Raw genomic sequence first — 144,179 nt, forward strand, 5'->3', positions numbered from 1 at the left:
GATTGGTGGGGTTTTGTCCACTGGGAACTTCACCAATTAGGAGAACGGGGGTCCCGTACCTCTGAATGGAACAGCAGGTTGTGCATGTCTGCTGCCTCTCTACTTATTCGCAATGGACGGCTGGAGGCAGCAGATCACTGTACAGTCCCATTCAGAATTAAAGGGGTATTCCGGTTATATTAAGTCATCCCCTTATGCACAAGAAAGGGCATAACTATTAGACTGATGGGTGTCCTACTGCTCACAATAATGGGAGCCCCTGTGCGCGCCCCCCCCCAAAATGGAGTGGCTGGTCCATTTATTTCTATGGGAGTGCTGTCACCGGAATTCTCATAGAAATAAATAGTGGCCACTTTGTTCATTTCGGCAGGGAGGGAGGGAGGGAGGAGGCGCCAAAGGGTACAGGTCCCCGCTCTTGTGATTGTTGGGGACCCAGCACTCTTACCAGATAAATTTATGTAACCGGAATACCCCATTAAGCCTATTTTACACTTCACCAGTGTCTTCCCATCTTAAAGGGACTATGTAGGATTAGAAAAACATGGCTGTTTTATTACAGAAGCAGCGCCATTCTTATACATAGGCTGTGTCTGGTATTGCAGTTCAGCTTAAATAAGGCTCTGTTCACATCATACTCGTGGCCGTGCTGCAATGCACGAACACCGTCCATGCGGCAGCAGATCGGACCCATTCACTTTAACGGGTCCGTGATCCGGCCGTTCTGCAAAAAGATAGAACATGTTCTATCTATCTGTTTGCGTAACAGAAGTACGGGATGAAACCCCACGGAAGCATTTTGTAGTGGTTCCGTTACTCCGGATTTATGGACCCACTGAAGTGAAAATGGGTCCGCATCCGTGATGCGGAATGCACACGGAACAGTGCCCGTGTATTGCGGATCCATAATACGGCAACGAAACACCTACGGTTGTGTGCAGGAGGCTTTAGGGTACATTCACATGGCCGTATGTATCCACTCCGCAGATCTGCAAGATACAGATGACTTTTTTTTTTTGCAGACCCAATGTAACAATGCCTATTCTTGTCCACAAAACAGACAAGTATAAGACATGTTCTCTCTTTTTTGTGGTGCCGCAGAACAGACATACTGTCCGCATTTTTGGCAGCCCCATTAAAAAGGAATTGGTCCGCAACCAATCTGCAAAAAAATACAGATCAGATGCGGGGCAACAATACGGGGTCATGTAAATGGGGCCTAATGGTGTAATATAACAGAAAAGAAAAAATAAAATGCCGACCTTCGCCAGAAAGTTGACTCTAGACCTCTGTCGGGTGGGTGGGGCTCTATGGCAGGAGCTGCAATATCACACACAGCAGATGGACAGGCGGTTGCGCCGTTTCTGGAAGAAATCTGCCATGTTTTTCTAATCCTGTACCACCCCTCCACAAAGTGACCTGTCATGAACACCCACCATGAAGATCCAGGTCTTTAGAAACCCCTAATCCCATTCTGTGCCATACCATGTACGGCCCCTCGTGTAGCTCACAGAAGCACCAGTAAACTCTCTAATATCCTAAATCAGTAAACACAAATATGATAGCAGTTTACACAGAACGAGCCATAAAAAACCGCCACTCAAATGCATGCAACATCAGAGTTAGGATTGGGGCAGATTTAGCAAAACTGTAGCGGGGGCTTTCATTTCCCAAGGGAAAGCGGCTATCCGACTGGTGACTACAGGCAGCAGTTTTAATAAACCCCCTGGTTGCCTTGCAGGATTCAATATTCTGATTAGTATTTAGACCGGCTGCTAGTCCAAAGAAGAGAGGGCACCACATCTAACTGCTGTAGTCCTTCAATGCTAACCAGCTGGTGCCCACACTCACACGTGTCCATTCAAACCACCATATACTGTGGTTAAAGTCTCCAGGCTGCTGTAGGGTTAAAGCTTAGACTTGGGGGTGCTCTGAATCAGCTTCTGCATATCACAAAGGGCCCGTTCCAAATAATGGGCCATCCTGGCTGCGTTGGTTTCAGCGCAGCTGTTAAACGCGGATACGGAGAAGTTGATGTGATCTTCCATGGGGTTGTAGCAAACGCCGTACCCATCAGGCACCACTGGGCCAAAGCACATGACACAGTCTGTCTTTGCAGGCACCTACAACCAAATACATCGTGTCAGTCAGGGTTACTTCACTTAAAAGGGCATCTGTCAGCAGTTTTGCACCTATGAAACTGGCTGACCTGTTACATGTGCACTTGGCATCTGTGTTGGTCCCATGTTCATATGTGCCCGCATTGCAGAGAAAAATAAGGTTTTGATGTACGCAAATGAGCAACGGGGGCGTTGCCGTTACTCCCAGAGGATCTGGTCACGCCCTCTTCACTTTGATTGGCATTAGGAGAAAGCAGGGCCAGGAGTGATTACGATTACACTGCCTGGCCCTGTCAAAGTGCAGAGGGCGCGGACTCTACACACACAAAAAAAAAAAAAACCTCTAGGTGTAACGGCAACACCCCCATTGCTCCTAGAGGCTCATTTGCATATATCAAAACCTCATTTTTCTCAGCAATGCGGGCACATATGAACATGGGACTAACACAGATGACTTCAGCTGCCAAGTGCACATGTAACAGGTCAGCCAGTGTCATAGGTACAAATCTGCTGACAGATGCCCTTTAATAGGGGCAAGCTAGGTGCTGTACCTGGCTGGTGGAGAGGTTGAAATGCATGGCCACGGCGTAAGACGTATCCATGAAGATCTCCGGAATGCTGACCAAATCCTCAATGGCTTGAAGCTTCAATCCCAGAAGATGGCGGTCTATGGCTTTTCCACCGATTGCCTGTGGCAATGAAAGGAATGAGGGCCTCATGAATGATGTCGTCATTTTACTGTGGAGTCACAAGGCTGGGTTCACACATTGCGGTCTTCTGAAATCTCGGTAGTGTGTTTGTGTGAACCCAGCCTAAAGGGAACCTGTCTGCTCTCCTGAAATATCTGGGACTGTATACAGAACAGAAATGGTAACACCCACTTGTCAGTTTAGTCATACATTTCCAGGAGGAATAACACAGGAACTGCCCGATAAAGAGTTCTAGGAAAGGGTGCTCCAGAACTGTTATTTCACATGGCATATACGGATTTAATAAAACAGAGGCAACAGATCCTGTTTAGAGGTTTTATGATTGCACAGCAGCACGATACAACAGTAGCAGTCACTGATCCTGCCCGATCCCTGCGACACTCTCCATTTCCTAGTCCAGCAATGACGTTCCGACACGCGGGCATATGACTGCTACAGCCAATCACAGTGATTGGCTGCAGCCGTCATATATCCGTGTGTGTCAGAAGATCAGCGAGGTAAGTACTGCTCTTTTTAATTTATTTTTTCAAATCCTTTCCTGCACTGTACCCATGTCATTTAATACATTGAACACCAGCATTTTACACTCATGGGCGCCTTTGTACGATTTTGCATCAAAGCGCAATGTTGAGTGGAAGAATTAATACATTTTATGCCTTTGGCTAAAAAGTCTGACCCAAGCGAGCCGGAGATGCACGACACCTATAAATGTGCAGAGGTCATGCATGCTGGGTACATCCATCTGCATGCACGTCTCAATCACCAGAGCTGAAGAGACCGAGGTCAGTAAAAAAAATTTTTACCTGAAAATCGTTTATTTTTCACTATTGGGTTAGTTTGCTGGTAGTTTATCATTTTTTTCTATCACTGATCTAATAGAAATCAGTTCTCTTCCTGCGCTGACTTCCTGCTCAGCTTGTGCTTATACACATCAGTCAATGTGAACAGGTACAGTTGCAGTGTAAAGTATGGGGAAAGGACCAAACCACACCTGCCTGAAGAGACAAGACTGCCTCAACCTTAAGGAAGACAATGTGGTCAATGATTATAGAAATGCCCTACCTAATGAAGCAGAGTTGGGATCAACTTAAAAGGGGTCGGCCCATCTCATACATTGGGGGCATATCGCCAATGTCTGATAGGTGTGGGACCTGCAACTATCAGGCATATTGCTAGAATATGCACCCAATGTATGAGATGGGCCAACTCCATTAAAGGGGCCCACAAACAACATTTATCACCGGAGGTCTAACTACTGGGACCCCCGGTTATCACAAGAAGAGGGGTCCCCGAAATCCCTGTGTGGATGGAGCAGTAGTATAAATGAGTGACTGTGGGATAGCGCTACAGCCAGCCATTCCACAGAACGGAATGAAGCGCTGCGCATGCATGTCCACTATCGCTTCATTCCCACAGTGGACTTGGGGACCTTAATTCTTGTGACTGGGGGGGTCCCAGCATTCATACATTTATCACCTATCCTGTGGATAGGCGATAAGATTATATCTTGGGACCATGACGCTCTAAAATGTGAAATTTTATGCCATGGGCATCCTGTTCCACGTACCATGTCTGTGTAGCCACGATGAGCTTGAACCGCCTTCCTCAACAGATCCACCTTCTCCATGTTCTAAGAACAGGAAAAGAAGACGAGAAGCATGAGACAAGACGCACCTTCTCCTTCAGGTAACTGCACGGTCACTGTTGTCGCTCACCTGTTTCCCAGAATCCTCCATTCCTTGCACAAACTCCAGAGACTGCACAGAGGCAGAGCGGATAGTGTCCGTCCTTCCAAGGCGGAACATTCGCAGCGACGCGCTCTCGTAAGTGGCGCAGGCTCGTCCGTACATCCTTCACAGGGGTAAATGATAGGTCAGGGCCCGAGCATGCGGAACATCAGAAGTCTCCACAAACACCTGGAAGCTCACGTTGGAAAGGTCTTCATTTCCCAGACAAACCTCGTGCAGGTCTGCAGTCACGATTCTGCAGGCTCCTGAGCTCACGTCTCCCTGCATCTCTAGTTTGATCAATGTCTGCACTAGGCTTGCCCTGGTCCTTTGCATTCTGGGAAGTGTAGTCAGGCACGACAGCCTGGATGCTGAATGTTAGCAGATTTGATCAAGATTTTGAGTAGGTATCTGTGCGGAAATCCTCATCAAATCCTGTCCTCCAAGGTAGTAAAAAACATAACTCTCCCAGAATGCACTGCAACAGTGGTGTCAAGTAGCAGAATTGTGAATGCAGCTCTGGGCTATAATACAGGCCACAACTTAAGACAACATAGATATATAGCACTTGTCACTGAGCTTATTTTAATGCAAAATTTAAAATTAAGCTTATAGGGGAACTACCCTTCAAGTGTTGATCCGAAGCCAATTAAATCTACCTCTCCTTCCATTGCTCAGGAGTTAAAGCCGATAACCGAGATGCACCACGTCCAGGAACACATTACATTGGGCACGGGATCCCATCCTGGTGTTAGAACTCGCAGCGTACGTGTGACTCTGAATCTCGCCATAGTTCTAGCAAGAGATTCAAACTCATGAGCGTGCTGCAGGTTCTAACACTAGGCTACGATCATGTGCCTGATGTACGGCGCGCAATTCCAGAAGGGGCCAGTGCACAGGATTGTGGCGCAACCTGGATAACCCTTTTAAAGGGGCATCTGTCAGCAGTTTTATACCTATGACACTGGCTGACCTGTTACATGTGCGCTTGGCAGCTGAAGGCATCTGTTTTGGTCCCATGTTCATATGTGTCCGCATTGCTGAGAAAAATGATGCTCTGCTCTCTCTGCAACTGTCACGCCCTATGCAATTTGATTGACAGGGCCGGACAGGATGATGTTTTCAGTGCGTTGCCCTTTCAATGAAAGTGCAGAGGATGGCGGTTGCAGAGAGAGCAGAGCCTCTAGGTGTAACGGCAACTCCCTCGTTGCTCCTAGACGCTCATTTGCATTTATCAAAACATTTTTCTCAGCAATGCAGGCACATATGAATATGGGACCAACACAGATGCCAAACGCACATGTAACAGGTCAGCCAGTGTCATAGATACAAAACTGCTGACAGATGCCCTTTAACCTCCTAACGGTCCCGTTAAAATTGGAAAAACCCTCCCAAAAATTTCACTTTTTTTTTCTTGTAGATCTTTAATGTGTGTCTGCAGTAAATCTTGTTGGCGCACAATTGCAAGGGGACACAATTGGATTTTTAACCCCTTAGTGACAATTTGACCCTTAAGGACCAATAATATTTCCCTCTGTGTTTTTTTTATTTTATTTTGCGGGATAAGTAGTAGGTTTTGTTTTTTTTTAACCATTTTGGGGAGATATATATATATTATATATATATTATATATATATATATATATATTATTAATAGTGTATTAAATAACTTATTTTGTGGATTTTTTTTACAGCATTCACTGTGTGGTAAAAATAATTGTATTATGTGGGTCCATGCAGTGATCATAATGCCACATTTCTATAGTTTTTTTTTACTGTTTTTCCTTTCCTCCTGCAGGTTGTCAGCTCTGCAACTGCTCCCTCATTCTCTTCCAGACTGACAGGGAAGGTGGAGCAGTTTAGCTTGTATTGTTTGAAAGCTGACATCCCAAGCACTCAAACAATGCCAGAATGACAGCAATATCCTCAGTACAGGGGAAGATATCACTGTTAGAAATCGGAATGCAGCTGAAAGTGAAAGCAGGTTTTACCCATGATTATTCCCGACTTGATTTCTAACAGTGATATCTCTTCAGTTTCTTGGACTAATGCTGTCATTTTGGTCTTGTATAAAAGCCTGTCAGCTTTCAAGCAAGACCATTTGCACCCATTATGATTAGGACACTATGATTAGGTTTTGGACTATCCTACTGTCCAGAGGATTCACAATCAGTATAACAGAGGGGTCATCGTAGTAAATAGTGGCATGAAACCTTACCGGAAATAGGCCAGCTGGAGCGCCACCTGGATAAAGGCATCTGGGCTCAGCTTTTCTGCCTTCGGGAAATTTTTCCCAAAAACGTCAAAAACAAACACCTTGACATCCAGGTCGTGAACCATTCTAAAAAAGGGAAACAAATGAAATGAGCAGAGAAGCAGCAGCACAAAAACGTGACCACACAGAGCAAGCGCCGGCAGGCCGGATCTCAGGTCACCCCTTCAAATGTTACATGAACCATTTCCTGCCTGCTAATCTGCACAAATAATGTTCTACAAAGTGAGGTGAACAATTAGGTCGTATCCATGCGTTCTGCTCACATGTTCAGGTTTTGCTTGGCTTTCTCAATGTCATTCTTGATGTCTGGAGTGATGTTGAAGCGAAGTTTTTTTGGCATTGGCAGAGGAATCATCGGCGACCTCACCAGATCAGGCTTCTTCCTGCATAGGAAAAAAAAAAAAAAAAAGTATTTTATTATATGCAAATGAGCCTCTAGGAGCAACGGGGGTGTTGCCCTTACACCTGGAGGCCCTTCTCTCTCTGCAACTGCCCCGCCCTCTGCATTTTGATTGACAGGTTCAGACATAGTGCCTGACCCCATCAAGGCAGCGCAAACGTGATTTATATTCTCTTGCAAAATACAGAAACGAAAAACAATGCATCACTTTTTCATTATTATTTATCTTTATCATTTAAAGGGGGTTTTAAGGACTTCGATAATGAGGACCTGACTTCAAGATGGGTCACCTGTATCAGATTGTGGGGTGCCGACACCCTACATCTCCACCGATTAGCCGTTTCTGGCAGCTGCAGGGCCAGAAACTATACCGTGTACGGAGCTGGAGGCAGAAGGCTCTTTTTCTCATTGCCACCCATAGAATGGACTATTCTAGTCTGCAAAATGGACCAGAATAAGACACGTTCTATAGAAATGGATGCGTTCGTGTGCATGAAGCTTCAATCTTCTTATCTTATTTTGCAGAGATTATAATGGGTTCTGTTGGGTTTGTCTTGGTGTCCTGCATTTTACCGGAAAAAAAAAACAAAGTCCAGCATGCTGTGCTATTTTATCCTGCAATTTTGACAGAATCTGCAACCTAATGGGATCTCCCAGTGCAGATATAGGCTTACAGTGTGAGACTAAATCGGTGGACCCAAGTGTGCGGTGGATCTCTCATAATTTAGATTTCTTAAACCGAAAATAACAGACGGACACCAGCAGTGTTCAACGGACCCCAGTGACTTATAAAGGGATCTGTTCGGTTTCTTAATTTTTATGGGAAGAATGATGCTGCACTATTCTTCTAAGCAGAATCTCTGATGCAAGTGTGAACAGAGCCTAAAATACATGCACACTGAAAAGCCTGGAGGTGCTGAATACATATGCCAGCAATAGGATTTAAACCAGGCATCCTCAAACTGCGGCCCTCCAGCTGTTGTAAAACTACAACTCCCACAATGCCCTGCTGTAGGCCGATACCTGTAGGCTGTTCGGGCATGCTGGGAGTTGTAGTTTTGCAACAGCTAGAGGGCCACTGTTTGAGGATGCCTGATTTAAACTAATTAGCAAATTTTGTACAAAATATTACACACACACTTTATATAAGGATATTAAAAGACTCTTACGTGTATTCAACGACGTGGTCAAGCAAGGCCACAATGGGTGGTCCTTCTGCTGGAGCGTGTTCATACACCAGCCCACATGACCCATCCTCTGATACTATGAACTGAGCACAGACAGGATATATAATGGCCAATAAACTAAAAATTCTGCTCCTATATCCGATTACAGTTGCCTCTCCTACCTGAAGGGTTTTGTCAAACCACCGGTTGCCACTGTTCAGGCGGCTGCCTCCGCCATGCAGCATCTGAGCGGCCACTCGGCTCTTGTAGTGATCATCAGAGACCTTGGGTATTGGACCATCCAGGCACACGGTAAAGATGCTCTTCTCGATTGAGCGCACTGACTCCTTATTTGTTTTATCTAGTTATAAAAGTTAAGGCATCAGAGGCGTAACATGAAGCTCCTGTCCACAGGATAGGGGATAACTATTAGAGGGAACCAGTCACCAGTTTTATGGTGTCCTAACTAAGGGCAACATAAATAAGTGACTGATTCTCTTAGAAAAATGCTGGGTCACTTTCTTTAATTGACCCAGTCAATCTGCCAACATCTTGTATTGAAAAGCTCCAGCTGATAATGATGAGTCCTGAATATTCATGAGCTCCGGACTCTCCCCGCCCACCTGCTGCTGATTGACAGTTATTTTCCAAATGAATCAGCAGCAGGTGGGCAGGGGAGTGGCTATAGCTCAGAATTAAATATACGCTGGACTCAATGACATCACGCTGGACTCAAATCAGCTCATTAGCATGCGGCATCTTTGTGTGTGTATATTATGAGGTAACCATCTGTCACACCAGTAAGTGAATACATCTAAGGTACTTTTTAGTAGTTAATGATTGTATATAATTAGTTTGATTATAATCAAATAGCCACATGACAGGTTCCCTTTAAATCGGTGGAGGTCGGGTCGCTGGGACACAAGATTGGAGACCCCATAAACCTCAGAGCCCCATGTAATAAACAGAAGGTCAAGCATGCGCACTGCTGCTCCGTTCATCTCTATGGGAGTTCTGGAAATAGAGCGTTGTACTCAGTTGTCTCCAAATCTCCACAGAGATGAATGGAGCAGAAGGAGCAGCAGTCATCATACCCAACCTGCCAATTTGTTCATTTCAGGACGAGTGGGGTCCCTGTTCTCGTAATCGATGGGGGTCCCTGCTGTAGGTATAGTTATTCCCCATCTTGCAACAGCCGGGATACCCTTTTAGGCTGACAAAGTGTCTTCATCTCACCTTTGATAAGGTTGTTGTAGGCCTTGGCCCAGCTGTTCCTGTGATTGGAAGTCAAGATGCCAATGGGCTCCTTGTTCGACTGTAGGGAGGTCCCCCAGATCTTTTCCAGTTGAATAAAAATCTGATCGACGGTGAGGGGGCTTCCATCACTGTTGTACACGTCCAGTTCAAAAAACTGAGGAGATAAGGACAGTAAACACCATGTAAAGAACTAGGACATAGACAAGTGGGAAATCCATTATATAGTCTGATAATGGCCTTACACAGGAGATAACTCATTCATTCGGCCGACAGCTATCTCTCCTGATCCTCGCATACGTTTGCATACTCAGCCGAGCATGCATGTGTACTTAATGGGGAGAAAGGAGAAGGCTGCTGTCAGATTCCTCTGGCAGTGGCTTATCTCCTTGCTCATCATCAGTTGGTCAGGGAAGTTGGGAAGCCCAGGACACATTAGATGTTCGGTGGCTTTGGCCGACATAAATCCAATGTGCAACACATAAAATCCCACACAGCGCAGACAGTACAGTCTGTAATAAATGCAATACCTTGGCAAGTAATGAGGAGTCCTGACCATGCTGCCACTTACCTTTCCTGGCAGGATGCCATCTTAACCCAGGTCAGAACGCCTCATTAACCTCTCCTTCCACTCCAATGTGTATGGGCAGCGTTAGCATTTGTCATACTCAAATTTATAGTCAAACTTCTGTCCCTCCAAGCTGAGAAGAGAGCAGAGTGCGTATACTGTATCCAGTAGGCCTTACCTGGAAGTTATGGACCACAGTTATGTGAGTGGGGGGCTTCTTCACTTGGCTGTAGTTGACCACGGAGTCACGCTTTGGGCCAGGAATTCGACACGATGATAGAATTTGATAGTACTGATTCATACATAGCGGTTTACCACCAAGATATTCCACGGGTATGGTCTCACTGTAACCAACAGGAAGACACAATCCATTAGGCCCGTAGACATGTCCATCAGAGGTTCTGACTACACCAGTTTATTACTCACTTGTCTATCATGGCTTTGAAGTCCAGAACGCCCTCAATCAGCTTTGCCGCAAATCTATAAGAAACAGAATTCATTATACAACAAAGCAAGAACATTAGGAGGATGGCGATGATGGGGCTTAAGGGACAGTGCAGCAAATTACCTCTGCCATAGACGCAGACCCTACGACTACCAGGTGGTCGGTGGTGCACTGGGGTCCCACACAGAGGCTTTCTGTCATACTGTGACTTACATATAGTCTAAAGCCAGGACCTACGATTTGTACGTACACCCCTGAGCACATAGGCTTGTGGGATTCTACATTCGATAGAACCAAGGAAATGAGGCTCTGGAAAACGTTAAAGAAGCCCCTAGACACTACTCATCCAACTTATCTAATCCATATTTCTCCTGCAGAAGACTAGTAGGGTCTGACAGGCCTCAGAGTATTGTAAATAGGTGTGGTAGGTGCATTCTGTATTAAAGGGGTTTTCCACGACTTAGGTTATCAATATCTGATCATAGGGTTCTAATAATCTTCTTTTGTAACAGGCCGTGGTGCACGGTTGAGTGCTGCAGCCCCTTCCTTGCCTGGCAAAGTCACACCCCTCAGGCACATGGCATTCCTGCAGCTCCATCCTTTTCCAGTGAATGGGCCTAAGCTGCAATTCCAAGCACAGCCACTATTCAATGTATGGCGCTGTGCTCGGTATACTATGAAGAGGCGACAGAGTTAGTCTCCAGCGCAGTGCCCCCTTCCAACAGCTGATCGGGGGGGGATTTTGATGAGCTACCCTTAATACCGGGAAAACCCCTATAATGCCCGGGCTCCTCACACAGGTTATACTTACCTCTCTCCCCCCCGTCACCCGCTTCACTTCTGATGCCCGTACAGCCGCCGCATCTCCCTGTCGCGCGGATCAAAACATCCAGCATTGGGGGGTGGGTAGTCAGTCAATAGCAGGACGCAACAGGAACGAGCCTCCCTAGTGTCACCCGCGATGCTAGGTAGGCTCATTCCCGTCACAGCCTGCTATTGGCTGCGCCGCCCCCCCCCCCCCCAATATGCTTTGATCCGTGCAATGAGGAGATGCAGCGGAGGCCGTGCATCAGAATCCTGGGCATTATAGGGGTTGAATAACCCCTTTAAGGACCACCACCGTACATGTACAGCGGAAGTCCAGGGTTTGAACATGGCTGAGCAGGAAAGGAGACCTTGTTCCACTTGGAGACCCCAAAAATGAATGGAGTGTCAGACTGGGCATGCGCACTGCCCCAAGACAACTGAGGACAGACCTCCCACAGAGAAGAATGGAGTGACGGTGTGTGTGACCGATCTGCTGCTCCGTTCTTTTAGGGGGGCTCCAGGGGGAAAAAGGTCCCAGTTCTTCTGTCCCAGCGGTAGGACACAAGAACTGATCTAATGGCTATCATCCCCTATCCTTTTATAGGGGGATCGCTGTACCAGTGAATATCCATATGAACAGAACCCACTCTGACCGGGTCATATTACCATCCCCCGCACTGACGAGGGGGGAGACACTCTTGAGGTCGGAGAGATAGCTGCGCCGTGATTATACGTGGAGGAGGGTCTGGAAGGAACTGCCTCCCATAAATCTTCCTGGACTTTATTTTGAGCCGTGTGGAAACAGCTGCCGAGTAAAGTGTGGCAAAGGTCACCCTGGATAGGGGTCAATTACCTCCTTCTGCCGCTACGGGAAAGACAAAGGTCACTGTAAGAGATGAGTGCAGATTGAAACTTACCTTAGCTGCCCCTGGCGGTCTGCAAAATCTTGCTTTGGTAAAACCACCCCGGGGCTAGAGTGCACCACCACCGGCAGGCGGTATTCTAGGTAAGCCGTCTGCAGCCACCAGTCGGCAAGCTGAGGAGAACCAAAGAAGAGGTCGTCAGACAGGAACGTATTGAGGGAAAACGTCCCCACCCCAAACTGCTGTAAGAAAGTGTACGCTATGTCTCATGAAGACCCCCTGATTGCTGTCAGTATCAGTACCCAGTTTTCACATGAAGACTGACATAGATGGGGTCCCCCCCACCTGGTGTCAGTATCATGGCATACAGGGGGGTCCCCCCCACCTGGTGTCAGTATCATGGCATACAGGGGGGTCCCCCCCACCTGGTGTCCGTATCATGGCATACAGGGGGGTCCCCCCCACCTGGTGTCAGTATCATGGCATACAGGGGGGTCCCCCCCACCTGGTGTCAGTATCATGGCATACAGGGGGGTCCCCCCCACCTGGTGTCAGTATCATGGCATACAGGGGGGTCCCCCCCACCTGGTGTCAGTATCATGGCATACGGACATAGAGGGGGGGGGGGGGGGGTCCCTCACTTGGAGTACCCAGTTTTCACATGAAGACCCCCTCTGTCCATATACTCTATCATGGCATACGGACATAGAGGGAGCCCCCCCACTTGGCGTCAGTATCAGTGGTGCAGGTGGCAGTACCCAGTTTTCAGTCTTCTTCGCTCTCCTCTCAAGCCTCTTCTGCAGCCGCTCGCCCACTCCAGATGTCCGGAAGTCCTCCACCAGCTGGCTGGTGTGGTGCCATTCGTCTTCAGGGACCAGAGGTTTCAAGGCCAGAAGGTACTTGTCCAGCGTTTGTTGCAATTGGGGTACGGGAAGGTTTGGCAACCCCTCTTGGTGTGCCAAGTACCTACCCGGCAGCTTCACCAAGGAGACGGGCCTCACCAAGCGGGCCGGCCTGGCCTGAAAAAAAGAAAAAAAAAAAAAGAAAAGTAAGTTCATCAGTACTACTGGAGGAAAATAAATAAATAAAAACACTGCTTCTGGTATTACGGGTCAGCCCAATTTACTTAAACGTTGGCTGTGACTATACTGCAATACCAGGTGAAGCCTGCGGACAAGGGAGGCGCCAGAGCGGATATACGATGTAGAGATAAGTGGTGTCAGATATCTGGCGGCTTCTTATCTCTTCCTACTGAAATAAGGAGTCAAAGTCTGCAGCAGGCGACCATGTGAATAGTTATGTAATGTTTATGGCCAAAGACAACTAAGGGCCCCGTGCACATTAGATGACATGTATACAGATAGGGCCACTTAACATGCGTGACGCCGGCCCCCCAACTCTCCTCTAGATAAAAGGACCGAGCAAACTGAATTTCAATTCCCAATCCTTTTGTTCTGGCAGGAGACAAGCTGTCACGAGAGGCGTCTGGTTTTCTCATTTCCTGCCATTCAAAACACATGCATACAAAGCCGAGGATGCATGTGTCGGGGGAAGCTGGGAGAAGTGGCGTCCAGCTGACAGCTGTACAAGGTGGGGTGACACCTGCAGATAAAGACCTCCAGATTTGTAACCGGGTTAATACATTTCCAAAGAATTTCCGATTTTGCTTCTTTTCTGATTTTTGGTTTAGTGTCTTAGTAAAGGGGCTGTCCCACGAGAAATATTCTACGTTTTGCAAACCAGCACCTGGATCTGAGTACTTTTGTAATTGCATGTCATTAAAAATGCAGCACAGCCACTGAGCTATGCCATGAAGTCAATCTGTATAGCGCCACCTGCTGTCTGCTCTTTTCTTCATCTCTCTGTCCACCAGACATGCTCAGTTCCATCTTTGCACTGCCACCAGCTGTATCTGCTGTGAGAAGCCATGACAATCACAGGGAGAGCTGCAGCAGACATGCTTCCCGAGTTGTGACAGAAAGGGCACATCCCCTGAGCTGTGTCGGGGAGAGAGCTGCTGCAGAAAGGGCACATCCCCTGAGCTGTGTCGGGGAGAGAGCTGCTGCAGAAAGGGCACATCCCCCGAGCTGCCAGATTGAAATAAATCAAGCTGTGAAATTGGAGCAATGAATCTGGATCCACGTGAGCTCTGGTTCTAGTTTTGTTATGTACCATATGATGTCACTTTTTACATTACTCATGGGATAACCCCTTTAAAGGAGACAAGCATCAGCATACATTGGGTTAATAGGTTATTTGCCATTAGCGCGCTGAGCCTCGTGTGATGGAGGCGACTGAACGGATGCCGGATTAGAAAGGGCTCCGGGGCCAGGATATACCATCCAACGCTGTGATAGGTGCAGGATACCAGGCAGAGCCGACACCTGACAACTGCAAACAACCCAATATTATCATACACCCGATCCATTTCTTCCTTCGGTGCAGTGTTTACTAAGGGCAGAGGACGCGTGGTATCTGATCGGCACACTGCAGCGTGGTACTGTGCCGAGCACCAGGAGCAAGAGAAGAGGGGGTCAGTCAGAGAACCAGAGGCTTCAGTCCGGGGCTGGACGGCCGCACCATTGGTTTCTATGGAAGATGACTGCGGGGTCACCCCACCCATTCATGATGAAATCCTTGCCCCGCCAGAGACGCGAACCTGCCTTGGTCGTTGCCCCAAAAATATACAGGAAGGTTAAAGGGATATTGCTAGGTGCTGCCGTCACTTTATCATCAACCTCTGGGAATGAAGTGGCCGCCACGCTGGGTCATGTGCCATCTAAAAGAGGGGTTCGGGACCCCCACTGATCTAGCAGTTGGCCCCTATCCAGAATAAGCCTTAAAAGATCCGATTTTTTTCTCTCTCCAGGAACAGCGCCTCTCGTGTCCGTGTGCGGTATTACAGCTCAGCCATCTACGATGGGGATTATAGGCCAGTTTTCCTTTGCACCCCTTTTTGATCACTTCCAAAGGGGTGCAAAGGAAAACTGCAAAGGGTAATAAAGAGATCAGTGTCTGCAAAGGAAAGTCTCATTACTCTAATCCCGGCAGAAGCGAATCAGATAGAGAGCAGGAGGACAGAGAGGGGTCGGGGGGAGTGAGACAGTGAGAAGCGTACTATACCTGATCTGCCTGGCGCCGCTCATCCATCGCTGCACTGACTAATTAACATGCAGGCCCACCAACCTTCTAGACACAACACAGGAAACAAAACGGCAGCCATTAATATGTCGTAGGGTCACCAGATTATACAACACCTGCTCAAGTCTGCACAGTGTGTCACTGGGTAGAGCAGAAGTTTACAATCCGGAGCTGCTCTTCCTGACTATAGGCGGCCATATTGAGTCTTCTGGTCACCCGTCTGGCCATCTCTGGACTATTCAAATGCAACCTGCGGTCCTCCAGCTGTTGTAAAACTACAACTCCCACCATGCCCTGCTGTAGGCCGACAGCAGTAGGCTCTCTGGGCATGCTGGGAGTTGTAGTTTTGCAACAGCTGGAGGGCCGCAGGTTGCGCATGCCTGGAATAGACAAATTCTTCACTGCTCTTTCATCTCTATCCTTCTCCGTGTCTCTACTACAACTACAACTCCCTGTCTGGGCCTGCTGGGAGCTGTAGTTTCTCAACAGATGGAAGGCCGCAGGTTGGGAACCCCTGCAGTAGACCAGTCACAAATATCAGGTGAATAGAGCCCGATAGCGCTCACTGTGTGCCCCCCGCTTTGTCACTATACACACTGACATTTGACGTACACAAGACATGAGGGAATCGCCTGACAAGCAATTTTCCATATAAAGGTCATTATAGGAATCACCTCCATACAAGCTGTATCTGCGGGACCCTCGCCAACGTCCTGCGGTGCAGTAAATGGGCTGAGGATTCACAGAATACTGGCTGCTGCATGTGTATGCCCGGGACATAGACTGTAAGCTCTGCTGGCCAGGGACTATATAAATAATGAGTACGGGGGGGGGGGGGGGGGGGGGGGGGGGGCGTATCTGTTACACTCCTCTTTATGGATGTGAGATCACACACACCTTTTCCTCCTCCCGCCTGGCATTACATCCACTGTTTGCGCCAATTATTTTGCAATACTTGGCAGGAGAACCCGATGGAGCGACCATAGGGATACCATCCAAAGCTCTGCTACTGTACGAACATTACCGGCCAGAATACATAGGGAATTGCTTAAATTACAACTCCCCAAATTATATTTCTGAAGTCAAACAACCCTTGGCAGCCCCTTATCCATTACAGCGCTGCTCCCATGGCTAAAGGGAGTGAGGGCAATACTGCGCTATAGGAAAATCGCTTCTCAGGCAATTCCCCAATACCTGGGCCCATGTTTACAATTTTTTTGGGTGGCCCTGTTTAACATACAGCACACGACTCCCTGATGCCGGGGGTAGACAGCCATAAGTCCGGCACCATAGCCATAAGTGAGTGATTATTGGGGGCCTGACCACCGAGACACCCCCCCCCCCCCCCAACTAAACCAAAGACAGGCATGTACCGTTTCTGGAGCATGCCCATATTCTTTATAGGATAAATTACCCCACGTAGATCTGCAGCATGGCCCACGGACTCCGCATTTGCCTGCTCTAGTGTGGCGCCCCCTATGTCTTGCTCATGTGATCAGCCATAGTTCACCAGCTGCTGTGAAGAGGAACGTAAACGTTCCCCTAGTTGTACGGCCTTGATTTCCCGGAGTTTAACCTCTGATCAGCAATGGCTGACGAGGCCTGGCGCTGTAATAAATGATTACAGCCCCCCCCCCCCCCCCTGTAATATAATACAGGGCAGGGCTGAGTGCACCGACTCCGAACAGAGCGAGTGTCACTCCACCCTCCTGCTAGGGCCGGGACAAGGTGTTTTGGTGCCCTCCCGATGGGTGCCATAGAAGTATGCAGGGGCCCCCATTCACCTTCTAGAGAACAAAAGTGCCCCTCTGCCGGGCCGGTATACGTCATGTAAAAATAGGTATACTGCACGCCGTATATGTATTAACGTGGCCTCCTCTGGGTGCCACACACTGGAAGAGCCGATGGCTGCTCACATTGCCACAAAATATATTGGGGGTCATTTACTAATGCTAGTTTGGCTAAAAAATAAATAAAAAAAGTTGCAAGACCCCTTGTGACTTTTTAAAAGCCTGGGCGACAGGCGTGCAGATTTCACCCTTTTCAATGCAAGGATCGAGATTTGGGGAAAATCTGCAACCAAAAACAGCACATAACGCATGGTTTTTGGGTGTGGAAACGCACGGAAATCCACAGTGCGCAGGTAGGTAGTGTTAAAGGGGTACTCCCATCTCAGACAACGGTGGCATATGCTAGAATATGCCCCCAATGTCTGATAGGTGCGGGACCCGCACCTATATATATATATATATATATATATATATATATATATATATATATATATATATATATATATATATATATATATATATACACACAACAGAGCCCACAAAGAGCTGGCGGGTGCACCGTGCATGCCCTGCCGCCCTCCATTCATTTGTAAGGGGGCTCCGAAAATAGCCAAGCGGCGCACGCTCAGCTATTTTCAGAAGTCCCATTGAAATCAATGGGAAGTGCGCTGCGCAAGCGCGGCCACAGCTCCATTCACTTCAGTGGGGCTGATGGAAATAGGCAAGGCTATTTTCGGCGCTCCCATAGAAATGAATGGAGGGCGGCTGCCCATGCGTGGCGTGGGTTCCGTTCTAAATATAGGTGTGGGTCCCAGAAGCGAGACCCACACCTATCAGACACTGGGGGGCATATCCTAGCAATATGCCCCCCAATGTCTAAGATGGGAATTCCCCTTTAAGCCTAGTTCACACATCAGTGTTCGGTCAGTGATTTTGAACCACAACCAGGTGCAGATCTTTCCCTTATACCCTATGTCTTTGGAGGCTCCAATCACTGAAGTGTGAACTAGGCCGTGCAGATTTAGAAGTTACGTTTGCGATTTCTGGTGCGGATTTCACCCTTTTCAAGGGCGAGATCTGCGGAAAAACCGAATCAAAGCCTCACGGAAAACCGTGGAGTGGTGGTTACACCCAGATAATACAATACTAATACAACATTATAATAGCTGCAGAAACCCCCGCAGCTGCATGCATAGCTTTACCGCCAGTATACAGACAATCCTATCAAATCCCGTTAGTCCAGGGGTCCTAGGGAGCATATACGAAGTGACTAGCCGGCCGACACCTTGCACCCCCCCCCCCCGAGGACTTTACAGATAACACAATTAAAGTAGTAAATACAACCTACATACAGTCAGACTGAAGACAGGTCAGGAGAGGTGGCGCTGACCTTCCTCTGTGCAGCTAGTTCTGTCTGCTCCATTAATCAGCCTTAGCACCTGAGTGGAGAGGGAGGAGCATTGCAGCCCCACCCCAGTTCAACATAGCGCGACCACATGGCGCAGTCATGAGCCCTTCGGGGCGCAGCCAATTAGGCTTCAGCTGCCTCTTATTTACCTAATGAAGACTGCACTGTATAGCCTCGCTGCATCGTTAAAGGGGTATTCCCATGACAGACAAATGGGGGCATATCGCTAGGATATGCCCCCATTGTCTGATAGGTGCGGGTCACATCCCTAGGACCGGCAGCTATCTCGTAATCTGAGCCTTAAGAGTCATGGAGGGCGCTCCGCGCGTGCGTGGTCACCCTCCGCCGAATATAGCCGAGTCTGTCGACCCCATAGGAATGTACGGGAGTGCATCTGTGGGGGGGCCCCACAGAAATGAATGGAGGGCGGCCGAGCATGCGCGTAGCGCCCTTCGTGACTTTCAAAGGTGTGGGTTCCACCTCAGGCAATGGGGGCATGTCCTAGCAAATACCCCTACTGCTGGGACCCCCACCGATCTAATAGCTATCCCCCATCTAACCGGAATACCCCTTTAATGGTCACACAGTATTGAAGGATGAACAGATCCATAGAAATAAATGGGTTTGCATGCAATCCGAAAAAAAAAAAAAAAAAAAAAAAAAGGCGGATCGAATTGCTACTAAATGATGTCACAAGGGGAAGGGACCGCTGCCTTTCCCATATTCCGGACAGCACACCATCGTTCATGGGTCTTCACAAGTCCGATTTGCTCTCTGTTGGCTGAGGGATGGCGTTCGGCAGTCGGCTATCCCCTCGCCTAAACTTTGTCTGTCAGTCGGTCTTCACTGCAGTCCGGCATTCTATTCACAAACCAGGAAAATCAAAATGGACTGTGTTATGGGAGCAAAGTTTACGAGAGAAAGCAAAGTCATTTCAGTTCCGTGCTGGTGACCGTGAAGAGCAAAAAACGATACGCCTCAAGGGCCTGTGTGTAACACTATACCCGGCAGGCATCCCTGCCATCCAGAGCGGCCGCAGGACGCGGGTGACATACATCAACATATGTGCCGGCCGGGGAGCATCGTCTAGGTCATCGCGAAACCAAATAAACCCCCCCAAAATAGAAGTCCGTCAGTCGTGCTCTATTCATCTGGTAAAAACTGACATCACTCCGCTTTCCCAGACCTCTGAAGGCAAAACATAGTGAGATTTCACACCAATAGTGTCTCATTCATCAGCACTGCCCATCGCAACCAATCAGCACGCCACTTTTATTTACAAATCTGCTGCGGAGAAATGAAAGCTGCTCTGTGATTGGCCAGATCTCCTGTCAGTGCTGAGGATAATCCATATTGCGCTCCTTCTGTAGGTTTGCTCTATACGAAGCACACGTGACGCAGAAGCCTCTCATCCTGTGGGTCCATTCACACATCCGTGCGTGTTTTGCGGATCCACAAAACACGGACAGTGGCAATGTGCGTTCCGCATTTTGCGGACCGCACATTGCCGGCACTAAGAGAATATACCTATTCTTGTCCGCTATTGCGGACAAGAATAGGACATGTTCTATTTTTTTCAGGATCGGAATTGCTGACCCGGAAGTGCTGGTCCGCAATTCCGATCGGGGCCGCACGTAGAAATGTATGGGTCCGCAATTCCGTTCCGCAAAATGCGGAATGGAATTGCGGATGTGTGAATGGACCCACATGAGGAATTGCGTGATCCCTATGGCTCCGTTCACACAGGGCGCACGCTACTCCTGTAGATTTGCTCAAATCTGGACGACACCACGCAGTATTCTACGCAATTTTGTCCGGTTGCGGCTGCCTGACATAAAGTGAATGGGGGCGCTGTCCGCGTACGTCATCCTACCCTACGCGGCGTCATAAAAGTGGCGCGACATCTAAGGGCTGTCACAGAGACACGACAGTCACAAGAATCCAGACCTGGCGGCTCAAGCGTGACCTTTACCCCACCAGCTTTAAAGGGCATCTGTCAGCAGTTTTGTACCTATGAAACTTGCTGACCTGTTACATGTGCACTTGGCAGCTGACTGTATCTGTGTTGGTCCCATGTTCATATGTGTCCGCATTGCTGAGAAAAATTATGTTTTATTATATGTAAATGAGCCGCTAGGAGCAAAGGGGGCGTTGACGTTACACCTAGAGGCTCTGCTCTCTCTGCAACTGCCGCCCCCTATGCACTTTGACTGGACCAGGCAGTGAAAACATTTTCACAACTGGTCCTGTCAATCAAAGTGCAGAGGACGCAGCAGTTGCAGAGAGAACAGAGTCTCTAGGTGTAACGGCAACACCCCCGTTGCTCCTAGCGGTTCATTTGCATATAATAAAACATCATGTTTCTCAGCAATGCGGGCACATATGAACATGGGACCAACACAGATACAGTCAGCTGCCAAGTGCACATGTAACAGGCCAGCCAGTGTCATAGGTACAAAACTGCTGACAGATGCCCTTTAATTTAAATCATGTGCAACGTGTGACTCTTCCGCGCCACGCGTCACTCTGTAGCCGCAACAAAGACAACGAAAGCCACGGGACATCGGATTTCAGGACTGTCAATGGGGTCACAGTGCCACGTGGAAGTCTTAAAAAAAAAATATAATAATTCCGGACCTGATGGATTTTTTTCTCGCAGAACGCACGCAACTTTTACCCCACCGTCTATAAAGGGGTATTTCGGGTTATAGAAAGTGATCCCCTATCTAAAAGGGTCCAGCAAGTTGCAGACAAATTACCCAGATTTTTTTTTTTTTTTGCCGTCACGCCGAGTCGCAGACCAGCGTCGTGTCACTTCACATTACAGTCCACGACCTGTGAGCCGCGTGACAAAATCCTATAATGAAGCAGATTCAGGTGGATTGTACAAAAAACAAAACAATAACCAAAAAATAAAAATAAAACAACAATAATAATATAATATAAAAATTATAAAATCGGGGGCCGACCCCGTAGCGGTGAACTGGACAAGGGCGTATTAGATATCGAAACATACGACGAACGCGCTGTTTTCGTGAAAAGTCAGTTATAAGCAATCATTTCCACGTGAGGAAGGGTTAAACCACAGGCAACGCGACAGCCCTTAAAGGGGATATTTCTTCCCCCCCCCCCCCCCCAGGAAAGGGTTAATAAGCAGGGGATATAAGCCCACTAGAAGGTGAGTGCTCACTTACCATGCTCCTGGCTATGAAGGCTAGCATGTCTCCTGCAGGGCAGAACTATCAGAGCCCCAGTACAAAGTCCCCCGCAGGGAGCTGCCACCGTCGCCCTGCCTGTCAAGTCACAAGGACAGTGACAACTTCATTGCCGCTCCGTCAACACAACTCCGCTGCTTTGCCCATAGAGGCCAGGGTGGGGCGCAACGGCCATGTTCCCGCGGGCTCTCCTCAGGCGCCGCGCATTCCGTCCCTCCTTCTCCTCACCCCGGGACTTCCACCGTTCACCGGAGACGGTCTCCGCTTCAGAAGGACTGGAAATGTTTTGTTTGCGAATAGGAGACCTGCGCAACTTAGGGAGTTGCCAGAAACAAACATGGCGCCTGTGGTTTAAACCGCCACCATCTTGACTAAGGGCAAATTCTTGCCAGTCGAACTTATTTCATCAACCTGCGCTGTTTGTTTTTTTCTGATTTCCATTCCTGTCATGAGAAAAATAAAAAAAAGCTAAATCAGGGAAGAGGTTAAAAAAAAAAAAAAAAAGTTGCGGATTTGCCCATGGTAAAGATGGCAGCCGGTCATTGCTCGGCGGCCATTTTTATAGCTGGCAAGCGCCGCCAAACCCTGAGGCGTGCTTAGAAAGAAGGATGAGGGAGGGGGAGAATGTCACTTCTGCTTCGGAAAGCGGACTCTAAGTTTTGTCGGCGGTAAAACGTAAAGGAGGAGGAGGAGGAGTCACGGTTTCCAGGGTGACGGGCGGAGGGCGTGTCTTTAGAGGTGAAAGGTAAAAGGTGAAGAGAACCCGGCTGTAAGAAGATGGCCGAGAGGGAGCAGCAGACAGGTCTGTCACCCCCTAACTAATAACCACACTGCGTAGTCATGGCGGCCGGTCACATGGCTCTTGCTGGCTCCTCGTTGCTATGGTAACCATGGCCGAGCCTGCAGTGGGGATGCCCGGGTCTCAGGAGGCAGAGGTGGGCACCAGGAGTGGAGCTATCCCAGGTGCCTGCGTCCTGCTAGCATGCTGGGACTTGTAGTTCTTCCACAGCTGCCCCGCTCCCTGTCCTCCCTAGGCCTCGCGCACTCCGGCCGGTCAGAAACTACAACTCCCACAGTGCTCCATTCACTTCTGTTGGAGTTAGAAGAACAGCCAAGCATGTTTGCATGCTGGGAGTTGTAGTTTCACAGCAGCTGGACGTTATGGTCGCCACGTCCCTGATCCAGTGGAGATATATCCGTATGTTACCCTGTGTTCCTAGGGTGATTGTCCAGATCTTATACCTCCCCTTTAAGCGCCTTGCAAGTCTTTCTGGGGAATAAAAAGATGGGGCTTGCTGCATCTCTGCCTGGCGAGGATCGGGCAGGTAGGCGTTTAACGGTCCTGGTACTGGAGAGAAGCGGCACGTGATGTGTGTGGTTGCCCGCTTGGCTGAGCAGACTAGGACTGCACAGTGACTTGTGTGTCGCGCCAGATCCGGATGAAACCCATTGACCGGCCGCTGCCAGTCTGTGCCCCCTAGACATTGCTCCTGCCTGGTATTGGCACACCTTAAAGGGGCGGTGATGGCAGAAATGTCCCATGGCTGGACCCCCACTGATCCTGAGTGTGTACTACCCCCATTCTCTGCATCAGTGAAGGCCTGCAGTCTGAGTTCCTTCAGACCACGTGTCGCACCTTGTAAATCAGTCCGGAGCTCCAAGATGGCGGCCGTATTGACGGTACACGAGCCCTCTCAGTGCATCTGAATGGCCTAAAGGGCGCCAGACAGATATACCGCACCTTTGGGCCGTTCAGCCAGAGGTTCAAGGGGGCAAATTAGCCATATTATTTTTCTTTAGTGGTATCCCCTTTAATACATTGTGTACCTCCTAGTGCAGGTCCTGAGGGGGCGGAGCATGACACAGGGATTCTCTGGTTCCCTCTGTGTTCCTGTGTCATGCCCCGCCCCCGTCCATGCTCTCACTTTGTCATCATGTCCTTCGTGCTCACCTCCCTTTTTTTTATTTTTTTTCAGGCTCCCACAATGGGGACGAGGATCTTTCGAAACAAAACTTTATTGTCCCCAAGAAGGAGATCAACACAGTTCCTGACATGGCCAAGTGGAAGCGCTCTCAGGTACTCCATGCTAGCCCAGCGCGGGATCTGCCCATGCGGAGTGCTGCTGCCACCACTAGGGGGCATTGTGAATTCACTCGTATAAGGCACAGTCTATCCCCGGGGGTCGGCCACCAGCTGTGGTGAAACTATCACTCCCAGCATGCACACTTGGATCTCTCATAGAAGTGAATGGAGCATGCTGGGACTTGTAGTTTCACAACAGCTGAAGTGCTGGATGTTGCTGACCCCCGCTCTATCCTGTTTGACCCCTCAAAACTGCTGACGGCGATGAGGAGAGCCGGGCAGACGTTTCCTGGGTGATTGTTATGAAGGTTGCACCTCAAAGTTGAGGTTTGCATCCCCCCTGTGCCACGATCACAAGTGTCCTGGAGGCGGTCCCTTCGTGCTTAGCGCCCTGGGCTCTCTGTCCAGCCCCTCCCCTCGGCTCTGAGAGTCTCCTGATTGGACGCTAGGGCTGTCACTCCGAGGTTGGGGAGTCCAGGGCGCTAAAGATGAAGGGACGGACTCCTGGACTCTTGCAGGCATGTTGCCAGGAGTATGAGAACTCTAATTTCTCAGTCATGCAGTCTGTGTGACTGTCACCCAGTGCATGTCTCCCAATCACTTAGGCCTCTTTCACACGGGCGTAAGAGCCGGGTGCGTTGCGGGAAAATGCGCGATTTTTCCGCGCGAGTGCAAAACATTGTCATGCGTTGCACTCGCGTGAGAAAAATCACGCATGTTTTGTACCCAAACCCGAACTTCTTCACAGAAGTTCGGGCTTGGGATTGATGTTCTGAAGATTGTATTATTTTCCCTTATAACATGGTTATAAGGGAAAATAATAGCATTCTGAATACAGAATGCATAGTAAAACAGCGCTAGAGGGGTTAAAAAAAAAAAAAAAAAATAATAATAATTTAACTCGCCTTAGTCCACTTGATCGCGAAGCCGGCATCTCCTTGTGTCTCCTCTGCTGAACAGGACCTGCGGTGAGCTGCTGCATTAAATACCGGTTAAGGACCTGCGATGACGTCACTCCGGTCATCACATGGTACGTCACATAATCTTTTACCATGGTGATTCACCATGGTAAAAGACCATGTGATGACCGGAGTTACGTCATCGAAGGTCCTTAACCGGTATTTAATGCAGCAGCTCACCCCAGGTCCTGTTCAGCGCAGAGGAGACACAAGGAGATGCCAGCTTCGCGAGCAAGTGGACTAAGGTGAGTTAAATTATTTTTTAATTTTTTTTAACCCCTCTAGCGCTGGTTTACTATGCATTCTGTATTCAGAATGCTATTATTTTCCCTTATAACCATGTTATAAGGGAAAATAATAATGATCGGGTCTCCATCCCGATCGTCTCCTAGCAACCGTGCGTGCAAATCGCACAGCATCCGTACTTGCTTGCGGATGCCATCCGATTTTCACACACCCCATTCACTTCTATGGGGCCTGCGTCACGTCAAAATCGGACAATATAGAGCATGCGGCGATTTCAACTGAACTGCACAAGTGATGCGTTAAAAACAACGCTCATGTGCACAGCCCCATAGAAATGAATGGGTCAGGATTTAGTGCGGGTGCCATACGTTCGCCGCACGGATCGCACCCGCACGGAAAACTCGCCCGTGTGAAAGGGGCCTTAAAAAATGAAAGGCGGAATCTGCTTGGTTGCTAGGGGGCAACTAAGACCCTTCTGCGTTAAACAAGTTTGATAAATGAACCTGAAAATCCTTAAAACTATGGAGGATTTTTTTTTTTTTTTTTTCTTCTTCCTTCCCCCCCAGCTTTCCACACTACATTGTATACAATACTCAATGGCACCATTAAAAAGTACAACTTGTCCCACAAAAAAGCTGTAACACGGCTATGTGAACAAAAAAAATAGTTATAGCACTGGGAGGGGGCAGGGAGTGAAAAATGAAAACGCACAAAAAACGGAAAATCGCCAGGGATTTAAAGGCTATGAACTCCTTCAGAGTCACTTTATTTTAATAATTTGAACCAAATATTTTTTTTTTCAATAGGTCTTTATTAAAAATTTTCAGCAGTTTTTGTCCTACAGGGTTAAATTTCGGCCTATGTGCAGAACGAGTCCCGTCGCGCAGGATCTGCAGCCCTCCTCTCTGATCTCCTGACCGCTCCTAAACACTCATTACAGCTAAATCCTTATCAATCTGAGTGTTTGGGAGCGGTCAGGAGATCAGAGAGGAGGGCTGCAGATCCTGCGCGACGGGACTCGCTCTGCACATAGGCCGAAATTTAACCCTGCAGGACAAAAACTGCAGACTTTTTTTAAATAAAAACAAACTGAAATACATATTATTTATTTATTTTTTCAAAATGAGCAAAATGCAATGATAAAAACAAATTGCGTCCAAAGGTGTTCATAGCCTTTAAGTGGATTTCCAATATTTTAAAGGGCTATGCCCATATAAAAAAATGGCGTAATATTCTTTGGTGACCCTGAGAATTAAGGAGTCGCGGGGCTGCTTTAAAGGGGTTGTCCAGCTTTTGTGAACGCCATGGCCCCTTCATTCTCAGGATCCATGGTGGTCACGACCGTTGTTGTTTTGCGGTCTGTTTTTCACGGATCCGTTGTTCCGTATCTGATTTTTTTTATTTTTTTTTATTTTCTCTGATTTAAGTCCTCTTCCATTCTGTTATTACACAAAACATATCCGTATGTGATCCGTTTTTTTGCGGATCGGAAACAGTAACTTATTAATCACCAAACACATGAGCAATATGGGCATAGCATTTCTATAGTATGGATCCATGACATAAGGAGGTGTTCCGTGTGTGTTCCGTATTTTTTTGCAGACCCATTGACTTGAATGGGGCCTCGGACCGTGATTTGCGGACAATCATAGGACATGCACTACTTTTTTGCGGAACGGAAACAGAATGCAAACGGAGTACCTTCCTTAGTTTTTGCAGACCCGTTGAAGTGAATGGTTACCACCCAAAAAAAAAAACACTGAATGGAAGCGGAAAGAAAATACGTTTGTGTGCATGAGCCCTTTCAGTGATGCTGCAATACCTGTCAGGTGACTTGAGGATTCCTAGTTCCCATGCTCCCTCTTGTGGCGCTTTTGAGAATTGCACGTCTGACTCCATCTCCGCACAGGAATGCCAGTTGTTGACTGCAGCCGCGGCGTGTACTCGCTAGACGTCTGCAAGTGTCAGAAACATGTCCTTGAATTAATTCCCAATCTCCTTGAGATACATTCACCACTTTTGCTTTCAGCTCTTAAGGTTTTTTTTTTTGCTTTCTGAGACTTTCTAAGAGTTCTCTGAATAGAAAATATACATTTTGGGCTTGGTAATACTCAGTGTCATTTCAGTGAAGTGTCTCCGTGGGCACGGGACATATTAATATATTCTAGAAGGCTTCATGGAAGGATATCTGTAAATGTATAAGGCTATACAATCATGCTATTTAAAGGGGTACTCCACTTAGTAATGAGTGATGAGGCCCCACTGGGTGCTCTCAGTGGGTAGTGGGGGTGATTTATGAAAACTGGGCAAAGGGAAACAGTATAGTAGCCCATAGCAACCAGAGTCTTCCCCATTTTGCAAAAGCCCTTTGGAAATTATTTTTGGGCAACATCTCCACTTTGCACCAGTAGTGTACCGATCGTAGACCGCAGAAGCTGCTCAAACCCGTTGTGTCTTCTCCTCGCAGGCCTACGCGGACTACATGGGCTTCGTACTCGCCTTAAACGAGAGTGTGAAGGGAAAGAAGCTGACCTGCGAATACCGTGTGTCTGAGGCAAGTATATGGTCGCCTGCTGCGCTTATTTCTTAACCCCTTAAGGACATGGCCATATTTCACCTTCAGGACCAGGCCTTTTTTTTGCAAATCTGACCAGTGTCACTTTATGTGAATAACTTTAAAACGCTTTTACTTATCCAGGCCATTTTGTACTTCATGACACTGGTAAAATGGAGTAAAAAAAATATTCATTTTTATTTATAAAAAAAATAACAAATTTACAAAAAATCTTGAAAAATTTGCAAATTTCCAAGTTTCTATTTCTCTTTCTCTACTTCTATAATACATAGTAATACCTACAAAAATAGTTATTACTTTACATTCCCCATATGTCTACTCCATAGTCTGAGAGCCATAGTTTTTTCAGTTTTTGGGCGATTATCTTGAGTAGGGTATGATTTTTGCGGGATGAGATGACTGGCACTATTTTGGGGTGCGTATGACTTTTTGATCGCTTGCAAAATGTTTTGTTGTTTTTTTACATGTTTTTTTAAATATATTTTTTAAATATATTTTTACAGTATTCACCTGAGGGGTTAGGTCATGTGATATTTTTATAGAGCAGGTTATTATGGACACGACGATACTGAATATGTATATATTTTTCATTTACCTAAGTTTTACACAATACCAGCATTTAAAAAAAAATGTTTGTCTCCATATTCTGAGCCATAGTTTTTGTATTTTTATTTTTTTGTTTTTGGGCGATTTGTATTGGGTAGGAGCTCACTTTTTTGTGGGATAAGGTGACTGTTAGATTGGTACTATTTTTTTTTTGTGGGGGGGGGCATATGCCTTTGTGATGGTGTTGCACTTTTTGTGATGTAAGGTGACAAAAATGTATTTTTCATCCGGATAGGGTGGATCATGTGATATATTTATAGAGCCGGTCATTACGGACGCGGCAATACCTAATGTGTGTGTGTGTGTGGGTTTTTTTTTGTTTTGTTTTTATTATAAAATAAGGGGAAAGGGTCTTTTTTTTTTTTTTTTTTTTTTTTTTTTTCAACTTTATAAATTTTTATTAAAAACAATTATTTATTTTTTTTTTTTTTTTTTTTTCCTTCACTTTATTTCTGATGTTCACTTTTGGGGGTCTGATCCCCTCTGCAATGCATTACAATACATGTGTATTGTAATGCATTGCCTGTTCGTGTACTACACTGAGTCATACACTAACAGGTTGCCTAGGAGACAGGGCTTTGGCTGGATCTCCTTGGCTCCCGTAGAAGGCAGTTCCCGATGCTGTGCAAGGTATTGGGCAGCCTTCTGAGACATCGAGTCCCCGCCACAGCAGTGCTCCCTCAAACACCTATGTCACAGTAGCGGCATAGAGGGGGTTAATCCGCAGTGATCGCCGATACAGGGGGGTCACAGGACACCCCCCCCCCCCCCCCTCGGCTTTGGCCCAGGATGCCTCCTGATTGATTTCAGCAGGCACCCAGTTCCGATCACCGCCGCGCGGGTCCTTAAGTACCAGGACATCCCTGTACGCCCTGTGTCCTTAAGGGGTTAAAGGGGGTTTCTGACTTTTTTTTATACTGATGACCTATCCTCTGGATAGGTGATCGGGATGTGATTGTTGGGGGTCTGACACCTGGGACCCCCGCTGATCAGCTGTTTGAGAAGTCTGCGGGGCTCCTGTGAGCATCGCGGCTTTCTCCCAGTTTTCCCCAGGCCAGTGACGTCACGTTCATCGGTCACATGACCTAGGCGCAGCTCAGTCCCATTCAAGTGAAAGAGGCTGAGCGGCGATATCGAGCGCAACTGCTATCCATTGTACGACGCTGCGCTTGGTGAGCCGGGAGAAGCCCACTGGAGCACCGCGGTCTAGTCAGACCTCTGAGGATAGGTCAAAGGCAGGAAGCCCCATAAAGGCGCACAACCTTTGTAAATTTAAAGGGGTTGTCCACTTTGATTATCCCTTGTCACTTCCTCCACGCGCAAATTTCTCAGCAGATTTCTGTGCGTTTCTGCAGCATATCCGCACCAAAATCCACAATTTCTAATTGTGGATTTTGGTGCCGATTTGATACGGTTTTGCCGTAGATCTCACCCTTGATTGAAAAGGGGTGAATTCTGCAGCTAGAACCGCAAACCTAATTGACATGCTGCGGATCTGGAAAAAAATAAATCCACAAAGTCATGAGATTGGTGTCATCTCATACACTTTGCTGGTACAGTAATATGCTGCTCCCCCCCCCCCCCCCCCCCCCTGCTTGGGGGGGAAAAAAAACGTATTCTGCAACGTGTGCAGGTGTCCATAGGCTTAGTCTGAGCAGTGGTAACATAGTGCCAGGTCCCCGATGAGTGTCATTGACGTATACCACTGTATCGCCGTCTCCCACAGACGTATCTGATGCCTCTGCACAGTATCATACGCAGAACAAAAGCCACACTGACCTGTTCTAGCCTGATGGAGGATACTTTTTTGGCCTCCATCAAGTCGGCGTAGATACCTTTTGACATATGCGTTGGGTGACTGTCGAATGCAGGGGTCAGTGACGTCCGGTACACTGTCTGTTGTGAAACTACAACTCCCTACATGCACACTACATGCTCAGATCTTCTTGGCAGCCCCGCAGAAGTGAAAAGAGCATGCTGAGAGTTGTCCTTTCAAAACGGCTGGAGTGTCGGAGGTTGAAGACCCATGGTATCCTTCAGTGGTCAGCAACAGCATGCACACGTAGATGTGCATGGAGCATACTGGGAGTTGTAGTTTCAGAACAGCCGGTGTGCTGGAGGTTGCTGATCCCTGGCCTGTTTTGGGCAGAGGGTATCCTGCTACAATCTGCTTACAGCCTTCTACCAGACGTGTCCGCTGTGACCCACACGCGTGTAACGAGTATTAGTCATGCCCGCAAAACTGTAAGTATGAATTTGGACCACCGCCTGCACTTACGTGAGAAGACGAAGCACGATCTCCTTCTTTTTCCACCTGCGTCTTCCCGGTGATCCGACCCAATGACCTAAGACTCGTCCTCCCTCATTACACCTTGTCACCTCCATCACCAGGACTCCTTCCGTTCAACACTCATCCTAGGAAACTCGTGCCTTGGACCACTGGACACAGCTTTAAAGGGGTTTTCCAGGAGCAGAATACTAATGACCTGTCCTCAGGATAGGTCCTTAACACCTAATCAGTGAGAGTCCAACAACCAGTACGCCCACTGATCAGCTGTTTGAAGAACCACTGTGCTTCGGCCTCCTCAAGTCATGCCAAGCACAGCGCCGTCCACTGTATAGTGGCTGTGCTTGGTATTGCAGCCCAGGCCCATTCACCGTGACCCATGAATGTGAGGTCATTGGACTAGGAAGAGGCCTCGGCGCTCATAGGAGTCCTATGGCCTCTTCATACAGCTGGGAGTTAGATCCCAACCAATCGGATATTTTTGACCTATCCTGGGTACTCTTAGAAAACCCCTTTAAGCGTGGCCCGTAAAACTCTCTTCAAGGATGTTTGTCTCATAACTTTCTTGCCCCTGGCCATCAAATAATCCGTCCTCGTCACACTCTTTACTCATCTCTGCCGACTTGCTACCCTGGGTACAACACTGTGTATATTTTCTCCATCGTGGCACACGTCCCATTCATACAGCTTTATATATGTTCTTCTATCTCTGTCTGTCGCTCTAGGTCTTGCTCGTTAGTAACTTACATGATGTACCCTTTAAAAACTCCTTTAGGGCTCTTTCACACGGGTGAGATTTCAGCGCGGGTGCAATGCGTGAGGTGAACGCATTGCACCCGCACTGAATCCGGACCCATCCATTTCTATGGGGCTGTGCATTGCGTGAAAATCACAGCATGCTCTATATTGTGCGTTTTTCACACAACGCAGGCCCCATAGAAGTGAATGGGGCTGCGTGAAAATCGCAAGCGAGTATGCGGTGCGATTTTTTTTTTTACGAACGGTTGCTAGGAGACGATCGGGATGGGGACCCGATCATTATTATTTTCCCTTTATAACTTGGTTATAAGGGAAAATAATAGCATTCTGAATACAGAATGCTTAGTACAATGGGGCTGGAGGGGTTAAAAAATAATAATTTAACTCTCCTTAATCCACTTGATCGCGCAGCCGGCATCTCTTCTGTCTTCATCTTAGGCTACTTTCACACTTGCGCTTGATCGGATCCGTTCTGAACGGATCCGATCATATTAATGCAGACGGAGGCTCCGTTCAGTACGGATCCGTCTGCATTAATAACTTTAAAAAAATTCGCAAGTGCGCAAGTAGCCTGCGCGGATACGTTCAGACTTTCAATGTAAAGTCAATGGGGGACGGATCCGCTTGAAGATTGAGCCATATGGTGACATCTTCAAGCGGATCCGTTCCCATTGACTTACATTGTAAGTCTGAACGGATCCGCACGCCTCCGCACGGCCAGGCGGACACCCGAACGCTGCAAGCAGCGTTCAGCTGTCCGCCTGTCCGTGCGGAGGCGAGCGGAGCGGAGGCTGAACGCCGCCAGGCTGATGCAGTCTGAGCGGATCCGCATCCATTCAGACTGCATCAGGGCTGGACGGAGGCGTTCGGGTCCGCTCGTGAGCTCCTTCAAACGGAGCTCACGAGCGGACCGACGAACGCTAGTGTGAAAGTAGCCTTAGCTGTGTAGGAACAGGACCCGTGGTGATGCCACTGCGCTCATCACATGGTCCGTCACATGACCCATCACCATGGTAAAAGATCATGTGATGGACCATGTGATGAGCGCAGTGACGTCATCAACGGTCCTTTACCCAGGTCCTGAAGAAAGAAGAGAAGCCGTGCTGTGCGAACAAGTGGATTAAGGCGAGTTAAATTATTATATTTTTTTAACCCCCTCCAGCCCTATTGTACTATGCATTCTTTATTAAGAATGCTATTTTCCCTTATAACCAAGGGAAAATAATAGCGATGTACGGAACACCTAACCCGAACTTCTGTGAAAAAGTTCGGTTTGGGTACCAAACATGCAGATTTTTCTCACGTGCGTGCAAAACGCATTACAATGTTTTGCACTCGCGTGGAAAAATCGTGCATGTTCCTGCAACACACCTGCATCTTTTCCCGCAACGCCCGTGTAAGACCAGCCTTAAGGGGTTTTCCAGGATTACAGAAACAGCACCACGCCTGACCGCAGGTTGTGTGTGGTATTGCAGCTCGCCTCCTTCACTTCAATGAAGCTGCAATACCAGATGCAACACCAGATGCAACCCTTTGACAGGTGTGGCGCCATTTTTTTGGAACACCATCAGCAAAAACAATTGGCAATACAAAGGTAAGACGACCTGGGCTCGCACTGTGGCTCCACTTGTGACTATACTGTGCAAATGCTGTGTCCCCCTACTTGCAGTCTTTTAGAGCCAAGGGATACCCTGGAGGCAATTCCAGATAGACAGGACCCCCTTGGATACCCCTTGTGCTGCCGGAGGACGCACCTAATTTATGGTGGGATGCAGGCCTCGTCCTAAATTAGGTGCATCCTCCACCAGTCCGTGCTCCTGACTGATGTAGACTTTCTGGCTATTTCCTGACGTAAATGTTTGTGAATTTGCTGGGGCTGGCGGCCCCCCGACACATCCTCACACCGCCCCCACCGCTCTCCTGTGTTAAGGGTGGCGTGAAAACGCCATGTGTGACAAAATATTGTCGCTTGGGGGTTAAAGGGCATCATGCAGATTTGCACCCATGACTGGCTGACCTGCTACATGTGCACTTGGCAGCTGAAGACATCTGTGTTGTTCCCATGTTCATATGAGAAAAATGACATTTTAATATATGCAAATGAGCCTCTAGGTGTAATTGCTCAGTTCCCTCTGAATCCATGTCTGGCTTTGACAAAAAATAAATAAAATTGCAACAAAACTGCATGTGTGATTTCAGCCTTAGGAAGGTTTTGTGGGTTCCACTTTTTTTCCTTGTGTGTTTTGAAGGCAATCGACCTTAATGGGCTACCACACTGCCATCTAGTGGACATAAAAAGGATTGCATCTAGAAATGCCAGCCACCTGTAAATGATGTGAATACTTATGCAGAGGGCAGGGCTGTTATTACAAGGCAAAATAATTTGCAATATCAGTCGCCAGCCAGCTTAACTCTCTCCTGTATACAAGTTCATTAGAGATGGTGGCCTCATCCATATAGATAATGGTTAGCTATCAGTTGGTGTAGGCCGTGTCTTATGCATTAACCCAGGGGTCAGCAACCTCCCGCACTCCATCTGCTGGGAAACTACAACGCCTAGCGTACAAACCAGCTTGGCTGCTCTTGCAACTCCCATAGAAGTGAATGGAGCATGCTGGGAGTTGTAGTTTCAGAACAGCAGGAGTGCCGCAGGTTGCTGGTCCCTGCTCTAACCTATCCTATAAGATGTGTGCGCCATATATACCATAATCAAGTGTCAGAGCTAGACTTTAATGGCATGGCCACTGATCCCAAGAAGGGGGCACGCAGTCCTTGTTCCTGGAAGTGTCAGCTCTTGGTCACTTTTCACTTATATACTGTATAAGGGAGAGTGTTAAGACAGGCAGCGCTGCTTTCAGTACTGCGGGGTCGTAGTGATCAGACCACCCCCGTCTAGTCTTTGAGACCCCAGCCTGTCTGCCTTCTATAGAGGGTCCCATCCTATAACACAATGGGGCTGCTCTGATTATTCTAGTTAAGAAGCCCTGCGCTTGACTGTGTGAGTACACTGCCACCTAGTGGCCGCATAATAGAATGCACTCCAGAAACCGTTGCACGTCTCGAATATGATTATTCACATTTTCTGGCAGGGAAAAGAATCCTATTAATATTACAGATCACCTCCACTGGCTTTCATTTTAGGGAAAGCATCTACAGTGGTCTTTTTTGCAGATGTGCATAGCAGCCTATACAATAGTAATAGTCATTTTGGATATAGCACCAGCATATTCCGCAGCACTTTACATTTCGGCAGGGTACGTGTACAAAGCAAATCAGACATTACAGAGTAATGAGCTTTATTCTATACCGAAAAAGTCACCCTGTCCAGGATATGCCTGCAGGACACTATGTATATACACACACAGGGGTGGCATGTGGACACCCCCTTTATGTGTTTGCTCGTACCCCGACCTCACTGTATGACCAGCATCGCATGTGTGTATATAGGTGGATCAGGCTGGACCTCTGATGTATTCCAATAATTGTGTACAACTTTTTAACCCCTTAAAGGGGTTGTCCCATGACAACAACCTATCCCCCATTCACAGGATGGGGGATAAGTGTCTGATCGGCAGGGATCCAACCGCCGGGGCCTCAGTTGAGCGAAAGAATGGAGGCCGTGTTCCCCTGTTTGAATGGAGCGGTGGACATGCGTGCATTTCTGCCGCTCCATTTGGCTCTCCGATAGACCATGTGGCTCGTACTCGAGGGTGACATAAGAAGCTCCCTCCCTTAGATGGCATGGTCGCTATCAACCGCAGCATCAAAGGGGTTAAAGAACTGGAACTGGAGTTCCCTCTGATCCCGGCCTTTGCAGCAGAGCGTCAGCTGTAATAGTGTCTCCACCGAGCTTGGTCAACATCGTACGTGTATGGCTACTTTCACATCTGCGTTTTTGCTGGATCTGTCATGGATCAGCAAAAACGCTTCCTTTAGGATCATACAACCGTCTGCATGAACGGATCCGGTTGTATTATCTCTAAAAGACAGATCCGGCACTAAAACCGTTGTAAGTCAATGGGCGCCGTATCCGTTTTCTTTTGTCGGATAAAACGGATCCGGCACCTGTGACTTGTATTGTTTCATGCCGGATCCTTCTTGCTCCGTATCCCACGATGCTCTTGTGTGCATCATGGAAACGGAACGGAATGCATTCTGCTTCAGTCCCCCCCCCATTGACAATGAATCGGGACAAAACTGAAGCGGTTTCCTCTGGTTTTGAGATCCTATGACGAATCTCGATAGCGGAAAGGAAAACGCAGATGTGAAAGTAGCCTATGGCGGGTTGCAGAAAATACGCAATGTATAGCGGATGTCAGGAAGAGGTTAAGAGTAAGACGCACAAAGATTTAAAGGGGACACCGATGTCCATTCAGTTTAAGGCTCACTATTAAAGGGGTTTCTGAGACTTTTCTGCTGATGACCTATCGTCTGGATTGGTGGGGGTCTGACGCCTCGGACCCCGCTAATCGGCTGTTTGAGAAGACAGCGGTGCTGGCAGCCTTCTCACATTTTTGACGTTGCATGACCTAGATGCAGCATAACCCCATTGAAGTGAATGGGGCTGAGCCAAGATAGCGAGCACAACCGCTATACAATGTACGGCGCTGTGCTTGGTGAGCTGCGAGCACCGGTGCCTTCTCAAACAGCTGATTGGCAGGGGTGTCGGACCCCCACCTATCCATAGGATAGGTTCAGTACAAAAGTCTTGGAAAACCCCTTTAAGACTCTCCAGATTCGTTTGTGGATACCTCATACTCTTTTTGTTAGAATACTCCCACAGCGATAAGCCGATCTTTTGGTATATGTTATCATATCTGAAGTGATCATCTGCAAGTGTTCAATTTCTCTGCAGCGCCCCCGCAGGTAAACGGAAGTATTGCACAGTTCCATTCAGGTCCATAAGTTGTCCATGTAACGGATTCATGAACGCGCTCTTTATAGCTGCTCCTTCCATCCTAATGGACAACAGTCCTGACTTGGGAACCTACCTAGCGTTGGGAATCTGTTTTTCAAAGCCACACAACCACTTTAATTTAAGTTTTTTCCACTAATATCCCCCCCCCCCCCCAATTGAAAACTGAGAAAGCAACCTATCAAATATTGTCGCCCTCGCATAGACGGGTACTGACAGCGCCACATGCAGTGTCGAGCTGTTATTTCCTTAGTATTTTGCACACCCTTGTAATATTCTTAAAGCTCGTTGTGCGTCCGCCCGCATTGTCAGGTAATGTATTCTACATAGACTAATGTCGGCTCACGCTGCCGATGACCCCGGCTTACACAGGACACACACCCGAATGCTTCCGTTGCAATATTAATTTAGCCGGACAATAGGATGCCGCCTGCGCTTCCACACACCGCTTTTCAAAGAGACCCAGACACCAACGAAACCCTTGTGTCTCTTTAATTATGTATTAGGCAGCCCGGGCTGGCAGCTGGGGCCTGCTCGCTGCGTACGGCTCGGCTGTTTTTAATCCCTTTAAAAAGGCAGTAGAAAGCAATGGATGCGTGACTGGTCTCCCCCCCTCCCCCTCCTCCTCACCAGCTCCTAAGCCTAGAGGTACAGCCATCCCCTGCCAGCCATTATTCAGCCCGTCCCTGCTCTGCGAGAAGGATGGAGGAGCCAGAATTGGCCATAATGAGCCGCCTATGGCTGGGAGGCTGGTGGCCATGTAAATCATGGCTATTGTTTAACGGAAAGCTTCTCTCTCCCTGACTCTTAATTACAACGTGAAGCTGCGGCCGCCACAGCTGGATCCCCCGGCATCATGGCTTTATGATCCGGAGCTGGACACTGATGGGTTAATGAACCTAAAATACATTGTGTCCCTAGATATAAAAAAATACACCAACTATCTCTCTCTCATATCTATCTTATCTCTCTCTCTCTCTCTCATATCTATCTATCCATCTCTCTCGCTCTCTCTCTCATATCTATCTATCCATCTCTCTCTCTCTCTCTCTCTCTCGCTTTCTCATATCTATCTATCCATCTCTCTCTCTCGCTTTCTCATATCTATCTATCCATCTCTCTCGCTTTCTCATATCTATCTATTAAAGTACAGGTGACCGGCCACTTATATGAACACTGGGGTATATACACATAAAGCCAGTATCTGTGCCAACAGTGATGGCAGCAAGTCGAAGGGGTTACGTGACATTACAAAATTGTGGTCTATTTTTCTTACCCCCAGAAACAGCTCCTCTTTTGTTCATGGTCTGTGTCTGGTATTGCAGCTCAGCCCCATTCAAGTTAATGCTGTTATACCAGGTAAGGCCATTGCCCTAGAGTGGCGCTGTTTGTAGGAACAACTACTGTAAAAACAGCTGAATTTTGTGGGCAGGCCTCTGGGGCCAAATCCGGGGGGGGGCTCCGCGGCCAGATCCGGGTACATAGCTGAAGTTTATGTCCTAATCACAGTACGTTTGGTTCCCCCACAGGCGATTGAGAAGCTGATGGCCTTACTGGACACTCTAGATCGCTGGATCGATGAAACGCCCCCCTTAGACCATCCATCCCGTTTCGGCAACAAGGCATTTCGGACCTGGTACGCCAAGCTGGATCAGGTGGGAACCACAGCAGAGATTCGTGACCTGTTATAATGTGCATGCAGCCACAAGGGGGCGCTGCCCAAGGGATTTCACCCCAGGTTACCAAAATGGGAATAGTAAAGACATCCCCTATATCAGTGATGGCGAACCTATGGCATGGGTGCCAGAGGTGGCACTCAGAGCCCTCTCTGTGGGCACCCTAGAAAAAGTCTATGGCGTCCCAATATGCTTTAGACTTTTCCTGCCATTCATCAGCACAGGACGCACCATGAACAGCACAGGCAGCGCACTGAATGTAGGCTATTAAGCTATTATAGCTAAATGATAAAGTACATGGAAGATATACTATATTTGTATTCAGGTTAAATTGCCGTGTTGGCACTTTGCAATAAATAAGTGGGTATTTGGTTGCAGTTTGGGCACTCGGTCTCTAAAAGGTTCACCATAACTGCCCTATATAGTCTATTACTGACAGTGGAGCGGAGAGCAGCCCATACAGTGCAAGCGCCTGTGTTTATAGGGGCTCGGCTATTATAAGTATGGCCGGCATGAGAAGAAGCCCCTGGTCTGGAGGTCTCAGCTGAGGGGGGAGCTCTACTGTGACTGAATTGTTCTTGTATAAACCAGCATGCTATGGAAACCTTGCGATTTTTCGTTGCAATGTGGGTTGAGGGCAGTGTTCTCTATATTATATATAATCCCCTGTTTGCATGGCAGGGTCTGCATTGTGTACATGTCAGTGGGCACTGCAGTAAGAATGGTGTGGGCACAAATACAATGCGCGCCCATAGCCGAAGTCCATATTAGACCCGGCACCCAGCACTATACCCTCACCGGGTTCGCACTGATTCCTTTCTGACTTGTTTGCTACCATTGGGTTGTTGGTAGATAGGGGGGCACCCTCTGCAGGTTTAGGGCACCCGTGGGGTTGGGTGCAGATTCTGACTGTATGGCACGTGCCCTCAGCTGTAATCGGAGTGAATTCTGCTCCCCCCCCCCCCCCCCCCAATTCTACAAGCCCACACGTGTCTGACAGCAGAGTCTTCCTCCTAGGAAGCTGAGAATCTTGTTTCCACTGTGATCCCGCCAAATCTGAGCGCGGCGGTGCCCGAGGTGGCCGTATATCTGAAAGAATCTGTGGGGAACTCGACCCGTATCGACTACGGCACAGGTAAGTCGTGAAACCCCCCCCCCCCCCCTATAAAACATCCTTATGAAGGGTTTCTGTGATCCTTTTGCATCCATTCATATTCCCTTTACACCAGGCGAGCGTTTATGCAAATGAGTACGCGTAAAATATGTTCATTTTTCACCAGACTTGTCACTAAACAAAAACCCAACGATGCCCATGGCACAGCACAATAGCGGAGGCTCAGAAATGAAACTCGCTGGCTATTCCGCCTTGCACCACTAGGGTGCCCTGTTGCTGCAGCCGTGCTTGCCGGCCTGATGCCTGCAGTGGTTTCGGAGCTCACTTCTTCCTGCGCTGTCAGGTTTTTTTCCCCCTCTCCCTTACATCATTTCTTGTTCTCTGTTAGTCTCTCTAAAACGGTTTGTGTCTTGTAACTCCATGGGGTGACAGCATCAGCCGCACGTGTTCTGGGGCCGCTGGTAGACATGCGAGATGTGCGAGCAGCATGGAGCACATCTCACGTACGCCAAATACCTCCAGCGCCAGCCGCACATCTCTCCGCTGTAGCAAACAAGAGGTTCAGCAGCTTCATTAACCCCCCCGGGAACGATCCGTCAGTTCTTTCTGCGCTTTTTGCGTCTGACAGAACTAAAAGTCTCAGCAAGACTTTGACTGGGAGGCCATGCTGAGCCTTGCGCGTGTTCTAGGCAGATCTTACAGGATCCTGTAAAAGCTCATCATGGGGAAGGTATGGAACCCAGGCAGGATGTTGGGGGTATTTGTTAAGGTCAGGGCTGTAGTGTGCCGGCAGTGACTCTCCATCCTTTTGTGCCATCTGGTAGCTGGGAAGGGGTTAAAATCCTTAAAAAGGGACTATTTGAGGCACAGGAACTGGAAGCTTTTGGGAAGGGGGGGGGGGCAGAAACCGGAAGGAAGTTGGGGAGGCAGAAAGGTTGTAGTTAGGAGGCCAATACAGTAAGTCCTGGTTAGAAGAGAGGCCAGGAAAGAGGCATGGGCTTTGATTGCTTTATGATGGACTTGACCTGTAAGGCTACTTTCACACTGGCGTTTTGGCTTTCCGTTTGTGAGATCCGTTCAGGGCTCTCACACGCGGTCCAAAACGGATCAGTTTTGCCCTAATGCATTCTGAATGGAAAAGGATCCGCTCACAATGCATCACTTTGCCTCCGTTCCGTCTCCATTCCGCTTTGGAGGCGGACACAAAAACGCTGCTTGCCAAACGGATCCGTCCTGACACACAATGGAAGTCAATGGGGACGGATCCGTTTTCTATGACACAATCTGGCACAATAGAAAACGGATCCGTCCTCCATTGACTTGGCTGTGTTAAAGATAATACAAAAACGGATCCATTCTGAACAGATGCAGACGGACGTATTATCTGAACGTAGCTGTGGTTTGTCACTGTAAATTTTATATATATCTTTTTTTGCCCTATATGCCCATACCGTGACATTCCATCAGAAAGTCCTCCCAATGTATGCCACTAGTGGCGAGCCTAAATGAGGTGTGAACAGAGCCTTAGTCTTGTGCCACATGTTGTATACCTCATGGCGGCAGGCGTAGGACGGTCATGGCAGCGGTGTGGTGTTTCTGGAATAGGTTTCTGTTGCAGCCCATTGTCACCACTGCCTCCTACTGGCAACTGCTTTTCATAACACTTTTGTGCTTTTCTCGCTACTGATTTCCCACCACGTATCTCCGACAGACGCACACAGCGACATACTTCATCCGCAGGCTCCCATCATTATGTGTGTTCCATGTGCCAGGAGCTATCCCAGTCCATGGACACTGTTTGTCCGTGTTTCATCCGTTTCTTTTGCGGACCCGTTGACTTCAGTGGTTCGCGTTTTGAAGCCATGAATAGGACATGTTCTATCTTTTGCAGAGGCGGAAAGCGCACAGAAGACATCCCTGTGCTATCCGCATCCGTATGTCCATTCTGCTAAAGATAGTACATGTCCTATTCTTGGCCGCAAATGCGAACCACTGAGTTAGTTGGTCCGCAAAAAAAATAAAACGGATGCAACACGGACATCATCCATATTTTGAGGATCACAAAATACACATGGTCATGTGACTGCCCCCTGGGTACATCCCAAATATATGAAGAATCCATATTCCCAGGCTGCCATGGTTCAGCATTGCTCCAGTTCTTGTGATTTTTAGCGGTGCAGCAGCTTTGCACAAAGGTAGTGATCTCCGGTTGTTGTGAAACTACAACTCCCAGCATTTGCAACAGCTGAAGTACCACAGACTGGCGACCTTTGCCCTAACGCATTCTGCCTTTTTCCTTAGGACATGAAGCTGCCTTTGCCGCTTTCCTCTTTTGCCTGTGTAAGATTGGGGTTCTGCAGGTGGATGACCAGCTCGCCATTGTCTTCCGGGTGTTTAATCGGTAAGAGAAGGGCAGGGTATAGGTGGTACACTCACAGACGGGACCACAGCTGGTGTAAAACATTTCCATTTAGTGGTGGACACCTTATTAGCCCCCTTTTATCTTTTCATCATATCATTTATAAAGCCTTCGGGGTTCATGAATTTTATATATACGTATATTTCTTCCAAAAACAGCGCCGCGCCTGTCCACTGGTTGCCTGTGGTATTACAGCACATCACCTTTCACCTCGCCATCTACAACCCATGGACTAGGCGTGGTTGTAAGAAATCAGCCAGGTTTTATTATCGCCCGTGAAGACTTTCTTTTTCATAGTCTTCTCCATGTCTCCACAGTTACCTTGAGGTCATGAGGAAACTGCAGAAAACGTACAGGATGGAGCCTGCTGGCAGCCAAGGGGTCTGGGGCCTGGACGACTTCCAGTTTCTGCCTTTTATATGGGGCAGCGCTCAGCTTGTAGGTAAAGAGTTCAGCGGTAGGACAGTAGTTGTTTCTAATGACTTGTTCTCCTCAGGATAATCGGACCACGAAAGCTGCATACATGGTGCTGATATCGGACCACGCAGGCTGCATACATGGCGCTGATATCGGACCATGCAGGCTGCATACATGGCGCTGATATCGGACCACGCAGGCTGCATACATGGCGCTGATATCGGACCATGCAGGCTGCATACATGGCGCTGATATCGGACCATGCAGGCTGCATACATGGCGCTGATATCGGACCATGCAGGCTGCATACATGGCGCTGATATCGGACCATGCAGGCTGCATACATGGCGCTGATATCGGACCATGCAGGCTGCGTACATGGTGCTGATATCGGACCATGCAGGCTGCGTACATGGCGCTGATATCGGACCACGCAGGCTGCATACATGGCGCTGATATCGGACCACGCAGGCTGCATACATGGCGCTGATATCGGACCACGCAGGCTGCGTACATGGCGCTGATATCGGACCTCGTAGGCTGCGTACACGGCGCTGATATCGGACCGCGCAGGCTGCATACACGGCGCTGATATCGGACCGCGCAGGCTGCGTACACGGCGCTGATATCGGACCGCGCAGGCTGCGTACACGGCGCTGATATCGGACCGCGCAGGCTGCGTACACGGCGCTGATATCGGACCGCGCAGGCTGCGTACACGGCGCTGATATCGGACCGCGCAGGCTGCGTACACGGCGCTGATATCGGACCGCGCAGGCTGCGTACACGGCGCTGATATCGGACCGCGCAGGCTGCGTACACGGCGCTGATATCGGACCGCGCAGGCTGCGTACACGGCGCTGATATCGGACCGCGCAGGCTGCGTACACGGCGCTGATATCGGACCGCGCAGGCTGCATACACGGCGCTGATATCGGACCGCGCAGGCTGCATACACGGCGCTGATATCGGACCGCGCAGGCTGCATACACGGCGCTGATATCGGACCGCGCAGGCTGCATACACGGCGCCGATAACCACACATGTTGTCTTATATAGACATGGCATACTTTCTCTTCATCTCACTGGTGTGACCCCCTGACTTGACAAACAGCGTTTAACATCTAGTCCATGTCTCTGCAGATAATTCCACCCTGGAGCCCAGGCATTTTGTGGACGAGAAGGTGGTGAATGACAACCACAAGGATTATATGTTTTTCGAGTGCATCTTATTTATTACACAGGTGAGAAGACCCATTCACTGCTTGCTGGAGGAATGTGGCAGGAAAGGCTGACCTTGCTCCTCCTCAGCCCTCCTTGTGCTAGATCAACCTTGAGATGAAGTCAGGGATACTGACTGGTTGCTAGGGATGTGCTACATGGAAATGGCTGTGGCCGGTGTATCTGTAAGAACCAGTCTATTGCAAACCGGCATAGGCATAGAAATGACTTAGCTTGCAGCGCCCTTGCCCTGAGAGCCAACTTGTGTACCATGTCAGGGCTGAATATCCCTAGAGTACTGTGCCCTGGTTTCCTAGATCACGCCAGTGGTTTAAAGGGGTTTCCGAGTGTTTACTACTGAACAATATCTGATTGGCGAGGGTCTGACACCCAGCACCCCCACCGATCAGCTGTGTGGCAGTTTACCAAGATGAGTGCCATCCACTGGATACCAGCTGTCCTAGGTATTGCAGGGACTGAGCTGCACCTAGACCATGTGGACAATATCTGTGAAATCATTGGAGCGTCATGGCCTTTTGAAACACATGATCTGTTCCCCACCAATCAGATGCTGATGACCCACCCCCGAGGAGAGGTCATCCGTATTAGACACTCGCACAACCCCTTTAAAGACGCCGGTGCGATCCCTTCAGTAGGCATGGCAAGGAATAAAGATGGCAGACCCGCATCGTATCGCCCTCTCAATTCTAAAGCAGTAGGCCTGAAGAGGAGAGGTGGGGCAGACACCCATCAAAGTTTTCGTCACCCAAGCTCCAGAAAGGCGACAGATGCGAACCTGGATTTACAGCGCAATTCCCGAATATATTTTTCTTAGGCTACTTTCACACTGCGTTGTTGAGGATCTCAATACCGGAAAAAAAACGTTTCCGTTTAGTCCTGCAAGCTGCGTTTTTGTGTCCGGTCATAAAAACTGATGCGTCAATGGTGACGGATCATTTTTGGGTTTTTTTTGTTTGTTTTTTTAGGAGTCGGATCCGTCACCCAATGACTTTCAATGTATTTAGTGAGTGATCCGTTTTTGATTTCACAGAACCGCATCCTAACAAAACAGATGCAAAATCAAAACTGATCCGTTTAATTCCGGTATTGAGATCCTCTGCCTGCATCTCAGTACCAGAATTAACAACGCAAGTGTGAAACGGGCCTTATCGGAATCCCTTCCTTCAAGAGCGCAATCTTCAGGGAAACTCTGGGCTGGGATGACTGACCGCTGCTGTCCGTAATTACAAGTAACTGCTGCTGAACACCCCATCACTGCAGCCATGTAAAAAAAAAAAAAGACGGGCAGTAGCGGTGGGATAATGCTCTACCGCAGGGGTCAGCAACCGTCGGCACTCCAGCTGCTGTGAAACTACAACACCCAGCATGCAAACATGCTCGGCGGTTTTCACAACTCCCATAGAAGTGAATGGAGCATTCTGGGAGTTGTAGTTTCAGGACATCTGGAGAGCCGGAGGTTACCGATCCCTGCTCTGCCGTATCCCACTCTTCCAACGGTAGGGATTCTGAGACTGGGAAGGTTTAGGAAATTACCGTAGGTGCCACTTCCTAACATAAAAAGCGTAAGGTCACTAAAATGAACGCGTCAACGCCCACTGCCCAGTTCTAGACTACAGTCTAGCCTCCAGTTATTATTCAGATAGCACCAACATATGCCGCAGTGCAGTACTGAGAACGCATTCGCTTTTTGGGGCTGCCGTGTCTTTGCTGGCAGAAGATATGGAGAGTTTTTATGACTTGTGCCCCTTGCTTTCGGAATGATTTTGGAAAGTGCAGTTCGTGGATCATGACGGTGGATGTATGGGTGGTATCAGAGGCGAAAGTAAAGGTAAAGTAAAATCCATCCCAAGTACTATGCTGGTGTCTTTGTATGTGCCCGTCAGGCACCAGGCCCTGGTGCAGCTGGTACCACTAACCCACTATAGCTTACAGGCCTGGGTATAATATATAAGAATTTATCATTTCTGGGAATATGCGGGAATTACGGACTGATCGTCTACGGCATTCGTCCATTTTTCCTCTATAGGTATGATTTTATTTTTTATATATATATATATTTATATAATTATATATAATTTTTTATATATATATCAGCCCAAAAATTAGCTCGGGGCAATGTTGTATTGGCTTTTCTTTTTAGAAAACGTAATTTAAAAAAAAAAAAAATTCGGTGCAGTGTTTTTCCGTCAGGCTCCATAGTTGAAAAACAGGCTCGCGCTCTAACGGAGCAGCAATGTGAACTGCACCCACATGGTTAAAGGTTAACACATTCATTTCACGTGTCGTAAGACGGCAGGGGAACTGGGTGAGGCTGCCTAAAGCTTTTCAGATTTTTTTTTTTTGTGCAGCTGTGAGCCGAAGGGTTGTACATCGCATGCTGGAACTTGTAGTTCTGCAACATAAAATGGAATGGATCATAACCGGAGCCTGATGAAGCCCCATTGCCGGCGTTACGTTGGCCTCCCTGTATGGAGGTGGCGGTAGAAATCTCAGTCTCTGCTTTTATTCCTGGAGACATTATCTGCCTCTGGGAGCGTGCAGATCAGAGGACCGGCTATCCCTATTGAGAAATGTATATTGACTGTGACCCCGGGGGGTCACGCAGGGTCGGCACATCACTGTCTGAAGATGCTACCGGGGCAGGCAGTCATGAGAGTATCGCCTGCCTGGAGCATTATATGGCAGGGACAGCAGCTGCAAACCAGGTCCTACTCCCTTTGTGTGCGCCGACTGCTCCATAATGGAAATGTTCTCTGCGGTGCGGTAGATTTCCATATAAAAGTAAGACTGGGGGGGGGGGGAATCTAAACTGGTGGCTTAGAGCCTATGTATGGAGGAAAGTATTTAGGAACTCCTATATAATAGCACACTTAAGTCCCCCCCCCCCCCCCCATGTTCCATTAATGCTGCCAAACTGAGTCCTATGTTATAGCCTTTTTTTATACTGCCTAACCCCATGTTCTAATCATTATATTGTAGTTCTACCTATAAACCCACATGGACGTGCACCGCTGAGGTAAACGTTGACACGTCATTAGTGAGGTCCGTAAGACCCTTTAATAGACCCCATTAGATAACTGAGCCAATGGAAGGAAAACATGGCTGCCTTCTTCCAGACACGGCACATGTCCACGGCCCCACGGGTTTCATCTGGTATTACAGCGCGGTCTCATTGCCGTGAATGGGACTGAGCTGCAGTACCACACACAACCTGTGGACAGAGGAGGCGCTGGTTTTTGGAATTAGGCAGTTTCAAAAAAAAATTTTTTTAAATCTAATCCAGTGCATCTCCTTTATTTTAGGACCCTGAGGTTTCCTCAGGACATCCATGCATTACATCAGGCATCCTCAAACTGCGGCCCTCCAGCTGTTGCAAAACTACAACTCCCAGCATACCCGAACAGCCTACAGCAGGGCATTGTGGGAGTTGTAGTTTTACAACATCTGGAGGGCCGCAGTTTGAGGATGCCTGCATTACATGGTCAAAGCATTGATTTCAGTAGGAACTGTGTATTACTTCTTTTCCCCCGTGGTGGCGCTGCAGGTAAGGCTACTTTCACACTGGTGTTTTGGCTTTCAGTTTCTCAGATCCGTTCAGGGCTCTCACAAGCGGACCAAAACTGATTAGTTTTGCCCTAATGCATTCTGAATGGAAAAGGATCCGCTCCGAATGCATCAGTTTGCCTCCGTCCCGTCTCCATTCCACTCTGGAGGCTGCCTGCAGCGATTTGCTGTCCGCTTGACAACACTGAGCCAAACGAATCCGTCCTGGCACACAATGTAAGTCAAAGGGGATGGATCCGTTTTCTCTGACACAATCTGGCACAATAGAAAACTGATCCGTCTCCCATTGACTTTCAGTGGAGTTTTCATGACTGATCCGTCTTGGCTATGTTACAGATAATACGGATCATGACAGATGCAGGCGGTTGTATTATTGTAACGGATCCGACCAAAACGCGAGTGTGAAAGTAGCCTAAAAATGGAACACTTGCAGAAGTGTGTGCAGCTGGGGAAACTCTTCATCTTGGGGGACCCGCCACCTGCACCACTTTGTAAGGTGACCCATAAAAGCTACATTATGCCCAGACATCTGTTCGGTACTAGAGGAATAAAGCGGCTGTAGGATGAGGACCCCTTTAAGTTGGAGGTGGGCACTTTGTTTGATGCAGTTCTCTTCAGCAGGCTCCGGCACGCCAGCTGTTGTCAAACTACAACTCCCAGCAAGCTCCATTCACTTCTGTGGGAGTTCTGAGACCAGCCCAGCAAGTCTGCATGCTGGGAGTCATAGTTTCACCCCCAGGCTGGTCCCTGCCACAAACACTGGCTAACAATGCTGCCTGCCTCCTCCTTAGGTCCGACATAAACCTGCCCATTTACGTGTTATTTCTATGGCGAGCGCGGGATCAGCGCCGATTACACTGAGGGGAAACAGTGGGTTTGAATGGGTTGAAATCCAACCACCGACGTGAGAGTAAAGATGTCCAAGATTAGAAAAAGATGGTTGATTTCTTCAAAAAAAAACGCCCCTCCTGTCCATAGGTTGTGTATGGTATTGCTACTCTGCTCCATTGAATTGAATGGTGTTGGGATGCAATACCACACACAGCCTGTACACAGGGGTGGTGCTGTTTTTGGAAGAAAGTAGCCACGGACAACCCTGAGCTCTGTGATGACGGCAGATGAGCTGCACTGTGGTCCATGGGCTAAATCCCAGCCCTCTGCATGGAGTTTGTATGTTCTTTCCGTGTTCACGTGTGTCTCCTCCTAAACCCCAGCTACATACTGATGGGTTAATTGGCTTCCTATCAAATGAACCCTAATGTGTGGACTTAATGGGGGGTCATAGGATATAAATTAATTACGCCCCATGGACCTGGCGCCGAGATGTTGGTCCTTGTCCATGCACCCCGCTCCAGGGACGGTCTTTGTAAAACCGCATCCTAGGGATCTGGGGTAACATCACCGTCTCCTCCCGATCTGCTTGCAGCCTAGAATTTTCTATATATTTTTTTTTTTTACACACGTCTCTTCTAAAGGGATTCACTGACAGACCAATACTCCCCCCCCCCCCCCCCCCAATTGCCCGAGGCTTGTTGATAAAGGGGCGCTTCGGATATGGTCTCGGGGCTGGCAGCTCAGGGGTTAATGAAAGCGCAGCTTCCACCACAAAGGATGAGATCAGTGAAGTTTCGAATGAGCGATGCTGACTTAACGAGAGATGAGCAGTAATTGAAAGGCGCGGAGCATTGTGCACCGCTCTCCTCTGCCTGCGCAGTCGCCGCTTCACTCTGCCCTTCTAAATTTGGAGGAGATTTTTTTTTCTTTTTTTTTTTTTCCTAGAGAAGGGAGGGTTCGGATTTCTGCTGGAAGGGAAGGAACTGACAGGAAGGGGCTGCTCTCATCTATCCCTCTCCCCCCCTCCTCCCCCTCCCTCCTCTTACTGACTGAGGAACCATTTACAAAAGGCTCATTCTCTGGGGAGAGCAGAGTCAGGAACGCAGAGCCTGTGAGTAATTTCCTGCTCAATATGGCTTCTCTGACTCATACAATTCCCCTGAGGTTACTGCAGGATTGGCTCTCTCCCTCGCTCTCTCCATCATGTGATGTCTCAGGCTCTTTTTCTCCTGCAGTCTCTCATGATCTCTCCTTGCGTTTTCTCTCCTATTTTATTTTATTTAGTTCCCCCACCACCACCACTTTCTGTCCCGATTAACACGCCGGCAGTACACCTTTGAAGTGGAAGTGTCGTCGGTGTAACGTCCCGGTGACCGGGCTGTGTATCTGCATGTCAAAGCAGATTGTCCTTGCTGCAAGCCTTCCCTTATTATCCAGTGAAAAAGCAGAAGCGAGATGGCGGCTTTATTAAATGCTGAGGTGCGCTTCCACATTCGGGGCTCGCGCGCACAAACGAACCTGTGCGCCAGCCAGGATTGTATTGCGGATATGCAATAAACGGGCACCGACTTGAATGGGTCCACAATCCGAAAGGTGTGGTGCGGAACGGAGGCATGGAACCCCCCACGGAAGCACTCTGTCCGTGCCTCCGCACCGCCTTCAAGTGAATGGGTCCGCAATGCACAGGCACCGACCGTAGGGCCGCCGTATGCAGTCCGCAGCACAGGCCCGGCCGGCACATGTTCGTGTGCATGAGCCAGCCTAGCACTCGTTTGGACGACAGACATACATACGTAGGAGACTTCCTTGACGACAAAAGGATCAGGCAGGGTTGAAATTCAGTATGCCCAATCCTTCCTTTCACCAGCATTTGCTACTGATGGAAAGCCTGGAACTCGGCATACACAGCCTGTCCTGACGGAAATCATCTAATCTTTATGGGCGCCTTTAGTTTAAAGCGAGGATCTAGCAAGAGGGTGTTGATTTACGGATACAATGGGTATCTGTATAAAATTCGGAAAACCTATCTAAAAACATGCGCCACTTGTGCCCATAGGGCTGCTGTGGTATTGCAGCTGTCACCACCCCTGACATGCCTGCTTTTAGTAAATCCTTGCATTCCCCATGAAAAAGAAGGTTGGGAGCCTCTTTTCTTCTAACTCTGCAATTTGCAGTGGTCTGTTATTCCCCCTAGAATTGTATGAATACGTTGCCAGCTGGGTTTTACCAGTTGGGGCGTGCCCCTTCATAGTCGGCACCAATTGTCCCTGCACAGTCTGACAATGTCATACAATGAAGTCAATTTATTCCTAAGTTTTCAGGTGGAATAACAGAGTAACGGCACAGTTTAGACCTTTAAAGGAAAAGGGCTCCAGAATTGTAATTTATGGGGAACACGAATATTTGCTACATCAGACATGTCAGTGAATAGAGCTCGGCTACAGTACCACACAGAGCCCGTGGCGCTATTTCTTAAAGAAAGCCATGTTTTGTTTGTTTTTTCATCTCACTCGATACCCTTAAAAGGTTTTTCTGAGACCTTTTTACTGAAGACCTCTCCTATCTGATCGGTGGGGGTCCGACACCCGGGACCCCCGCTGATCAGCTGTTTGAGAAGACACCAGCGCTCCTGTGAGCTCCTCAGCCTTCTCTTAGCTCACCAAACACAGCGCCACCCATTGTATAGTGGCCGTGCTTTGTATTGCAGCTCAGCCTCAATCCCTTAAACAGTTTATCAGCGGGGGTCCAGGACATCGGACCCCCACCGATCACCTACTGATGACCTATCCAGGGGACAGGTCATCGGTTAAAAAGATCTCGGGAAAACCCCTTTTATCCAGGACTATAATTCCCTTCCGCACTGTGCAAAAGTTTTACTGCCCAGACTTGGAGATCTCACTTTTATGGGATTTGTCATATCTATAGGAACAGCCCCAAAATTTTCCATGAAGTGGTGGATATGGAGATCCAGACAGATTAAAAATTTAATTAGTCCAATTATGTCGTTTTGTCCGAGATAAGCGGTGACCTGTGTAAGACAGCTGCTTATCTCTGAAATGTGAAGCCAAATGGACACTGATGGGGAGCCTGGGTGGAACGCTGTCTCTGTACAGGAGATGGCAGTCACCTCTGGTGCCACCCGTTCATCTCATTATAGAGAAGCAGTATCCAGGTTCCTCTGGCACTGCTGATCTTAAGCTGCTTTCACACAGTCAGGCCTCGTTCACATTTCCGTTTTTCATGGACATGTACTATCCGCATTTTCCATGGACAGCACACGTATCCATTTATTTTAATGTGTCTGTGCACATATCAGTATTTTTTTTTTTTTTTTACTGGCAATGGGTTAGTAAAAAAAAATCTGAGACATGCACCACGGATGCCATCCGCATTGTGTCTGTGATTTTCACGGACCCATAGACTTCAATGGGTGTGTTGGGTCCGCATCACTTACCAAAGTAGTGCACGTCTCCGTGATTTTTATTAATTTTTTTTATTGACCGACGGTCAGTAAAAACATACTGATGTGTGAACAGACACCTTCAAATCGATGGGTACGTGTGCTGTACGTTGAAAATGCGGACAGAACACGTCGGTGAAAAACTGAAGTGTGGACAAGGCCTCACAAGGGAGTCAGTGGGATTGTCTCTGAAAGTTCATCATGGCAGAACTAAAGTGTGGATAAGCCAAGACTTAAAAAGCAAATGTTATAAAATATGACAAAAAGGGTTCATTCACACAACCGCATTTCTGGGTCTGCATCCGTTCCACAATTTTGCGGAACGAGTGCAGACCCATTAATTTCAATGGGGACAGCACACATGCTTCCGTTCTGCGGCCCTGCAAAAAAGATGGAGCATGTCCTATTCTTGTCCGCCATTGAGGAAAAGAATAGGCATTTCTATCATAGTGCCGGCCATGGGCATTCCACAAAATGCGGAACACATGCGTGTTTTGCAGATCCGCAAAACACTTAGGGTCATGTGAATGGACCCTAAAACAAAGGAGACTTAGAGGCTTCAGCAGTGATCCCAGTAAGCACAGTGCTTGCAGCAGGTAAGCAGAGACCGCCGTGGGATTGCTGCTGGATATTTAGGCGAGTACTCTTCAATATAAATATAATTTTTATTTATTTTTTATTTTCTGACTTGTGGACAACCCCTTTAACTTTGTCCAAAAATTGCATGAAATCAAACGCCTCTTGGTGGACCCCATCCCGTCAATGTATTTCTCATTAGAAGCCACTTTAAGGTAATTGCTTGTGGAAGAACTATTCGCAGAGCGGAACCGCAGGAACAGTTTGGTAAAGGTGCCGGATGGTGGCATTCAGTCCAATTTAAAGGGGTTCTGCAGTTTTTTTTAAACTGATGATCTATCCTCTGGATAGATCATCAGCATCTGATTGGCGGGGGTCCGACACCCGGGACCATCGGCGATCAGCGTTTGAGAAGGCAGTAGCGCCGCGGCCTTCTCGCTGTTTAGCGCAGGCCCACTGACTTCACGACTTGTATCAATGGTCTGGGCGGGGCTAAGCTCTGTTCACTTGAATGGAGCTTAGCCGCGCCCCAGCCCATTGATATACTAGTCGTGACGTCACTGGGCCAGCGATAAACAGTGAGAAGGCCGCGGCGCTACTGCCTTCTCGAATAGCTGATCGGCGGGGGTCCAGGGTGTCGGACCCCCGCCGATCAGATGCTGATGATCTATCCAGAGGATTGATCATCAGTTAAAAAAAAACTGCAGAACCCCTTTAACCGCTTGTTACTACAAATCAGCAAAGTTTCTTCCAAGCCAATAGTAGCATTTCAGAAGGGTGGGGGAAGGGAGGTTGTTCATGTCCTTTCTCCATAATGGAGAAGCATAACCCTAAGTTCACACCTGAGCGTTTTACAGCGCATTCAAACGCGCTGTAAAACGCTCAACACGTGAAAACCAATGCTTCCCTATGGCCCTGGTTCACACTTGAGCGTTTTACAGCGCGTTTGAACGCGCTGTAAAACGCCCGATGCATAAACAAGTTCTTGAGCTTTTTTTTGGGTGTTTGTCGCGCGTTTTGGCCATAGACTCATTGGACAACACTGCAGTCAATCACTCAAACGCGCGTTTACTATTGCAAAAAACGTGCATAAAAACGCGCGACAAATACGCGCGTAAAATGCGCGTCTCAGAAACGCTCAGGTGTGAACCCAGGGTTAGGAATAATAATCTTATTATTGAAGTGAGGGCCATGCTTAGACCCATCATATGTCCTATACATTGCATTCAATGTTCTTTTAAGTATGGCAGATTGAGAAAAAAAAACGTGGCTCCTGACAAACCTTTTACCGTTTTGTGTATACAGCTTCTTTACAGACCTCTAAGTCCCCTTAGTTGCTCCCTTCGCCTTCTCTTTTACTAGTCGGTAGAAAGTAAAGGATTCGGGTGGAAATGAGTAAAACGTGACTGCAGGATCAGACTACACAGTGTGTGTTTGTTTGTAGTCTGTAACCATGGAAACTCATGGACCCGCCCAAAAGCTGAAGATGGAAATAGAAAATTGTAGTTGTCCTCTGGGCCTAAAATGTCAGCTACTAACCATAGGTCCTTCAAGAAACTCATTTTCTATTACACGCTGCCGCTTCATTCAATCTGCTGCTTATTTCTCTCGTAGATGAAGACCGGCCCGTTTGCAGAACACTCCAATCAGCTGTGGAACATCAGCGCCGTTCCTGCATGGTCTAAAGTCAACCAAGGCCTCATCCGCATGTACAAGGCAGAGGTGAGACGGCGTGTTCTTTATGTGCTGCCCTCCAGATCATGGCTCCTGTGCAGATTGCTATAAAAGCTGTGACCAGGAAGGGGATAAAGCTTTCCAGTAAACCACATGCTGAGCGATAGCGAAAGACGCAGGTTCTCTGTAGGAGGGTGACGAGTCTCATATTGAAAGTAGCACCTCCAGAGGAAGCCCCATCATAAGGCCGCTATCAGGATAACTGATCGCTGCCGATTTTTTTTTTTATTCCTCCATAGCAAACCAAATTTAATCAGGAAATGTACATTTTACTGACCCCTCCGCGTTGTCCGACACACATTGGTGACCACACAGATATTTGTACAGGGTTAAACTGTGGTATTCTCTGACCTGCGGGGTATCAGAAACCTCAGTGTCAACCAAAAAACCCATAGTCTGCCGTATTGTGGTGTAGTGCATGGCACCGGCTTGTTGTGTGGCTTCAGTGGAACCAGATGAGATCTGGCAAGGATTTGTAGCGTGGCTGTGGGTTGTCCATACACGCAAATCCCTGTTCCGCCGCCACTGTATAGGAATGCAATGACACGCTGTATGTCTCCCATGCAAGAAAACCCCTTCTATCTTGCAGTATGTTAGAAAATCCTAGTTGGCTTTTCTCCACAGTATACTAATGTATGGATGCTCCTTTGGCCTCTGTTGGGTGAATGGAGCCATTCGGATACACTTAGCGTATAGGCCGGGAGCTCTTCTCTAAGTGTAGGGCTTAGCATGATGTGAATATGGGCTTAGATTGCAGTTCTTGGAGCACTTACCAGTTGTGCCGAATGAGCGTCAGCTCTCCTCTGACTTCCCCTTTAACATGCACATTTGCCTCAGCACAACGTGTATGTCGTTTTAATAGGACAAGTGGAGAAGCTGCTGCCTGACAGATATGGCACCGCTAATCTCCAGGATAAAAGACGGATCAGATTAGGTTATAGTCTAGCCTTCTAGATACGTCGTTGGACAACTGTCTGCCAGGATTTCCAGGATATTTAAAGGGGTTGTGAAGAATACCACTGCCACCGAAGCCCCCATTTGGCAGGACATACATCGGCTCCTCGCTCCTTTTTCTCCCAGCCTGCAATGCTCCGCTGAGCTAACTCGATGGAAACATCCGGTTTCACCTGGCCGTGGTGGAGACCGTATCCCCTTGCGTCATGTGGCCATTTGTCATGACGTAAGGCAGGGACGGCCAACCTGAGGCTCTCCAGCTGTTGCAAAACTACAACTCTCAGCATACCCAGACTGCCTACAGCTATTAGCCTACAGCAGGGCATGGTGGGAGTTGTAGTTTTACAACAACTGGAGAGCCGCTGGTTGGCCATTCCTGACTGTAAGGGGAACTGGTCAACTGTCATGGGCAATAGAGCCCTGAGAAGCAGGTCCTGCCAAGTGGGGGTTGTTCAGAAAAAAACTTAACATTTTTGCATATTCCCTGGTCCAGGGGTGCAAAAATTTGCCCAAGATCAACAAATGGGGTAACATAAAAAAACAAAACTAAAGTTGATTGTTTCGTTATACTGTTGGTCTCTGCTCCCTCCCTACCATGCTGAAAATGCGCATGTGACCCCCTTTAAATTGTCAGCAGAAAATTCTAATGTCTACGTCTGGGCCAGAGACACTTGGCAGCCGCTGATCTCCACTTGGACACACTTTTATGTTTCAGCCATTACTTTTGCAGGATGACAGGACAGTCCAGCACTCCTATAAAGATGTCTACTTGTGTCAGTGTATGGTCACTGTCCCCTCATTTCCCAGTAGAACATCCTGCCATGTGCGAGCAGCTTTAGTTTTATGGTCTCCTGAAGGCCCACACACTTATCAGTGGAGCAGGGGTTAATGTATCTGGGTTCTGTTACCACAGACTCGTCTGTTAACCCGTGAAAGGGGCCAGCACCGCCTGTACTGAATAGAATTACTGAGGTGAAAAGTTCCTGGAGCTCTGAATCAGTCCTTCCTCCTTCTCCCCCCTCGCTGCCGGCTCCACATCCTGTGTAAGGTTCCACCCACATACCTCTGTAATCTGGGAGCCAGTCTCTTGGAAGTCTGCGCTGTCTCCTTCCTGCTAAGAAAGATCTCTGTTCCCGTTTGGCCCTCCGATTACAGAGGCCAGGTGCGGACGGGAACAGCGTGGTCTACCTGAGCAGTGCTGGGGGTCCTCAGCTGGTGCCCTACAAATCACTGCAGAGCTGAACACCACTACACCTTGTGTCCTATAGTTCAGGCATTATCATTAGGGGGATTTAATAGAAGAGTCTCCTCTATAAAAGCGCAGCTACAAAGAAGGTCTCTGTCTGGAGGACTCGACACGTCCATGCTGTACACTAACAGCCCATTGATTTCAGTAGGTAGGATGTAATACTTTATGTCCCCTGTGGGAGTGCTGCAGCACAAATGAACAGTTGCAGCTGAGTACAGATTATAGGTGAATGGGGGGTTCCAGTAATTAATATTGACGACCTATTCTCTGGATTGGTTATCGATATCTGATCGGCGGGGGCCCAACACTCAGGACCCCTGCCGATCAGCTGTTAGGAGAGGCCGGGCACTCTGAGGGCGATGACCTCCTCCTAGGCCTGTGATGGCTAACCTCCGGCACTCCAGCTGTGGTAAAACTACGACTCCCAAGATGTACACTTGCTTGGCTGTTCTCAGAACTCCATAGAAATGAATGTAGCATGCTGAGAGTCGTAGTTTCACCACAGCTGGAGTGCCAGAGGTTAGCCATCACTGTCCTAGGCTATGTGACCTCGCTGTACATCAATCACATGGCCTAGTTGCTGCTGATTCCCATTGAGGATAGATCTTCATTATCCATTTCTAGATAACCCCTTCAACATCGGGGGATCCTTTTACCGAAAAAGCATTGTCCAAAGCAGACATTCCCTTTAAAAGGGTTGTCCAAATGTTTAATACTGATGACCTATCCCCAGGTCATCAGTATCAGATCGGTGGGGGTTTGACTCCTAGCAGTTTACCAAGCACAGTGCCGTCCATTGGATAGTGGCTATGCTTGGTATTGCAGCCACATTGCAATGTCACATGGCCTAGGTAGAGGCCACAGGGCTCGGCCACTTAAAACAGCTGGCTGCTGGGTGTCAGACCCCCACTGATCTTATACTGATGACCTATCCTGCCATGCAGTCCTAGGTGTGTCTGCGTACTTGCTGACTGCAAACAAAGCCTAATGTGTGGCCTGATCCTACAGACCATAGAAAGGTGACCGAGGGAGTGAAGCATCACATGACTGCAGGATCAGACTACAGCCGGGTTGTTTGTAGTCTGTAACCATGGAGACACATAGGAGCTGTATACACCACACGGTAGAAAGGAAAATGCCTAAGGCTACTATCACACTTGCGGCAGCCTTTTCCCCCACCGGAAAAGGCTACTGCCAGTGTGAAAGTAGGCGAATTCTTTTCAATGTCTGTCAGTGTTTTTTTCTTTTCATTACATGACAAGTGATGGGGAGACCAATAGGTGCCTCTAAAAACCCCTGTAGACAATAGGGCTCGTCAGTTGACCCCCCCCCCCCACCTGAAGCTCTGTGCTGCACGTTTCAAGTGACGTCTCCCCGCTAGAGCACCCTAGTTCTGCCGTGGTCGCCCTGAATAATGCTATTGGCACCCACCATGTGTGGGATAATGCACGTTGTGATGCCGCTGTTGTAAGGCAGCATCTGGCGGTGTGAGGACTATGCTGGTGAATGGTTTCCTGTCGGTATAAGGAGGTGTGGTATTGATTTCTAAGCTAGAGCTGCTTCACATTAGGATTGCAGAGCCAACACACTGCACCCATGTGTGTCAGTACAAACTGATAGGCCTCTTCCTTTCATCTCTTGATGTGTGTTCCCCTCACACCAGCGCATACGCAGGAGAACAGCACAGCTCTTTTAGCTCTGGAGCTGCTCTCATGTTTGCTCAGCCTCCACCAGGCCCCCGAGTCTCTGGGAAGCGGAGTGAACTTTCACCCTGGCTGGAATTCCAGGCGGCCTGATCTGTAAACCCCCCCCCCCCCATATGACATCAGCGGGACCGGCAGCTGCATGCCTGCAAGTAAAAGCCAGAGCAGGAGCAAGGTATCAGGGTCTCGGTCTACATGCAGTTCTTAGCGGAGATGGTAATGCTGTCCATGTAAGGCTCTGTTCACATCTGCGTTGCGGCTTCCGTGTATAACTAAAGCCACATGTGGATCTGCATCGCTCAAAGGACCCCATTGACTTATCCTAGGTTCCATTCCTCCAGATAGGAGCTTCCGACTCGACTTAAGGCCTCATGCACACAACCGTTTTTCGGGTCCGCATCCGAGCCGCAGTTTTTGCGGCTCGGGTGCGGACCCATTCACTTCAATGGGGCCGCAAAAGATGCGGACAGCACTCCGTGTGCTGTCCGCATTTCTTGCTCCGTTCTGTGGCCCCGCCAAATAAGAATAGCATGTCCTATTCTTGTCCGTTTCGCGGACAAGAATAGGCATTTCTACAATGGGCCGCCCCTTCTGCAAATTGCGGAAGGCACGCGGCCGGCTTCCGTTTTTTCTGCGGTTTGCGGAACTCAAAAAAACAGAACGGTCGTGTGCATGAGGCCTAAGGCTGGCAAACTCTATAAGATAGCCGTCTCGTTTGGTCGACCTCTGTCTCGCTGCAGGGGTTTTATCTCCCCATGAACAAAAGGATGGGGCATGTTGAAATCAAACAGCCCCGATCCTTATCCCATTGGGACGGCCCACATACACATTAGATGGTCGTCGCGATCGGCTAATGTGTATGGCCAGCTTAAAGGGGTTGTCTCACCTCAGACATTGGTGGTATATCTCTAGGATAGGTGTAGGTCCTACCTGTCTCTAGAAAGGAGACCCCCAAATTGAACGAGAGCTCACAGCGCTTGCGCGGCCAACCCTCCATTTCTATGGCAGTAGGCTCGGCAGTCTCATAGAAGTTAATGGAACAGTGGCCGCGCTTGCGCAGTGTGCTCTCCTCCATTCACTTCTACTAAACTTCTGAAAAGAGACTAGCTTTTTTTTCCGGCACTCCCATAGAAGTGAATGGAGGAGATGTGTTCTGGAGATGGGAGGTGGGACCTGCTCCTATCGGACACCGCTGGAATGTCCTAGCAAGATTATTATTTGTTTTTGAAGCGCCATTCATTCCGTGGCGCTGTACATATGATAAGCGGTGCACATACATAATACAGACAATTGCACGAAGCATGAACAAGACGAGTTACAGACGCGTTGCCCGCGAGGGCTTACAATTTTCAAGATATGCCACCAATGTCTAAGGTGAGACGACCCCTTTAAGTTCCGTATTCCGGCATATTATTGACTATTTGGCATTCATTCTCGATCATTTCCGATCAGCTGATGAGATCTTTTATGTCTGCATAAGGGTCCATTCACACGTCCGCATGTGGAACGCACATGACACCGGCCATGTGCGTTCCACATTTTGCGGACCGCACATGGCCGGCACTATAATAGAAGTGGACATGTTCTATTTTTTTTTTTTTTTTTTTTGCGTGGCCGCGGAATGGAAGCGCGGATGCGGACAGCACGCTGTGTGTGGTCCACCTCTATTGAAAATGAACTGGTCCACACCTGTTCTGCAAAATGCGGACGTGTGAATGGACCCTAAAGATATATTTTTTTTTTTTCAGAAGCGCAGCTCCTCCTATAAACAGGAGATGTGCTGCGGACAGGGATGTAACATAAACAATCACTGAGATGGAACAGGCCATAGATATTGGCTGCATAGCAGGATTTGATTCATAGAACTTAATGGCTTCCATGTTGGATTGTGCGAATAATATTTCTACAGACACTATGTGGGCACGGCACCAATCTCTCTTGGTTGGTAGCCCTTAGACTTCCCATACATTAGATGACTGTTAGCAGAACACTCAATGGCAATATCTCCTGACCCTCCCATACACATGCAGGCTTAAAGGGGTTGTCTCACCTAAGACACTGGCGGCATATTGCTTAGATATGCTCTTAATGTCAGATAATTGCAGGTCCAATCTCCAGAACAGCGAGTGCACCACACAAGCGCGGCCTCCCTCCATTCACCTCTATGGGAGTCCGAAAAATAGCCGAGTGCTGGCACCTAGCTGACACTGGCCTAACTAATGTATGATTTGACACAACCCCGAGTGTCCGTGTGTTCTTTGAAAGGAGGGGGAAGAAAACCTCATCTCCCCAAGATCGAAGGGATCGGGCAGTTAAAATCTAAATTGCCTGATACTTATCTGCCCCAAAAATTTGAGGAGAGTCTGGAGGACCTCATACAGGTTAGAAGATGGACCGGCCCTGCTGTAGTCATCAGGTTGGGCCACATCTAATGCTTACAGACAGCTTAAAGGGGTTTTTACTATTAACGACCTATGCTCAGGATAGGTCATCAATATCAGATTGGCGGGCAGGAAGGGAGACGGCATGTGTGCACTGTACACGTCTCCTCATACAGCTGATCAGCACGGGTGTCGGACCCCCGCCGATCTGATATTGATGATCTATCCTGAGGATTGTGCTGCACTGTGGTATTTGGTTCTGTGGGTGAGGTATTCTGTGCTGTATTGTGGGTCCAATCTACTTGTATTGCCCCACTTTTTGTCATTTTGGACCTTCCTACAGAATGGGGCCTGCTGGATGGACATGTGTGTTACCACTGTCATACATGAAGTCAGATCTGTGCCTTTGTAGCCTGTTACCGGGAATCTATGTTTATGGCCTCTCACCCTCTGATCAGCAGAATGAAGAAACTGAGCTGCAGTACCAGACACTGCCACAGCTCCTGACGAGGCGCTGCACCCGAATAAGCGTGGTGGAGGCTGCGGTGCACAGTGGCTCTGTTCTGCTAATTAGAGGCGATCTGACTCCCATAGACCACACGGTGATGGCCTTTCGACCATCAGTGTACATTTCCAGAAAACACGGATACTCTTACTTGGACAATGCATTCCTGTGAAAAGGATCACTTGACAATATCACAAAGCGTCCCCCCCGCTGGGAGGTAAATGTTTAATTTCCCTGCAGTGCCTCTACAGGCAATGTTGGGCATTACACAGATCCCATTTGCATCCATGTGCTGTAATACAGGACGGGTCCTCCGGAATAAGAGACGCTCTCCACCACTCTGAACTAGAGATGAGGACCCCCTTCCTGCACTCAAACAGAAGAACATGAGCTGCGGTTCTCTTGATCGCCAGGAACCCCAGCGGTCAGACACTGACCAACTATCTGGTAGATGGAAGTTGTAATAGGACAACCCCTTTAACAAGCCCTGCAGCCCAGTCGGTGAAGCATACTTCCTGCCTCTGAATGTATCCATTCACTGACTGCAAGCAGAAATCTTGAAAAGTGGTGTAGAACGTTTCATTACGCTTTAGTGACCTAGAACCGTGGTGGTGCCGCCGTCTGGTAACGCGTTACAGATGAGGGGGCCGGGCAGCCATCCGCTGGCAGCTGCAGGGTTAATGGCGTTTGGGAGAGCAGCTGTGCTGTCCCGGGCTCTTCCCACACACACACATGTGAAAACTTCCTTAGTGGTAAACTTCCTGCAGAGACAGCGCGCTCGCACACACGCAGTCCGCGCCCTCCCCACCTCATCCTGTGCAAAGCCACGGCACAGCAGGACACCGCTGCGCCGCTCTATACGCTGGGTGAGAAGAAACATGGATGCCATTGCAGATCTCCTAGGGGGGTCAGTAATTCAAGTAAGGGTCTCTTCGCTCTGCATCTTGATCGCCCAACGCATTAAACCAGCGTACGTCAAGAGCGTTCAGCAGCATTTGCCTGGATTTCCGTTTTTTTTAGCTGCATTGTGGAAAAACATGCCACATGGTGTACGTTTTTTTTTTACTGTAGTCTACTATCTATTCTATATGGATATGTACTCCCCCAACAGGGTTCACTTTGACCTATGTTTGGGTTAATAGAGCTCTATGGGCACACTTGCCACGTACGTTAGGCACGTGTCCCGGTGCTAAGCGGAGGCCATTAGGCCTATTTCACATGACTGTGTCCGTAAACTGCAGATCCGCAAAATACGAAATACCAGCCGTGTGCATCCTGCACTTTTCTTTGCCTTTTTCAGGTCTCCAAACGGACAAGAATAAGGGTCCATTCACACGTCCGCAAAATGGGTCCGCATCCGTTCCACAATTTTACGGAACGGGTGTGGACCCGTTCATTTTCAATGAGGCCGGAAAAGATGCGGACAGCACACAGTGTGCTGTCCACATCCGCACTTCCGTTCCACGGCCCTGCAAAAAAATAAATAAATAGAACATGTCTTATTCTTGTCCACAGCCACGGACAAGAAAATGCATTTCTATTATAGTGCCGGCCATGTGCGGAACGCACATGGCCGGGGTCCGTGTTTTGAGGATCCGTGTGAATGGACCCTCAGACATGTTCTGTAATTTGCGACATGGATGTGGACAGCACACGGATGACATCAGATATTTTTTTTTTGCGGTCCCATAGAAATAAATGGGTCCGCGTGCAATCCGCTAAAATTCGGATCGAACGCATACTGAAAATCCGCTCGCGTGCGCAAGGCTTAGTATGATCTAATCAGGGCTCTAAGGCCCCGTTCACACATCCGTGAATCGCGGACATAGCAACCGTGAGCAGGAAGGGAGACGGTACGCATGTACTGCTGATCCGATATTTATGAACTATCCTGAGGATGGGTCATCCATAGTGAAAGCCCGGAGAACCCCTTTAATGTGTGTATTAGAACATCAGTGGCTTACCACTAGTGACACCACGGAAGCGTGCCCGATTTGTGTCCACAATTATGGATCCCTCATGCACATTATAGGTCCATGAAAAAAAACGGACACAACACGGATGGCATCCGTATTCGGTCCATGGTTTTCGCGGATCGTTGCTAGGGCTGCTGTGGAAACTAATTTTCAGCCTAGCAGTGTCCGTGGAATATGTAGAACGTATGGAGGGCAGAAAACTGACACCCGGATTCTTCACGGGCGAACCACTGCCCAAGGGGCCTAAGTTGCATGAACTGCATGAGACATGTTAAAGGGACTAGAAAAAAATTCCCCCTCCCACCGCGCCATTCCTGTCCATGGGCTGTCTCCAGTACTGCAGCTCCTTCCCATACAAGTCTGGGGTGCAGTACCAGGCACAGTCCACATGTGGCGCTGTTTCTGGGAAATAATGGAGGCATATTAACCCTTTAACCATTAACAGTAGAAATGTATTGCCACCTGCCCGGTGTGAAGGGCCACCCGAGAGATTCGTACGTAGGTTTTCCAGTGACAGATCAGAATGCCGCCATGCGGTTCTGACGTTGCTGAGCGGCTCGCAGTGCGGTGTTATTCACAGGACTCGCTCAGGCACTCGGAGGCGGTTTGTGGCTCCTACCTGTGAGTCGTGATGGTCTTGCCTTTCATAAGGAAATAATGACATTGGTGAGCCATGAGTCACTGAGTACTTCATGCCCGTGCAATGTCGTCGGTGCCAGGTAAGTTAATAGCTTGCCTCTGGCTGAATACTGATTTAGCCCAGAAAACACGCTTGCGCTAAGCAGGGGGTTCTCCAGGAATATAACATGTCTGCAAAATATATTATAATATGCTTGTTACACACCGCCCAGACAGACCTGCACCTCCGAATGACCACCAATCCATAGAGATCAATGGGGTGTTATCTGGTGCTGGTCCCAAGGTACAGTCTGTACTGTAGTCCTGAGCTGTAATCATAATTCTGCAAGTTCCCTGCTTGTTCAGCGTCTGTGTTCTCTGTTGATTTGCATTATGGGAAGCAAAGTCCTTAAACCACGCACTCCACAGTAATGTAGAACAAAACCTGTCAGGGCTTGTTCACACAGGGGATTTTCCACATGGTATCCGTGCTGCCGATTAGTTCCACCAGTTCAAGAAGGCTGTAAATTGAAGCAGGTGTCCGCACACAAATTAAATCCGTGGGCAGATCGGCGTTGCGAAACTGTGGGAGAAATCCAGGGGTTAGCAGATTTCAGCTGTGGGTTGGCGCCATCGTTTTTCAGAAGATGATACCCTTAGGGGTTTCTGACCTAAGCCTTTTGACGTTTTCCAGTGACAACTGGCAGAATTGTGAATTCAGCTCTGGACTATAATAAATGCAGAAGAATAGTGAGTGCAGCTCTTGAGTATAATACAGGATGGAACTCAGGATCAGTACAGGATAAGTAATGTAATGTATGTACACAGTGACTCCACCAGCAGAATAGGGAGTACAGCTCTGGAGTATAATACAGGATGTAACTCAGGATCAGTACAGGATAAGTAATGTAATGTATGTAGACAGTGACTGCACCAGCAGAATAGTAAGTGCAGCTCTGGAGTATAATACAGGTTGTACAGGATATGTAATCTATGTACACAGTGACTCCACCAGCAGAATAGGGAGTACAGCTCTGGAGTATAATACAGGATGTAACTCAGGATCAGTACAGGATAAGTAATGTAATGTATGTACACAGTGACTCCACCAGCAGAATAGTGAGTGCAGCTCTGGAGTCACTATGTACACAGGATGTAACTCTGGATCAGTGCAGGATAAGAAATGTAATGTACACAGTACCTCCCACAGCAGAATAGTGAGTGCAGCTCTGAAGTATAATACACAATATAACTTGGGATCAGTAGAGGATAAGAATTGCATGTACACAGTGACTCCACCAGCAGAATAGTGAGTGCAGCTCTGGAGTATAATACAGGATGTAACTCGGGATCAGTACAGGATAAGTAATGTATGTACACAGTGACTGCACCAGCAGAATAGTGAGTGCAGCTCTGGAGTATAATACAGGATGTAACTAAGGATCAGTACAGGATAAGTAATGTAATGTAGGTACACAGTGATTCCACCAGCAGAATAGTGAGTGCAGCTCTGGAGTATAGTACAGTATAAGTAATGTATTTCCATGTACACTGATCCATATTAAACATACCCTTGAAACTTGAAAAAATGTTGATCTTGCCCGTGCCCTGCTCTGCTGTTTTATGGGAGTTTTACTGTATGTGCGTATCTTATGTGAGAGTGAATTGACCACCTGTCATACTAGCCGTTGCTTCTATACCGCCGTGTCCTCTAATTAGGATTGTTCCTTTATCTCTTGCAGTGTCTGGAGAAGTTTCCTGTGATTCAGCACTTTAAATTTGGCAGCCTGCTCTCCATTCAGCCCGTCAAGTCCTAAGGATCCCCAGCGATGGAGCGGAGATCCCTCTGTCCGTAGATACATGCCTTCCCTGCCGTTCCTAGCCATGCAGACGCTTTATCTTCTCCACCTGATCATAACCGCTTTGGACGGAGGGATTCGGTACCAGCCCCTTCACATTTTGAGGAGGGGGAGAGAGCACAAGATAAATTTAAGACTCATCCCCTTTCGCCATGTTTTGTTTAGGGGGGAGTCTCTGGTATCTTTTAGCAGGACTACTTAGTTGCACCTAGTTTGGGGTATCGGGTTCCCTCTAGCAGCAAAGGAGATGGTCTGGGTGAAGTTTGGTTGTGGGATATCGATGTCCACAGGTAGTTTCCTCTGCTCTCTTCGCCTCTAGCGATGACCTATGGATGTAGTCTAGAAGGAGACCTCCTTGTGCAGACAGGATGGTTTCCTGGAAGCCCTTGCTCTATTTATGATGAATTTGGGGCTGGATTTCTGCCGCATAAAGGGTTTGCAGTTGCACCAATAAAATCTCAAGACCCTGGTGGCTTGACTATATGTATGTATGTATGTTTTATATCATCATGTACAATGGTTGTTACATAGACTATAATGTACGTTATCCGTAATCGTGGGCAAAAATAGGGCATGCTTCTGTGGAGAGCCACCGATGTGTGAATACTGTGCAGATCGTGGACATCGCACGTCCATGATTCACTGCTTCGATATTTAATAAAATGGCCACTTACAGTAGACCAACTGTAGGGGCTTTACCTGATGGTACTCTGCAGAGAACCGCAGCTCAGCCAAATCCAAGTGACTGGGGCTGAGTTGCAGTACCCGCACAGTGCCGCCTGGAGATTAGTGACACCGCAGGGAGGCCTTTTTAGGGACCAATCTCTGGCGGTCCCTGTGGTCAGACCCCCCCCCCCCCCCCCCACGATCAGCAAGAACTCCCCTTTGTGTCTGGTTTATCAGTAAATATCCTGGTGACAGATTCCCTTAAATCCTTGTACAGTGAAAATGTCTTGATATTTTTTATATCTCCGCCATTTTCAGGGTCTCACCTTTGGGTAGATGAAAACATTCCTTCTTAAGGGTATAACTGCGATTTCGGAAACAATTCATGTGCTCCCCTGGCACGCCCAAGTATCGCAGTGTAGCGGGTTTGCTGCGACCACGACATGCAAATCGCAAAAAAAAAAAATCGAGATTTTGTTTTGCAATTCATACGTGCGAGTCGTGCTGCCACCCTATTTATTACTGTGGCAGCCCTGCTACACTTGGGCACAACAGGGGGCGCTCAGCAAAAAAATCCAGAGATTGCAGATCTAGAAATGCTAATTTCTGGCTGTAATGTGTCCGTCTGGAGTTCACGCTGATTGCTGGATACAACTGTAGCAAACCCCCAGCTGTGAACAGAACCAGATTTGTAGCCTTTTGGTGTAAACAAAATTGTTTTCATTCACTGACTGCAGAGTTTTTAAAAACCGGTGAGGCCTTTATACCCACGGGATATCTGTACTTTTCATTCTACAGCTTTCATCTAACGTAAAACTCCTGTAACGTCCTGTGGACCTCAGAAAGCCTTTCTCCTGCCACCACTGCTGGGGTCAGAGATGGCACGTGCCCCCATGTCTGCCAGGAGGCATAGTCTAATACAGGGATCAGTAACCTCCGGCTCGCCAAATGTTCTGAAACTACAACTCCCAGAATGCTCTATTCACTTCTATGGGAGTTGTGAGAACAGCCGAGCATGTTTGCATGCTGGGAGTTGTAGTTTCGCAGCAGCTGGAGTTCTGAGATTTGCTGATCCCTGGTCTAATAGATCGCCCTGACATGCAATAATGAATTAATATTTCATTTTAAAAAAAGTATAAAAAAAAATAAAATATTTACCGCCCCAGTCCTAATGACCCTTAGGCCTCCTGCGCCCGGTGGTCATGCTGCGGCCCGCAATGCACGCACACCGTCCGTGGGGCAGCCGCTGAGGATCGCGGACCCATTCACTTTAAGGGGTCCGCGATCTGGCCGTTCCGCAAAAAGATAGGACATGTTTTATCTTTTTGACGAACGGAAGTACGAGACGAAACCTCACGGAAGCACTCCGTAGTGGTTCCATTCCCCACCATTCCGCATCTCCGGATTTGCGGCCCCATTTAAGTGAATAGGTCCGCAACCTGTGTATTGCGGGTCCGCAAATGCGGTCCGCAATACGTTCATGTGCAAGAGGCCTTAGATTACTGATATTGGTAGAATTCCCGATTTTTATTTATTTTTTATTTTTGCATCATTCCCCCTAAAAACATAATAAACTACCGTAATACATTATCTATGCTCCAAAATGGAGCCATTGACTAATTAATCTTGAAATAAAAGAAAGAAGAAAAAAACCTCATACAATCACATTGATGGAAAAATATAGCTTACTCCTTGAGTCCTAAAATAGACCCATACTTAAAGGGTTAACAATTGGCAGAGAATTGCACGACTAGTAATTCCCTTACATAATGCGGTTATTGGAGGCGCTCGGCTAGAACCCTGCAGGACTCCCCATTGTTACCCCGTAGGAGCCGTCAGTACAGAATAGAGAGGCGGTGTACGGCAGCTTGTACTGACACAGGCTGATGTGCAAAACAAGTACAGAACACCTGTGTGCGGCTGACAGCAGACGCGTAACGCCTACCCTGACACCCGACCGATTCCTGCACATGCCCTGTCACAGTGTACTTCTCCCTACACAGATAGGATGAGGGTGGATGAAAACGCGTTGGTAGCAGATCAATCGCCAATACCTATTGTATTGCTGAGCTCACAGCCTGACCTGACAATCCAGAAGGCATCTGGCGGTGTGCGGCCATCTTTACAGGTAGGAGACGTGGCGGGGGGACTATTTAAAAAAAAAAAAAAAGTCGGGATCAGAGTTGTACATAAAATATCACACCAGATCTAAAGGGGTTAAAGCTGGCCATACAAATTAGGCTACCTTCACACGACCATATGTATTAGGCCTCCTGCACACAACCTCTTTTTTTTCCCCCCTGTTTACTGGCCGTTTTTGCGTTCCGTATGCATTCCTTTTCCGTACATGTCCTATTATTGCCCGCAAATCACGTTCCGTGGCTCCATTCAAGTCAATGGGTCCGCAAAAAAAGGAACACGTACGGAAATGCATCCGTATGTCTTCCGTTTCCGTTCCGTTTTTTGCGGAACCATCTATTGAAAATGTTATGCCCAGCCCACTTTTATCTATGTAATTACTGTATATGCCATACAGAAAAACGGATTAGAAATGGAAACGGAACAACGGATCCGTGAAAAACTGACCGCAAAACACTGAAAAAGCCATACGGTCGTGTGCAGGAGGCCTTATTCGGGCTGCAAAAAATACGGATACCGGCCGCGAGAATGTCGCAAAACTGACCGGAATAGGACTTGTATAATTTACAGAATGGCCACACTGATGCGGACAGCACACAGATGACATCCGTGTCCTGTCCGTAGTGTTTGTGGCCCCATAGAAAAGGATCCGTTTTTCTGTATCTGTTTTTTTTTTCCCCTCTGATTTAAGTCCTCTTCCGTTCTTATTCCACAAAAGATATCCGTATGGTTTCCGTATTTGATCCGTTTTTTGCAGATCTGAAACGGAAACAGTAACTTATTAATCACCAAACAATATGGGCTGGGCATAGCATTTCTACAGTACGGATCCGCAAAATACGGATGTGTTCCGCGTGCTTTCCGTATTTTTTGCGGACTTATTGACTTGAATGGGGCCTCGGACCGTGATTTGCGGACAATAATAGGACATGCACTACTTTTTTGCGGAACGTAAACGGAATGCACACGTAGTAACTGCAGTATTTTCTACAGCCCCGTTGGAGTGAATGGTTCCTCATACGGTCCGAAAAAAAAAAAAAAAAACACGAAACGGAAGCGGAAAGAAAATATGTTTGTGTGCATGAGCCCTTACATGGGTGCAGCTCCCTATGTCCAGAATGGGGCCCTGGGCTTCCACTGTATGGAAGTTCGGAAATGCTGAGCGCTGGCTCGGCTATGTGCGGCAGTCCCATAGCGGCGAAAATAGATGAGCGACGAGCGAACGACACATAGCGTTAAAATGGAGAGCGCACTGCGCATGCACGGCCTTTGCTCCATTCACCGCTATGAGACTGCTGGAGATAGCCGAGCAGTGACCGGAGGGTGGCCGCACATGACCAGGGTCCCGTTCTGGAGGTAAGTGCCCAGAGCTCTAGCATATCCTAGCGGTATGCCATAAATGTCCCACAATCCCTTTAAAGGGGCAGTATGTGATTAGAAAAAGGGGGTGTAAGAGTCGCCACCGCCCTTCTCTGCGGTCTAGCATTGTGACTGAAGTGAATGCTGCAGTAAAGCCTAAGGACAACAGTGGCGCTGTTTCTGAGGTAAGTTAGCAGGCAGTTTCTTCGGATCTGGGCGCCAAGTCCTGAATGACAAACCTGCCTGGCTACACTGCATTCGCTAAAAAAAAGAAATAATACATTTTCTTTGCAGATGGCGCTAGACTCACGGAATCAATGAGTAACCATCGGACATGAGACCCGTACGGCTTTTCACAGTTCCTACCGTTAACTTAAACAAATAACAAGCTAGACGAGGTGCAACAAAAGTGGCGCAATGCTGAAATATGAGAGCAAAGTCTGTATTTGCCTACTCTATGAAGTCACTTAACATCACACAAAGAGCTGGCCTCGGGCTGAGATCACCTGCTATCTCCGTCGGTGCAGTCACTTATTACTGATCTGAACTGACAGCCAGTATTCTACTCCAGAGCTGCATTCATAATTCTGCAGCCATTACAATCTGGCTGTGTTTCCTGCTTGTTCATTGTCTGCACAGGGCTTGCGTATTCTATGCAGGAGGTAATGGACTATAACTGTTACGCCTCATGCACACAAACGTTTTTGTTTGTGTCCGTTCCGCTTTTTTTTGCGGATAGGATGCGGACCCATTAATTTCAATGGGTCTGCAAAAAATGCGGACAGCACACCGTGGGCTATTCGCATCAGTATGTCCTTTCCGTAGCCCCGCAAAAAAAAATAGAACATGTCCTATTCTTGTCCGTTTCAGGCATTGTTACAATGGATCCGCAAAAATGTCATCCGTTTTTTTTTTTTGCGGACCGCAAAACATATGGTCATGTACATGTAGCCTAAGGCTATGTTCTTAATGCGTTTTTTTTATATGTATTTTTCCTCAGGATAGCTCATCCATATCAGATAGGTGGGGGTCATCAATATTAAAAGCCTGGAGAACCCCCTTTAAATAGGATGTCTCGGATTAGAAAAGCATGGCTCCTTTCAGAAATAGCGCCACACCTGTGTCCTGTATTACACACCATTGAAGTCAATGGAGCTGAGCTGCAATACCACACTCAACCTGTGGACAAGAGTGGTGCTGTTTTTAGAAGCAAGGCCCACGTTCTTCTGACCACAGTCAAACTTTTTAGTACATCTTGTTGAGCAATTCCAAAATAATTACAATTGAAGGGTTGTCTGATATTTTCTTATTGATGGCTCATTGATCGGTAAGGGTCAGGCTCCACCAATCAGCTGTCTGAAGAGGCCACGGCGCTCTGGTGAGCCCTGTTGCCTCTTCCTTTGCCACTGACTTCATGTCCATTGATCACATGGCCTAGGCGCAGCTCGGTTCCATTCAAGTGAGACTGAGCTGCAATACCAATCACAGCCACTATACAATGGACGGTACTGTCTCACGGGAGTTCTGGGGTCTCCTCAAAAACTGATCAGTCAACTGGTCAACAACTGGGTGTCGGACCTCTACAGATCTGATATAAATATATACACATAATGGGTGGGAGGTGGAGATTGTCCGCAGACCTTCTCACTGAGTCTTCCCATTCTGTCGAGTGCATAAATATTATCTTCGTCCATTTCGGCAATACACGGGACACCGGCCGTGTGCATTCCGCATCACGGATGCGGACTTGTTCACCTGAATGGGTTCGCAAATCCGGAGATGCGGTGTGGAACGGAACCACGGAACAGAAACACTACGGAGTGCTTTCGTGGGGTTCCGTTCCGTGCTTCTGTTACACAAAAAGATAGAACTTGTCCTATCTTTTTGCGGAACGGACGGATCGCGGACCTCATTCAAGCCCGCGGTCGGTGCCCATGAATTGCGGACTACAATTTGTGGTCCTCAGGAGAGGACCGATTGCTAGAACGAGGAGAGAGAAGCGCTCGGAACACAGACCCCCCCACCAAACGCTAGAACGAGGAAAGAGAAGCACTCGCATACCGCACTCTCTCTCCTCGCTGCAGGGAACAGAATCAAGACGGGCCCCTAAGACTTTCTATTGTGTCCGCCTCCTGCATCGGCGAGAGAGAACGCTCTATGCCAGCACTTCTCTCTCCTCATTCTAGCAAAACTTCTCTTTATGACATTTACACATTTTTATGAAAACTCAGTGACTCTTTAACAATCTACGCAGCAGGTCGATTATGTGTGGAAAATTTCCGTGGCACGTGGATGAGATTTGTTTAAATGGCGCAAATCCAAATCTGCATCATTGTTGACCCTATAAGAACACGACTGTACCTTCGCAATATGCGCACATCAATACATAGGAATGATATGTGCAGCAGTGGGGTTTCCATCCGTGTCTACCCTGCGTGGAAAATATCGTACCACGTCGTATGTTTCTCATGTACCCCTAATGATAAAAAAAAAAAAAAAAAAAAAGAATACTGTCTATGTCCGTCTTTCTCCAGCTCGGCAGTAAAGGAACACCTCTCTGCTATTCTGCCTGATCTCCCCTCCACCACAATGCTTGGCAGCCCCCTCCTCGCCAGACACCCTCTAACTGTCACTTCCTGAGCCGCGCAGCTGTACTGCAGCGTGGTAAACACAGCATAGCTACAGAGCAAACCCCAGGGTGATCGCTAGGACTGCGCGGCTCCGCAGCATTTACACACAGCGAGTGCCGTAATACATCATGATCATATCTTCTTGTACATACTGATATTTCACTAGGATGCCCCCTGTAGGCGTAAGGATGCATTAGGAAGAGCCAGGCATTTGGAGACCTCTCCTGTATATAAATGTATAAATATAATCTCTGTTGAACCCCCAGCGATCCTGAGCATGGTGGTCCTCTGTGTGAATGGATTGGTTGCGCATGCGTGGCCACCGCTCTATAGGAGATAGATGAGTGCAGCAGTCCCACAGAAGTGGAGAGCGGTTACAAAGAGTGTCTCTCGCACTGGAGGACTTCTCCTGTCCTGCGTTACAAGGACAGCCCATTGATTTGTATGGACACTGTGTAATGCTTCATTCCCCCCTGTGGTGGCGCTGCAGGGAAATTGAACACATACAGCCAGGTTTCCCCATTGATTTTAGCTGATTGTCATGGGGCCCTTCTAACCATTAGGGATTGTCCAAAGCAAGAACTCCTTTAAAGGGGTTGTCCAACTTTTATGGGAGTTTTGGCAAACCCTCCTCCTGACCAGACCTGCAAAAAGGAAGCATACTTACCTGCTCCCCGTCGCTGGGTCCAGGCTCTTTCACTCTCTGTCCTCGGCCTCCTCTCTCAAGTCCCCCGCTGTCAATTGCCCTGACGCAAGGGGAGAAGGCTACCACTGCAGCCAGTGATTGGCTGCAGCGGTGGCAAACAGATGGGACCTGAGCTAAATAGCCGACGACGGGGAGAGAAAGAGGCGGGAAACCGTTAAAGGGGTTTTGTCACAAAACAGTCTACATTTTTCAAACCAGCACCTGGATGTGAATACTTTTGTATTTGCAATTAAATTTAGTGTAGTCAGTGAGCTATTCAATAAAATGTATCTTTATAGCGCCACCTGCTGTTTGGTCTTTTCCTTATTTTCTTTGTCCGTTTCACTGAGGTGGTCACACATGCTCAGTTTAAATCTTCAACTGACAGCAGCCGTATGCTCTGTTAGAAAGTGTGGCAGTTACAGGGAGAGAGCTGCAGCAGAAAGGACCTGCCAGGCTTAAAATAAATCTAGCAGAACAATTGGAGCAAGGAATGGGGAGACCTCTGGATCCATGTGAGGTACAGGGCTGGTTCGAGCTTTGTTAGAAAGGTATTGTCATGTCCTATATGGTGTCTGATTTTCATTTTTTACACCAATCATGGCATAACCCCTTTAAGTATGCTTCCCTTTTGCAAGTTTGGCCAGGTGGGAGATTTACCAAAAACAGCCCAAAAAAGTGGCCAACCCCTTTAAAGACTTGGTGAAAGATGCTAAAGGTTCCTTGGTACGTTCTGAAGCTTGTTTAGGGTTCCATCCATGTTCTGCCAACTCATTGCCATGGAGAATTGAACTGTGAGATATCTGACAAAGACTAAATAATATGTTGGTGACCAGGGTCGAACTGGCCCACCAAAGTACCAGAGGATCCTCCGGTGAGCCCAAGCTCTGAGGCAATTGGTGGGACCATAGATCCAGGAGGAAAGACCCTTTTGGAGCTGCCTTTGGAGGGCCTATTTCTTTTTTTAATTCAAAACCTATTCAACATTATGGATGATATAGGAGTTGGGCCCCAAGAAAAATTTCCTCTGTTGGGTGCAAAGAACCTCCGTCTGACACTGTAGGTGACCAAAACCAATTCTGGCACTTGTGACTGCGCAAATTGTCCTGAGGAACCAAGTATGTTGCCTGGTGTTCCACTACTTCTTCCAAGAGATCGTGTTCCCATGTTGGCCTACCTGTTATGGTCACATTTAGGATGTGCGGTATGTATATTAATATGCTAGTCACTCGTCAGACACCTAGTCTTTGCAATGCAGAATACTAACGACGGCCATGTGTCCTCCACCTTCTGCTCAGGAAAAAAAATATATAGTTTACTTGCACAGACACCTTGTTTATCCAGGCGGCTCTGGATCCTCACGGGCCCCGCAGGATTAACATCAGGGGGCTCCATCATTTTATTAGGTTTCCTTTTAGATTACAGGCTCCCCTGGTGTCTCCAATCCAGCCAGAAATACCTCTTGAAGATCTATACTCCTCCTGGAAGCCCCTGTGTATGGTACGTGCAGAACAGAACAGGACGCACTGGAACAAGACGAATGGGAACAGACTGCCATGGTGTAAACTGCATTTGTCTTTCACATTACGCCTTCCCTTGTGATAAAAAAAAAACCCTGCTTATTCCAGCCCGGGATGAATAGCGAATGGGGATTTACAATTACGAGTTATCATCTGATGCGCTTTCTTCTCATATTCCTATGTCCGTGTATGATTTCTGCCTTCTGCTGGGAGAATTTATACCTTCGGGAAGAAAATCAATGGATGGTGTAGTCCAGGCTTGGAGGTGTGATTACAGATTGTCCGTGTAGATCTGGGCACACAGTGAATTACGCAGACGAGCTCACATGGATGCGAGCGCTGACCAGGCTTGCCGTATTATCTTGAACTAATTGTACAGCAGATGTAAGTTTAGACTGGAGATGACCCGACGACAACCATTCTGAATAGAAAAGGGGTTAAGATCCAAGAGATGTTCTTTAGATTCACTCCATCCTATATCTGACTGAAGATGGGCATTCTTAGGTGTTGGGCCCTAGCAGTAGGAGCCGCCATGCCAGCTACCCTGAATGTGCAGGGTCCTAATGTCACTGCGAATGGTTATTCTGTGCATTTCCTGTATTTATGCTGATAAAAGGTAAAACATGTGATTTATTGTATATTGATGCATTCTGTATGTAATAGGCCTTAACAACCAGGTGCTAGGTGGTGCTGTTTACACCCTCCCCATAGGAAGTGCTTAGATCAGAAGAATTCAGTGTAGACACAGTGGATGTCTAGGCTAAGTGCATTGTGCTGAGGCAGCAGAATATAGCCCTAAAGAAAGCTTAACACCAGCCAAAGTGGAGAAAACAGCAAATATATTTTGGAAAAGCATTCCAGTGTTGAGAGGAGGTGCGTGTGTAGAAGCTCTGTGGAGATAAACTGCTTAAAAGAGAATCTTATAGACTCCATAGCAGACATTTTCCATAAAGTGAAAGGTTTCCGGCCGTGGACAAGCTTAAAAAAGGCAGAATCCAGATATGCCCACTATGCAACATCCTGCAGTGGAAACCTGTAGTAACATTAACTGTAAGTATGGCAACTGTAAGAAGGTACAAGGAATCATCGTGGATGATATGTACGTGTCACCGAGGTTCCTGGCCTTGGTGGAGTATGAGCCGTTTTTTACGTGTCAGCAGCAGTTGCTGTTTGACACCTTGGTACTTAGCATGGCTGTAATAGCTAATCTGGGACGGCTCTTACTGGGAGTAGTCAAAGTGCTGGGTGGGTGACTACTCCTCACGTTCCAGGCCGGGTTTTTCCAGACATAAAAAACAGCCAGCACTGCCAGGTGGAGCTCAGGAGGTCTGTGTGCTGGGATCTGGGGCCTGTGCTGGCCTGGAGAGCGGAGACCCATGTGTCAGGGGAACAGGCCACCTAAAGCTTGTATTTGAACTTTCTGAGGCAGAATTGCTACCAAGGTGACTTTTGTTTTATTAACTTGCCATTGGACGTGAAGTAACACCAACACTACAAAAGCGATGTTTTGTTTTTGGCATCATGTGTGAAAAAACACTGAAGTTTGAATTACGAACTTGTACTTTGCCTCTGTACTGCGCCCGCTTATCCTAACTACCAGAGCGAATCCACACAATTGGTGGAGGATGCGGGCATGAGCAGTGAGGCTGGCGAGAACGCCAAAATATTTTTTGGTTAGCATTTTTGGGCACAGTGGTATGTCATACATCAAACCAGCGGTATTACAACCCATGTCCCACAACAAAATGGAGGCTGTTCTGAAGGCCCTCATGGAGGCTAATCTGCAGCAGCGAGAGACAAACCTGCAACAACGGGAGGCTAACAAGCAGTAGCAAGAGACCAACCAGTTGCTGCTACAACACATGATGGCTTTGCAGACAGAAGGAACAACCCCAAGTGTCCACGATGCCCGGAAGGCAGTCCGTGCGGCGATTCCTAAGATGACACCCGCAGTCAAATCCCCTAAATCTCCACCCCAGACCCAGCGACTTGTGTCAACCAAACCTGCCCGGGATGTTCCCCCTATGGACCTGGCTCCGATAGTCTGATGGCGGTGTCGGGAGCCTGGCCATGTACGAGCTGACCGTCCACATCAGGTGGAACCCATAGACACGAACTATGGCTTCCGTCAGTCGTTATATGCCAGGAAGCTGTGTGCAGCGGGTACCCAAACGCTAAATCACTTGTGCCAGGTGGAAGTCAGGGAGTCTGGTGTCCCTAGTAAGGGCTCCCCTGGTACGGTCCGCTGAGTATACTGTCCGGAAAGTTGGGGTCATGTGCATTCATGGGGACTAAAAAGACTATCCCACCGCCCTGGTGTCTCTAACCACGGGGGCCGTCAGGTGGACTCATGAAGTGGCAGTTGCCACAAACTTAAACTACGAACTTATAATAGGGAGAGACTTCCCTGGTTTCCTGGCACTCATGCCTGCTACGAAAGTGACTGATACCCATGAGACAGGGGTAGCCCCAGCAGAGTGGCCCTGCTCCGGGGTGAGGGCAGAACCCTGGGAACCTGAGGCCAAAGGGCCAGCGGTAGGGGTAACAGCCACTTCGGTGGAAGAGGGGGAGACAACCCCACTGAGTTTAACTGGTGGGAGACGTGGAGGACTTGCCGCCGGGGTCTGAGCTGGCAGACCTTAATGTGTCCGGGGATAATTTTGGTACTGCACAACACCGGGACCCCACCCTATCCCGAGCAGGGGAAAATGTATTATTGGAGATGGTGAACCACAACAAGCTGGGGCAGAGTCGGTTTTCCCCCGTTTTGTGGTTCATCAAGATATGTTGTATCGGGTAAACCAGCTGCGGGGTGAACTCATTGAACAGTTGGTGGTGCCCCAGGCTTATCGCAAACTCGTGTTAGAGTTGGCCCACCAACATGTTCTCAGGGGTCATCTGGGAATGCAGAAAACACAGGAACGGATTCTACAATGGTTTTACTGGCCCAGTGTGTTTAGGGAGGTGGACGAATTATGTAAGTCTTGCCTGACTTGCCAAGCAACTAGCCCCCAGCACCTTTTCCGAAGGGCAGGCAGGTTGCAGGGAAATGCGGATGCCCTGTTCACGTTGCCCCATTCACTTCTATGGGGCCTGTGTTGCGTGAAAAACGCAGAATATAGAGCATGCTGCGTTTTTCACGCAACGCACAAGTGATGCGTGAAAATCACCGCTCGTGTGCACAGCCCCATAGAAATAAATGGGTCCGGATTCAGTGTGGGTGCAATGCGCTCAACTCACGCATTGCACCCGCGTGGAATACTCGCCCGTGTGAAAGGGGCCTTACTGCAGTAGAGTACCCTGTGAGATCTGTGAAATTGCACTTGTATAAGAACTTCCAGTCCATGCATGCTGAGAACTGAGATTAATGCATCTCTACATAATTCTTCAGGAAAAAAAAAATATTCTGCTGTTAATTTAGCCTCATTGTTTCCTGCACCGCCACAGTGCACCAAAATCACCCTCAGCTGCCAGTGCCGATGCCTTGCACCTTATAATTCATCACCACTAAGGGCACCCCGAATGACCATCAGCAGGAGAACCCCAGAACCAGAGTGTGCCACGAAGGGAATAAAAGGTGCGTCCTTCCAATCACTGCACAGCCCAGAGAGCATCCAAACTGTCAGTACAACTACTCCCATCCTCCACACCGCCCTGCAGCTCGCAGCAAATGATCCTAGGGCAGAATACAGTGCCATGCAAAACAGGTGTAATGCCTCAGAGCAGTAATCACAACTAGTCCACCATATCTATTTGCTAATGGTAAGAAAGTGGTGATCCTTGAGAACCTATAGAAGGACTATAGGTGGCTGTAGTTAGACTTCACTTTGAGGCCATAGTTTCCTTTTGGTACGTTATGCTGGTGTTCCTGACAGGTCATACATGGTCATCATTTATGGTGATGTCTACTGGCTTCTGTAATGTGAGGGATGTTGGAAGAGAACACAGGATTGTACAAGATGTCCTAGTGAAGCAAAGATGGCACAATAAAGGATATTGACTCTTTGTGGTTCAGTATGAATATGGTTCTAAAGATGACCTGTTCTTCAAGGAGGTACAGACTCGCTATTCAGAGTTCCATCTTCAAGCCAAAGTACTGTCTTGTAGGCAACCACTGGAGGTATTAAACCATTCAACAAAGTCATAATAGCTGTGTAGTACTCTGCTGGTTGATAAACAGGTTAGAGAAGGGTATTCGTTGTGTTACAGAGGTAGAGATCTAGGATCAGCCAATCGTCTGAAGGCCTCCTGAATCTCCCGTAAAGGCAGATGTCAAGAAAAAGAAGGGTCGGCCATTGAATACAACATTTCCAGTTTGTTCTCCAGGGAGATAAGCCGACATAAGAGGTGGTGTGGAGCCCATTGAGAGGCTGAAAGGAAGAGTTGGGTGGCAGGGAGCTTTGGCTATGACCAAAGGATCAGTCCTAGGTATCCCTAAGCATGGGTGGGTTGGGAGGAATAGTTGCTGGGTAAAGTGGATTAGAAAGGAATCAGAAATATAAAGGAAGGTCTTCTTTTTCCTGCTGGATCCACTAGCTTTGCCTGAAAAAGGAAGCCTGCGGGAGAATCTGCCTCAAAAACTCAAAAAACTCCTGTGTGAACTTCACCCTTAGGCTAGATGAAAAAGCCGTGTACAGGCGTGAGCAAAAGACTAAATAAGCTACTAACCAGAGGGACGCAAATCATTGTAGACCCTCAACTGGTTCCTGAGGAGCCAATTGGGGGTATGCACACCAAGGAAATATTGCTTCTCACCCTCTGCCAAGAGGGTTCACATCACAGTTGATGGAGGGACCTCCTGAAACCAACAATTGTAATGGCAGGGTCTCATTGGCAGATAGGACCCACTAAAAGTGGTTTTCCAGCTTTAAAAACACATTTACCTATACTGTATTTGGTCATTCTGAGTTAATTGAGGGGTCCTATCTCTCAGCCGAAGTGAAGAATGATTTCAAAGAGTGTCGCTTGCTCTGGAGGACCTGCCCTGTCCTGTATTACACAGAAAAACCATTGATGTGGAAAGGGAGTGTGTAATTTTTAATTTCCCATGTGGCGGCGCTGTGGGGAAACTGAACACCTACTGCCAGGTTTCTTCATGGATCACAGCTGATCGCTGGTCATACTTTGTGATTATCTTATTCTCAAAGAACTAGGGATTGTCCAAAGTGGAAGACCCATTTAAAGGTGGTGGCCATTTCAAACATTTGAAATGGCCAGACAGGTACTGGTGAAATCACACGGGTACTTATACCTCATGCTGGAATCAAGTATGAATTAATTCATTCATTCTCCATTATTTATATGGTGCCAATATCTTGTGCCACGCCGTACAGAGATCACACACTCTCTCTCGCGTAGGTCCCTGCGCCCAGCGAAGCTCACAATCTAATTTCTCTATCTCCGAGCCAATGTCATAGGAAGCCAATTAACCTAATACGTTTTTGGAGTGTGGGTGGAAACTGGAGTACGAAGCCGGCGCGGACACTGAGAGCTTGGCTCGTATCAGTCTTTGCTCAGCTGCCTAAATAAAACCAGGGTAGAAGAATCAAGGACTCTGTGGTTTCAGTATAAAATATAGGCAGGGGGGTGGCGGTGGGAATTTTCTGCAAGGAAAGGGTTAAACTTCATGAACTCTGACAAGGACACTCCAAGGGCCCAACTGGGTGAGAAGCTGCGTGCCGGGGAGCGCAGGGTATGACCAATGGATGAGTCCTCAGACAGCTATTTCTGCTTGTCAGGATTATCAGCGCGGCGGTGACACTCTGCAGCTCTCCGCATTGTGCAGCTGGAAATTGGCTGCAGACAGGACACAATGAGAATATCATGTGCGAGGCCCAGGCAAAGAGACTGTCTTCTGTGGCTGGCATTGTGTGCCCTAAATACATACCAGGTCTGGCTTCTGCTGGCCTCGCCACTGCCTCAATGGTCAATCTTGTCTCGAAGGGTTAGGCTTATAATTCCCTCAGTACAACGAGGCCTCTACATGACAGGGGACATTGCAGACTCAGACCCTCTGAATGGCACATACTGAATGGCATAAATACAATCTCTGTTCGGCCTGCTGGCCCTATTGCCCTGGGACGTTGCCCTTTTTCGCATAGGTCACTGGTGAGGGCTGTCTGTAGGGCTCACAGTGGTGGACAGAGATGCTAGTGTTAGGGAACTGTCTAAACAGCCGGCTTTGTTTCTCCTCTGACCTCTCCCAGTCCGCCCGTCTCCAGACCTTACGCCTCACAGGGTGATGTTGGTAGCTTTTGACCTGTGAAGAGTGCTGAGGGTTGTAGTTCAACCCAAGGTTGTGGAGCTATGATCTTGGGTAAGGCATCCAATTCGATGGTGATCCTAAGCGCATTGAGCATCCATACATAAACGATGGATTTGTAGGAGGCCACCTCAGATGTTACCCTTTTTTGTGCATTGCAGTGCTGTGAAGAAGACACATGAGGTTGGAAGCCCCACCACGAGATCCCATCCTGTTGACAATGGTGTAGAGAGGCAGCCCTCCCAGCTGTTAGGGGTCTGTAGAGGGGGGCTGAGTCTGAGGTTGTCCACATCCCCCTTTATCCTAGGTGGTGGGAGCTTATGCAGGCCTCCCTGGACAACGCAACCCTTACACGGCAAGGGGAACCAACCCCCGTGTCCTGCTGTCCTTCATTTCAAAAGCATTACTTGTGGGATTCTCAATGTTAAATCATAATTATATCATAAGGTACTAAAAAAGTTGCGCACTTCTAGTGGGCTAGTGGCCATATTGTCCTAATGTCCATGCTAACTTCCCAGAGAGGTATCTACCACATCCTACATGTCTGTTTTGCAGTCCGAAAACCGCGTATCCTAAAAATATGGATGCGATCGGTGTGCTATCCGCATCTTTTTTGCGGACCCACCATGGTCCGAATTTTGAGTCCATATTCTTTTTGCTGAACGGTCATACAGATGTGGAACACGCACGGACGATCCATGTGCTTTCTGCATCCGTATCTCCCTTCTGCAAAAAGATAGAACATGTCCTCAAAAAATGCGGATGCGCATCACTGTCATGTGCATGCTGCACTTTTTGCAAAAATCTGATTAATAAAGTAGGAAAAGATGGTAACAGCAGAGGCTCCTTTCCCATTTTCTGCCGTCAGCTCAGTGCCTGACCTAAGTAATCTGAGATGGACTGCTTGCTTTGGATGGGTCTGGCTCAAATTATGTGGCTGATCGAAGCTGATTGGCATTGGGGGAGAGCAGTAAGCCGCAGTCATGCCGTGCTACTCTCTAGCTCAAGCTTAGTTATGTGGGGGAATTCACACATAATTTTTTTTTCCGTACTTTGGAATTTTTAGTGGTATTTTTTGTACCTGTGGTTTCTTGTGTATTTTTTTTATTTTTTTTTGAAAAAGCCAGGACATGTGAGTGTTTTTATTGCTATTGTTTTTTGTTTGTTTTTTCAATTTGAGGTCTTCTATTTGTAATTTGTTTTAAACGCAGCTTGTTTTTTTTTTTGCGTTCCGTATACATTTCAATGGGTCCACAAAAGATGCGGACAGCTCTCCGTTCGGTGACCCCGCAAAAATGATGAGACGTGTCCTATTCTTGTCCGTTTTGCGGACAAGAATAGGCATCTCTATAATGGGCCTCCTGTTCCGTTCCGCAAATTGCGGAAAGGCACATGGGTGGCATCCATTTTTTGCGGATCCTGCAAAAAATGGCACGGTCGTGTGCAAGAGCCCTAAGGCCTCTTTTTTTACACAACCGTTTTTCCCCCCACATTTACGGCCGTTTTTTGCGTTCCGTATACGGAACCATTAATTTCAAATGTACTCCGTATGCATTCCGTTTCAGTATTTCCGTTTTTCAGTTTCGTTGAAAGATAGAACATGTCCTATTATGGCCCGCAAATCACGTTCCGTGGCTCCATTCAAGTCAATGGGTCCACAAAAAAAAACCGGAACACATACGGAAATGCATCCGTATGTCTTCCGTATCCGTTCCGTTTTTGCGGAACCATCTATCGAAAAATGTTATGGCCAGCCCAATTTTTACTATGTAATTACTGTATACTGTATATGCCATACGGAAAAACGGAACAGAAACAGAAACACAATGGAAACAAAAAATGGAACAACGGATCCGGGAAAAACGGACCGCAAAACACTGAAAAAGCCATACGGTCAAAGAGGCCTCCAGATGTAGGATTTAAAAGCCTATAGAAGTCAGTACCTTTATTCTTTAGTCATGACTGTTTGGCTGCTATGTTCGATACTGGGAGCATGACAAGATTAGGCCGAGTTCACGTGACCATTAATTTTCCGTTCTCCTGATCTGTCAGAAGAACAGAAAAAGAAAAGAAAACAAATTCTGTAAAAAAAATTATGGATCCTGTTGCCTATTTGGCATCCGTTTCAGCCATTTCTGACTGAGAGCCCTTATTTTAGACGGAAAAAAACCCCCATATGTGACACCTATAGAATATGAACTGCCCAGACAGTGCCCATATACTGCCCGCATCTACTCCCCAGCCCTGTCTTCTCGCGCATATGCTTGGAGTCCACTGTGCAAGCCCCGAGACTGTGAGGCACTGCGCGGGTGCAAGATGTCTAGCCCTGTCAATCCAGGGGAAGGGGGAAGGAAATAAAGCTGTAGGGGGTGTTACTACAGTAACTGGTGCTCCGAGGGCTATGGCCGACATCCCAGTCCTCCAGTAAGCTTATTTACGTATCAATACAAATGTGCTTTTTTGGGGAATGGGACACCTAAAATATATAATTAAGGTACCATTTTTGTCAGCTTAACCCTACCAGGTTATTTAAAGTTGATCATGCTGAAAGATGCTTTATTATTACCAGTGCCTGAGTCGTCGTCTTTCTAAGATCTGGGAAACTGGGTGTCGCAGTGGTTAGTGCTAGCGCCGCTTTGACCTCCATCTTCAGCAGGCCTTGTACACGGGGAATGATTTCATCATTTATATTTAAGCTTTGATTGGTAAGCAGGCAGTAGACAGGTGAATTCATCATGGTGGGCAACCCCCAGTAAATGTACTGACAATGCTGCAATGTAAATTGTATATACGTGCTGACTATTCCGGGACACCAGTGACCACGTTTTTGAGGGTCATTGATCAAGACCGGCCATAATTTAACTAGTTCTTGCACTTGGTCCTTGTGCTATGGCTTGGGTCTCCAGTATGATTGGAAGCCTCCAAATTAAGACATCATTAAAGGGGTTCTCTGGAATAAGGACATTTCAGTAAGTGCCCGCGGCCTGCCTCCCTAATCTGAAGATTCATACTAATCTGCTTCCCACCGCTCCGCAGTGTCCATGTTCTGGTCCCTGCACTCTTGGTCACAGTGCTACCCTGAAGCCAATGACTGGCCTCAGTAGTGATGTGCCCACAAGCAACACGTCACCACTGGAGCCAGTCATTGGTTGCAGCAGAGCATGTGACAATGCCCATGATAAGCTTTGGAGCAATTTTGGCGCAGGTTGCATCTTAAATGAGTTTTCTGGTTCAACATCCTTTAATATAATCATTTGGTAAAGACTGTGGCTAAGGCTACTTTCACACTTGCGTTAAAGTTTTCCGGTATTGAGTTCCGTCCTAGGGGCTCAATACCGGAAAAAAACTGATCAGTTTTATCCTCATGCATTCTGAATGGAGAGCAATCTGTTCAGGATGCATCAGGATGTCTTTAGTTCAGTCACTGTACGGTATTTGGCTGGAGAAAATACCGCAGCATGCTGCTGTATTTTCTCAGTCCAAAATTCCGGAACACTTGCCGGAATGCCGGATCTGGCATTATTTTCTATTGAAATGCATTAATGCCGGATCCGGCACCAAGTGTTCTGGCAAAACAGATTAGGTTTCTCCAGATCCGTTTTTCCAGATGACACCATAGAGACAGATCCCGTGTTTTAATGCATTTATTAGACGGATCCGCATCCGGATCCGTCTACAAATGCTATCCGTTTGCACATGCTACCCATTTCCGGATCCGGCAGGCAGTTCCGGCGACGGAACTGCCTGCCGGATCTTCACAACGCAAGTGTGAAAGTACCCTTAGCAGAAATGGTGTGACTTAAAGGGGGTTTCTAGGATGACTATGGTTTTTAACAGATACAATAATGTAGTTGCTTACCTCATGTACATCTTCCCTTTAATTTTCAATTTGGACTCTCTTGACCCGTTTTCACCATGTAGACCAATCCCTTTGGTTTGTTTTTTATCCTATATGTAGCACTTCCTGTTGCTGTATCCAACCAAACCTATGATGCGCTTCTCCTTCCTCTGCCACAGCTCCAGCACCGCCCCTAACAACACCCAGTCTATAGCTCCTCCCACCCAGATAGTTACATAGACACTCCCCTGACACCGCCCCTAACAACCCCCAGCTAGTTTATAGCTCCTCCCACCCATATAGTTACATAGACACTCCCATATCACCGCCCCTAACAACACCCAGCTAGTTTATAGCTCCTCCCACAGCTAGTAACATAGACACTCCCCTATCACCGCCCCTAACAACGCCCAGTCTATAGCTCCTCCCACCTGGCTAGTTACATAGACACTCCCCTATCACTGCCCCTCACAACACCCAGCTAGTTTATAGTTCCTCCCAACCCGGCTAGTTACATAGACACTCCCCTATCACTGCCCCGCCCATGGACATGACATCACAGGAAATAAAGAGCTGCATGGACATGGTCATGTGACCACAGCCCAGAACTGGAGATAGAAGCAATAAAGGTAAAAGAAATGCATTAAAAAATTACTGCAACCTTCTTAAATAATTATTTTAAAGGATGTCGATGCAAACCCCCCCAAAAAAATGGGTTGTGCAGAACATTTTCCTACACCCTATTTGGGAATTCTGGAATACCAAAGAGGGGAGCAGGGGGGGTCCTCTGTTCAGGAGTCTGATCACATGGCCATAGGGGAGAGCGGTTACAAAGAGCAAGAGTGTCTCTCTTTCTGGAGGACCAGTCCTGTCCAGCATTAGGCCTCATGCACACGACAGTATTTTTTCACGGACGCGGATGACAAACGGTGCATTTTCCGAGTTTTCAACGGACCCATTGAAAGTCAATGGGTCCGCAGAAAATCACGGAAAACGGAACAACGGACACGGATGTACACAACGGTCGTGTGCATGAGGCCTTACACAGACAACCCATTGATTTGACTGGCCACTGTGTAATGCTTTATTCCCCCTGCGGTGGCGCTGCAAGGAAACCTTATGATCTGCTCAAAGGACCCTGAGATAAGCGGTGCCTGGCAGCCACCATTCTCCTATCCATTGGCTGCCACATTTGTTGAGTAGGAGTGAACGGTCTATGGTCGCCTCTGACAAGTTTCACTTGGCCCTAATTCATTCAGTACTGGAAATATTGACCCGGGTGTCTGTACAATGAGAAGGGGGGCGCCGCTGATTGACCAAGCCAGGGTGAATGCAGCCATTGAAGTGTGGTGGTGAAGGCTGGTGCCCACGGAGATGGATGGGTGCTTACACCGCAGGACTGAAGGATCCTGAAATAAGAGTCATGTGCGGAGGCCGCCGTGTAGATGACGGTTTAGGGTTATTGCTGCGCTGGGTTCGCTGAAAGACTTTCTTGTCTTCCCTCTGCCAAAGGCTGTTTGTAGTAGGGGCGATTACAGTCTGTGCTGAGACTCGCAAGGACGCAGCGAACGGAGGAAAAACTGAGCCTCCCTCTGCTCCACAGAACATTTGTGTTTGTGTCGCTTACTCCAGTCACAACTCGCGTCTTGTCCGGACGTTTACGACCCTGTGAAGTAACGCGGCGGACAAATCTGGTCTTTATTAGCACATGGAAATTTATACGCCAATGTAGCAGAGCTGAATTGGTCATTTACCTGCTCCTTTTGAGCATGGCAAAAACTCTCTGCCTTAGACCAATGTCATTTTTTTTCTGCGTCCGTTTTTTCTTGCAGCCCCGTATTCGGAACCAATCACTTCAATGGGGGCCGCGTAAAAAACGGAAATGACCCCCGTGTGCATTCCGTAAATAGAACATGTCCTATTATTGTCCGCATTACAGACAAGGATAGGACTGTTCTATTAGGGGGCGGCTGCACGCGGCTGGTATCCGTGTTTTGCGGATCTGCAATTTGCAGGCCGCAAAACGACAATGGTCGTGTGCTTGAGCCTTTAAAGGGGTCGTCCGATCAGACAGTAACATTAAAGGGGTTGTCTCACTTCAGGAAATGGCATTTATCATGTAGGCAAAGTTAAAGGGGTTCAGAGCTAAACCCGGACATACCCAGAGTTTCACCCAGCAGCCCCCCTGACAAGAGCATCGGTTCCGATGCTCTCCTTTGCCCTGGACTGAATTGCGCAGGGCAAAGACATTTTCAGGAGTTCCGGTGACGAACAGGGCTCTCCTTAGGGCTTCCAGGCGGAGGCTTCCGCCCAGCAGTGAGCCCGGTGACGTCACCGGCACTGATAGGCAGGCTTTAGTGGTGGTCGTGCTCTCTGGTGGCCAGGACATTGGGAGTGCACATAGGTCAGCTCTTTTTCCTATAGTGTGCAAGCACAACAACCACTGCTGGATTGTAGTGTGGTTGTAACCATGGAAACAAGCAGTGTATAATGTGATGGAAAAATGAATCCAGCCAGCTAAGGAAGCAATATGGAAAATCACAATACATTAGTAAGTGCCTGGTATTAATGTTGTCTACATAATAAATGCCATTTGCTGAAGCAGGACAACCCCTTTAAGCCTCTGTTTAGTCTTAAAGGGGTTGTCCATCATTAGAAAAACGTGGCTGCTTTCTTCCAGAAACAGCGCCACACCTGTCTACGGGTTGTGTCTGGTATAGCAGCTGATCTCTATTGAAGTGGGGAGTGAGCTGCAATACAACACACCACCTGTGGGGAAGTGTGGCGCTGTGATCACACTATAGGAAAAAGCACCGACCTATGTGAGCTCCCACGGCCCCGGTCACCAGGGAGGCCGTCACTTTTGACTATAGTGTGCAAGCAAAAGTGAAGAGAGCTTATGAAATATAATGTGATTATCATCTATAAGCGACGTCACATCTATCGGCTTCCTGGAAAAGTCTGTTAACTTTCTCCTAGTCCGTAGAGTCCACCAGTATCAGCAGGTGAAGGGGTTGACCACTTTGGACAATCCCGTTTTAGGGTCACCTACAAGAAGCTGATCACAGTGTGCCCGGTTGCTTGAATCGATTATCTGCAATCTCTGGGGGAACCTGGTGGTAGCTGTTAAATTTCCCCACAGCGCCACCACAGGGGAAACAAAGCATTGCACTGTCTCTATTGAAATCAACGGACATCCTGGGTGGTGAATGGATTTGTCGGGTCCTCCAGAGCAGGAGACACTCTTTGTAGCCAATCAAAAAATGATAATCTTGATATGAAGATGGGTTTTCTGAACCAGACGTTGAAATAAATGGTCGTCGGTGAAAATGCATGGACATCAGAGGTTCCCCAAGGTGAGATAACCTTTTTTTTTTTTCAAAGGGGGCGGGTCTATGCTAATAAAAGGTCTATGGAAAGCGCTTTAAAGAGCACCCCTCTTCCCTATTAGCAGAGCAGAAATACACGTAATGATAATATTGCACATTCCATTAAAATTTAACGAGTTTGATTGGATTGGTCTTTGGAAGTGTGAGCGCATAATGATTATCAATATTATTAATGATTACCATATATGGTCATAGCCGGTAAAAACTCCTAAGAACTAAATTAAAGCTAAACAAATCAAAAGAAATCATTAAAGAATATCTAAAAATGTGGTAATATCTCTTTAATTTCCCATCCCGCTCAGTGATATTCTAAGCTTTGAGGGTGATGAGAAAACAAGTTTTAGACCCCGAACAAGAGAGGAGCCTGGTTGTTTCACTGAAGATCTGTGCCGACTGTCTTCTCTCTCCAGCCTCACATCATGATTAATTTATCAGGGGCTTATGAATATGCAGATGAGCTCGCTTCTCCCCAGCTATTTTTTTTAAAGGGCCAGTCGGGATTGGCTGAAACAGCATCTTTCCATAGCAAATTCCCCTCACATCAACATCATCTCCCAACACAAAATAAATGAGGTGCCACCGATGCACTGAGCTGGTGCGCACAATGTGTCAGTTTTTTTTTTTTTTTTTTTTTTTTGGGGGGGGGGGGGGGGATACTCATTGTGTGCATTGTGGCTAAGGTATTGTCTGCAGGGAAGAGATTTGCCCCAGTCGGGGTATATATATAAAAAGATACGATGAGAATGATGTTTTTCTGCTTGTTTACATTTTGAGGCTGGAAATCCATCCTGACCTAGTACTATTCACAAGGCTCCTGTGGAGGGGGGTTGTTACAGTGTATCAGTGCAGGCAATCCTCTGTAAGCAAAACAATGGAGCAGCACAAACCTCTGTCCTGGGCTCCAAACAGATCGCTCTTATCTGTGCTGATACATTGTAGCAACTCATCAGGACTAGATCAGGGTGAGTTATTAATCCTTTAAATGCAAACAAGGGAGGTTACCATCTTTTCACAGCAAGCAGGGATCTTGAAAAGGACGGCCAATTAAATTAAGTGTGTCAGCATTTTGGACTATGCTGCACTGCTGACCGCACTAGGCATGGATGAAAGGACAAACATACCTTTTTCTGGAGTTTTAGACATCAGGAGTAGCATGAATATGAAGTTTTATTCTTCCAGGATTCTAGCCCTGCAAGTGAACAGAACGGGGCTTAAAGGGGTATTCCGGTTGTTAGAAGTTATCCCCAGAATAGGGGATAACTATTAGATCGGTAGGGGTCCCCTACCTATCACAAGAGCGGGGGCCCTGTACCTCCTGCAGCTCCCCTGAAATGTAGGGAGCGGCCGGTCGGGCACGTGTGCGGCCGCTCTATATTCATTTCTATGGGAAATAGAATCTAATAGTTATCCCCTGTCCTGTGGATAGGGGATAACTTCTAACCGGAATATCCCTTTAACTGCTTTACAGACCCTCCCCTTGCTCTGAGTGACAGATGTAGCATCCAACCAGGAGAGTAGTACAGCTGTCACTCAGAGTAGAGCTGAAGACAGCACCTCACAGTCAAGCTCCGTCCCTTGCAGGAGTAGAACCTGGCAGAATTAAACTTCATAGTCACGCTACTCCTGATGAGAAAAGCTCCACAAAAGGTGTCTTTGAAGGTTCTCATTCATTCAGGGCATGGCGTATCAGTAGTAATAAGTAAGCTCTGACTTATTACTACTGATACTCCACAAAAGGTATGTTTGTCCTGCTCTTTCCACCCCCTACTTAGTACTTGCAGCAGTTTAGCATGGTCAAAACTTTTGGCAGGATCAGCCGGCCAGTCCGACATACCCGATCCTTCTTTACCCAGACATCTACTGTCGGAGGAGGGTCGTGAGACCCTAATACATATTTTAGTCGCCCAAGTTGCATCTAATGTTTCTGTGCACCTTAAGAAATCAGTTTTGTAGGGAAGTGTGTCATGTGACCTCATGAGATTCTGCTGATTGATTGAGAACCCTTAACAAGGGGAGGGGCCTATAAGTCATGTGACTGTTAATCCGCTGACTGGCGCTTTCCAGTTCTATAGATCAGATAGGGCTTTATAGTGGGGAAAATTTCCCTTCAAGTCTACATGGTAGCACACTTACTGACATTGCCTTGGGGAACACCCACTCATGAACAGGACCTATATAATCCCCTCTCATTTTCAGACCGGGACAGCCTAAATTTTCCAGGACTGTCTCTGAAAATTAGGATTTGGTGAAATGAGTCATGACAAAGTGTAAACTAAAATCCTCAAACGCAACGTAACATTGTAATCCCAGATTCTCGACTCAGAGCCCCAGCCACAGATCTGCAAAAAAAAACCAGACAGAATAGCGCTATTCCCAATGGAAACCTGACATTACCCGATCATTACAGCCAGCAGGGTCCATCGGGCACCGTTCATGGCTGTCACAAAATGGATCCTGAGCGTCTGTTTTATTAAGAGCGGAACGAGGAAAAAGCCCGGTACAGATGTGAACAGAGCCTTACGGTTTACACGTGCCGCCTATGGGATGGGCCCGGTTCCACCACTGTCCTCCCTTTCATCTTATATATTATATTGCATATTAGAAGCCGTCTCATATCCTATTCTATGGTTATAGGGGAAGCAGGCTTCTCTTCACAGGGGGCCAAGACCCATTGTGGGACCCGAGCCGTCTACAGAGCAGGTGTAGAGGTTGCACCATGTGAATGGACTATACATCCAAACCATTGCCCCATGAGGGGATGTTCTCATTCCCCTCTACCTGAGCAGCACCCTAAAAAAATGAATATAAGGGGCATTGGTAAAAATTTAGCATCGGGTCCTTACTGTTAAAGGGGTTGTCACACTTCAGCAAATGGCATTTACCACAGTAGAGAAGGTTAATACAAGACACTTCGTATTGCCTCCTTTGCCGGCTGGATTCATTTTTCCTCCACATTATAACACTGCTCGTTTTCCATGGTTACGTCTACCCTGCAATCCAGCAGCGGTGGTCGTGTGCGCACACTAAGGAAAAAAAAGCACCAGCCTATGTGCCTTCATACAGTCCCGGCCATCAGAGAGATTGGTGCTTTTTCCTATACTGTGCATGCACGACCACCGTTGGGTGGTCGTAACCAGTGTATAATGTGATGGAAAAATGAATCCAGCCAGCAAAGGAGGCAATATGGACAATCACAATACATTAGTAAGTGCCTTGTAATCACTGTCTCTACATGATAAATGCCATTTGCTGAAGTGAGAAGACCCCTTTAAGCCTGACCACCGGTGACAATAATCACCCCTAGGTTATCTTGGCTTTATTAATACTGCTTTTTCTATTTTTATAGATAACGCATTTCCATTCTAATTTCATAGGGTTACTAAGATATATATTTTCTAACCTAGGCCTCCTCATTATACAAGAAGGCAGCGCCGGGCTATGACCCTGGTGCTTCCATGTTTCACAGTCGGTGCTCTTAACCACTCTGCTTCCCTTCAGAAGTGGCCTGATGGTGCAAACATAAAGACTCTGCAACCCTAGTAGGGAACAGCTGCCAGGAGGAGAGCCGTCATTTGCATACAGCAGATAGCATTCATTCATGAGCACAGCGCACCGACACCCACACATACGGAAACTCAGGTGATGATGGGGAACGTGCGGCCCAAAATAAAAAATAAAAAAGTACCAACCTCTGTCCACAATCTCTATTGGTAGCGTCAAAAATGTCAGCATACCCAGCGCTACTCATTTGTGATATCTCTTGAGGCATCAGGAACCTCATGCCTCCCAAAAATTTGATAAATTCAAAATTATTTTTCTTGTGGTTAGCGCTGGGCTCGAATCCGACCGAGGACAACGTCTGCATGGAGTTTGTATGTTCTCCCCGTGTTTGCGCGGGTTTCCTCCCACCACCCAAAGACATACTGATAGGGAACTTAGATTGTGAGCCCCATTGGGGACAGCGTGATGCTAATGTCTGTAAAGCGCTGTGGACTATGTCAGTGCTATATAAGTGTGTAAAATATATAAATAAATAATTAATATTTATTTTTTATATATACTTATTCTTCTAATATATATATATTTATGACAGTATTTTACATATACTGGTATTTATTCTGATTTTATATATATTTTTATACGTATTCCTGTTTTTTTTATTTTATATATTTATGTTTATTATACATATATTTTTCTAGATATTTTTATATGTATTCCTGTAAAATATATATATTTATTTATATATTTTTTTTAATAAATTTTTCTCTCTATATATATATTTTTTCTATCAAACTAGAAAGTATCACGAACATTGATCAATTAAATAAAGTATTTTTTATGTAAACTACCACCAATACATTTTCCTAACGCATTTGAACAGATCCGCATCCGATTCCATACGCGGCTCTTTGTTATCATGCGAACGATCGCTCAGTCTATGGCAACGCTACCCGATGCCTATCCGCACGTTGCACGCTCCGCTGTGTGCCAGTTGCCCTCACTTTCGCGCGGCTGCAGTTGCTATAGTGACGTGTTCATATGTGTCTGTCCCCGACGGTGGCGTTAAATTACCCTGGGCAAAAAAAAAAAAAAAAGAAAGTGGGCAAGTGCAGTTGCCGTGGTAACGCCATTGTGGCTTGGGCGCTCTTGTTGCACTGTGTCAGTGCAGGCTATTGCTGGGAATGGGATGCGTGTGCCCGGTGAGGTATGCGGAGATTATGCGTTGCCCTTTCGTGTTGGTCTCGCTGAGCTGTGTGTGTCATTGTGCAGCCACTCCTTATTGTCAGGTACACAGAGCCACCCAGCCGGACTAACCAGTTCAGGGGAAAACACAGCCTGCACCAACTGTTCACTCATTTCCCTATTCCTCTGGCTTTTTTTTTTTTTTTGCAATGCATTTAGTTTCCACCACTCATCTCATTCTCCCTTCACTTGCATGGACACTGCTATGCCAGCCCTTCTGCCTCCATGCCTAATAATAGCCAGCACCCCCTCTCCTTGTCGCCTTCCTTTGTACAGCAGTCTCTCCCTTCCCCTCTCTGCAGGCTCTGTGCTGTTTATCCACTCAGCACGCTGGGCTCTGTGCACTCTTCAGATGTAGCAGAGCCGAATTTGTCTTCTGCTTGTTTGGCTAGCGCCTTACTGGGTTAACCTTCTTTGTATAACCAAATGGACACACTCAGCTCTGCTACATCTGTCCTTTCTCTCTCCTTTTTCTTTTTTTTTCCCTGCCGCAGCAGCCTTGTTGCTGCGTTCTATCCCACAGGCACCAATAATCTCTCCTAACACGAGCCTGAAATTCTGCTACGCATTTTTTTTTACACGGCGGCCTACGGTGACGAAACGGTCGGAGGCAATCAATAATCTGTTAAATTTCGTAAAAATAAAATAAAAAAACTAAAATGTTTCTCGATCTTTCATTAAAACGGTCCGCTTTTTTTGGACGCGTATTAAAGCGATTCATCGTTTTTCATTTTGTCGTTTTTTTTTTTTAATTCATAAAATAATTCTGATCGTTTATAGCGTTAATTTATAAGGGAAAATATTTCAAGGCTTTTTTGGTTCCAGGACCTGAAATGCATTGGGGGGGGGGGGGCCCCCAATAGATGAGATCTTCTGGCCCAAAAAATTCTGCTTCTTCAATTTCCGTCCCCAAATCCCTAATGTTTCCTTTGCCCTTGCTGATTATTTTAGCCTAACAGGGAAGAAGGGAGCCGGGGCGTCTGAGCTGCACTTTACAGCGTAACTAAAGTTGAGCTATAAAAGCTTTGAAGAAAGTTTGAAAAATCACAGCAATCCCGCCACGGTGTGTCAGGGGACAAGAACTGCTAGCGATAAGCTCTTTCTGCAAAGATTTGGAAATATTGGTATTATCACACCTTCCAATGGAGCGAAGGGCTGCAATTCCCACACGGCGCCACTAGGAGGAGCTCTGGCAACTGCTTACAGACACAGCAATTGGAGTAGATTGGTGGCCAGGCTCCTCGCTATAAACATAGGCTCTATTTTCTAGCATAAAATAAAACTAAATGAAAAAAAAAAAAAAAAAAAAAAAACACATTTCCAGTGGTCGACATTAGCTTCTTATGTTAAAATGTAGCCGGTGCTTTTTCCTTAATTGCGTCTACTAAACAAAAAAAAAAAAAGCTGCGCTTCCATTCGCTTCCCTCCTTTATGGTATTCCGTCCACATAAACATAAAGTAGCGGTGCAATAGTCTGCACAGAGCAGGATCGATTCAATCGACTGAGCTGTTCTGCAAAATCACAACCGCCTGTTTTATGCTTCTCGTGAACTTTTCCGCTCGCCCCGCTGTATGGAGATTTAGAGCTGCACCCCCCTCCCCGGACTTCCATGGTTATTTTCTTCGAATCCCCCCCCCCCCCCCCATCTCAATTTCTCTTTCCATAGTAGTATATAGAGGAACAGATATTTTGCTGCTGCTTTAGTAGAAGACTTGACTGCAGCTTTTCTCATTCCTAGGTCAACCTATAGGGGGGAGGGAGGGAGGGAGGTCAGGCTTTCATTACCTGCCTTCATTTAGTTAAAGGGAAAAAAGAAAATACATAAAAGGAAAAACACACCACCAAGTGGCACAAAGGAGTGATAACAAATAAACGGGAAGAACTCTGCACATGAGCAGATGACGCTCATCAGGATGGGACAATTTCCCTCCTAAAACATTGCTCTTGACTCCCGTGGGCACAAGAATTAGATGCCATCTCCGTGCAAGTATACCACTATTACTGCCACCCTAAAAAGTTCTGCATCTGGTATTTTTAACCGGGGGTACCAAATATCGGCCATACCCATGTATGTAACGTGGTGGCATCCGATGTGTCCTTCCAGTTTTTGCTAAACTACAACTCCCAGCATGCACTCAAAGGTTTCTGAAGGTCTAGAACAACCATTTTCTTTCTTCTGGAGGCAACTTCCCCCCCCCCCCCCCCACCTTAAAAAGACCTCTCTCCATAGTTCTTAAGACACTACAGTTGACCGATACCAGAGAGTAACAAACCACGTCCCACAGCACGGTCAACGGCGTAGACTCAAGGGTGTGGAAACCGTAGAGGCAGACCGCTGCTATGGGGCCTCTGGGAAAAAAGGTATTTTTTGGTGGCACCCCTCATTTTATTGGGCATCAGAAGGCCCTAGACAAGGGTTTGGAGAACGTATCCAAGGACCATAGAGAGTAGATGAGAGGACAAACAAGCAGCAAGTCCTCCAGTCCCATGTGGTTCTAGGAAACAGGGGGTAGGGGACCCTCTAATAGACTGATTCCCCCCTTAAAGGCCACCTATAGTCTCCCCAGACCATGCCACTGCTGCTATGGGGCCTCTGGCAAAAGAGGTATTTTTTGGTGGCACCCCTCCTTTTATTGGGCATCAGAAGGCCCTAGACAAGGGTTTGGAGAACGTATCCAAGGACCATAGAGAGTAGATGAGAGGACAAACAAGCAGCAAGTCCTCCAGTCCCATGTGGTTCTAGGAAACAGGGGGTAGGGGACCCTCTAATAGACTGATTCCCCCCTTAAAGGCCACCTATAGTCTCCCCAGACCATGCCACTGCTGCTATGGGGCCTCTGGCAAAAGAGGTATTTTTTGGTGGCACCCCTCCTTTTATTGGGCATCAGAAGGCCCTAGACAAGGGTTTGGAGAACGTATCCAAGAACCATAGAGAGTAGATGAGAGGACAAACAAGCAGTAAGTCCTCCAGTCCCATGTGGTTCTGGGAAACAGGGGCTAGGGGACCCTCTAATGGACTGATTTCCTCTTTAAAGCCCACTTATAGTCTTCCCCCCCACCCCATGACTTTCTCATGAGTGTAATTGACCAAAAGAATGAAAAAGTGAAATTTTTGAATATTTTTTTTTATTTAAGATTATAAATTTAAACAAATAAATCTGAACAGTTTTACCCGGTGATATACAGTTCAATATACACAAAATACAGGTCATCAGAACACAAAAATAAAACGTTTGGCAACGTTAGATCTGGTACACATAGTGCTTGTAAGTGAGTGTTGGCATGGCAGGCTCGTCATCCTAAACCACCTTTTTACAACAAAAGGATTAAATGCCCAAAAAATATATATATATATAAAAAAACAAAACGTATGACAGATCACATGACCAAACTATGCTGGCTTCATGAAGTCAGTTGAAGGCTGAAATGAGAACAAGTGAACTTTAGGGTAACATTCAGGAATATGGGGGGGGAGGAGATGTGGCTTCACTGCTGCACATGGAATATAGTGTTATTGTGATCATCATGTCTGAATGAGAAGGTGACAGGTCATCATCAATGTTTGGCTTGAGGGACTGATGGTCCAAATCTCATCCAACACACCCCTAAGACTACGATTTGCAGCACAACACAAGGAAAAGATAACGAAAAGTTAAAGTGTTGTTATTTCTGCCTTCACCTTACAACCTCTTTGAGTCCTAACTTGACAAAGACTGGAGAAGACAAATGCTGAGAAGTAGGAGGCCTGTTTATTGTTCCTCTAGCCCATCATGGTCCTACAGGAAGAATAAGAGCATGAGACTTGAGGGTCATCTCATAAGTGCTGAGATACAATGGGCTGACCCTTCACCACCACACCAGGTGAGGAACCCATCTCAACCTACTTCCAAACATTGGGTTCTTCTAAAGTTGCTCATAAAGCCCTCAACTTGTGTGGAGGTGAGGAACCCATCTCTGCCTACTTCCAGCATTGGGGAGAGGGGTTCTTTTAAAGTTCCTGGTGAAGCCCTCAACTTGTGTGAGCTCCACCAGGAGAAGAAAAAGAAGCCTCCTCAGATCTGCAGCCTCTGCCCAGTGGACTTTTTTTTCTTGTTTCAGATCAACCATCACAAATGAAAAAAAAAACAAAAAAACTCAATTTAAATAGGTGCTTCTCTCTGCTTTGTAAAAATAAAGTCCAAAGATATTCTGGTCTGTACAGATTCTAGAAAACATCACTGTATAGTCAAGTCCTGGTGCCAAGAGACACCCCACTTTCTCTCCCCCCCCCCCCCCCCTTGCCCCATAAGCTAGCAGTCCATCCACCCGGTGCACAGGGCACTAGAATGCCACTATAGCTCTAGTCCATGCCCCCAGGCTGGCCAGCGCCTGTGTGCCACACAAGTGCCCGTTCAGACTCTGTTCAGTCTCTGCTTGTCTGCTCATCAGCCCCGAGAAGCCAGAGCCAAAGATAGAGATCAGGTTGGAGATGTTGGAAGAGTCCGTGGGTTCGGGTGGTGCCATCTGTGGGCAAAAGTCCTCGTATCTGCCCCTTTTGCAGGGCACAAAGTGGGGGTCCAGGTCGTCGTCCTCCGCCTGCCCCGTGTAGCTGTACTCCACCAGGGGGTATTTGCGCTTAGGGGCTGCGGGGAGAGGAGCGGGAGCCGCCGGGAGCGCAGGGCACGGTGCGCCATGGCATGGGCACTGCGAGGCGCAGCAGTCCTGGTGCAGGTACCCGTTCTCCACCGTGGTCACAACGTGAGTGTCCAAGTCCAGCACGGTGGTCTGGCTGCAGTGCGGTACCGCACCTCCGGCTTCTTCCGAGCAGCAGCTCCTGGGGTAGAAGCTGCCCCCTTGTAAGTCCTTGCTCGGGTGCGGTGCCAGGGCGCACGGCGGCAGCTCCAGGGGCTCCTCTTCCAGCACGTCGGGCTGGATCCTGGGCAGCTGGTGCATCTCGTCCTCGCCTTCCTCGGGGATCTGCAGGGGACTGAGCTCCGGGATCTCCTCCATGGCCGGGGCGCACTCCATGGGCTGCTGGGGCTGGAAGGGCTGCCGCCGGTAGAGCTCCGCGTAGCGCTCGCTCAGGTAGAGCTGCCGGGCGTTGCGCAGGACGTAGGACACCAGCAGGTTCTTGTGCAGCTTGATGCCGCCTCGCTGGGTGCGGGAGCTGTGGATCTTCCGCAGGGACAGGCTGATGAGGCTCTGCGCGTCCAGGGCGCACTCCATGCTGGACGGGGACTCCACCAGCCTGCCGGGGCTCACACTGGGGTTTCTCTCCCTTTCAGCCGCCTCTCCTGTCCCCACTTCCCTACTAAGCTTTAGAGCTGCTTCTGCCTGCTCTCCGGCTCTGGGACAGTTTTATACCCGGGAACTGGTCCCGCCTTCTGCCGAAGCCACCAATCGGCTGCGCGCGTTGCCCGTGATTGATAGGGAAACCCCGCCCTCCGCCGGCGCTCGCAGCCAATGGGCGCGAGGCGGGCACTCGGTGCCATTCAAATGCTGAAGCTTTACTCGCTGTCGGGAATTACACGGAGAGCCCAGCGCTGCATGCATGCGGCAGGAGCGCGGACACAGGTGCCAGGGCATGGGTGACAGGCGCCAGGGCATGGGTGCAGGCAACAGTCTGTGCATGCATCACCAGTGCACAGGCTGGTAGCGCTCACATCTGTCCCTGCACCCATTATGGTTCCCAAAATAAAGCACCTGTTGCAAGGTGTGAAGGGTGACACAGGGAGGACATCCTAAATCCATGTAGAAGAGGTTGGGCTGCTAACCACTGAGCCCCCCTGATGCCCAGATAGATGCCATCCATATTATTGGTCAAGGGTATGACTATAGGGGGGCACAGAGCAGCCATTACATAGGGGCCCTAGTGCCTAAGGGGGCCCAAAGACCCCTCTGCCAGGTATTATGGTAGTGGGGGCCCTGTTACATAAAATATAACAGAAGCCTTGCTTTCCCAGGCATTGCCATGCCGCAGGTAGGGTAGGTTGGCGCTCTATTGACCCCCTCCCCCCTCATGCATATATTGTAGTTGCATCTGAGTGGGCATTGAGCATGGTAGCAGTAAGGACAGCTACAACTGCACCCATCATCTCCCCTTCCTCTCCTCATTTATTACATTTGTCATTTTTGGAAAGCGGGATGCCCGGCTGCAGGAGATGTAACAGCAGCCATACTGCCCGTCACCCAGCTCTTCCAGAATCAGATATAACTAAACACACTGATAGGATTGAAGTTTAGCATGTACACTGTGGCTATGTGATAATTGGGTGGGGTTTGACCCCTAGGATCCCCCCCCCCACTGATCACATGCACGTCCCCCCATTTGGTGGTCACGCGTGTGCGCCGCTCCTCCATTCATTCTTATGGGACTGAAGAGAAGGTCGAGGACAGTGTACTCGACCATCAGTCAGTCCTATAGAGATGAATGGAGCCCATGTGTGAGGAGGACCCTCATTCTGGTGATCAGTGGGGCTCCCATCAATAATCAGACATTAAAGGGGCTCTCTAGGATTTATCCTCAGGATAGGTCCTCAATATGAGATTGGTGAGGGTCCGACACCCCCGACGATAAGCTGTTTGAGAAAGCCGGAGCTCTGATGAACGCAGCAGCCTCCTTACAGTTTACCAAGCACAGCGCCGTCCATTGTAGAGTGGCCGTGTTTGGTATTACAGCTCGGCCCCATTTACGTGAATGAGACTGAGTTGGGCCAAGGCCATGCAACCAATGAACGTGATATAACTGGCCTGGAGCACTGCAGCCTCATCCTACAGCTCATTGGCAGGGGGGGGGGCTGGGTGTCGGAGCCCCAACGATCTGATGTTGGTGATCTATCCTGAGGATAACCCATCAATATGAAAATCACTTATCGTGTATGTCGATTGAGGGATATCCCCTTTAAATTGGCATCCATTAATTCTGATAATCTGGCACCAGTAAGGCCTCATGCACAGGAACGTTAGGGCTCCATGCCGCGGACCGCAAATTGCGGTTCCGCAATGCACGGGCACAGACTGGGGCAGCCGCATGCGGATCGCGGACCTATTCACTTGAATGGGGTCCGCAATCCGCATCCTGTCAGATACAAAAAGTAGTGCATGGGCGGAGGGCGGAGGCACGGCCAGAAACGCCACGGAAGCACTCCGTAGTGCTTCCGCTCCGTGCCTCCGCTCCGCATCTCCGTGATTGCAAACCCATTCAAGTGAATGGGTCCGCGATCCATGATGCGGAATGCACACAGCCGGTGACTGTGTATTTCTGTATGCGGGCCGCAATAAGGCCACGGGGGTACACAGTCGTGTGCATGAAGCCTAAATTCTGATAGTCTGGCACCAGTTTCCAGCACAGCGCTGCGCAATATTCTTGAAAGACCAGAAGACAGAATGGAAAAAGCAGTTTGAAACTTTGTGAAAAAAAAAATGAAGGGATCTGATCCGGAATGTCTGATAATCTGGCATCCATTATGTCCGATCAGCACAGAAGGGGGGGGGGGGTGTTATATCAAACACTGTGCATGTGTGCCGCTCTCTCCATTCAGTGATGATCAAGCGTGGTCCGCTGTTTCCGTGACTCCCCATGAACGGAGAGAGCGGCACACATGCACAGTCAGCTCTCCAATAATTCTCCACCTGGATGCGCAGCTGCTGGGTGGGGGGGACCCTTGTTCAGGGGTCCTACAGGTGGGACCCACAACTGTTAGGCATTTCTGGTATAGCCGTATATGTCTAAGGGTGGAACACCTCTTAAAGGAATTGTACAGTGTATGCGTCCATAAGGTAGGTAAAAGCTATGCTCAAACTGCACCGATGGCCCTTACCTCATGTCTGAGGACCCCCTCCCCCACAAAGGGGCAGCAGTAACTGAGTACAGAATATTGGGGTGAACAAGGGCTGAGCCTCCTCTTTCCCATGTACACCTATGTTGACGTGCAATCAATGCAGATGTAATCACATGCATAATATCTAGTAGATTGCAAGCTCTCTGGTCACACTTCCTATATGGAAGATGCATCATAGGATGGTACAATTCAACTGCTAAATAAAAGGAAAGTTTGATGAAAGCCGAGTACATAGCGACAGTTTAGACACCCCTCGATTTCCTACAAGCGTCAGATGCCCACTGAAAGATGGTGATTGGCACAGGACCAGCTTCCAAAATCCTGAGCGAACAGCTGATATCGCTGAGGAAGCTGCGGCTGGTCAGGCGGTATTATATAGGCGACCATCCACTAAATAGACGTAGTATATCCACCACTTAAAGGGGGCTTCCAGGACTAACTTATGAATGACCTCTCCTTAAAGGGAACCTGTCACCGGGATTTTGTGTATAGAGCTGAGGACATGGGTTTCTAGATGGCCGCTAGCACATCCGCAATATCCAGTCCCCATAGCTCTGTGTGCTTTTATTGTGTAACAAAAACGATTTGATACATATGCAAACGAACCTGAGATGAGTCCTGTCTCTGAGATGACTCACACGTCGTACAGGACTCATCTTAGGTTCATTTGCATATGTATCAAATCGTTTTTTTTACACAATAAAAGCACACAGAGCTATGGGGACTGGGCATTGCGGATGTGCTAGCGACCATCTAGAAACCCATGTCCTCAGCTCTATACACAAAATCCCAGTGACAGGTTCCCTTTAAGGTCACCAGTATCAGATGGGTGGGGGTCTGGCTCCCAGCATCCCTGCTGATCAGGTGCATTCACGTGCTTCGGACCCAGGCACTAGATCTGCGCAGCTACGTCCACTGTGTAGTGGTCGTACCAGGTTACTGCAGCATTTCCCCTGTGCACAGCGCTGTGCAGTTCCCGTGCCAGAACTTGTGAAAACGTCTGTAAGTACACAGATGCCCCCATAGGTGGCAGCTAAAAGATGCCCCCATAATGCCCCTTTCTTGAAAGGATCTCTGCTGCTAGTATTTTGCACGCGATCTGCCAAGCACATGAAACGGAGAGCTGACAACGTGCGGCCGTCCAGGTTCAATAGGACGCAGTGGTCGGATAGAGGGACATGGGAGACGTCGCCTTCCTGCCAGAGGGTTTCCACATGAACCTTCGTAGCGGTATTCATTGCTTGTGTCCTGCGTTCGGATGGTCAGCTCAGAGCTGGTATCACTTGATGGGCACAGATTATCAGGTCATCATGTTATAGGTGCAGCACCAAGGCTCCGGAATCAGCGCCTCGCCTGGGAGGACAGCCGTGGAGGATATGATTTCCCAGCACCTGCTCTATGACCTGGATCCCTTCTGCTCAGACGGGAAGCCATTTAGGTAATATATGTATCTGTTAGGAGTACTGTAGTTGATACATGCACATGTAAGACGCAGTGGCGTAACTAGAACTGACTGGGCCTCACTGCAAATTTTTGAACTGGCCCCCCTTGGCAATCCCGACTCCCATGCATCCCTCACTCCTGTGGCTAGTCAAGATCACTTTCCGAGGCTCAGCAGCCTCTCCATCCGTTTCCTAAAGTGTCTCTGGATATAATGTCGTTGTATAATACTCTTGAGGGGGCTCTGACAATAAAATCTTTTAGTACTCTTCCTGAGTGGGCCCCATCTGAGTTCGGGCCCCAAAGCAGCTTCCCCATGCTTCCCCTATTGCTCCCAAAGCAGCTTCCCCTATTGCTCCCAAAGCAGCTTCCCCTATTGCTACACCCCTGGTAAGACTTGTATTTCCCATGTGCGGTGATGCAGTACCTAATATATTGAATTTCCAGTGGAATTTTTGGCAGTCAGATAAGATATGAGCCAGGTCCATACACTGAGAAAAAAGGGGGGTCTAGAGAGAGAGAGACAGGTGGACCCTCCATTTTAATTTAAAGGGATTGTCCAAGATTAGGAAAACATTCAGCATTAAAGGGGTTGTCTCACTTCAGTAAGTAGCATTTATCATGTAGAGAAAGTTAATACAAGTCACTTACTAATGTACTGTGATTCTCCATATTGCTTCCTTCGCTGGCTGGATTCATTTTTCCATCACATTATACACTGCTTGTTTCCATGGCCACCCTGTAATCCATCAATGGTGGCCGTGCTTCCTCAATATAGGAAAAAGCACCAGCCTATGTGCGCTCCCATGGTCGCGGCCACCAGAGAGGCTGACGTTTTTTCCTATAGTGTGCAAGCACGACCACCACTGATGGACTGCAGGGTGGTCTGTAACCATGGAAACGAGAAGTGTATAATGTGATGGGAAAATGAATCCAGCCAGCAAAGGAAGCAATATGGAGAATCGCAATACATTAGTAAGTGGCTACATGATTAATGCCACTTGCTGAAGTGAGACAACCCCTTTTCATTAATGCAGGAGCATCAGGCACTTATGCACTTGGCCAGCGGCCACAGGTGTCCTCCTGAATTCAACTGTTCTGCCGTCCTCAGGGCGATGGTATAGTTTCATACTGTGGCATGGGCAGCAGTTTATTGTGCTGCACTGATATTTGTTTCTGCTGGGGCGGTATTTTGTTCTGCACTACAGTACTGTCGGCTCTGCCTACTTGTGTTGCCCCTTCGTCTATCAGTTTGGACCTACCTACAAGATGGAGCCACTTTTAGTTTATTTTTTTCCAGGGCCCTGGTCTGCACCTGAGACCAGGCTTCTTCTTCCACTGCCCCATGGTGCAATTCTGATGCTCATGCGCCTATTGTAGGCGCCTTCACTGGTGGACGGGCGTCAGCATGGGCACCTTGACCCATGTTACAGCTCTTTCCTTTGTGGGATTGTACCATCGCTCCCCATGTTCATGAATGAGAATTGGGTATCCATCACCGGTTGGCCTTCCGTGGTAAGTACTAACCAGTGCTTACTTAGGAGACCACGCAAGGTCTGCTGTTATGGAGAAGCCCTGACCCAGTTGTCTAGCCTTCACAATTTGGCCCTTGTCAAAGTCGCTCAGATCCTTCCGCTTGCCCATTTTTCCTGCTTCTAACAACTCGCCTTCCGGTTACTGACTGATCACTTACCGTTCGTCCCACCTGCCATGAGCCATAGACACAATGGACAGGAGGGGACCTCATTGACTTGTATAGGTGAGTTTTCTAGGCACGCTCTGACCTGTGCAGGGAGGGGGAGTAGGTAAGCTGTAATATCACCTATTGTGTGAATAGTGGATCCTGTGTTATCTATATAGAAAACGGATATCATTACAGGCAGGATTAGAATGATAGATAATGAGATGACTGCTGAAAAGTGATCTGTACAGACCAAGAAGTGGCGCTATCAGGCTTAGTGGCCAGAAAGGACAGGAGGTTAGAATTTTTCTTAAAATATAGATAGTGACGTGGAAAATTAAAAATAACATCATCAGAAATTCTTTAAAAAAATATATTTAACATACAAACAATAGGTCACTTTCTGATCTAAAGTCCTATTAAAGGGAAAGCATATTACACATTAGTTTGTAGCGGTCTTCACTGGGACTGGGGTGGAGAAGGATCCCTGCTTTATCCCCCCGGCTGTGGGTTTAGGGCAGCATATTGGGCCCCCTTTACACTGGGGTACGTACGCTGTAGCTGCTCTTCCCAGCGCAGACGCGCGTCTCATCCTCATTATCCTGCACACACTACGTGAGCGCAGCAGCGTGCCCCATGGCCAGAGAGCTGCTCTTCCAGGAGGCCTCCTGCTCTGCTGAGGGGTGAATCACTTTTGGTGGGTCTGGGAGTGAGTCACTTTTGTGTAATGTCATGAAATCCGATCCTTATTCTGCATCCCCTAGATACAGCAAGTACCTTGGAGAAATCTGGGTGCACAGTTGTGGTGGTCCGTGAGCTTAGAGGGCTTTTCCAGTCCAAGCTGACAATTGCTGGCCGTGATATGGCATGTCCCAGACAACCCCTTTAATTAAGGCCTCTTGCGCACAAACGTATTTTCTTTCCGTGGCCGTTCCATTTTTTATTTTTTTTATTTTTGCGGACTGTATGTGGGACCATTCACTTCAGTTACTCCGTGTGCATTCCGCTTTCGCAAAAAAAATTGAACATGTCCTATTATTGCCCACAGTACGGACAAGGATAGGACTGTTCTATTAGGGGCCAGCTGTTCCGTTCCGCAAAATACGGAATGCACACGGACATCATCCGTATTTTTTGCGGATCTGTTTTTTGCGGACCATAAAATGCATATTGTCGTGTGCAAGAGGCCTGGATATGACTGGAGACTTCTTGACCTCCAGTGTTGGGAACGTTGGAGATGAATATCTTTGATATCGCCAAAACATCAAAGTATGAATCCACAGGTCTCCCCCGATGTACAGGTGACAGCTTCTCTTTAGGCCTCATGCACATGACCGTTCCGTTTTTTGCTGTCCGCAAATTGCGGATCCACAAAACACGGAAGCCGTCCGTGTGCCTTCCGCAATTTGCGGAACGGAACAGGCGGCCTATTGTAGAAATGCCTATTCTTGTCTGCAAAACGGACAAGAATAGGACATGTTATTTTTCTTTTGCGGCCCCATTGAAGTGAATGGGTCTGTCTGCAAAAACTGCGGCTTGGATGCGGACCAGAACAACGGTCGTGTGCCTGAGGCCTTAGGGTCATGTTCACATGGGACATATCTTGCAGCAGGTTTGCCCTAGATTTTATGCAGGTAGAAATCAGCGATTTTAAAATCCACACCGCAGGTCAATTTGCGGATTTTTCCTACGAGACTTCCTAAAGTCTTATCCCCGTCGCTGGTACTGTAAAACGCTGTGAATTTGAGGCACCATAATCCATGATGGAAAATCCTCAGCGTTTCAGCCTCATCTACTCTGTAAGAGGTTTTTCTAGTTTTATATAAAAAAATAAAAAAAAAGCTTGAAATTCTACAATTAAAAGTTCAGCAGTTTTCTATTTGGTCATTTCTGTTCCTTACTGTTTTCAAGATGTCTGCTTGCTGTGAGTGGATGGAAACAGTCTTGCTTATATCCAGAGACTGTATAGACCTAAGGCCTATTGCACACGGCCGTTTTTTTTTCCCGTTTACTGGCCGTTTTTTGCGTTCCGTATACGGTCCGTATACGGAACCATTCATTTCAATGGTTCCGCAAAAAAAACGGAATGCACTCCGTATGCATTCCGTTTCCGTATTTCCGTTTTTCCGTTCCGTTTTAACATAGAACATGTCCTATTATTGCCCGCAAATCACAGTCCGTGGCTCCATTCAAGTCAATGGATCCGCAAAAAAAACGGAACACATACGGAAATGCATCCGTATGTCTTCCGTTTCCGTTCCGTTTTTTCCTGAACCATCTATTGAAAATGTTATGGCCAACCCAATTTTATCTATGTAATTACTGTATACTGTATATGCCATACGGAAAAACGGAACGGAAAAACGGAACAGAAACGGAAACACAACGGAAACAAAAAATGGAACAGCGGATCCATGAAAAACGGACTGCAAAACACTGAAAAAGCCATACGGTCGTGTGCAATAGGCCTAAGGGTGCATTCACACTACCGTATAAATGGATCCGCATCTGTTCCGCAATTTTGCGGAACGGGTGCACACCCATTTATTTCAATGGGGCCGCAAAAGATGCGGACAGCACACGGTGTGCTGTCCACATCCGTTCCGTGGCCCCGCAAAAAATATGGAGCATGTCCTATTCTTGTCCGCGGTTGTGGACAAGAATAGGCTTTCTTTATATAGCGCAAAATGCGGAACGCACATGGCTGGTATCCGTGTTTTGCGGACCGCAAAACGCTTACGGTCGTGTGAATGCGCCCCAAGGGTATGGTCAGATGGCATAGCCACGGCCACTTTTGGCAATGATGGCCCGGTTTTGCAGTAAAATGATGCAGCCATTAGCTGACGGGGGTGGTCGTATGCAGCCAGCTGCTCTGTCGTACCCTAAGGGCGGCCAGACACATTCAATAGCTGTTGGCTAAACGATTGTTCGGCCACCTGACAACTTTCTCTCCTGACACCCTCCTGACTCTCCCATAGACGTTTGGCTCGGCCGAATTTGTATGTGTATTCAATGGAGAGAGAGGAGAAAGCTGCTGCCAGCTTTCTCACCCGATCCTTCTCTCCCCCGACATCATTTGTCGGAGAGAGTCGGGAGCTCCCCACACACATTAGACTGCCAGCTGAAGCCACCCTTCTGGGCGGGCTTGGCAACAATACACTAATGTGTATGGGGGCCTTAAAGGGGTTTTTCTCTGGATAGGTCATCAGTATCTGATTGGTGGGGGTCTGACACCTGAGACCCCGCCAATCAATGGCTTGAGAAGGCACTGGCACTTTCTTACAGCTTTCCCTAGGCCGAGTGACGTCACGTTTATCTGTCACGTTGCCTAGGCTCAGCCTAATTTAAGTGAATAGACCTGGGCTGCAATACCAAGCATGGCCACTATACAATGTATGGCGCTGTGCTTGGTGAGCTGAAAGGAGGCTGTGGCACTACTGTGAGCACCGCTACCTTTTCAAACAGCTGATGTTTCGGACCCCTGCAAATCAGATACTGATGGCCTATCCAGAGGATAGGTCATCAGTTATAAAATATCTTGGAAAAACTTTTTAAGTGTGCCTGCACATGGTGATAAAAATCTGCACATAAAAATGCACATAAATCCGCTCAATTTTTTGCGTTTTTCATGCGGTTTTTGGGGCGGATTTGATGGAGATTTCCATTGTAAAGGGTGAAATCCGCACAAGAAAAACACAATGACAATTGACGTGCTGCAGATTTCAAAATCCACACGGCAGGTCAGTTTCCACAAAAAGCAAAGTGTCCACGAGACTTGTCTGATCTCAGACACTTTGCCGGTCCTGTACTATGCCATGAGTTATCTGCATGAGAATCCGCACGGAAAAACCGCACGTAATCAGCATGGTGTGAAGGCATCCTAAACCTTCTCTCTGCTGACAGTTTGCATCCAGTCTAGACAGTTTATGGCCTCTTGCACATGGCCGTTGTGGTTCCGTTCCGTGCATTGGGGACCGCAATTTGCGTTCCCCAATGCACAGGGCAACGTCCGTAGTGCTTCCGTGGGGTTCTGTTCCGTGCTTCCGGAGCGCACCACATCTCCGGATTTGCAGACCCATTTAAGTGAATGGTTCCGCATCCGTGATGGAGAATGAACACGGCTGGTGCCCCGTGTATTGCGGATCCGCCGTGTGCGAACTGCAATACGGACACTGGAGCGCAGCCAGTCTTCCTCTTAATACCGTGGATTTTGTTGAGGAATTCATACCTTAATGGGTCTCTGAGTTTTTTAGGGCTCATGCACACGACCATTGTCGGCCGGTGCCTGTATTGCAGGATGCGCACCCATTCACTTGCATGCAGTGCGGGCCGTCGGATGCGGATCGCAAACCCCATTCAAGTGAATGGGTCCGCACACGGCAGCCCTACGTGCATTGCAGACCGCACATCCGTGTGCATGAGCCCTTACCCTGGGTTCAGACCTGAGCGTTCTGAAACGAGCGCTCTCTATGCGCGATTGTACGGGCGTTTACAATCGCGCATACAGAGACAGGCGTGCACACATTGTCGCGCGTTCCCGAATATCTATGTACGGGAACGCGCGACAAACGCCCCAAAAAAAGCTCAAGAACTTGTTTGAGCGTCGGGCGTTTTACAGCGCGATCGTACGCGCTGTAAAACGCCCAGGTGAGAACCATTCCCATAGGGAAGCATTGGTTTCTCCTTGTTGAGCGTTTTACAGCGCGTAGGAACGCGCTGTAAAACGCTCAGGTGTGAACTTAGGGTTAGTGTCATAAAGACATGTCAAAAGTTGGGGGTCTGAATGGTGAGACCTCTACTGATTGCTAGAACGAGGAGAGAGAGTGAAGCACTTGCATATGGCGCGCTCTCTCCAGAGATGGAATTAGGACCTGCCCATAGACTATCTACTGAATCTGTCTCATTTCCTCCGCTGCAGAGAGGAGAGAGGTTGTGATATGCGAGTGCCTCTCTCAGCACTCAGACCCTCACAGATCAAAACGTTTGATATGGGGTTTTTAAAGGGTTTTTCCAAAACTTTTATACTGATGACCTGTCTTTTGGATTGGTCATCATCATCTGATCGGTTGGGGTCTGACACCCGGGACCCCGCTGATCCTCTGTTTGAGATGGCACTGGCGTTCACAGTAGCTCTGCAGCCTTCTCGCAGCTTAACCTAAGCCATGTGACGTCACATTGCCCCTGGGTGCAGCTGCGATGCCAAGCACAGGCGCTATACAATGTACTGCGAGTGTCGGTGCCTTCTCAAACAGCTGATAGGTGGGGGTCCCAGGTGTCAGACCCCACACGGATTTTACGTGTTCAAATTTGCAACAGAAAATTTGCTGCATATAATGCCTGGATTTGGAAAAAAAATGTCTAGCAGTAGAGACTGTGAGAAATTAAGGGCACTTTCACACTTGCGTTGCTGGATTCCGGCAATCTGTATGCAAGCGGACAGCATTTGTAGACGTATCCAGATCCGTCTCACAAATGCATTGCAATACCGGACCCGTCTCTCCAGTTGTCATCCGGAAAAACGGATCCGGTATTTATCTCTTTCACATTTTTAAAGGTCTGCGCATGCCGGAACACTTGGGTCCGGATCCGGCATTAATGCCAGTGTTCTGGAATTTTGGATGGAGAAAATACAGTATTTTCTCCGTACAGAAACCGTACAGTGACGGAACTGAAGACATCCTGATGCATCCTGAATGGATTGCTCTCTATTCAGAATGCATTAGGATTAAACGGATCCGTTTTTTTCTGGTATTGAGCCCCTAGGATGGAACCCAGTGCCGGAAAAGTTTAACGCAAGTGTGAAAGTACCCTAAAAATATGAACCTTTATTCATTCGTTAAATTCCTTGGTGCGGTCATGCGGGTGTACAGCAAGGGTCATCAATCTGTGGCTGAAACTATAACTCCCAAAATGCTCCATTCACTTCTGTGGGAGCTCCGAGTACAGCCGAGCAAGAGTACACGCTGGGAGATGCAGGGTCACCACGGCTGGAGTGCCGAGCATTGCTGATCCCGGGTGTACAGGCATATCAATAAATAAAGACCAGGGGGGAGCAGCAGAGCGTTTAGGGTCCATTCACACGTCTGTAGTTTTGGGTCCGCATCCGTTCCGCAATTTTGCGGAACAGGTGCAGACCCATTCATTTCTCTCCCCTCATGCACACGACAGTATTTTTTTTGCGGTCCGCAAAAAGGGGTTCCGTTGTTCCGTGTCTGTTTTTGTTTCCGTGTGTCTTCCTTTATTTTTGGAGGATCTCCAGACATAAAGGAAAGTAAAAAAAAAAATCTAAGTCAAGTTTGCCATGCAAATGATAGGAAAAAAACGGACGCGGACGACAATCTTGTGTGCCTCCGTGTTTTTTCACGGACCCATTGACTTGAATGGGTCTGCGAACCGTTGTCCGTGAAAAAAATAAGACAGGTCATAGATTTTTCACGGACTGGAAACACGGATCACAGACGCGGATGACAAACGGTGCATTAGCCGAGTTTTCCACGGACCCATTGAAAGTCAACGGGTCAGCAGAAAATCACGGAAAACGGAACAACGGACACGGGACACAACAACGGTCGTGTGCATGAGGCCTAAGAGTACTTTCACACTAGCGTTGTTAGAATCCGGCAGGCAGTTCCGGCAAGCCGTGTACAAACGGATAGCTTTTTTTTCCAGGATCCGCTAGACGAAATAACGGATCCGTTATTTAAATTTTCAAAAGCCCAGCGCATGTGCAGACCTGAAAACCGGATCCAGCAGTTTCTGCGGTAGTGTTCCGGGATTTTAGCTGGAAAAAATACCGCAGCTCGCTGCAGTATTTTGTCCAGTCAAATACCGTACAAGGGACGGAACGGAAGACATCCTGATGCATACTGAACGGATTGCTCTCCATTCAAAATGCATTAGCACAAAACTGATGCGTTTTTTTCCGGTATTGAGACCCTTTACCGGATTTCAATACTTTTTATATATATATATATATATATATATATATTTATATTGTTCTCAGGGGACTACATGGCGGTGCACAAAAAGAGTGCAGGTCCATAATACAGAACTATTATTTATGATTCATTAATTATTTTGAGCAAAATAAAATATATGTCTGATATACAGAGAAATGTACAGGACCAGCTAGGACGTAGCTTTAGGAGGTGCGAAGGTAGCAGGTACACCCTGCCACAGTGTTTGAGGGGGCCTCAAGGAAGGGGAGCAGCTGAGGCACTTGAGCTAGGTGCCGATAGGTAGAGATGTGGAGGGGGGACAGGATGTGGGTCTCTGGAAGCAGGGGGCAGATTGGCCTTATAGCCTTCCTACAGGGTAACTTCCCAGTGGACTGATGCCCAGGGGGCACCCTGAGCCCTCCTTACGGCCACCACCCAGGTACATGATGATCTGATGTGCTCAGCATGAATTATTACTAGGAGCAGCAGGTACTTCTGCACCTCTCCAGCAGCCGCAGGGGCCCTCCTGAATTCGAGCTTATGCACACGATCATTGGATGTTTTGTGGTCCGCAAAACACGGATACCAACTGAGTGCATTCCGTATTTTGTAAAACGGACAGGAATAGGACATGTTCTATTTTTTTGTGGGGATGCGGAACGGATATACGGATGGACAGAACACAGGCGTGCTGTCCGCATCTTTTGCGGCCCCATTGAAATTAATGGGTCCGCATCCGACCCGCAAAAAATGTAGATAGGATGCGGACGAAAAATTATTTTGTGTGCATGAGCCCTTCATCTGTATCGCCGTCCTCAGTATGGTGATGACAGTATTTTATGCTGTTCTGCTGTATTTGGATCTGTTGGGGCGGTATATTGTGCTGTACTACGGTATTGCTGACCCCTACTACTTCTGTTCTTCCTGCCTACGTGCCCCGTCTTCTGTCAGTTTGGACTCGCCTACAATTTGGGGCCACTTTTTTAGTTTTTTACCACTTTAATCTGCCCCTGTACAGAAGTCCTGTCTTCCAGCTCCCTCTTCTTTCTGTACTTTAGAAAGTTACAGCAGCCAGAGCTTCTGAACAGCTGTTGTAACTTGACAACAGGCAGCAGGATTGTCAGAACAGATAGGGAGCGGTAGGGAGTGCATAGTGCTGCTCAGGCAGGGAGCGGTAGGGAGTGCATAGTGCTGCTCAGGCAGGGAGCGGTAGGGAGTGCATAGTGCTGCTCAGGCAGGGAGCGGCAGGGAGTGCATAGTGCTGCTCAGGCAGGGAGCGGTAGGGAGTGCATAGTGCTGCTCAGGCAGGGAGCGGTAGGGAGTGCATAGTGCTGCTCAGGCAGGGAGCGGTAGGGAGTGCATAGTGCTGCTCAGGCAGGGAGCGGCAGGGAGTGCATAGTGCTGCTCAGGCAGGGAGTGCATAGTGCTGCTCAGGCAGGGAGCGGTAGAGAGTGCATAGTGCTGCTCAGGCAGGGAGCGGTAGGGAGTGCATAGTGCTGCTCAGGCAGGGAACGGCAGGGAGTGCATAGTGCTGCTCAGGCAGGGAGTGCATAGTGCTGCTCAGGCAGGGAGTGCATAGTGCTGCTCAGGCAGGGAGCGGTAGAGAGTGCATAGTGCTGTTTAAGCAGGGAGCGGTAGGTAGTGCATAGTGCTGCCCAGGCAGGGAGCGATAGGGAGTGCATAGTGCTGCTCAGGCAGGGAGCGGTAGGGAGTGCATAGTGCTGCTCAGGCAGGGAGCGGTAGGGAGTGCATAGTGCTGCTCAGGCAGGGAGCGGTAGAGAGTGCATAGTGCTGCTCAGGCAGGGAGTGGTAGGGAGTGCATAGTGCTGCTCAGGCAGGGAGTGCATAGTGCTGCTCAGGCAGGGAGTGCATAGTGCTGCTCAGGCAGGGAGCGGTAGAGAGTGCATAGTGCTGCTCAGGCAGGGAGTGGTAGGGAGTGCATAGTGCTGCTCAGGCAGGGAGTGCATAGTGCTGCTCAGGCAGGGAGTGCATGGTGCTGCTCAGGCAGGGAGTGCATAGTGCTGCTCAGGCAGGGAGCGGTAGAGAGTGCATAGTGCTGTTTAAGCAGGGAGCGGTAGGTAGTGCATAGTGCTGCCCAGGCAGGGAGCGGTAGGTAGTGCATAGTGCTGTTTAGGCAGAGAGCGGTAGGGAGTGCATAGTGCTGCTCAGGTAGGGAGCAGGCTCTGCCCAGCTCACAAATGCTCTTCACAACTGCTGGTCTGTGACCGCTGTACAGGAAAGGTAAGAACTTGTATAGCTATATGTACGGGCAGTGTGTATACTGTATATGTGTGTAACGTATGTGCAACGTGTATGTCTGGAGTAACATCTCAAGATCAAGAAATGTTAGACTTAAAGATGCATCAAATTAAGGCTTCGTTCACATCACCGTTCAGCCTTTCCGTTCTCCTGCTCCGTTTAGGGGTAGGAGAACGGAAAGGACGGATAAGCACATAACTGACGTCAAACTGAGCCCTTAGGACCCCATAGACTATAATGGGGTCCGTTATGTTTCCGCTCAGAAGATGATTTTTAAGCGGAGACAAAAGTTGTGCATGCAGGACTTTTGTCTCCGCTTAAAAATCATCTTCTGAGCGGAAACATAACGGACCCCATTATAGCCTAATCCAGCATCCACATTTGAAAAATTTGGCAGAAATTACAGCAAAGTAGAATCTTCTGAAACAGACTTAAAAAATTCCCCTCATAATAAATATTCCCCATAGACTCACTTAAAGGGGTTGTCTGGGTTCTCCCACGCAGCCCCTCTGAGATTAGCATCGGAGCATTTCACAGCATTTTGAATTGCGCAGGGCAAGGGCTTTTTCGGCAGATCTGGTGACGTACCGGGTCTCTGCTAGGGTGGGCTTTGTCCTATCTTTTGCCGTATCTTGCGGATCGCGGACCCATTAAAGGCAATGGGTCCACACCCGCAGCATGGAGTGCACATGGCCAGTGCCCGTATATTGTGGACTCGCCGTTTGCGGTCTGCTATATGGGCCCCATGCCCTTATGATTGCATGGATGAGTTATTGTGAGCCAAAATCAGGTGCGGGTGAAGAACACAGAAGAGGTTCAAATTTGTAAATTAAACCTGATCTCTGAGCAGGCTTCACTACTGGTTTTGGCTAGCATCGAGGGTGATGCTAGGTAGTTTCGTTCCCATCGTGGCATGCTATTGGCTGGAAAACCCCTTTAATAAAAAATCCAGTTGAGTTGTGTATTATGATGTTCTGCAGCAGCCGAGGGTTGTATTATGAGGTTCTGCAGCAGATGAGGTTTGTATTATGAGGTTCTGCAGCAGCTGAGGTGCAGATTATGAGGTTTTGCAGCAGCTGAAGTGTATTATGATGTTCTACAGCAGCTGAGGGGTGTATTATGATGTTCTGCAGCAGCTGAGGGGTGTATTATGAGGTTCTGCAGCAGCTGAGGGGTGTATTATGAGGTTGTGCAGCAGCTGAGGGGTGTATTATGAGGTTCTGCAGCAGCTGAGGGGTGTATTATGAGGTTCTGCAGCAGCTGAGGTGTAGATTATGATGTTCTGCAGCAGCGGAGGGGTGTATTATGAGGTTCTGCAGCAGCTGAGGGGTGTATTATGAGGTTCTGCAGCAGCTGAGGGGTGTATTATGAGGTTGTGCAGAAGCTGAGGTGTGTAATGTGAGGTTCTGCAGAAGCTGAGGTGTGTATTGTGAGGTTCTGTAGCAGCTGAGGTGTGTATTGTGAGGTTCTGCAGCAGCTGAGGGGTATATTGTGAGGTTCTGCAGCAGCTGAGGGGTGTATTGTGAGGTTCTGCAGCAGCTGAGGGGTGTATTATGATGTTTTACAGCAGCTGAGGGGTGTATTATGAGGTTCTGCAGCAGCTGAGGGGTGTATTATGAGGTTCTGCAGCAGCTGAGGGGTCTATTGTGAGGTTCTGCAGCAGCTGAGGGGTGTATTGTGAGGTTCTGCAGCAGCTGAGGGGTGTATTGTGAGGTTCTGCAGCAGCTGAGGGATGTATTGTGATGTTCTGCAGCAGCTTCTGTACAATATACTTTGCAGCTGCTAAAGAACCTCCTTTTAAAGCAATAAGCTCGACATCTCAGACAATCGGTGACTGGCACCTGAGAAGTGATATTTATCATGTAGAGGAAGTTAATACAAGCCACTTACTATTGTATTGTTATTATCCATATTGCCTCCTTTGCTGGCTGGATTTATTTTCCATCTCATTATACACCACTCATCTCCAGGGGTTATGGCCTCCACTACAGTACAGATACGATGCGGCTGGGACGTGAGATGCCTATGCACGCTTCCACAGTCTTGGCCACCATAGATGCCGACACTTTTTCCTATAGTGTGCAAGCACGACCACCGCTGCTGGACTGCAGGATGGTCATAACCATGGAAACGAACAGTGTATAATGTGATGGAAAGATGAATCCAGCCGGCAAAGGAGGCAATATGGACAATCCCAATACATTAGTAAGTGGCTTGTATTACCTTTCTCTACGTGATAAATGCCACTTACTGAAGTGAGACAACCCCTTTAATAACAGCTACTTTAGGAAAACGGGAGCAGTGTCTATACGGCGCCGCTCATCTCTTTCTAATAATCAGGTTCTGACATTAGAATGAAATGTTTATATGAATGTCAAGGACAGAAATGTCGCTAGAACATTTCCATTGCTATGTAGTATAATCTTGAAATTCATTCTAGAAATTAATTTTAACCTTTCGAAATCCCATTCCAGTTACAGTAACATATGGGGTCATTTTTGAACAGATATAGGCCACTTTTTGGCGTATATCTGTCGCAGATTGCAGCGCAAAGGTTATTTGCGTACACAATCTACGAATTTTTCACCTTTTCTGCCGCTCATGCCAGGTCTTAAAAAGGGGGCGCGGAAAAGGGCGGGCCGGTAGGCCTGTCTCATTTATCACTTTCTACGTCTGTTTTAGATTTAGACAAGTGTAAAGTCCGGCCGGCGCCTCTACATTACTTAGGTGGATGAACCGCCGGCGCAGGAGGGTGTCTAAATCGCCGGTCTTCAGATATGTCCCCCATAGTTTATAAGGCTGAAAAAAGACATACGTCCATACAGTTCATCTGTTAAAGGGGTTATCCAACCCCTATAATGCCCCCAAAAATGCCCGGGCCCCTCATACTGGTTATACTTACCCCGCTCCCCAGCTCCTGCATCGCTCCTTATGCCTGCACGGCCACTATTACATCCAGTGATTGCCAATAGCAGGCTGCGACAGGGATGAGCCTCCCTAGCATTGCGGGTGACGCCAGGGAGGCTCGTCCCCATCGTGGTCTTTTATTGGCTGCTCCTTCCGTCGCGCGGGTCAACACAACGCAACGATGGCTTTACGGGAATCAAGAGTGGCGATAAGTATGACAAGTATGAGGGGTCCGGGCATTTTGGGGGGCATTATAGGGGTTGGATAACCCCTTTAACCTGCAATTTGATCCAGAAAAAGGCAAAAAATAAATAAAAAATGAGGTGTTAGACAATTTTACTCATTTTAGGGGGGAAAATTCCTTCTTGACTTCACTCTACACTCGTGCACACAACCATATGTATTTTGCAGTCCGCAAAAACGGATCCGCAAAAAACACAGATGACATCCGTGTGCATTTTGTATTTTGCGGGACAGAACAGCCGGCCCCTAATAGAACAGTCTTTCAAACTTGCAGATTTGTGTGTTCTTTTTACCTCATTCGGCCAATATTGTATGTGAGTGAGCGATAGACGTCATCCTCACAAGTCTCTGGTACAAAACCTTTTGTTTCTTTTATTTCTTTACTTTATTCCAATATAAAATGGTACATCGTGAGGGACGCTGAGACAGACATCGCTCACACCTCCTCCCCTCGGGAGAACGCTCCCCCTTACGCATGAGTAAGTCGCGTGGAGCCCTAATAGAACAGTCCTATCCTTGTCCGTAATGCGGACAATAATAGGACATGTTCCAATTTTTGGCGGAAAGGCAGGGGCGTTGCTTTGTTAAAACATTCGGGGCCTGGCCCCTGATGTTTTGTCCCAGGGCCCCAAATGTCCTGCCTGCCAGCTAGATACAACTGTATTGCCCTCCTCAGGACGGCAATACAATTGAATCTAATGCCCTGCAAGAACTGAAGGACCTGTGGTGACTTCACAGGTCATGTGACCAATAAAACAGGCAGTGGTTGAAAAGGACCTGCGATGATGTCACCATCATAGGACCAGTGTAGAAGAGGACGGCATTGAAGAGGAGAAGAAGCTGTGGTGGTGTCTGTACATGAGGAAGGTAAGTGAAGGGAGAGGCAGAGCAATGCTGGGAGTTGTGGTTATTTAACTGGGACTGTATGTTGATGGCTGCTGCGGGAGGGACTGATGTTATTTACATGGGACTGAATGTTACAGGGGCTGAGGGAGGGAGTGGTGTTATTTAAATGAGACTGAATGCTGATAGGGCAATGTTATTTACATTGGACTGTATGTTGAAGGTGACTGGTGGGGGGTAATGATGTTATTTACATGGGACTGAATGTTGAGGGTGTGATGTTTACATGGGATTGCATGTTGGAGGCGGCTGGGGAGGGGGTGATATTATTTACTTGGGACTGTACGTTGAAAGCGGCTGGGGAGGAGGTGATGTTATTTACATGGGACTGTATGTTGGAGGGGGCTGTAGATAGAGAGGGATGTTATTTACATGGGACTTTATGTTGAAGGCGGCTGGGAAGGAGGTGATGTTAGTTACATGGGACTGTATTCTGGAGGGGGCTGTAGATAGAGAGGGATGTTATTTACATGGGACTGTATATTGGAGGGGCTGGAGTAGGGCTGGGCGATATGGCCTAAAATCTATATTGCGATATAATTTGAAGCATGTGCGATATAACGATATATATCATTTTCTATATTTTGAGTGGAGGGGTGAAACTTTATTTTATTTTATGTTTTTACTTTTTATTTACTAACTATTAGCCCCCTTAGGGGCTAGAACCCTTGTCCTATTCACCTTAATAGATCTCTATTAGGGTTAATAGGACTTCACACTCTCCCTGCTGCCCTGTGCATAGTGCACACAGCAGCAGGGAGATTACCATGGCAGCCGGGGCTTCAGTAGTGTCCTAGCTGCCATGGCAACCGATCGGAGCCCCAGGATTACACTGCTGGGGCTCCGATCAGAAGCTGCCACTGCCACCAATGGGTGAGGAGGGGGGGACCCTGGGGCCACTGCCACCAATGATTTAATACTAGGGGGGAGAGGGGCGCACTGCAGTGGGGGGACCGCAATTAATATAATACTGAAAAGGGAGGGACTGTGGCCACTGCGCCACCAATGAATATAGTTAATGCTTGAATACAAACGTAGCCTGCGTGTGCCGGCCATATCCCATACCCGGCCTCTATGACTGCACGCTGCGATCTGCCGCAATTAACCCCTCAGGTCCCTTCCCTCCTACTCCTCTCTGTTCTCATTGGTGTCCAGCGGCGGCCGCACACAGTGGGGAGGGGGGGACTCCTCCTTCTCCACTGTGCCGGCTCAGGATAACTTGGTGTGCGCCGAGAGCGGCGCGTGCCATGTTCTATCGCAGTAGGGCGATATAGACGAAATCTTTATCGTTGGCCAAATTTATATAGTTTAGGGTGGGGAGTGATGTTATTTACATAGGGCTGTATGGTGGAGGGAGGAATATAACTGCAGGGGGCATTATAAATACTGGGGGCACTTCAGGGTGAGCATTATAACAGTAGGGGGACATTATAGCCGTTCTTATTACTACTGGGGGCTCTATAGGAAGGACTTATAGATCCGCATTATTTCTACTTGGGCTACTTTCACACTTGCGTTTTTCTTTTCCGGCATCGAGTTCCGTCCTAGGCGCTCAATACCGGAAAATAACTGATCAGTTTTATCCCCATGCATTCTTAATGGAGAGCAATCCGTTCAGGATGCATCACGGTGTCTTCAGTTCAGTCTTTTTGCCTTTTCAGGACGGAGAATATACCGCAGCATGCTGCGGTATTTTCTCAGTCAAAAATTCCGGAACACGGCATTATTTTCCATTGAAATGCGTTAATGCCAGATCTGGCCCCAAGTGTTCCGGCAAAACGGATGTGAAAAAGATAAATACCGGATCTGTTTTTCCGGATGACACCGGAGAGACTGATCCGTCATTTCAATGCATTTGTCAGACAGATCCGGATCCGTCTGACAAATGCCATCCGTTTGCATGCAGATTGCCGGATCCGGCAGGCAGTTCCGTCGCAGTTCCTCTGCCGCAAGTGTGAAAGTACCATGGGGGGCCTTATTACTTACTGAGGGGTCTGTAGAGAGCTTTATTACCACTGGGGGAACAATAGGGGGCCTTATTTGTACTGGGGGCTCTGTGAGGGTATTATTAATACTGGAGGGCTCTTCTACTAATGGAGGCATTCCGTGGGCACTGTAGGGGGTAGTATTACTAATGGGGGCTCTCTTGGGGAGCACTATCACTGTTGGGGGCACTGTAGGGGGCAGTATTACTAATGAGGGCATTCTAGAAGGGAATTCCTATTGGTGGGACTATGAGGAGCACTATTACTATGGGGGCTTCTCTTCAGGATTGTATTTGGTTGTATTGGGGGGCACAGTGAGCAGCAGGATAACACTGTGGGGACCCCAGGCTGGGGGATGATGATAGAAAAGTGAGGAAGCTAAGATGTCCGTGTGTCACACTCCGCAGAGACGAGGCGGCTGAGAGAAGTTGTCCGGACCAAATGGAGAAGATGATGACAGAGAAGATCTACATCAGAGGATGTAGATTAATGGTTCCGTATACGGTCCGCAGAAAAAAACGGAACGGACACGGAAAGAAAATACGTTTGTGTGCATGAGCCCTAATGGGAATAAATAATATCACGAAGGATGCTGGGAACATTGATGAGATTCCCAGCTTCCTTTTGCAGGACTCTGAGAAATGTGCATGAAAGATACAGTGACAAATTCCACTCTGCTACATCTCGCATTGCATTGCATTGGAAAGTTTTTGACTGCTATTATGTTTAGCGAAGAAACTCTTTTCCAATACAGTAGGAAAGAGTCTCGTCTCCGCCCGAAAGTTCCCCGGCTGTTTGATGTAGTCGTCATTGGATGATGGGAAGCCCTGTCAGCTGCTGAATATTCCGCCTTCCTTCTCCCACATCCTTCCCGGCGTCTCAGCAGCGCTCGCTCACTTCCCATCTCCGCTCTGCCCTCATCTGCATAGTAAAGTCAATCTCACTCCAGGCCTTTGCACTGAGAAACAAAAGGTGAAGAAGACCACAAGGTGGAGTTGTGAATTCCCTGACAATTCCAGCTCTGGATTGACATTGACCTTCCATGTGAATCTCCCCTCCTGGCTCCCTGCGGCTATTACACTCCCACTGCCGCTCACACAATGGATGGGACCGGCTGCAGAGGCAGCAGCAGTGTGATCATCAGCTTCTTGGAGCAACGTGCAGAGGGCTCGATACTAAACACCAAGCGCTATACAAGAAAAGGCAACGGGGACAAATAAAAAAGGAAATATGTTTTAAAAAAATGTATCCTAATTCTAATTGAAGAACTCCCCAGCACGGGAGTAGATGGCAATGGTAAAGAGCGGTTGTTCGAAATTGAAAAAGGGTGAGAAACAGCGCCACTACTGTCCATAGGCGGTTCTTGGTATTGCAACTGACTGGAGACGAGGTGGATGACGGGCACTGATTCTGAAAAAAAAGAAGAGAGCCTTGCTGGTAATCTTAGGGGTGAACGCACATAGGCTCCACGCAGATTTATCTGCGTTTTTGCAGAATATACGCACCAAAATCCGAAATGTCTAATTGCGGTTTTGCCGCAGCTCTCACCCTTCTGTTGAAACTGGTAAAATCCGCAGCTAAAACCGTAAACATAATTGACATGCTATTTCATTTGAAATTTGCGCGGCGGGTCAGTTTCCACATGGAAAAAAGGATCAAAGTGTACATGAGCTTTGTGTAATCTTATTCACTTTGCTGGTACTGTAGAACGCTGAGGTTTAGGCTACATGCACACGACCGTTGTGTGTTTTGCAAAACATGTATGGCGTCCATGTGCGTTCCGCAATTTGCGGAACGGCACGGACAGCCTTTAATATAACTGCCTATTCTTGCACAGCGCGGACAAGAATAGGACAGGTTATATTTTTTGGGGCGGGGCCACCGAACGGAGCAACGGATGCCGACAGCACACAGAGTGCTGTCTGCATCTTTTGCGGCCCCATTGAAGTGAATGGGTCCGCAAAACTGCGGCTCGGATGTGGACCAAAACAACGGCCGTGTGCATGAGGCCTTATCCGCACGGGAATCCGCGTGGAAAAACCACATTTATTGCACAACGTGTGCAGGAGGCATAAGGCTACCTGCATACGTTATGGATTACACATGTTTATTCTGTGCGGATTCTTGTGTTGAAAAACCGCAGCATAAGGGCTCGTTCACACAAACGTTTTTTGCGTTGCGTATACGGTCCGTATACGGAACTATTCATTTCAATGGTTCCGCAAAAAAAAAAGGGAATGTAATCTGTATGCATTCCGTTTCCGTATTTCCGTTTCTCCGTTCTGTTGAAAGATGGAACATGTACTATTATTACCCGCAAATAACGTTCCGTGGCTCCATTCAAGTCAATGGGTCCGCAAAAAAAACAAAACGAAACACATACGGAAATTTTCTGCCTAGCCCAATTTTTTTCTATGTAATTACTGTATACTACCATACGGAAAAACGGAATGGAACTGGAAACACTACTGAAAAAAACCCCGGAAAAACGGCCCGCAAAACACAAAAAAAGACTTACGGTCATGTGAACGAGCCCTAATACAGTACCAGCAAAGTATGAGATTTCTTAAATCTCCTGTACACTTTGCTTTTTTTATTTCCGTGTGGAAATTGAACTGCCGTTTGGATTTAGAAATCCGTAGTATGTCAATTTTTTTATTTTTTTGTGTGCGGAATCTCACAGAAATTCGCATGAAAAACCATGACTATTTTCTGTTTTAGGCATCGTTCACATGTCCATGATGACATCTGTGACAGGAAAATTAGTCGTTCGTCCATGACTGATCCATGTTTGATCTGTGTGTCCGCATTTTGCCCTACGTGTGTCATCCGTATTCCACATATACTGCTAGGTTGAAAATTCATTTCCAGAGCATCTCCTAGCAACGATCCATGAAAGTCACTACCAGAAAACGGGTAGCATCCATGATGTATCAGTGGAAAACCACTGATGTGTGAATAAACACATCGAGGTCAGTATGCGCAGCTGCCCTGCATTCATTTTCTATGGGGCCGCCGAAAATAGTGCTGGCTCAGCTATTTCGTAGGGCCCATAGAAGTGATTGGGAGCGGTGGCCGGTCATGTGCGGTGCGCTCTCATTCACTTCTATGGGGAGAGCTCGTGGTGGTGGCCGGAACGAAGTCCTCCAGCCACCACTTTGCGGGGCTCCGTTCCTGATATAGGTGCGGGTCCCAGCATTGGGACTCATACCTATAAGACAATGGGGACATATCCTAGCGATATGCCACCATTTTCTGTGAGGAGACAACCCCTAAGGCTAAAGATGGCCATACACATCAGATGAACATTGGCCAACAGCTCTCTATGGTGTATGGTCCTCTTGGGTTAGGCTGAGTTCACACTTCAGTTATTTCCATCAGTTAGGGCTCATGCGCACTCTATTGCAGACTGTAAACAATTTAGGCTCCATTCACACGTCCGTAATAATAGGTCCACATCCGTTCCACAAATTGCGGAACGGGTGCGGACCCATTCATTCTCTATGGGGCAGGAATGGATGCGGACATTGCGGTCCGCGGCTCCGGAAAAAAATGGAACATGTCCTATTCTTGTCCACAATTGCGGACAAGAATAGGCATTTCTATGGGGGTGCCGGCCGGGTGTGTATTGCGGATCCGCAATGCACTACGGACGTGTGAATGGACTCTTATGCGGATCCACCACAAATCTGCCATTAGGGGTTATGCACACGAGCGTACTTCCTCAGTGCCCCTATTGAGGACTGTAAACAGCCAGTCTGCAATATACGGGCACTGGACGCGTGCACTCCATATCACAGATGCAGACCCATTGAGTTGAATGCGTCCGCGATCAGCCAGATATGGCCAACGATTGGTAATCAATTTTTTACAAAGCAGAGGCACGGATCGGAAGCACTACGAAGCGCTTCCATGGGGTTTTTGGTCCGTGCCTCTGCATCGCAAAAGATGAGACATATCTTATTTTGCAAACCCATTCTAGGCAATGGGTCTGCATCTGTGATTTGCGGTCTGCAGCACGGGCACGGAACCCTTATTGTGAACCAAAACCAGGTGTGGATCAAATATACAGAACGGGTGCAGATCTTTCCATTATACCTTATCTACTGGTGTTCTAAATCTCATCTACTTAGCTGGTACTGTATTACACTGCGCATTTCCTGTACAAAATTCTGTGTGCAGAATGTGCATATGCCCTTAAAGGAATTGTACAGGCCACTGATCTGATAGGTCATCAATATTAGATGGGTATGCTTCCAGCTGCATACACTGTAAGGCAACCGCCGCTGGGGGAAACTATAAACAGCCGATCGGTGTGTGTGCCGGACCCACACTGACATGATATTGATGTCCTAGCCTGAGAATGGATCATCTATATCTACACGTAAGTCCTGAAAAGCCCCTTTAAGGGATGTCCACACAGAATAGACCCTCTATGGATTAGCTGCCGTGGATTTGCATTGCGGCAGATCTGCAGCGTTGTACAGCACCAGCAATGCTCTAAGAAATCATCCACATGCTGTGAAAAACTCAGCAGCGTCAACAGACCGGCGGTGCAGAAAATGCAATGCAAAGGGTGAAATCTGCAAAGAATGCATGGCGGAATTTCTGCTGCAGAAAGAGGAAGTCAGCAGTGGAAATTCCTCCCCTGCGTGGCTGTACCCCATGTTCACATGTTGCAGATACAATTCAGAGAATACAGACAATCCGGCGTGTAATTCAGTACCAGCAAAGTGGACGCTGTGGAAAAGAATTGTGCTGAAATCCCCTGCAGATGCACCACTAAGGCCTCCTGCACACGACCGTAGGTGTCCCATGGCCGTATTGCAGACCGCATTTGCGGATCCGCAATACACTGGCACCGTGGTGTGCATTCCGCATCATGGATGCGGACCCATTCACTTCAATGGGTCCGCAAATCCGGAGATGCGGAATGGTATGGAACGGAACCACTACGGAGTGCTTCCGTGGGGTTTCGTCCCGTACTTCCGTTCCGCAAAAAGATAGAACATCGTCCTATCTTTTTGCGGAACGGCTGGATCGCGGACCCATTAAAGCGAATGGGTCCGCGATCCGCTGTCCTATGGTCGGTGTTTGTGCATTGCGGCCCGCAGCACGGCCACGGGGCGCCAAAGGCCTTTTTTTTTCCCCGTTTACGTTACGTTTTTTGCAGTCCGTATACAGACCATATACGGAACCATTAATTTCAATGGATCCACAAAAAACAAAACAAAGGTACTCCGTATGCCTTTCCGTTTCTGTTTTTCCGTTTTTCCGTTCAAATATAGAAAATGTCCTATCATTGTCCGCATAACGAACAAGGATAGTACTGTTCTATTAGGGGCTAACTGCTCCGTTATGCAAAAAACTGAATGCACACGGACATCATCCATATCTTTTGCAGATCCGTTTTTTGCGGACCGCAAAATACTGAAAAAGCCATACGGTCGTGTGCAAGAGGCCTAGGACTGCAATTAAGGGCTCATGCACACCAGTGTACTTCCTCAGTGCCCATATTGAGGCCCGTAAACGGCCGGTCCGCAATATACGGGCACTGGCCATGTGCACTCCGTATCACGGATGCAGACCCGTTGACTTAAGTGGGTCCACATGCGCCAGGTACTACCTAAGATGGGGCTTCACCTATCTTTTTGCGGTGCGGAGGCACGGATCGAAAGCCCACGGAAGAGCATTGCTGTGGGCCTCTGCACCTCAAAAAGAGAGTTGTAGATAGATGTTCTATCCTTGGCCTGTGTGTTGTGGATCGCGGACCCATTTAAGTTAATGTGTTCACATCCACAAGAGGGGTGAATTTTGCAGCAGAAAAGCAGCAAAATCTATGGCGAAAAATCTGTTCCATGTAGGGCATGACTCCTGGGGTAAATACTGCAAGAGAAGGCTGAGTATGTCTGAATATGAGTTTTTAAGGAGTTTTTTCCTACAATTTTTTTTTTACATTGCTGTTAGCCAGTAGTTAGAATATGAGAATTTCTGTGCAATTTCTGCCACTTTTGTGGCAAAAATACATTGAAAATGATGGCATTTAGTTTGAACGCCATATTGATGAAGCTCCTTTGCCACTCTTCCCGATGATGCTCCAAGTGCAACTCATCTTCTGCCTTAGTTGTCAGAAAACAATGCCAGGCGCGCCACATCATCGCTGCACTAGTGGAGAGATCAGAGCACCATTTGTATAGGGTGCCTCGGTTTTTTGTGTTTTGAAGTTTTTTCAGATATGTAGCCTGCTTGTAGGTTAACGCTGCTATGACTGCCCACAATGTGGATGACATGTGCTTTTTCCACGTGGATGTCCTCTGGAAAAACCGCATGTGTAAGGGTACGGCCACAGACAGTTTTTTTGGACGAGGTTTTGAGGCAGATCCTGCTGCAGGATTATAATTTTTTTGCCAAAGTCAGAAGTTGATTTAAAAGGAATCGGAAGGATCTCTACTGTACCTGCCTGGTGGATCCACTTCTGGCTTTGGCTAAAATCCTGCAGGCAGATCTGCCTCAAAGCCTTGTCCCAAAAATCTTTGTGGCCGTGCCCTAATACAGCACCAGCGAAGCGCATGAGATCAGACAATTCTCATGTACATTTTACCTTTTTTTATGAGGTGCGGAATGTGGATTTTGAAATCTGCAGCATGTCAATTGTTGCATCGTTTTTCTTGTGTGGATTTCACCCTTTTCAATGGAAGGTTGAGATCTGCGTAAAATCCGCACAAAAAAAAGCATTAAAAAACATGATAAATGGTATGGATTTATGTGCTCTTTTTGTGCGGATTTCATACTAATTTTCTGTATGCAGCCAACCTTAGTGTCCTTTTGGGTCTGGCATTTTTATTACCTGTAAAAAATACCTGAAGAGTGCAATCATTTATTTATTTTTTATTTTTTGGCAACTGGGTTTTTTTTTTGCTGCGTTTTTTCAGTCGTTTGATGCAGCGTTTTTTGGGTTTTGTTTTTTTGCACACAGTGGCCCAGATTTACTAATCCTATCGATGCTGTAAGCATAGCCAGGCTGTCCAGACATGCACCGGATTTATCACAAGGGTTCAGGGATAGCAAAATGGCGCGTCTTACGCCTGCCCCCTTTCCAGCAAAGCTCCCCACCCCTAAGGCCCACCCTCTGCCGAAGCATGTTGGGAAGAAAAAGTGTAGAAAACCCTAGATGCACCTATTTGTGCCACTTTTTAGACAGATTTTTTTAGTGCAGGCACATTAGTAAATCTCCATGGCGTTTTTTTCCCTTAAACAGAAGATGTTGGCAACATGCCTGAAAAATCCGCCAACAGCTCCAGCATGCTGAGTTTTTGAAAAGAAGCAAAAAACCCTGTGTTTCATATTTCCCATAGACCTGTGATGGCTAACCTCTGGCACTCCAGCTGTGGTAAAACTACAATTCCCAAGATGTACACTTGCTTGGCTGTTCTCAGAACTCCATAGAAATGAACGGAGCATGCTGGGAGTCGTAGTTTCACCACAGCTGGAGTGCCGGAGGTTAGCCATCACTGCGGCCCTCAGCTTACATCTGGAGCTGGAATTTTACTGCAAAAACTCACCTAAAAACACAGGTGGATTAAAGGCCACTAGAACACAAAAGTGCAAACAGACACCATTAAAACTATGGGGGACGTTTATAAAATCAGTTACGCCAGTTTTCTGGCATTAAAATGTTGTATGTGCTGGTGCACGCAATTTGTGTGCAAATCTTTTGACTTTTTCACCAACCCGCTCCAATTTAAAAAATGGGCTGAGATTAAGGCCAAGCGCGCAGATTAGGTCACTTTTAAATCTCATTTATTTTCTGAGACATTCCCAAAAATCACAAAAATGTCACAACTCCACACCAGGGAAGCTACAGGTGTATTTTGAAAGAAATAGGCATAAAACACATTGCACTTGCGCCAAATTCATTATTTTTGTGCGTCACCATATAAAAAGGTGCACAAGCCAAAAACTGGCACAAAAAACACAGCAAATGATAAATTCTATCCTATGTGCGAAACCGCTGAGAAAAATCTAAATCTAAGGCCTCATGCACACGACCGTTGTGTGTTTTGCGATCCGCAAAACACGGATGGCGTTCATGTGTGTTCCGCAATTTGCGGAACGGCACGGACAGCCATTGATATAACTGCCTATTTTTGTCCGCAAAAAGGACAAGGATAGGACAGGTTAAAAAAAAATTACGGAGCAACGGATGCGGACAGCACACGGAGTGCTGTCCGTATCTTTTGCGGACCCATTGAAGTAATGGGTCCGCATCCAAGCCGCCAAAACTGCGGCTCGGATGCGGACCAAAACAATGTTCGTGTGCATGAGGCCTAAAGGCGAATTCACATGAGCTTTTATTTTTCTTCCATCAGAAGAACAGAAAAATAAACCAAAAAAACGAATCCTGAGCATCAGTTATGCACATTAGCGTTTCTATTTTCCGGTATTGAGATCTGTCATAGGATCTCAATACCAGCTTCCATTTTGTCCCCAGCCATTGTCAATGGGGACTAAACGGAACTGAACAGAATGGAATGTTCCAAAATGCATTCCGTTCTGTTTGGTTGTGTTCCCATACCGTAGAGCAAACCTCAGCAAGCTGCGGTTTTCTTTCCGTCATGGGATGCGGAGCAAAACTAATCTGGCATGACCCGCAATGCAAGTCAATGGGGACGGATCCGTTTAACTGTGACACAATAGAAAACGGATCCGTCCCCCATTGACTTTCAGTGGAGTTCATGACGGATCCGTCTTGGCAATGTTAAAGATAATACAACCGGATCCATTCATAACGGATGCAGACGATTGTATTATCAGTAATGGAAGTGTTTTTGCTGATCCCTGCCAGATCCAGTAAAAACACAAATGTGAAAGTAGCGTTATGCTGATTTTCCACTATTAGTGAAGACATAGAAGACACAGTAATGTCAGTCTGGGTTTTGAAAAGGCACTTATATTTATGTAAGGGTTTTGGCCGGAGAAATACCGGTGCTTGCATCGGTTTTTGTCCGGCCGACAACTAGTATTTATGCAGTGGCCGAATTTGAGGTGGCCCCAACGCTACGCTGGGACTGTCAAAGTTTCCCTATGTATTGCTGCTCTCCGGAAGGGATGGTAAGGTGTGGTGCACCCCAATGGGAATTAAGTCCAGAGAGTCAGGGTCTACAGTTAACTGGAGAAACTTAAGTGCAAAACAATACAAGCAGTGCATTGAGCTGGTTTCTCCAGTCTCCTCCCGGGCAGAAGAAGTGGCTCAGTAATCCCACTGGCTCCTTAGTCACAGGGCTGGTGATCCAGGGTCTGCGGCTCAGCATCCCCATCTTGGCGTCTTCTTCTGGTCAGTTATGCAGACTGGCAGAGTCTCCTCTTCTAAGCACTGATCCCTAACTGCAGAACACTACTAGCTCTGTCTGCTCTCCTTATATACAGTTTCTGGCTGAACTAGAACCTTCTAGTTGAAGGGGTGGAGTGGAGAAACACAACACAAACAAATACAATGTTACAATTTTCTGTCTGTCATAGGCTACTTTCACACTAGCGTTTTTCTTTTCCGGCGCTGAGTTCCGTCCTAGGGGCTCAAATTCGGAAAAGAACTGATCAGTTTTATCCTAATGCATTCTGAATGGAGAGTCCGTCCCTCAGGATGCATCAGGATGTCTTCTGTTCAGTCTTTTCAGAAAAAGGTAGCATGCAGTATTTTTACCTCCGGCCAAAAATCCTGAACACTTTGACTGAACGCCTGATCAGGCTTTTTTCCCTTTGACTTGCATTAACGCCGGATCCGGCGCTGTGTGTTCAGTCAAACGGATCCGGCTTTTGCATGTTAAACCCGAAAAATAGGAAAAAAAAGTTAAAGTCCATAAATGGTGGATCCGTTTTTTCCAATGCATTTTTCTATTGTGATCGAAAGCCTGATCAGGATTCAAATGTAATCAGTTTTCACACGTTTTTCCGGATCCGGCGGGCAGTTCCGGTGTCGGAATTGAACGCCGGATTCAAACAACGCTAGTGTGAAAGTAGCCTTAGACTTGCATTAGAACGTCAAAAATACTCAATGGGAATGACAAAGTAGTTTTGCCAGACAAAAACAAGTTTTCAGACATAATGACATAGCTAAACCAGACATCCAAAAGGTCAGCCTGTCTGGTTTTGGTGGTAAACAAGTCTGGCTTTTTCCCTCTAAAACATATACATCTTTAACCCTTATTGTAAAATTATTAGCTTCTCATTATTAGCTAGAAAGTCCCAAACATCTCTGTGTTCATCAACCCTTTCCATAGTGCTGTGCAAATACAGTGCAAATGAACAGGATTTATATCACAACAAACACATAAAAAGCAGTTACACAGTATTAAACAATATAAGTCAGTGCAAGTTAACCCTTTAAACTAAAATAAAGTAAGGAGTTGATGACTTTGCATAGGGGAACCAGCAAATGTCCAGACAAAAAAAAAGTACCCCTGCTCCAGGGCACTACATTTATACTGGAGCAGGCTACTGGAACAGCCTGCCGGATGTCTAAATGGTTCTGTGAATGTAGCCTAAGGCTACATTCACACAAACGTATTTTGTTTCCGTGTCCGTTACGTTTTTTTTGCAGATAGGATACAGACCCATTCATTTTAATGGGTCTGCAAAAATTGCGGACATCACACTGTGGGCTCTCCGCATCCTTATGTCCTTTCCATAGCCCCGCAAAAAAAAAAAAAAATTGAACATGTCCTATTCTTGTCCGTTTTGCAGACAAGGATAGGCATTGTTACAATGGATCCGCAAAAAAAACGGATGATATGCAGACGTCATCGTTTTTTTTTGCGGACCGCAAAACACATACGGTCGTGTGAATGTAGCCTTAGTGTGACATATTTTCTGGGATCCATGATGGATAAAGTGCCAGGATCATTGATCAGTCATAGGGGACTTCTCATAAAGAGGAAGATTTATCAAAGACCAGCGTTTTACGCCGGTCTTTGGAATCTTCTTTGCTTCAGAACGATGCGCCTAATTTATGATGAGGACGTGCACCAGAATTAAATCTATGGCAGCTCACAGCTGCTCACTGAGGTGGACGCACATGCTCAGTTCCGTCCTTAGACTGCCACTAACTACAGCAGAAAGGACACCTCCCTGAGAAAGGACACAGCCCCTGAGCTTCCAGCTTGATATAAATCTAGCAGAGCAGTGAATGGGGAGATCTCTGGATCCATGTGAGGTACAGGGCTGGTTCTAGCTTTATTAGAAAGAGATGGTCATGTACTAGATGTTTGAGTAAAAAAAAAATATTTATGCGAATCGTTGGATAACCCCTTTAAAATGAAGGAAACACCAGTCCAGACCTGATACCGAAGAGTTAAAACAGTAACATAAAATAAGGGCCTATCTGGAGCTTGTTACGACAGTGCTGCAAATTCAATTTGGCAGGTTTCTTGGGCTGTTGCTATGGTAACACGATCATGGCTGCCTTGCGTCTAACATGGTTTCCACAAAACTTTAGACTGTCTCATCCGATACTAGATATGGAACAGTATATATATATATATATATGTGACCAAACAACTCAACATTTTGCAGATGATGATGAAAAAACATAAAATCGGAAGCCGAGGAGGTTCCTACACCAGTAAATTCATGATACTGTCTGCTTACACCCCGGGGTGCTGACCGTAGACGTAAGATAACTTTAGGATGGACACCTGTGCTGCGATCCGATATCAGCCCTGGTTCTCCCATTAACATGCACAGTAATATCAGCCACATATATATGTTATCTCAATGGAGCAGGTGATAAGTGGCCACCGGACACCACAGTGACACTTATCTCGAGCAGAAACAAAGGGTCGATCAGGAAAAAACTGTGTGCTCCTTGTTTCTTCCCAAAGTAATACCACCGGGCAAAACCTGTTGGAATTCAAGCCCACTATTTCCCCAGGTTCTCCGAGATACAAGAGATGTTAACTCATTTGACCCTGCAAAAATTTTGAGATTGAAAATGGGCGGAATTAAAGGGATATTCCAGTTAAAAGAAGTTATTCCTTATTCATTGGATAGGGGATAACTATTAGATCGGCGGTGTACACCAGAACGGGTGCATGTGCTATGCTACATTCATTCTCTAGGGTACAGTTGGTAAATTTGGGGCAAATAGGCCCCGCCCTGGGAATGCCAGCAAACTATGTGGGACCTCCCATTTATTGGACAGGTTCTAATAAACTCTGCCCATTTTCAGCCTGGGACGGCCTAAAATTTGCAAGGACAGTCTCTGAGTATGAGGGACGGTCCATGAAATAGCCACGCCATGTACGCTGATTTCCGTCAGTCCCGTAGACATTGAATGGAGCGGCAGTGCACATGCTCAGTCACTGCTCCATTCAAGCTCCTCCTCAATGTGGGCAGGGCAGTGAGGAGGATGGGGGACACAGGGCCCCCATTCTTATGTTTGGCGGTGGTTCCATCATATATCCAGTGGATAAGTGATAAATGTTCATTCTGGGAAAATCTCTTTAAAGTGTGGACGCCAGAAATGGGTCTTCAATTCTTCATCCTATTGGGTTACTTAGAACGGCCTAACACTAATTGCTCGTTATAGAAAATCCATATCCAGATACTATATCAGGGAATTCTGAATAAATATCAGAGGAGGGGGTTGTCTGTCCAGGATCCCCATCTCTTGGTCATAGCTGAGAGTGGCTCCCAGGGGTGCCTCTCGCTTTGGAGGACCTGTCCGTTCCTGGATTACACAGACAACCCATCGTTCTAATTGGGTGCTGTGTAATGCTTGCTTTCCCCTGTGGTGGCGCTGCAGGGAAGCAGAACACTTACTGTTAGGATTCTCCATAGATTACAGCTGATCGCTGGAGGTCCCAGCTAATTGTCAAGGGACTCTTTAACAGGTAGGGATTGTCCAAATCAGAGGACCCTTTAATAATATTTGTACTGTTACTGGGTCTGTTATAGATATACTGTAAAATGGGTGCCATCATTTTCAAAATGTGACCTCTGCTCAGGCTCTGCATAAGTACCGCACACATACCAACATTTGTGTTGGCAAATACGGGGCATTTACACCCCAAACCCGCCCCTCCACTTATAGATGTTGTTTATGTAAGCCACGTCCATTTCATAGTCGATACACACCGAATTTGACAGGATTGTGTAAGAAAATTTGGGGAAATTCAGGATTGTTGGCATCTAAGATGCCACTTGTCCTTCCAAGCTTCTTCTTTAGTGCACTTGTCGTGCAACAGCCCGCTGGAGAGGCATGGTGGAGGTGTTGGAGAGAATGGGAGTGGTGGTGGTGGCATTGAGAGTGATCGTAGTTTTCATGGTGGCTAATCCTGCTCTAATGCTTCCTGGGCCTTGTGTGCAGTGAGTGGAGCGGCACAACCCTTCTTCCCCTCTGGGCATGTCCTGGACTTTAGCGTCTTCTGACTGGTGGTGGCCGGGGTGCTCTTGATGTTAGGCGAATAGTTAAAAGGTTGCAAGGCAGGAGAGCAAAGGGCCCAGGGTCGGAGACCAAAGTCCAGGCTGTCTAATATATATATATATATATATTGTGACGGTATGCGAGGTGAGGTGGTGGATGATAGGTATGTTTCACCTCGCATGCGCTCTGTTGTCAGGGACTGAACCGGAATCCGGCCCGGGTTTTTCCAGCCTCTGTGGCTGGCTTGGTTCCGGTCCAGAGATTATGGTCCACTGGAGTTCACCTCCAGGTGGACTTTAAATAAACAGGAAGAGAGCACAACAGATCTCTCCTGTGCTGAGTCTCAGGTCTGTAACCTGGGTTGCTGAAGAGAGAGCTATGTTTGGATGCGGGAAAAACAAAAGGTTTGCTTTACCATTTGTGTTGTGGATGTTGGGGAGCAGCCCCACACCGTATAGTCAGGACACGACTGTATAGCTTAGCGCCGGACGGCAAGGATTTACTTTATGTTTTGTTTGTTTTCTGCTGTGCAAACCTTTGTGCCTAAATAAACCTGGCAACAAGCCAGATTTTCAAGGAAACTGCCTGCTTACGGACTGTCTGTTCAGAAAAAGGTGATCCCCACGAGCTAATCTCCCACACGTGGTGGACTCAGCGGGCATTTTCTGAAAATGGAGGAAATGTTAAAGGCCCTGCTACAGGCCAATGCCGCTCAGCGGGAATCCAACCGCCAAGTCGCAGAGGCCGCTGCAGCACAACAGGCCGCCCAACAGGAGATGAACCGACAGTTTGCAGAGGCTCTTGTGGAACTGAAAAAGGGGTTCGCACCTCCTGCGCCAGGGGAACCAAAATTGGTACGTGCTTCCTACCACCTACAGAAGATGACACCTACTGATGATGTTGAGGCCTACCTTGCGACTTTTGAGAGAGTTGCTGTCCGCGAGGAGTGGCCAAAAGAACAGTGGGTGGGTCTAGTGGCCCCGTTCTTGACCGGGGAACCTCAAAAGGCGTACTTTGATCTCGAACCGGATAAGGCCCAGGACTATGAGACACTGAAGACGGAGATACTTGCACGCTTGGCTGTCACCATGGCAGTCCGAGCCCAGCGTGTGCATCAGTGGAGTTACTCCAGCAGCAAGCCACCTCGTTCTCAAATGTTTGACCTGATCCATCTCACCAGGAAGTGGTTGCAGCCAGAGACCTTGACCGGCCCTCAGATCGTGGAGCGGGTAGTAATGGACCGGTACCTGCGTGCGCTCCCTGCAACACTGAAGAAGTGGGTCGGACAGGGGGACCCCAACACTGCAACCCAGTTGGTGGACCTAGTGGAGAGGTACCTTGCTTCTGAGGACTTGCTGCATCCGTCTATGCCCCACCGTGGAGCGTCTTGGGACGCAAGGTCACCCCCAGGATCTGGTAAGACTGTTCCAGGGTTCAAAAGCAGGGGTAATGTTAAGACTGATTTTGCAGCTAATGAGACTGTGGGTCCTAGACCTGGAGACTGGCCAAAGAAGCCAGGAAGGTCTTTGGGACCCTTCAAAGGACTGGGGGTAGAGCACATACAGTGTTATCGGTGCCATGCATTTGGGCATATTGCTGCAAACTGTCCTTTAAATGATGAACCTATGCAGTGTGACTATGCTTACAGGAAAAGACACATTTCTCTTTTTGCACAGGTCGCGTGTACTGCAGCATGTTCGAGTCACACCGAGAGACAAATGTGTGCTATTTCTGTGGATGGAAAACCACTCACAGCCCTGCTAGACTCGGGTAGTGTGGTGACACTAATCAGGAAGGATTGTGTAAACCCCAGCAAACTACACCCCAGTACTATCGGGGTCATTTGCATTCATGGGGACACACGGGACTACCAGACAGCAGTGGTTGAGGTTGATACCCCTTGGGGCAGTGTGACACATTCAGTCGGGGTGGTGCCGTCGCTGCTTCATGAAGCGTTAGTGGGGAGAGATTTTCCCCATTTTTGGAGCTTATGGGAAGGCAAGGGGAGACTGGTAGATAGAGCTCCCCCTGCTGGGGAAGCACGGGAGCTTTCGCCAGATCCTTTTTTCCAAAGGGAAGGGGACGTTGTTGAAGAAGCAGGAGATCCTCTTCCTTTCCCTGTCCTGGCTGGGGAGCCGGAGGACCGGGAAGCTAGCCCTCAGTTCGAGTGTAATGAACAGGAGAACGTCTCTGACCCTGACAGTGAGAGTAGTCCAAATGTTATGCCAGATTTAGAAGTCAGGAGAGAGGATTTCTGTACCGAACAACTGCGAGATGTCACCCTCATTAGAGCTAGGGAAAATGTTAAGATGGTGGATGGGGAACCGGTGGTCCCTAACTGGGTGGTGTCCTTCCCCTACATGGCCCTCAACAACAATTTACTGTATCAGGTGATAAAACGTGGAGAAGACGAGGTCGAACAGTTACTGGTTCCCAAACCCTTCCGCAGGGTCGTACTAGACCTGGCACATAGTCACGTGATGGGGGGACATCTCGGCGTTGAAAAGACCAGGGAGAGAATCGCCCAGAGATTTTTCTGGCCTGGGTTGCATGCAGATGTCAGGCGGTACTGTGGGTCGTGCCCCGAGTGCCAATTGTCAGCACCGGCACCCCATTTTCGCAGTCCCCTGGTCGCTCTACCAATAATTGAGGTCCCTTTTGAACGGATTGGCATGGACCTGGTGGGGCCAGTGGTGAAGTCTGCCCGGGGTCACCAGCATATTCTGGTAATCCTGGACTACGCGACACGCTACCCTGAGGCCATCCCCTTGCGTAACACCTCCGCTAAGACTATCGCCAAGGAGTTAGTCCAGGTGTTTAGTCGAGTCGGGATCCCAAAGGAGATCTTAACCGATCAAGGCACCCCATTTATGTCCAGGGTCACCAAGGAACTGTGTAAAGTATATAAAATTTCCCATCTCCGCACCTCTGTCTACCACCCCCAAACGGATGGACTTGTGGAGCGATTTAATAAAACGCTGAAAAGTATGTTGAAAAAGGTGGTTGACAGAGATGGGAAAAATTGGGATTTTTTGCTACCATATCTCATGTTTGCCATACGCGAGGTTCCGCAGGTGTCCACAGGTTATTCCCCCTTTGAGCTTTTGTATGGTAGACATCCCAGGGGGCTGCTAGATGTCGCTAAAGAAACATGGGAAGGAGAGGCCACCCCGTATCGAAGCGTCATAGAGCATGTCTCCTTGATGCAGGATCGAATCGCAGCTGTCTTGCCCCTGGTTCGTGAACATATGGAGCGAGCCCAGGAGGCCCAGAGGAGGGTCTACAATCGGGGTGCCAAGGTCCGTACTTTCAGCCCCGGGGACCGAGTGTTGGTACTGGTTCCCACGGTTGAAAGCAAGTTCCTGGCTAAGTGGCAGGGCCCCTTTGAGGTGGTTGAAAAAGTAGGAGAGGTAAACTACAGGGTCTACCAACCCGGGAAACGGAAGCCACAACAGATTTATCATGTAAATCTCTTAAAACCCTGGAAGGACAGAGAGACTTTGTTGGCCACGTCTCCGGCCGCAACAGTCTGGCGACCGGTGATCCCTGACGTCCCCATAACGGAGTCCCTATCCCTGGTGCAACAAAGTGACGTTAGGGCGTTTTTGTACAAAAATAGAGACTTTTTCTCCCCCTTACCCGGACGAACCAACGTGATTCAGCATGACATAGTGACAGAACCTAGGGTTCGCGTAAATGTAAAGCCATATAGAATACCGGAGGCCAGACGAGAGGCAGTCGCAAAGGAAATAAAAATGATGTTAGAGTTGGACGTGATAGAAGAGTCCCACAGTGATTGGTCGAGCCCCATAGTGCTGGTCCCAAAACCCGATGGCACTGTTAGGTTTTGTAACGACTTTAGGAAACTGAACAGTGTCTCCAAGTTCGATGCCTACCCGATGCCTCGGGTCGACGAACTCGTGGACAGGTTGGGACAAGCCCGCTACATAACGACCCTAGACCTGACGAAAGGCTACTGGCAGATACCCCTAACTGAATCGGCCAAGGAGAAAACGGCCTTTTCCACTCCGCAAGGCTTGTTTCAGTATAAGCGGATGCCTTTTGGTCTGCATGGAGCTCCTGCATCATTCCAACGAATGATGGATAAAACTTTGAGCCCACATCGCCCATATGCAGCTGCTTATTTGGACGATGTGGTCATCCACAGCCCAGATTGGGAATCGCACCTGCTCCGGGTACAAGCAGTGGTAGATTCCCTTAAGAAAGCAGATCTTACGGCCAACCCCAAAAAGTGTGCCATAGGCCTGGAGGAAGCCAAATACCTTGGCTACGTTATTGGCGGGGGACTGGTCAAGCCCCAGACCAATAAGGTTGAGGCAATTCAAAAATGGCCCCAACCGATAAACAAAAAACAAGTTCGGGCCTTTATTGGCATTACGGGGTATTACCGGCGGTTTATACCTGACTTTGCCACCATTGCCGCCCCTCTGACCGACCTGACAAAGGGCAGAGGGTCGGCCATGGTTAAATGGAATCCTGAAGCTGAGGAGGCCTTCCAGAAGTTAAAGCAGGCCCTTTGTGTACTACCGGTGTTGGTAACCCTGGACTTCTCAAAGGAGTTTGTGGTACAGACGGACGCCTCTGAGGTGGGCCTAGGGGCTGTCCTATCCCAAACCAGAGATGGTGAGGAGCACCCAGTGGTATACCTGAGCCGAAAGCTGAACAAGCATGAAAAGAACTATGCCATTGTTGAGAAGGAGTGTCTGGCTATTAAATGGGCCCTAGACTCGCTGAAATATTACTTATTGGGAAGGACGTTTAAGCTCGTCACCGACCATGCACCCCTAAAGTGGATGTGTGACAACAGGGAAAAAAATAGCCGTGTGACAAGATGGTTTCTGGCCTTACAGCCCTTTAAGTTTTCAGTAGAGCATAGGCCGGGCAAGCTCCAAAACAATGCAGATGCCCTCTCCCGCATGCATTGTATGCTGGGGACAGTTGCTCAGCCGCGGGGGCTAGAGCAGAGGGGGGGGATATGTGACGGTATGCGAGGTGAGGTGGTGGATGATAGGTATGTTTCACCTCGCATGCGCTCTGTTGTCAGGGACTGAACCGGAATCCGGCCCGGGTTTTTCCAGCCTCTGTGGCTGGCTTGGTTCCGGTCCAGAGATTATGGTCCACTGGAGTTCACCTCCAGGTGGACTTTAAATAAACAGGAAGAGAGCACAACAGATCTCTCCTGTGCTGAGTCTCAGGTCTGTAACCTGGGTTGCTGAAGAGAGAGCTATGTTTGGATGCGGGAAAAACAAAAGGTTTGCTTTACCATTTGTGTTGTGGATGTTGGGGAGCAGCCCCACACCGTATAGTCAGGACACGACTGTATAGCTTAGCGCCGGACGGCAAGGATTTACTTTATGTTTTGTTTGTTTTCTGCTGTGCAAACCTTTGTGCCTAAATAAACCTGGCAACAAGCCAGATTTTCAAGGAAACTGCCTGCTTACGGACTGTCTGTTCAGAAAAAGGTGATCCCCACGAGCTAATCTCCCACAATATATATATATATATTAATGTTCCGCGATCACTCAAAAACGCAACCATCGATTTCAATGAAACTTGGTATACACATCCTTTGCTACCTGGAAAGAAATCTTGCGGGGGTCTCAGCTCTCTAGGACGTACCGTTCCTGAGATATTCCCTAAAAATGACCCGAATAAGCCAATACAAGCCTGCAAGTCTTTCTCTTCATATCCCAACTGCCATACACACGGTCACATGTCCCTTATCAGCCAATAGAAGCTCGCAGGCCCTTAGTCTCCACATACACACAGTTTTACTCCAGGTTTCCATAACAACCCAGCCATTTTTCTTCACTGCTGTAGGTCAGCTTGAGCCTAGGGTTGCACGACACAGGGCACAACTACACCGCTACATGTGTCGCACGACATTGATGTCACACCAATGTTGCGTGACAATTTTTATAATGATAGTCTATGGTGTTGCACTGCGACATGTGACATACTGCGACGCAACAGTCGCAGAAAAATCTATCTTGGATGGATTTTTTGCAACTGTCATGTTGAAGTCGCAGCATGACACATGTCGCAGTGCAACACCATAGACTATCATTATAAAAAGTTAGACTAAATGTCACGCGATACTTGTCGTCGTGTAGCTCTAGCATTAAAGGGGCAGGACTCTGTGGAGGTCACTGTTAAAGGGGCGGACACTGTGGAGGTCACCGTTAAGGGGGTAGGGGCCACTATTAAAGGGGCAACTGCTGCGGAGGTCACTGTTAAGGCAGCAGGGTACTGTGAGGTCACTGTTAAGGCAGCGGGGTACTGTGGAGGTCATTGTTAAGGGGACAGGGGCCACTATTAAAGGGACAACTGCTGCGGAGGTCACTGTTAAGGCAGCAGGGTACTGTGAGGTCACTGTTAAGGCAGCGGGGTACTGTGAAGGTGACTGTTAAGGGGCGGACCCCTGAGGAGGTCACTGTCAAGGGAGTGGGGTGCTGTGAAACTCACTATTAAAGTTGTGGGCTGCTGTGAAGGTCAAAGTTAAGGGGATGGGCTGCTGTGGAGGTCCCATTTTAAAGTGGCGGGGCACTGTGGGGGGCAGTGTTAAGGGGTAGGGAGGACTGTGGAGTTCACCATTAAAAGGGCGGGGTGCTGTAGAGGTCACTGTTATGGGGGATACTGTCGATATCTTTTAACGACCCACACAAAAATTAAATGAAATAGATGAAATATACCCGTGCGAAGCCGGGTCCTTCTGCTAGTTTATAATAAATAAAATCTCTCTTTAGTGAATTAATGATGGGGGTTGCACTACAAACACCAGCAGTAGGCACAGTTTTCTAGAATTTCACAGAGTAGGCTCTACCCAAAGGCTGGGGACCGGGGTCTCACTCAATAGGTACTATCAAACTTCCCAAATTAACCAAAGGCGTGCAGACTCCCAATAATTCTCAGCAATGTTCAGTTGGAAGGTGCTAGATCGGATAGCCAGTGCGTCTCAGAAATGTGGTGGGAGACAGAAGCAATTAACCCAGATCACATGCAATAAAGTCTAAAGCCGTATATGTGTGTTACCTTTACTGTCTCAGTTCAGCACTACCTTTAAGGTCCTCAATTTTCTGCAAAAAAATTCAGTGCTTCCTTTTCTCAGAGGTTATTCCTTAGTGGAGTTTCATTTCTGGCAATTTTACTTTCACAGGAATGGTGTCTACCTGGCAAACTTCTGCTCCATCTACTTATAATTTAGAGGCTATAGCCATACTCACCGGCTTCTGATATACACAATGGCTGAACTCTAGTCTGTACAACAGCCACAACTAGCTGGGGGAGGGGGGAGCAACGGTAACTAATAGTGCTAGTTTAACTATTTTCTACCCATACCTAGCCTTTTGGGATACATAGTGCATGGTAAAGTTACATAAGACACCTTTCTGACCCCCACTGATCAGATATTGATGGCCTAACCTTAGGATAGGCCCTCAAAATCAGGGAAACCTCACTGAACTGCCAATTTTGGTGAAGGTGGTTGACTATGTAAGGCTATGAGGTGAACAGCATGGTAGGCCGCGATTTTGCGGTAGCAATGCCTGACCGATCCTTTTGTTTTGGCAGGCGATAACCTGCCACCATAGGTTTCTGGCAGAGGCTTTCCCCTCTCTTGACATTGATAAATACTTGCACGCTGAACCAAACCAAGCGTGTATTTGTATGGCGAAAATCAGGAGGAATAGCCCAACTTTTCACAGAACTTGAGTGGCACATAAATATACATCGCAACGGAAGGATTGACACGATTAGTATTCTTATACACCCTTCTGGCTACTGCGTTTTTAGTTTTGTGCCATTTTTTGTGGCTTCTGCTCATGGGTAAAGTGGGTACGGAGTTTTGGGCGGTGAAGCTTGCGCTCGTGTCTACTTGGCTTGCTCTGTTCTAATGCGAAGCCTCCTACAGCCCTGAGCTCCTGTGTTACGGGCAGGCTCAGCAGTGTGAAACCACTCCCTTGTCAACGTTCGCTTTCTCTACATGCTTGTGCCTGCAGAGCTGAGAACAAAAGGAGGGGGAGGAGTGGCTTCTGGGCGCTCCGAGTGGCAACGCTCGCTGAAGAGCTGTCTGATAAATTGAAGCTTGCAGCTGGAACCAGCTACATTTTCCCAGTGCAAGCGAAAGCGAAGCTTTGTCGTATTTATGACCGTACGCAATTTCACAAATATTCACTGGGGCGATATCGCTGTATGCTGGGCATCCGCGTACGGATCAGATAAACATCCCAATCATTCATCGTTAAGGCTCTCACCCCGGCTCTCCTAGTAAATGTGCCGAGGAATTATTCCGTTCCGAACAAGTTTTATATTTTTACATAGTAGGCAATCACACGTCACTATTGCCCTTGTATGTAGTTAAAGGAGTTTCCACAATTCCTGTCTTTTAGGCCTCATGCACAAGAACGTATTTTGTTTCCGTGTCCGTTCCGTTTTTTTTTTGCGGATAGGATGCAGACCCATTTATTTCAATGGGTCAGCAAAAAATGCGGACAGCACACCGCGTGCTATCCGCATCCGTATGTCTGTTCCATAGCCCTGCAAAAAAAATAGAACATGTCCTATTCTTGTCCGTTTTAGACATTGTTACAATGGATCCGAAAAAAAACGGATAGCATACGGATGTCATCCTTTTTTTTATTTTTTTTTGCGGACCGCAAAACACATACGGTCGTGTGCATGTAGCCTCAGGCCTCATGCATACAAACGTATTTTGTTTCCATGTCCGTTCCGTTTTTATTTTGCAGATAGGATGCGGACCCATTCATTTCAATGGGTCCGCAAAAAAAACCAAAAAACGGATGTCCGTTTTTTGGGGGGATCCGCAATTTGCGAACTGCAAAACACATATGGTCGTGTGCATGTAGCCTTAGGGTGTATTCACACGACCGTAAGTGTTTTGCGGTCTGCAAATTGCAGATCCACAAAAGGGTCCATTCACACATCCGTGTGTGTTTTGCGGATTCGCAAAACACGGACAGCAGCAATGTGCATTACGCATTTTGCGGACCGCACATTGCAGGCACTAAGAGAATATGCCTATTCTTGTCCGCTATTGCTCTATTTTTTTCTGGATCGGAATTGCGGACCAGGAAGTGCGGGTCCACAATTCCATAGAAATGTATGGGTCCACAATTCCGTTCCGCAAAATGCGGAATGGAATTGCGGATGTGTGAATGACCCAAACACTGATACCGACTGTGTGCGTTCCGCATTTTGCGGACCCCGCTTGGCCGGCGCTATATAGAGAATGCCTATTCTTGTCCGCAACCAAGAATAGGCACGCTCCATATTTTTGGCGGGGCCACGGAACGGAACAACGGATACGGACAGCACACGGTGTGCTCTCCGCATCTTTTACGGCCCCATTGAAATGAATGGGTCCGGACCCGTTCCGCAAAATTGCAGAACGGATGCGGATCCATTTATACGGTCGTGTGAATGCACCCTTAACATGAAGGCGATCAGTGCTGAAATCTGAAATCAGCTGTAACTGCGAGGGACCCTGATTTCTCTGCAGCGCCACCACAGGGGAAATTAAACATTACACAGTTAGTGTAGGAATCAGTGGACTTTGGTGTAATGTACGGATATGCCAAGTCCTCCAGAGTGAAAGACGCTTTTTGTAGCCACTCCTTACCATGAATAATGGATGATGGTTGTGATCTTTTAACTCTAAGGGTATATGGAAATAGATTTTCTAAACCAGGGAACCTTTTTAATGGAGTTCTCCTCTGTGGACGACCCATATTCATTATTAGACTCTTGACAACAAGCTGATCAGAAAGTACTAGGACCTTCACTGATCAACTGTAAGTGTTCAGTTTTCCTGCAGCGCCACCACAGGGGAAATGAAGCATTACACAGTGTCCATTTAAATCAGTGTATTGTCTCCATAGTCCAGGACAGGACAGGTCCTCTAGAGCGAGAGAAGCTTTTTGTTACCGCTCTCCACTATGAGGCCTCCTGCACACGAACGTGCTGCGACCCGTAAATTGCGGGCCACAATGCATGAACACCCACTGTGGGGCAGCTGCAGCGGACCCATTCACTTTAATGGGTCCGCGATCCGCAAAAAGATAGGACATGTTTTATCTTTTTGCAGAACGGAAGTGCGGGACGAAACCCCACGGAAGCACTCCGTAGTGCTTCCGTAGGGTTCCGTTCCATGCTTCCGTTCCGCATCTCCAGATTTGCGGACCCATTGAAGTGATGGGTTTTATTTTTACAGAACAATTTTTTAGCTTAATTTGAGGATCTTGGGCCCACATGCAAAATTTATAATATGGGCCCCATCCACCATATGCCATTTACTATACTGGTGTCTTCTTACATAGAAGAGGGGCCTTCAAGCACCAGGATCTGGGACGCAACTGCCACCTCTGGACCTTTTACAGCTATGCCCTGCTTTAGACAAAACCCTGCATGTCTGAACGCACCCTCGAGCTGGATTCACACAGTGTTTTGAGCCATTTCTAGTGGCATTTGCTTGTGATTTCTTAGTTTTTTTTGACTATGGTGGCATCTTTTTGCCAAGCAGCTCGCTCCTGAGCTCCTGGATGCAGAAATTAGAGATCTTGAATACAGTCAGGTATGGATGCACAAAGTATTTTTAAAAAGTCGCAGACTTTTGGATTATCTAAGGATCAAGCTGAGTACCGTAGTCCAACTTGTGATGCCCTGAGGGCCCTTATCTATGAAGGGGATAATTTTCAGGTTCCATGACAGGTAGCATAAACAGCCCACAGTCTCAACACTTGCTGAACGCTGATGATGTCACCATACTGTGTGTGTGTTGAGTCACTAGTCTCAGCCACAGCACCTATGTGTTGATGTCATCAGATGTAGCTGGTACAGTGGTGGAACAACGGAGACATGCAAAGTAGGAAAACTGTGTGGTGACTGGCACAGTGTCACGGATGTAGTAGGGAAGGACACCAAAAGACAACAAGACGGAAGGGAAAAGACACTAGGCCTCACCGCTAGGGAAGGAAAAGGGTCACCACCTTTGAAACCCTGCTCCTGGCCCTAACTCCTATCCGTATGGGCACCTCTCGATGGTAGAGATGCCCATACTCAGGAACCTAGAAAACCCTGGTGGCCCTCAGATGCCCTAGACTTAATGACAGGGCAGAGACAACCCGCTCCTTCCCTGGTGAAGAAACCAGCGTCTCACTGAGGCCTAGTAAACAACAGGGGGGGGGGGATACAAAGCACCACAAGCAGAACACTTAACTTCTAAGGATGATGGATGATCAGGACTTCAACTAGAACCACACTCCAGCTCTTCCAACACCTTTCAGACCTTCTGAAACCTGTCACCGGTGTGACACGCAGTAAGGGGGACATTGTAGCTGGCATTGTTTGGTGGGACACTATGTTACTGCATTGGCATTGTTAGAGGGTTGCTATGACGTAACATTGTGCGAAGTACCATGAGGACTATTGTATGAGGGTGATGTGTTTGGAACCGTAGGGTAGCCATTTGGCTGGCATTGTTGGGGTTGGTACATTGACTGGCATTCAAGGGAGTGCAGGTTTAGGTCCTACTGGGATAGCACTTTCAGCTGTGTCTGTAAAAGCAGAAGAGCCTGGTTTTGGGGGGGAGGGGGCCTCTGACTTAAGGGGTATTTCTACCTTATTTGTTTATAGCATATCCACAGCGTGACTGATAGATGCCGAATCTGCCGATGCCACCCCTGGTCCCACCACCCTTGTCTTTCCTAAAGTAATTGGAGAGAGCCATGCAGATGCCTGGCCAGCTTACCATTTATTCTCTGCCTGGTTGTGATGGGCAGCAGTCGCTGGGGATCCCTATTTTGGAGATGGGAGCGGCTCCCAGAGCATACCCTATAGGTGTGTGGTAAGTGTATAATATGGGAATACCCTTATATTCTTAATTTACTTAAGATAGGTCAGTCTCTTCAAGAAAACAATGAGGTCATCGTTCCAGCTTCCATGGGGTTGTTGAAGAGGTTAATATTGATGGGTTTGAAGAGGTAGTGGCAATTACAATTTCTCATCCCATTCAAGTGAGTGTACAGTATTGTAAGTACGCTCAGGTAATTTTGAAGAGGGAGTATTGCTCACATGAGCACCGACTCCTCTTCAAACAGCTGGTCGGCAGGGGGTGCCGGGTGTCGGACTTCCGCTGACCTGAAGATTGGTCGTCGATATTAATCCACTGCACAACCCCTTTAACCTGGAGCAGATACGAGGATGATCCTGCTTACTTGAGTTGAGCGGCGATTTGGAGCCGAGCCAACTTTAAGTTTCTGGCTTCAAAAACCTTTGGGACTGGCTATAGGATTACATGCCAGCCAATATGGATGACCATGTAGTAGTAATATTGAAGAGCCAGGAGAGCAGGAGAAGCTGATTAGTGACCCTCTTCTATGACATCCATATATCCTAATATATGGAAAGGGGTCGTCTGCATGACGCAAACTCTTTATTGTGTACTTTTATGGGATTTCATGTAAGCACTACTATAATGGGTGGGTACAACAATACCAGGGATCAGCAACCTCTGGAAATGCAGCTGTTCTGAAACTACAACTCCCAGAATCCACCTTTCACTTCTATGGGGGTCGCAAGAACAGCCAAGGTAAGTGTGCCTGCTGGGAGTTGGATTTTCACAACAGTTGGAGTGCCGAAGGTTGCTGATCCCTGCATTATATAGACAATATTATGTGGCTCTGCTATGTCAATTTTGTGACTTTTTGTGGTGCTGCGGA

The 144,179-nt window shown here is 47.8% G+C and overlaps 3 protein-coding genes across 4 annotated transcripts; 1 reads left to right on the top strand and 2 right to left on the bottom strand.

The window, feature by feature from the left end:
• Positions 1 to 361: 361 nt before the first annotated feature.
• On the bottom strand, positions 362 to 22,207 carry CRAT (carnitine O-acetyltransferase). Of its 2 annotated transcripts, XM_044305371.1 has the most exons (15): positions 21,865 to 22,207; positions 15,455 to 15,520; positions 13,090 to 13,350; positions 12,386 to 12,504; positions 10,643 to 10,696; positions 10,395 to 10,560; positions 9,631 to 9,805; positions 8,577 to 8,755; positions 8,398 to 8,498; positions 7,092 to 7,211; positions 6,772 to 6,894; positions 4,543 to 4,678; positions 4,395 to 4,457; positions 2,669 to 2,806; positions 362 to 2,120 (listed from the first exon to the last, which is right to left on the bottom strand). In XM_044305371.1, the coding sequence occupies exons 2-15, from the start codon at positions 15,479 to 15,481 to the stop codon at positions 1,905 to 1,907; spliced, it is 1,878 nt and encodes a 625-aa protein (XP_044161306.1). In that variant the 5' UTR covers positions 15,482 to 15,520; positions 21,865 to 22,207; the 3' UTR covers positions 362 to 1,904. The 2 variants fall into 2 exon arrangements, with proteins under 2 accessions (XP_044161306.1, XP_044161305.1); XM_044305370.1 differs by lacking the exon at positions 15,455 to 15,520 and having other exon boundaries at positions 21,865 to 22,206.
• Positions 22,208 to 22,499: 292 nt separating this feature from the next.
• On the top strand, positions 22,500 to 65,065 carry PTPA (protein phosphatase 2 phosphatase activator). Its single transcript, XM_044268423.1, has 10 exons — positions 22,500 to 22,687; positions 23,862 to 23,962; positions 27,641 to 27,727; positions 37,845 to 37,970; positions 39,009 to 39,126; positions 41,407 to 41,506; positions 41,842 to 41,966; positions 43,085 to 43,185; positions 53,232 to 53,339; positions 64,480 to 65,065. The coding sequence occupies exons 1-10, from the start codon at positions 22,663 to 22,665 to the stop codon at positions 64,552 to 64,554; spliced, it is 966 nt and encodes a 321-aa protein (XP_044124358.1). The 5' UTR covers positions 22,500 to 22,662; the 3' UTR covers positions 64,555 to 65,065.
• Positions 65,066 to 94,941: 29,876 nt separating this feature from the next.
• On the bottom strand, positions 94,942 to 97,128 carry IER5L (immediate early response 5 like). Its single transcript, XM_044305945.1, has one exon. The coding sequence runs from the start codon at positions 97,031 to 97,033 to the stop codon at positions 96,149 to 96,151; it is 885 nt and encodes a 294-aa protein (XP_044161880.1). The 5' UTR covers positions 97,034 to 97,128; the 3' UTR covers positions 94,942 to 96,148.
• Positions 97,129 to 144,179: the final 47,051 nt, after the last annotated feature.

Source organism: Bufo gargarizans, chromosome 9 (genome assembly GCF_014858855.1).
Source record: "Bufo gargarizans isolate SCDJY-AF-19 chromosome 9, ASM1485885v1, whole genome shotgun sequence".
In the NCBI taxonomy this organism is placed as follows: Eukaryota; Metazoa; Chordata; class Amphibia; order Anura; family Bufonidae; genus Bufo; species Bufo gargarizans.

Coding starts and splice junctions, on each gene's coding strand:
- CRAT (XM_044305371.1), bottom strand. CDS start 15,481: ATGGATGAGCGGCGCCAGGCAGATCAG. Junction 10,561..10,642: donor TTCAAAGCCATGATAGACAA/GTGAGTAATAAA, acceptor TGTTGGTTACAG/TGAGACCATACCCGTGGAAT. Junction 4,458..4,542: donor TGGAGGATTCTGGGAAACAG/GTGAGCGACAAC, acceptor TCCTGTTCTTAG/AACATGGAGAAGGTGGATCT.
- PTPA (XM_044268423.1), top strand. CDS start 22,663: ATGGCCGAGAGGGAGCAGCAGACAG. Junction 41,507..41,841: donor GTCTTCCGGGTGTTTAATCG/GTAAGAGAAGGG, acceptor ATGTCTCCACAG/TTACCTTGAGGTCATGAGGA. Junction 41,967..43,084: donor GGGCAGCGCTCAGCTTGTAG/GTAAAGAGTTCA, acceptor ATGTCTCTGCAG/ATAATTCCACCCTGGAGCCC.
- IER5L (XM_044305945.1), bottom strand. CDS start 97,033: ATGGAGTGCGCCCTGGACGCGCAGAGCCTCATCAGCCTGTCCCTGCGG.